A 144,179-nucleotide genomic window follows, 5' to 3' on the forward strand; every position below is an offset into this window, starting at 1 on the left:
GGACTTACTTTTATGCTCCCGCCACTTATTCGTCAAAATGATGGCTCTGATTACAGTCGGTGCCCTGCAAGCCATGACCGGGCTGATGCACCTCTTCTCCGCCTATTAAGACGATGAGCTCCGTTCCTGCTGACTCAGCCTCCCACGATGGGTTTCATTTGCTGGGCTCTACTTTGGTTGTCCTTGCCAAAAGCCCCGCATCCCTTAACAGGTCATCTGCCTCCAGAGGATTTTCGACCCGTGACTTTTCCAGCCTCCCACAGTCTCCAATTGACTGAGTATTCTGGTTGTTCCTCTTCCTTTGGCCTCAATCGCCTGCAACACCTGAACCTCATCCTCGCTGCCTTGAAGAAGTCATACTACTACGGTGAGACTGTTCAGATGTAGATTGCTCTACCCTGGCGTGCTTCGGACTGCCCACTTGTTCCGGACTAGTGGGAAGAGACATCCGCTCACCTGTAAAGTTCAGTATGTTGAAATGTGGTTGAAGCCCTTTATATTTTTAGCGGGTGGGTTGGGGATGACTGTCTGTTCAGTCAGGTAATTGCATGGTAGGATACCGTAGTGGCTCATACTGATCACTGAGGGTGGCGGCGTGAACGAGCATCGCCTCTCTCCATCACATGCTAGACCAACACGACTGGTGTCCTATTTTTTACTTTCAGTTCAGTCTCTGATCCCTGTCATGGCTGGTGAGGTTGACCTGTAGGTTTTCTTGCCCTTGACTTCCCCCGCACACACTCTGCCTTCATCCCCTAGTCTCCTCCCTGATACCGATTTTAAGAGAGGTTGTGCTCATTCCCTCTGCTACCTTGGGGGCCATGAATGTTTGCTCTGTATTTTTTTTTTTTTTTTTTTTAAGAAGAGGACACGTTTTTGACACTCAGGAGTTTAGACAGTTATTGATTGTTATACAGGAGGGTGGGGGTTTCTTCCCGGATTGTTTTGATTTCATTTATACTGTTTTTGCTGGATCCTGATGTTTTTATTGCACCATTCGGTTTGCCTGCAGCAGGGATGAAGACCATCTACTACTCCTCCTATAGCGAGGAGTCCAATAGCAGTCCAGATTTTGTCCCGGCACCGTTTGCCTCTTATAATACATTTACCCTGCACACTCGATGATACTTATACATGATGGTTGCGTCGATCCCTGCCTCTTTTTCTACCCTCGCAATGCGCCCATTCCTATCACCCCGATCCTCATCCCTTCGATGGCACACCCCGCGCCATCGCAGGGGGAGGTTCGTCGTTCGTTTTTCCTTATCAGACCCTGAGGATCAATCTCCCCGAACCCAGCTTCCTCGTTCCAGTTTTCCCTTTGCATAATTTTTAATAGGGGGGCAACCGGCCGGCGGTCGTTCACTTCCTGGTTCCACGCCGATCTAGTTCCCCATACAGTGAGCTCGGTGAGCTTTTACTGAACCCCTTATTTGGCTACTAGTAGTATTTCTTCCTCTGGTCTCTTTGCCACCCCTTGTTTGTACACTTCTTTCTTGCTGACTCTTTTTTCCCTATTTTTCTTGTCTTTCCCACTTGGAATAGCGGGCCTGTTCCTTGTGCCGTCTACTAGCCGTACTCTTTTTTTTTAACCATACGCTTGACCTTTCTCCTCTTCCCTCCCTGCTCATTCTCACTTTCCCCTTGCTCTATTTCTTTTTTTCCCCATCCCTCACCCCCCCTTTTTTTGTTGTTTCCTTCCCCCTCACAAGCATTTGCGCAGCAAGGCCTCTGAGTCAGACTCCCCGGTTCGTTAGCCATGCCTTCCTCTTTCTCCAGGACGGGACAATTGTCTTTAAAATTTATCTCAGTTAATGTTAAGGGTTTGAACATACCCGAAAAAGTGCTCCATGTTACTCTTCTACTTGCACAAACAGAAAGCAGACGTGGTGTTCCTGCAAGAGACGCACTTTCACCAATATTCCATTCCCAAACTTCACAACTTTCGCTTTCCCACGGTCCTTCATGCTACTAATCTCCTGGCCAAATCAAAGGGGGTATCCATCCTGCTTGCGAGACACCTCCCTTTCTATGTCACAGATTCCTTTGCAGACCCCGAAGGGAGATACTTGTTTATAAAGGGGATCTTCGCCAACAGACGCATCACATTTGCTCCTAACTCTAGACAGGTCTCCTTTGTACGCTCCTTCACCTCCGCTCTAGCCGCCTTTCAAACAGGGGCTCTGATATTGGGGGGTGATCTGAATGTCTCTTTAAGTCCTCTGTTAGACTCTTCTTCAGGCTGCTCCTTCTTGCCCTATAAGGCTCTTAAGCAAATACGCATACAACAACAATTGCAACTACACGACTCGCTGCGTACCCTTTACCCCTCTAAGGATTACACCTTTTTTTCTCCTCCGCACAATACTCTAGGATAGACTACCTTTTTATATCGCAATCGGATCTCCCACTCCTCCACCATAGAGCCAATGACTCTCTCTGATCACCATCCCATCACCATGATATTGCAATTCCCTATTGCACACCCGCACTCTAAATATTGGCGCCTAGATGCTTCCCTTCTTGCGATCGAACATGAGATTCACTCTTCTCTGAGCGAATATTTTTCTTTGAATAGCTCCATGGACACTTCCTCTCACGCAGTGGGAGTCCCATAAATGTGTGATTTGGGAATCCTCATAGCCAAAGCGACAAAACGTAAAAGACTAAAACAAGAGCGTCTGAGGCTACTTACTGAACGGATTCACTCATTGGAACGAGCTCACAAGCAGACCCTGGCCGCGTCCACCCTTGTGGAACTTACGAATACTCGTACACAAACTTCTCTCGGAACTGGGCAAGGTAGTTAGGAAAAGATACATTCTCTCGCAAAAGCTGTACTACGAATTCGCAAATAAGAGCGGTCAGTTTCTAGCCAGAGCTCTTCGTGAACAACGATCTTCCATGACGGTACATAAAATCAGGGGCCCCGATGGCGTTGAGGCCACGTCTAACGCTGATATTGCTGCCCAAATCAAAAGTTTTTATAAAGCTTTATATAATCTCCCTCCGGAACACCCCCCTATACACACACACACCGAAAAATCCAGAGCATCTTTGATCTCCGAATTCCTCCGTCTTCATGGCCCTGCTGCCCTCTCCGAAGACGTGATCCACGCCCTGGAAAAAATACCTCTCCTTAACTGAGCTGCAGTGCGCGGTGAAACAGATTAAGCCGGGCAAGAGTCCGGGCCCTGATGGATTTACGGCAGCTTACTACAAATCTTTCCTAGATATCCTGGGTGCTCCATTTCTTTCTGCCTTCAATACGCTTTCCCACCCATCACAGCCGCACACCCGTCTTCTGGAGGCTCACATATCAGTAATCCCCAAAAGCGGGAAGGATACCACCCAGGTACCCAACTATAGACCCATATCCTTGCTGAATGTGGACATTAAACTATTCGCTAAGATCATCGCTAATAACCTTCTTCCCCTGCTCCCTTCCCTGGTCAATTTGGATCAGGTGGGATATATCCCAGGCAGGGAAGCAAGGGACAATACTATTAAGGCCCTTAACCTCAACCACTGGTTCCATAGCTCTAGATCCCCAGGGTTTTTCCTCTCCTTGGATGCAGAAAAGGCCTTTGATAGGATAGCTTGGGACTACCTGAAGGCGTCATTAGTGGCCTTGGGATTAGGCGAGAAGATGCTTAACTTTATAATGGCCTTGTACTCTGACCCCTCTGCCCAAGTCCGGGTTAATGGCCATTTGTAAACTACTTTCGTTTACAAAAACGGTACATGCCAGGGATGTCCCCTCTCCCCCATCTTGTTTGTCCTGTCCCTTGAACCGCTGCTGAGAAAACTCAGTCTTAACCCTGATATCAAGGGGATCAAGATAGCAGATAGAGAGTATAAACAAGCAGCTTACGCGGATGACATTCTCCTGTTCCTGATGGACCCTCGTACTACCTTGCCAAATCTATTGAAGGACTTCGCTTTTTTTAGATTCCTGTCGAACTTCAAAAATTAATGTCTCCAAAGTCCTCTGCCCTTAACATCACCCTACCCTCTGAATTAGTCTTTTTGTGAGTCCCAATTCCCATTTCATTGGGAAAGGGATTCCTTTACTTATCTTTGTGTCCAGCTTACTCGTCACATTGGTGATCTTTATGCAAAAAGTTTCCTCCCTGCGATTCGTTCTATGCAGGAAGACCTCATTAAATGGCACCACCCCTGTTTTTCCTGGTTTGGGCAGGTGGCGATAATCAAAATGAATGTACTTCCCTGCCTCCTGCATCTCTTCCAGACACTACCAATTCAATTACCGCCAGCTTTTTTCCAATCCTGCAAGAAAATGTGCTCATTGTTCCTATGGAATCATAAGCACCCACGCATTGCCTACTCTCAAATGACCCTTTCTAAACTTGAAGGTGGAATTGGGTTTCCTGACCTCCAATGCTACCATTGGGCATGCCACCTCTCCCGGATAGTTGATTGGCACATTCACACGGCCTCAAAGGACTGGATATATATATTGAAAACTCTCTATCACCCCTTCCCCTGGCTTCGATCCCTTGGCTGTTGCCGAAACATACGCCCCTGGCTCTTCTCACTCATCCGCTGATAGGGCCCACTTTAAAGAATTTTCGATCAGCATGTAAATCCACGTCCATTTCCGTAGCACCCAACCCCCTAACCTCCATCCGCCTTAACCCTGGCTTCCCGCCCGGGATGCATCGAGACTTTTTATCTAAGCATTGGCCATGTAAATTGGTCTTGGCGAAACACTTTATCCACAACGGCAAGATGTTAACATTTCAAGAACTACTTGAAAGTCTAGAAATTCATGAATTTCCTTTTGGGCATACCTCCAGATTAGACATTACTTGCTTTCACGTAAACCCCCACAAAATTGGTCCCACTCTCTCACCCAGTTTGAGTCTATATGCGCTAAAGCTGAACCACGAAAACATTTGATCTCGGAGATCTACCCCCTCTTACTGGAAAACAGGATGTATAGCTCTTTTCCCGGGCCTGGAATAGGGATCTTGAAGCCAACCTGACAGACTCTGACTGGGACTTGATATTTAAGTACTCTCACAAATGCTCCCTCAATGTCTCGACACAGGAAAACGGCTACAAAATAGCCTCTAGATGGTATCACACCCCCTGGAGGATTCATCGCTTCAATCCTTCCTTTCCCAACAGCTGTTGGAGATGCGGAACTTCTGATGGGTCGTTTCTCCACATCTGGTGGTCCTGCCCGGTTCTTCAACTGTTTTGGCGAGAGGTCCATCGGCTTGTGATATCCGTTACTACCTTGCCCTTGGTTCTCTCCCCGGCTCAATTCCTCCTTCACATTCTCCCCTTCCCAGGGGACAGTACTTCAAATCCCTAGCTATGCACATGGTCAACGCGGCCAGACTTTGCATTCAGGTTCTGTGGGGCTCCACCCGTCCTCCCTCTATTCGTGATTGGCTCACCCGAGTGGGCAAAATGGCGGAAATGGAAGAGCTGATTGCGACTGCACTTTATACCCCTACGAAATTCTCCCACGTTTGGGCCTGTTGGACACATTTTTTGACTACCCCTATATACCGATCCCTCATGGACCAGTCGGTTTGAACTCAATTAGACTTCCTGAGGGTGCTATTCAGTATCGTTTGACTCTATGGGACTGGTTTCCCCTCCCCCCCCATGCTCTACCCCCAACCGTCTGAATCTGTTGATAGGTTGGAATCAAATGGCATTTGTGAACATACCACCGTATTGATATCAACTGCTCTGCTGCCCCCTTACTCATTTGCCCACCCCCTGTGCTTCCCCTTCCCCCCCCCTTTTTTTTTTTATTTTCTTCCCTTCCTTTTCACTCTACGGTTTCTTCTTTCCTTCTCCCTTTCTTTTCTGCAAGTAATGAGCTATCATCCAAAAGGTTACTTAGGCATAATGACAGCATCACTCTCCTTCCGCTCTTAGCAGTTTATATGATCATATACTCCCACACCTGGACACCTCCTATACTATAAATCTGTAGCACTGACTCCGGCCTAGACGTCATTTATGCTCCTCTTTCCTCCAAAAACCCAAACTCCCTGACATTATTACAGGAGGGCTGATGCCTCATGGCCTAACTTATGTCCTCAGTTTCTGTATTACAGGCACAACCCTGTCGTGGCTCAGTTTTGGAGTGGATTTTATACACTTTCTGCTGGATATGTGTATTGTCAAATGTATTACACTTATGTCACCATGTATTTCACAATAAATCTTTTTTTGAAAAAAATAAATAAAAGTTCCGATTCTGCAAACATTTGTGTTTTTTCCTTTTTAGTTTTGAAACTAAAAGTATTTGTCCATTATATGCACAATACATTGTACGGCATCCTTCACTGGTAATGTATGCAAAGCAAGGCTGTGGATCAATTAAAAGAGTAAATCACAATGCAGCTAGGGATGAGGTTCAGGTTCACAGCTACAATGGGTTCAAAATGAATCCTGCATGCTTGAGGTCCAAGTGAATTAACGTGCAGATTCACTTGGAGATTTTTCAAACCATACTGCACGGCTTTTGAACTATGGCCAGCAGGCTTAGGACAAATACAAAAAGGGCCTTTGATTAAGCCAGCCTCATTATAGAAGTTAGTCACATGGGTCACCTGGTCTGGCAGAACACAACTTCATTCGTCCAACAAAACTGGAGACCATAAATGCTCCGATTCCTGAAGACTATCTAGGAGAAGGTGAATGGATCTGTGGTACAGATTTAATGAAAGTGGAATCGGGCAAAAACAGGCCACAACTTCTGCCTGAAGGTGTTAAAATGAGGGTCTGTGTCGAAAAGGAATCCACTAAAGCTACAGATTTTCCAGCTTGTTGCGATAACTATCTGGCAAGTGATAAACCACAGACAGAAGAATTAGGGGAAAGGGATGAGCTTTACAGCTCTAAAGTGTATGAAAGAAAAAAACCACATAACCAAAAAGCAATTTTCAGCAATCCAACAAAAAAAAAAAAAAAAAAAAAAAAAAAAAAAAAAAAAAACAACCCCAGCAAAAAATAAATGAAATTCCCAGATTCTGCAAACATTTTGTGTTTTTCCTTTTTGGTTTTGAAACAGTATTTGTCCATTATATGCACAATACATTGTACGGCATCCTTCACTGGTAATATATGCAAAGTGAGGCTGTGGATCAATGAAAACACTAAAAATTACAATGCAGCTAGGGATGAGGTTCAGGTTCACAGCTACAATGGGTTCAAAATGAATCCTGCATGTTTGAGATCCAAGTGAATTCATGTGCAGATTCACTTGGAGATTTTTCAAACCATACTGCACTGCATGGCTTTTCAAGGACGGCCAGCAGGCTTAGGACAAATTAAAGGACCTGTGATTAAGCCAGCTTCCTGATTATAGAAAGATGGGGGGGGGGGGCACAAAACACCCATTAGATCAGTGAATTAGAAGCTATTGCAGGGAAAGAATAGAGAAAGCTGTCAAACTTTCTTTCTGGTACTTATAAAGCGCCGTCAATTTACACAGTGCTTTTTATATACATATTATACATTCACATCAGTCCCTAACCCTCAAGGGGCGTACAATCTAAAGTCCCTGACGTACATTCATACCTACACATACTAGGGCCAATTTAGACAGGAGCCAATTAACCTACCAGCATGTCTTTGGAGTGTGGGAGGAAACCAGAGTACCCAGAGTAAACCCACGCAGGCACAGGGAGAACATGCAAACTCCAGGCAGGTGGTGCCATGGTTGGAATTCGAACCAACAACCCTAGTACTGCTAGGCAGAAGTGCTAACCATTTAGCCACTGTGCTGCCCACAAACTACATAGAGATAAGGGTTAGTTATGACATTGTACTCCTTGGGCAATCAACACCTTTGCTGCCTTTGTTCTAATTATTGCAAGCATTTTTTGCCTTTCCTCTTAATTTGTGCTGGATTTGAGATCAGCAGGCTTATCTACAGTCCCACCTATAGCAGACTTTCCTTTAAAAAAAAAAAAAAAAAAAAATTTGACTTGTTTCAGGGGTTGGGATTTGGGGGATTTTGAATTTTTGGGTTGTATATATGGTTTACATTTATGTTAAAAGGGCCCTTATTTTAGGTTGAAATGCTTTTTTGCTGCAAGGCTTCCTTTTATATATATATATATATATTAAAAAAAAAAAAAAAAAAAAGTAGGCTATGGTTTCAGAGGTTTGCGGGTTTTAATTTCTTTTGTGGGTTTTTTTTTTAACTTAACTTTTTTATGTTGACAGAGCCTTTTAAGTTTGGAGTGTTCAAAGTAAAGCATTCACTTTTTACAGACCATATGTTCTTCAAGCTGCCGTTTGTTAACAGCATAATTCAGGTGTCCACAGTGGTGCTCTGAACGGTTTTACATTAGAAGTGCAGCTACACTCAAACCTCATGGTGCCATTTATACATGCTTACTTTTAGCTTCAAAATTGTTCCTTAACATTGGGTGTAGGATTGTACACAGATAGCATGCTGCTGTAGTCACAACTGAAAACAAAGACTTTTGTACAAGATTGCCCCTTGTGTTATATAGTTATTTTAGTAAAAACTAAACTAAAAAAAAGGAGAGGGAGGGGGGAAGAGCTGGATGACTAGACTTGTAGCTGCCAGCATACCGCTGCACCCCCAGATGTGTGATGTTAACCCATGCGCATTAATACTTTTGGTCTGGTGCGTGTACATCCGTCCCAAGGGTGGATTCCTTTTCACGAGTTCCTGCAAGTATATTTCTATAGGTCTTTGGTAAAAAAAAAAAAAACCCCAATAGGTGCATATTAATTGGTTTGTGTGAACATTATAGTGTCTACAAATTGTGGTATAGATATTGGAATTGTTGCCATTTTTTGCTATATGACGCTGCGCTAGTTTTTGTGAAAGTTATAGCGTCTACAGGTTATGTTATAGATACTGGAATTTACACAGCTATTAGTTTCCGACTGCCTATCACATTTCTTGAGGTGCTAAAACACCAGGGCAGTACAAACACCCTCAAAATGACCCCTTTATCAGAATTAGACACACCAAGCTATCTGCTGAGAGGCATATTTAGTCCATGGAAGATCACACACACACACACACACTTAAATTATATATTGCTTATACATGCCATGGGTATATGGAATTACACCCCAAAATACATTCTGCTACTTCTACCGAGTATGGGGATACTACGTTTGAGACTTTTGGGAGCCTAGCCACATATAGGAGTCCAAAAGCCCAATTTGAAAGCCTGAAGGACTGCAATTTTGTAAATTCACTTCCTCTTATCAAATTCATTGGGGTGTCTACTTTCCAAAAAAAAAAGGGGTCATTTGAGGGGGTTCGTACTATTCTGGCATTTCAGGGCCTCCAAAACAGTGATAGGTAGTCAGGCAGTGTAATGAGGAAATAAAACCCTTTAAATACCTAAAAGTGCTTATTGGATTTTGGGGTCCTGTACGTGGCTAAACTGCCAAAAAGTCTCTCAAATGTGGTATCTCCATACTCAAGAGAAGTAGCAGAATGTATTCTGGGGAGTAATTCCACATACTGTATAACCATGGCATGTGTGAGCAATATATCAAGTGACAACTTTGTGAAAAAAGAAAACGTTTTGTAATTTTTCCAAAAAATGTGGTAAAAAAATAAAAATTCTATTTAAAATACCCCTCAGCAAATAGTTTGGGGTATCTACTTTCCAAAAAGGAGTCATTTATTATGCCCAGCATAATTTTATGCCACACATCACTGACTTTTCTAACCACCTGAAGACCAAGCCTTTTCTGATACTTTTTTTGTGAACAAAGTATTTTTTGCTAGGAAATTACTTTGAACGCCAAATATATATATTTTTAAAGCAGACACGTGAAAAAAAAAAAAAAGTCATTAGGGGTATGCTTACATGTGCTAGAGCATGAAACGTGTCAGAAGAGCAGCAGCATCCTAACGTCACGCTGCCGAGGCCCTTGCTGGTCCGGCAGCCATCTTTAACTCCAGTACATGAGGTGCTGTATTCCTACTGAAGACCCAGAGGGAAGTCCTTACCAGGGTATAGAGGTCTACAGATTGATCCAGCTGGCCCATTGAGATAATTTATGTTCTCAAAATACGCAACATTGCGCATCTGGCGAGTGCGTAATTTTGTTTGTTTATCACCAGAAGATTTCTAGAGGATCACCCTCATCTGAGACTTCACGTTTGATAAAACAAGGACTGTCACTTTAATAGCACTTTTGAGCACCTTAATGGATGGCTATTCACATTATGTCACTTTATACAATTTTATTTGTACTTAATAGTTTATCACTAACAGTGGCACTATTTTCACTATATGATTGATGACAGTCATATCATTGATTCATGACATTACATTTTATTTCATTTATCGCACTTTATTGTACTCCGATATTTACATTTAGCGCCGCACTATTTTGTCTTTGGTCTCAGAAGGTTGTTTGGTGCCTTTTTGGCGTTACAGCAGCTCACCAATAGCGCTCACTTTTCTGCATTTTTACCATAAATAGCAAACATGACATGCTTTAAAACTGAGCATGCCCCATGCAATGGCATAGATTTTTAATATCCATAGACAAAGCTTTAAAAGCCTTTACAGGCTACCATTTTAGATATACACAGGAGTTCTAAAGCTAGAATCTCTGCCCTCGATCTTATGTTCGCGGTGATACCTCACATACATGGTCCAACCACTGTTTACATACCGCCACGGGGTCAACACTTGCTCGCGCACGGAAAAAAAACAAAACAAAACACACACACACACTAGGTCTTATTTTCGGGGTAGGTTTTATTTTTTCAATGTCCAGGTGTGGACAGGGGGTGCAGAGGTGAGCTGCAGGCAGTTGTGGATGAGGGTTACTATAGAGAGGGCCGGCTGATGACAGTTGTGAGCTGCAGTCAGGTGTTGCAGATTTGACTTGACAGGTGAGTTTCAGACAGGGAGCAGATATAAGCCCCAGACAGGGTGAAGGGGCGATTTGCAGAGGTGAGTAGTGGCAAGCTGTGGCCAGAGGGGGTGCAGAGGTGGGTTGCAACTCAGCTCACCTCTGCACCCCCAAGCCACAGCTCACCTATGCACCCTGTCTGCAACTCACCTGACTCAATTTACCGCTGCAACACCTGACTGCAGCTCACTTTTGCACATCCTGCCCTCCCCCTCCACTGACCTCATATGGTTAGCTAGCATTGAAAAACACAGCTGTCAGCAGCCAGCCCCTCTCTATAGTAACTCCCGTTTCGGGTCCCATCTTCCTACTCAGTGCACCAAGCACACTTACCGCTCCGCCTCTTTCCCACTGGATGGCAATCACCCCTGGGGCATCGGCTTAAATGCATTAGGCTGCAGGAGGAGATGCCCCGCCCCTAAACACACTGCGCAATGCACCCGCAGATATCTGTTCCTTCCCTGTCCCACAGCGAGTACAGAGGTAGGGAGGTTCTGTAGGAGCGGATGGTGCTGTCACTTCAGCCACACTTCTGTGTTTATAAGAGACAGTAGATATGGGTGTGTGCAGGGCCAATGCCGGAGGTGGTGGAATGGCGTTCCGCAATGTTCCGAGTAGGTCTTATACTTTAGCAATTCCCAAAAATAGTACTAGGACTTCTTTTAGGGGAAACAGGGTACTTTGGATATCAAATCTACATGACTCAGAGTATTCCATTTACCATGAACAGATATATTCCACCTCTCAATATCTTTTCCAGCATTTGTTAGGACGGTGTCTGCAGAGGACACACACACACACACACACACAGTGTCATGTACTCTGCATGCGGCTGTCCCACCATTTTAACTTTTCCTACACCACTTGGATCTTATCCAAATCCTAAACAGATGAGCTCTCTTCTGATCCATTTTGACAGTTTTCACATACCATTTGTCCCTGTATTTCAGGTGTCTTATCAGACCGGTTACATAAACCTCTTTATGGCCCAGTGACCCTGACTTCTCTGAGCACATCCATCTGAGCCCTAGTCAGGATCTCTGGTCCATGCTCGGCCCTTCCATTTCATGTGGTTTGTCCACTGATGCAGTAAACACGCCCTTCACTGACAACTGACCAGCACCATAGCAGCAGAAATGCTTCCCACCTGGCTGTTAGGAGGTGAAACTTTTTTTGACTCATTTTTCATTTCTACAAAACCTCGCTCATATCACATTTACAGGTAGTCCAACAGTGTACCCAGTGGCAACTTTTAACACCATTAAATTCAGAAATAAAACACTTTCTTGTTCCACTTTGATCTGTACAGCCAGGCATTCGGTGCTCCACCTAGGTGGTACTTCGCAGTACCAGACCATCTGACTGTGGAGGAGACATCTCAGTATAGATTGGTTGTACATCCCAAAGTTCAAGAATCCAAGACTTTTTTTTTTTTTTTTTAACACAACCCAGCCACTTGACTCCAGACCCAAGACCTTTCTGAAGATATTTATGACACTGGGAATGCCAAGAGACTCACCTGCTGAGACATTGCAACTTTTAAAAAGGGACCTCCTCCCAGCTGGAGGTAACCACAGCCTGGTGCTCTACCAGAGAGCTGCCAGGTGCTGGGCTCAGTCAGCATCCATAAGCTGCTCCTGATCATTCCCAGTGACATTTTGACAATCCATGCCAACATCACTTTTATGGGTCACAGACAGTCTCTGCTGTATGCGCGCCCTCATCTATAGGCTGTTCTATAGACCCTCCTACTGGTACAGCAGAAACTGTGTCCACCAAGGGCGGGCTGACCATTCGGAAACTTGGGCACTGCCCGAGGGCCTGGGGTCAGTAGGGGGCCCCATGAGATGCCCCTGGTACCTTTCATAAGTTTTGATTTTGGGCAAGGACACAGGGGCCCCATGATCCCCTATTGCCCGGGGGCCCCATGAGTAGTCATACCGCCCCTGGTGTCCACCTTATTTTATTTCCATAAAAGCCTCATCTAGCAACGAGATTAGCCTTTTACCCCAATCCACTGTATATGTGCTCAATTCTCTAGTGCTCCTCAGCACCGATCCATCTGCCTAAGGAGACACAACAATAGACGGGCTTAGTTGCAGGTCTATTGCACAAATCACTTTCAATAATGTCAGACTTGGGCAACACCCGTTTTCAAACAGCAGGTTGCAGTACATCACATCCACCACATTGTTCTGGTGAGGTTTCATGAATTACCCACACATTTGCATTTTTCACAGGCTGTATTAACCCGCTGTTTCCCTGAACACTTTCAGTATTATTAGACTGCACCAAAACACTCCTATTACAAGGTGCACTTCCACTCTGCTCCACCAGAGTGACATTGCAGTTGTCCAGGGCAACCTCCGGCCCCAATACACAGAGTCCCTTGGAGATTTCTAAGGACACTTGTGCTGTCTTGCCACCAGTTGCTATGGGAAATGAGCCATCTTTAATTACAGCTTTTGCACTGCAAGAGCTCAGGGTTTTCCGAACAGCAGTACATTTCTCAACATCACCATTCTCAGAATTTTTAGCTCTTGCGTGCTGTACTAGCCCACTACCAACTTGTGACTAGTAGACATTAGGGACATTTTCTTTTTGAGAACCATGCACAGGTTTACTTTAACCCCTATCTCCTCACTGTACAAGGTACTGCACAGGGAAAAGTCACTCAAGAGAACATTCAATGGCCCAACTAAGTGGGGTCACTCCTACATCAGAATGGACAGTCTCAACCAGTCCTTCTCCATGTGACATTAGCAGTCCCAGCCATGGTTTTATCACACAGTCTTACCCACCACAGTAGTAGGTGTTGCCATCTTCATTTGAGTGTGTCGTCTCATGAATCCATCCTCAGCTGCACTTTCTTCGGCAACTTTTCCCTTGTGGCCCCAAGGTGAAGTGACAGATGCCCGCATATGCTCCATGGATTCTCTGGCACCCCCTGCAGGCACAACAGGTACTCCCTCCCTGTTGCCAGAGGTGGCTGCCAACATTTTAAAACAAGAATCTGTGCTTGCAGATGAAAACATTTACCTAGTAGCAGCATTATTCCAGAGTCTGGGACAGGTAAAGATACCATTCCCCCACTGACCACAATCCAGGCAGGGTACATTTCCACACTTCTTCTTGGGACACTGAGCCACATCTCCAATGCAGCTCCTCCTACCGGCAATACTTTTTCTTCAGTCACCATGGGAGACTGCACTCCCCAAGCAGAACATGGCTGGCGCTTTCCAACATGCTGCATTGGCTCCCCCTGATGCCACAATCCTTGTAAGACATAGTCCCCCATACACAGACAGCCCAACTGGCCTCCTCTGTGTTGCTATGGGCAATCTCTCTCAGTCCTGGCCTCTGGTCAGCCCCTCTCCTTGCACATAGCATGGACTTCTCTCTGTTGGACCATCTCTCAAACCATGACCCATTAACATTTTCCACAACAACTGGTTTAACTACAGCAGTGATGCTAGGGATGACTACAACCCTCCCCCAGGTACATCATCCTGCAGCTCTCTCCTTGCACTGAAGGTTGATTTGATTTCCTTTGTAGGTTGGCTCAATGCTGCCAGGCACCGCTTGCACCAGTCCACAGCAGATTCACCCACATGTAAATTTCCCAGCTTGGATGGGGCATGTGGTATATAACCCTCTAGCCACAGGGCTCCATCTCTCACTTCAGCAAGGATTGCCTCCTTTTTTTGTATGACCACCCCATCCTTGCAGTCATGCACACAGCAGTTTGTTACACAGTTCATCAACACCATGGAACACTGTCTCTTTAAGGCCAGTTCCTTTTCTCTTGCAGATTCTCCTCACCTGCACAAACCGATAGTGCAGACATATGCAAACAGTTCATATAACAAATTAACTTCATTGCAGGGATCTCCCGTTATGCTCGCTGCATCCACCACCATATGTGGGAACTAGCATCAAGGGTAGAGCTTTAACACACAGTCACTTGCTTTCTTCTAAGGGTAGTTTTTGCCCAATTTAATTTAAAAGAAAGTTCCATAACATGTTTTCCCCACAGGGGTATCCACCATCAATACAAATGAAAATATTCAGCCTCCTGGCACTCTTTAGCAGCACCGCTACTCAGGCTTCATGCCTTGGTCCTCTTGACCCTTCACATACAACCCACTGCACCTGGGTTAGGACCCTTTCTCAGCACTCCTGCTTCTCCAGCCGACAGGCTTGGGCCCTGTTTGCTCTCAGATTTCTCTATGCCCCCATACACACTTGTGGCTGCTGCTTCCTTGCACCCACATGGACTCCTCAAGAGGGTAGAGCCCAGAACCCTGCTCCTGACTCTAGAAGAGAGCCACACACACCTGACCAATCAGTCTCCTGGCCATTCCCAAAACCTGGTCCAAGGATTGGAAATTTCATCCCTCCCAAATCACTTTGAAGTCTTCAGGCTCCAGGTACCAAAATGGACTTTACAAACAAGTGAGGAAACTGAAAAACCATTTTCATCTGCATCAAACAAGTACCCTGGAGACCCTCAACCTGCCTTGTTGAGAACCCCAGGTGAAATATCCTTTTATATCGTGACAGCACGCCACACTGTCACAATGCTATGTTCTTTTTTTTTGTCAGCCTGTGGGCTGAATGATAAAAGAGAAGAAATCTCTGAGAGAAAAAGTGTGTTATGCCCTCCGTTAGAATATATCGCCCTACATCCACCCACTTCTAATGTTGGGGTTGAACAAAAAAAAAGGAACCTAACAGATTCCTCTATTCACATCAATCAATGTGAATGAAGAAATCTCTGCCATAAAAAGTGTGTGGTATGCCCACCATTAGAATACAGCTCCCTGCATCCATCCACTTCTAATGGTGGGCACACATGAAATGCTTTTCTTTTTTTTGCTGTTCAGCCCATGGGCTGAAAAAAAAAGGAACCTAACAGATTCCTCTATTCACTTCGACCGATTGGATTGAGAAATCTCTGCCCCCCAAAAAATTGGCAAAAATATATGCTGAAGCATATGGGCCATCCAACCACTGGCCACCCCAAGAGGTCCCCATGCTTGGGCATATATGCTCTTTTTAACCACAAGCCTACAGGGCACTTATACCCTCTTCCTGCCCAGGCTAATTTCCAGCTCTCAGAGCTGTTGCACTTTGAATGACAATTGCGCGGTCATGCAACACTGTACTCATATGAAATTTTTATCATTTTTTTTTGACAGATATAACTTTTATAACTATTTTATAACTATTTTGGTGGTATTTAATCAACTCTGGGTTTTTTATTTTTTCTTAAACAAACCAAACAAAAAAATTTCTTCGTTTTTGTTATAAAATTTTGTAAATAAGTGATTTTTCTCCTTCACTGATGTGCACTAATGAGGCTGCAGTGATGGGAACTGATAGGCTGCACTGATGGACACTGATAGATGGCACTGATGGGCACTGATGAGGAGGCACTGGTAGGTGGCACTGATGGGTATTGGCAGGCATCACTGATGGGCACTGAAAGGCAGCACTGATACATGACACTGATATATATGGCACTGATAGGCGGCACTTACAGGCGGCACTGATGCGCACTGATAGTCGGCACGGATGCGCAGCTCAGATGAGCACTGATATGTGGCATTTATGTGCCCTGGTAGGCACTGATATGTGGCATTGATGTGGCACTGATGGACACTGGCACAAGGCACTGATGAGCACTGACACAAGGCACTGATGGACACTGACAGGTGGCACTGCTGGGGCTACACTGATCATCAGTGCACACTGATCATCAGTGCCCTGATGATCTGTGTACATGTCTCCTCCGCGGAAAGCTGATTACCGGCTCTTCTCTCCTCTCGAGCTGTCAGCGTGATAGCTCGAGAGGAGAGAAATGCCAATAACCAGCATTTCCTTGTTTACATGTGATCAGCTATGATTGGACACAGCTGATCACATGACTGAGCCGACATCTTCGGCTCTTTCTGTGAACGGTGATCCGCTGTGTCCCAGGGACACAGCGCACAGCTGATCACCATGATGCGCACTCCCTGAGCTGCGCAGGCACAATGAGAATGGGAGGACAACATATGTCGTCCTCCCAGAACGAGAGAACCACCTTGCATACGTCATATTACTATATGGCGGGCGGGAAGTGGTTAAACTGAGGATTAGAAATCTCATCCAACAGCGCTGTACACACTTACTTATGTATATTCTGAGGGCAAGTCCCTGTTGCTGTCAGATGAAACAGATCGGTGCCATAGCTGAATGGCATTCCTGCAAAGAAAACAACAATGGTTAACAATAAAACAGTAACATTAAAACCATAACAGTAAAAAAGAACGATAACTATTTTTGGTTTTTAAAATGTTTTTTTTTTTACTTTAGCTTTTTTTTTTATGTTTTATTTTGCTTTTTTTTTAACTTTAACCAGATTGTAGGGTCTCTCAAAATGTGATAGCCAGTTTCCTGACTACCTAACATCTTTCAGAACCTCGTGTAAATATGTGCCCTGAACTGTGCTGTACCCTATACTAATAGTCCACTAGTGTATGGTAGTGACGGAAGCAGTTTTTGAGGCAGAGACCAGGCTGGCCAGGACAGGAGGGACAAAAAAGCAGGTGTCATGCCTAATTCCATGTTTTCTACAGACACAACATCTTTTTTGGTGTGTCCTTTGGGTTGGGGTACCAGGAATGGCATAGGGAAAATGCCTCTCATGCAGCCGGCTAACTGCATGTGGGTTGGGGGTTTGGGCCAGAGCACCTTCTGGATAAAATAGTGCTGTGATGATCTTTTCCTGGAATTTTAAGAAGGATCTACCTCATCCAGTTGCTTTGTAAAGCACAAAAGTGTTACCGTATTTTTCGCTCCATAAGACGCACCTAACTATAAGACGCGCCTAGGTTTTAGAGGTGAAAAACAAGAAAAAAAATATTTTGAACCAATGGACTGCAGACATAGTACAGAAAATGACCAAAGACTGCAGACACAGTACAGGAGATGACCAGAGACTGGGGACACAGTACAGGAGATGACCAGAGACTGCGGACACAGTACAGGAGATGACCAGAGACTGCGGACATAGTACAGGAGGTGACCAGAGACTGCGGACACAGTACAGGGGATGACCAGAGACTGCGGACATAGTACAGGGGATGACCAAAGACTTCAGACAGTACAGGGGATGACCAAGAGACTCCAGACAGTACAGGGGATGACCAAGAGACTCCAGACAGTACAGGAGAAGACCAAGAGACTGCAGACAGTACAGGGGATGACCAAGAGACTGTGGACCTTTGGGGATGGAGGGGGACCGGATGCCTGAATTTGACAGGTACCCGATCCCACTTCCGCGGAGTTGTCCTCCCTTTAGTGTGGGCACCTGGCTGACAGCCTGGCTGACAGGCACCTGGAAAACAGCCAAGTGCCCACTGCGCATGCGTGGGAAACGGTGCACTTTGTGAATGGCCCGGCATCTTCTGGGACCTGTCATGTGTCCCAGAAGATGCAGGGGCATTTATAAGCGCAGTGCTTCTCGCGCATGCGCAGTGGGCACCTGGCTGTCATGGGTGCCTACACTAAAGATGCCAGCGCGGGAAGACTGTACAGCACTGGACCGAGGAACAGGTAAGGTCCTGCTGCAGAGAAGAGCTGAGCGGCCGGCCCGGTATTCTGACACGGTGGCGGCGGCTGCAGAAATAATGGACCAGCCTTTCCATATTCGCTCCATAAGATGCACTGACATTTCCCCCCCTTTTTTTGGGGGAAAAAAGTGCGTCTTATAGATCGAAAAATACGGTATATAGAGCCAATTGAAATAAATAAAGACACTTTTTTATCAGCGTCAGGCTTTTTGGAAAACTAAGTACGGCTTCATCATCTGGTTGATGACGTCCAGCCTCCCCTGTTAAGGTTATAGTTGTGGACACAGGGGCTTCTCAACAGCACCAGCTGCCGTGGAAATTTGGATGGTCGCCCTTCTCCCCCAAACTCATCTCTATTCTGTATCACAGTTGACTAATCTTCAACATCCCAACAAACACACTTACATTTCCAGGTGGGAAAGGGATCTTAAAACCACCAAAGACATGGGCTGCTGGTTACAGATTTGGACAACCCTGACCTCATGCTCTATCAATATTCTTACAATGGAAATGGCCTTTAACCACTTGCCGACCAGCCACAGTACATTTACAGCGGCAGGTCGGTACCGCTGCGCAAAATCACAAATATATTATATATAATAGGGGGCACGCGTGAGGTGCGTGACCGCCCTACCCACACCGCCGATCGTGGCCTTAGGTGTCAATCGACAGGTCCCGGTCGGTGATTACCCACCGGAGCCCGGCGATTACTGGCAAACATTGATGAGGAGGAAGGCTGCATTATAGTAAATAAATAAAAATTGCAGCGCTAATGAAAAAAACATAAAGTCCAATGAATCAAAAAAAGTTCCAGTTAAAAAGTCCCAAATGCAATTCCCACGATCCACCATCACCAGGACACCCGAATGGTTCAGCCTCGTACCAGAAATTCTGATCGAAACACAACGGTCAATATAGGCATCTAAAATGGGAGATGAATAAGTGTAGATCATGGAACCAGCAATCCTCATCCAGATAGATATCAATCCTCCTTTCAATGATCTGAAAACAGTCCTAAAAGAAGACTCCCATTCAATATTTAGATAAGGAATAAAAGAAAAAGGCCACTCACAGTGTAGTATTTAAGTAATAAAATCACCTTGTTTGTAATTACAAGTTACTCGTGCATTGTATTGGATGGTTACCAGCATTTGAATCAAGTTTCCAATCAGGAAAATGGCCGCCGTCCCTCCAAAAAATGTGATGACGTCACATGCCTAAGTTCCACTCGGCGTGTTTCGTTATCCAATTGGTGTCATCAGCGGCGTGGCTAATCAGAAGTGGCAACGTCTATAAATACTGCATGGAGGGACCCTCCCACTAATCATGATGCATTCCAGGAGGTGGAAGGAGCTCCAGGAAAGCTCCTAACAGGAAACGGACTACTATAAAAAGCACACTCATTCACCAGATTGTCAGTGAACAATACCAACAACAGGAGGGGACAAAAACGGACCAAACCGTGGGGCCCATCCAAAATATAAATACCCCATAAGGGCAAATTTTAACATAAGATAATAATCCATATTGTTAAAATATTTTTAATAATCAAAAACATCTATTTCTAAAGGGTAAAATACATAAAATATATAATGGTAATTCAGTGACGTCACCACTGGGGGATGAGGCCATCCTGTGGGACACAATAGGAACTACAGCAGAATTATTACAATACAACATATATAAATAAATGAAAAATAAAAAATATAAAATAAAAATTAACCCATAATCAAATTAATAAAACACATCAAAATAAAAAAAACTAAAAATAATAAAATACACCTGTTTGTGGAGCATGTGATAAATTGCCTTATGTCATAAGACCTAGAGGTACAGGTTGACTCAAACCTGGTAAACCTTCTAGACCTATTGACATTAAGAACACATGCCCCACATTTCCTACAGAGAAAGGTCTAGAAGGATTACCAGGTTTGAGTCAACCTGTACCTCTAGTTCTTATGACATAGGGCAAGTTATCACATGCTCCACAAATAATGTGGTATATCTTATACGGTGCCCGTGTGGGTTACAATATGTAGGAAAGACAGTGCGAATGTTGCGCACATGACTAGACGAACATATTAGGAATATCCGCAGGGAATTTCCCAATCATAACCTTTCAAAACATTACGCACTACATCACAACAAAAATCCGGAAGGCACATTCTTCTTGGCTATCGATAAATTTGTCGCTAATTGGAAAGGCAGTCATGTTAGACGTGAAATATCGAAATTGGAAATAATGTAGATATATTCTCTTAAATCTTATGTCGCATTTGGTCTTAACATTGAGTGGGATGTAAATGCATTTATCAATAATAGTTAATTTATTTTTGGTATTATTATTAGTTTCTTGGTTAATATATTTTTTTTGGATTTTTTTTTTGGTGTATTTTATTATTTTTAGTTTTTTTTTATTTTGATGTATTTATATTAACCACAGCTGATCATGTGATTTGGTAAAAGGCCAATCACAGCAGCCTTTTACCACGTGATCAGCCGTGTCCAGTGACACAGCAGATCACCGATAAATGCAGTTGCAGGTTATCAGCTGCACTTCACTCACGCTGTCACAACATGAGGAAAGTACTGCCGATAACCAGCAATTGTCAGAGGATGGATCAGCACCGATCATCAGGGCACTGATGATCAGTGGCTAGCAGTGCCACCCACCAGTGCTGCCTACCTGTGCCCATCAGTGCCACCAACCTGTGCCCAGCAGTGCCACTCACCTGTGCCCTACAGTATAATATAATTATCCACAAACGGTGCTCTGATCCAATTCGGATTGTGAATAAACACGTGAAAAACTGGTGGAAAAACAGGAAACCCTGTTTAAATACACACTTAAAAGAATGACTCAAAATAAAAAAATGTAACATGTATAACCCATCCTCCTGTCCCAATAATGGGACTATACAAATAGTGTACCAAGTGAATCCCCTACTGGGGAAAAACAATATTGGTGATCAGTGCCAATAAATAACAAAAGACCTACTCTTAAATAAACCTCATATAAATAATATTCTCAAAAAACATTCAAAAATAATGTCCAATAGACAAAAGAACATAAAAACATATGGCCCTGATCTTCAAATAATTTATGCAGGTGATGAAGTGAAATAAGTGATCTCCACTCTGGTGAAAAAATCCTCAGATAGCCAAAATGGCCCCTCACCTCCAAAACGTGACCACCAAGGGCCAGCTCGCTTTTTAGGATCGCCCCCCGATCGTTATGGATGTTATCTTGTCACAGAAGAAAAACGGCACATAAGCTCCCTTGGGTGGGTTATACATGTTACATTTTTTATTTTGAGTCACTCTTTTAAGTTTGTATTTAAACAGGGTTTCCTGTTTTTTCACCATTTTTTCATGTGTTTATTCACAATTGGATCCGCATTGGATCAGAGCACAGTTTGTGGATAATTATATTATACTGTAGAGTTTTGTCACTTATTTTATTGTGTAGCGCTTCACCATTATTTCATATTGATTTGCACATACCAATTGGGTCAGGTTGGGTGAGAGCAGCTTTGTTTTAGAGTTATCCATATAAGCACAAGAGGTACACCAATACTCACTTGTGCTCATCGATGCCTAGTAGTGCCACCCACCACTGCCACCCATTAGTTCCGCCCATCAGTGCTGCCCAGCAGTGCCACTCATCAGTGCCCAGCAGTGCTGCCAGTCAGTGCCACCCATCAGTGCCGCCTATCAGTGCCCATCATTGTTGCATATCAGTGCAGCATCATCAGTGCCAGCTCATCAGTGCCACCTATCAGTGCTGCCTCTCAGTGCCCATCAGTTCTGCCTATCTGTGCCACCTCATCAATGCCGCCTGTAAGTGACCATCCGTGCTGCTGTAAGCCGTGTACCGGGGTGGGCTCCCCAAGATACAGTGAAGTCACGAACGAGGAAAGCAACCCCAACACCAGCTTTTGCCACAACAGAATTTTACTTAGATGTGGCAAATAAACACAACCACAAATGCTGGAAACATACAATAAATTTACATACACCCAGCCCAAAGGCTGAGACCCTTGTGCTGCACAGCACGGCGCCTTCTGATGGATGACGGTAGAAGGTGAAGTAATTTACCTACTGGCGGGTACAACTAAGCTGCCACACCTTACCCGTTATTACCCTAAAAGAGCAGGAATCAGTGTATGGGTGTATGGTATAGGCTAGCCTGCGGTGCAGCACAACAGCTTACAATTAGAGATGAGCGAAGTATTCAAAAATTCGATTCGACTGATTCGGCGAATTCGTGGAAAAATTTCGATTCGAGTCGAATATATTCGCTGCGAATGTAACTTATAAAAGGGTGTTTCTAGGCTTCAAAGAGCCTTTATATTAGTGCAGAACACTGTACCTTTAATTTAAATGCCCTTGGAGTCTGCTGGGGAAGAGAAATAATACTGACAGTCAGTATGACATGCAGATGAGTGCCGTCGATCTTAGAATCACCGCACACTTCAATCATTTGGGCAGTCACGGGGCCAAAACCAGAGTGTGGAGCCACAGTGTGGCGGTGGAGGCAGCAGCAATGGGAGGCCATACAGCACCCTATGACAAAAATGGAAACCACCAGCAGTGTGAGGAGACCTGAAAGTGGCACATGGCAGAGTGTGGCGATGGAGACAGCAGCAATGGGAGGCCGTACAGGGACCCATGACACACTCTGGACCTGGCAGCAGCATGAGGAGGCAGTACAGGGGCCCATGACAGATTACGGGCCTGGCAGCAGCATGAGGAGTCGGTACGGGGGCCCATGGCAGATTAGGGGCCTGGCAGCAGCTATGGGAGGCCCGTAATCTGCCAGCACCCTATGACAAAAAATGGAACACACCAGCAGTGTGAGGAGACCTGAAAGTGGCACATGGCAGAGTGTGGCGATGGAGACAGCAGCAATGGGAGGCCGTACAGGGACCCATGAGAGACTCTGGACCTGGCAGCAGCATGAGGAGGCGGTATAGGGGCCCATGGCAGATTAGGGGCCTGGCAGCAGCTATGGGAGGCCTGTAATCTGCCAGCACCCTATGACAAAAAATGGAACACACCAGCAGTGTGAGGAGACCTGAAAGTGGCACATGGCAGAGTGTGGCGATGGAGACAGCAGCAATGGGAGGCCGTACAGGGACCCATGAGAGACTCTGGACTTGGCAGCAGCATGAGGAGGCGGTATAGGGGCCCATGGCAGATTAGGGGCCTGGCAGCAGCTATGGGAGGCCCGTAATCTGCCAGCACCCTATGACAAAAAATGGAACACACCAGCAGTGTGAGGAGACCTGAAAGTGGCACATGTTTGGGGCATGATTCATGGCGGATTTAGTCAGTTGTGTCAGGAACTGGTGGTTTGAAATCCAGACTAATCCACGCCTGATTCATTTTCACAAACGTGAGTCTCTCCACACTTTGGGTGGATAGTCGTGTCCTCCGCGGAGTTACAATACCTCCTGCCGCACTAAACACGCGCTCCGATGCCACGCTACTGGCCGGGCATGACAGCCTTTCAAGGGCAAATTCAGCTAGTTGGGGCCAAAGGTCAAGTTTCGTTGCCCAGTAGTCAAGGGGATTGTCTACCTCGGTTGGCAGGGTGCTGTACAAGTAGGCCTAAGCCTGTTGTTTGAGGTCCTGCTCCAGGTCCACCTGATGCTGCTGCTGCTGCTGCTGCGGCTGGTTAGTAGTTTCCTCACTGCGCTGGTGAAGAAAGCTACTCATCATCGACTGCAGACTGAGGCAGCTGCTGCTGGTGGAGCTGCCACTGCTCCTACCACCCCACCCCTCCCCTGCTGCCATGGCAGCGGAACGCGAGCGCACAGGGCCCACAGTGTCTGAGGATGGACGTTGGCGCAGAAAGGCAGAGACCAGCTGACTACATAGGTGGTTTTTATAGTACGTTATTTTGGCCTCCCTCTCAGCAGGTGTGAAAAAGGCCACCATTTTTGAACGGTAGCGAGGGTCCAACAAGGTGGACAGCCAAAAGTCATCCCTCTGTCTGATGGTTATTATTCGGCTGTCGCTACGCAAGCAAGCGAGCATGCTATGGGCCATTTGTGCAAAGGAATGCGAGGGACTCCCTGCCTCCATCTCCACAGCATACTGCCACGGTGCGTCTGGGTCCTCTGTCTCCTCTTCCTCCTCCTCTACCAGATGCTCCTGCTCCTCCACTCCTGTCCGCTGAGTGGAAAAACCACCCATTTCACTCAATAATTCCTGAGCACCAATGTCCTCCTCTACCTCCTCCTCTTCTTCCTGTCCTGCCCCCACAGGGGTCATGTGGCGTTGAGATTTGTGCGCCACGTCTACCGCACCCTGACCAGCTATTGTTAACAGCATTTGTTCCAGGACGTGCAACAGAGGAATGACGTCGTTCATCCCATAGTCCTGCCGACTCACGAATAGCGTGGCCTCCTCAAAGGGCCTGAGCAAGCGCAGGTGTCACTCATGAGCTGCCAATGGCTGACATCTAAGTTACACAGGGAGTACCTTTATCCGCTTTTAACATCAGGAAATCTGTGATGGCCTTTCGCTGTTCGTAAAGGCGGGCTAACATATGTAGGGTTGAATTCCACCTTGTTGCAACGTCACAGCATGAGGAGTCGGTACGGGGGCCCATGGCAGATTATGGGCCTGGCAGCAGCAATGGGAGGCCTGTAATCTGCCAGCACCCTATGACAAAAAATGTAACACACCAGCAGTGTGAGGAGATCTGAAAGTGGCACATGGCAGAGTGTGGCGATGGAGACAGCAGCAATGGGAGGCCGTACAGGGACCCATGAGAGACTCTGGACCTGGCAGCAGCATGAGGAGGCGGTAAAGGGGCCCATGGCAGATTAGGGGCCTGGCAGCAGCTATAGGAGGCCCGTAATCAGCCAGCACCCTATGACAAAAAATGGAACACACAAGCAGTGTGAGGAGACCTGAAAGTGGCACATGGCATGAGACACTGTGGACCTGGCAGCAGCATGAGGAGGCGGTACAGGGGCCCATGGCAGATTAGGGGCCTGGCAGCAGCTATGGGAGGCCTGTAATCTGCCAGCACCCTATGTCAAAAAATTGAACACACCAGCAGTGTGTGAGGAGACCTGAAAGTGGCACATGGCAGAGTGTGGCGATGGAGACAGCAGCAATGGGACGCCGTACAGGGACCCATGAGAGACTCTGGACTTGGCAGCAGCATGAGGAGGCGGTATAGGGGCCATGGCAGATTAGGGGCCTGGCAGCAGCTATGGGAGGCCCGTAATCTGCCAGCACCCTATGTCAAAAAATTGAACACACCAGCAGTGTGAGGAGACCTGAAAGTGGCACATGGCATGAGACACTGTGGACCTGGCAGCAGCATGAGGAGGCGGTATAGGGGCCCATGGCAGATTAGGGGCCTGGCAGCAGCTATGGGAGGCCCGTAATCTGCCAGCACCCTATGTCAAAAAATTGAACACACCAGCAGTGTGTGAGGAGACCTGAAAGTGGCACATGGCAGAGTGTGGCGATGGAGACAGCAGCAATGGCAGGGTGTACAGGGACCCATGAGAGACTCTGGACCTGGCAGCAGCATGAGGAGGCGGTATAGGGGCCCATGGCAGATTAGGGGCCTGGCAGCAGCTATGGGAGGCCCGTAATCTGCCAGCACCCTATGTCAAAAAATTGAACACACCAGCAGTGTGAGGAGACCTGAAAGTGGCACATGGCATGAGACACTGTGGACCTGGCAGCAGCATGAGGAGGCGGTATAGGGGCCCATGGCAGATTAGGGGCCTGGCAGCAGCTATGGGAGGCCCGTAATCTGCCAGCACCCTATGTCAAAAAATTGAACACACCAGCAGTGTGTGAGGAGACCTGAAAGTGGCACATGGCAGAGTGTGGCGATGGAGACAGCAGCAATGGGAGGCCGTACAGGGACCCATGAGAGACTCTGGACTTGGCAGCAGCATGAGTAGGCGGTATAGGGGCCCATGGCAGATTAGGGGCCTGGCAGAAGCTATGGGAGGCCCGTAATCTGCCAGCACCCTATGTCAAAAAATTGAACACACCAGCAGTGTGTGAGGAGACCTGAAAGTGGCACATGGCAGAGTGTGGCGATGGAGACAGCAGCAATGGGAAGCCGTACAGGGACCCATGAGAGATTCTGGACTTGGTCGCAGCATGAGGAGGCGGTATAGGGGCCCATGGCAGATTAGGGGCCTGGCAGCAGCTATGGGAGGCCCGTAATCTGCCAGCACCCTATGTCAAAAAATTGAACACACCAGCAGTGTGAGGAGACCTGAAAGTGGCACATGGCATGAGACACTGTGGACCTGGCAGCAGCATGAGGAGGCGGTATAGGGGCCCATGGCAGATTAGGGGCCTGGCAGCAGCCATGGGAGGCCCGTAATCTGCCAGCACCCTATGTCAAAAAATTGAACACGCCAGCAGTGTGTGAGGAGACCTGAAAGTGGCACATGGCAGAGTGTGGCGATGGAGACAGCAGCAATGGGAGGCCGTACAGGGACCCATGAGAGACTCTGGACTTGGCAGCAGCATGAGGAGGCGGTATAGGGGCCCATGGCAGATTAGGGGCCTGGCAGAAGCTATGGGAGGCCCGTAATCTGCCAGCACCCTATGTCAAAAAATTGAACACACCAGCAGTGTAAGGAGACCTGAAAGTGGCACATGGCATGAGACACTGTGGACCTGGCAGCAGCATGAGGAAGCGGTACAGGGGCCCATGGCAGATTAGGGGCCTGGCAGCAGCTATGGGAGGCCCGTAATCTGCCAGCACCCTATGTCAAAAAATTGAACACACCAGCAGTGTGTGAGGAGACCTGAAAGTGGCACATGGCAGAGTGTGGCGATGGAGACAGCAGCAATGGGACGCCGTACAGGGACCCATGAGAGATTCTGGACTTGGTCGCAGCATGAGGAGGCGGTATAGGGGCCCATGGCAGATTAGGGGCCTGGCAGCAGCTATGGGAGGCCCGTAATCTGCCAGCACCCTATGTCAAAAAATTGAACACACCAGCAGTGTGAGGAGACCTGAAAGTGGCACATGGCATGAGACACTGTGGACCTGGCAGCAGCATGAGGAGGCGGTATAGGGGCCCATGGCAGATTAGGGGCCTGGCAGCAGCTATGGGAGGCCCGTAATCTGCCAGCACCCTATGTCAAAAAATTGAACACACCAGCAGTGTGTGAGGAGACCTGAAAGTGGCACATGGCAGAGTGTGGCGATGGAGACAGCAGCAATGGGAGGCCGTACAGGGACCCATGAGAGACTCTGGACTTGGCAGCAGCATGAGGAGGCGGTATAGGGGCCCATGGCAGATTAGGGGCCTGGCAGAAGCTATGGGAGGCCCGTAATCTGCCACCACCCTATGTCAAAAAATTGAACACACCAGCAGTGTAAGGAGACCTGAAAGTGGCACATGGCATGAGACACTGTGGACCTGGCAGCAGCATGAGGAGGCGGTATAGGGGCCCATGGCAGATTAGGGACCTGGCAGCAGCAATGGGAGGCCCGTAATCTGCCAGCACCCTATGTCAAAAAATTGAACACACCAGCAGTGTGTGAGGAGACCTGAAAGTGGCACATGGCAGAGTGTGGCGATGGAGACAGCAGCAATGGGAGGCCGTACAGGGACCCATGAGAGACTCTGGACTTGGCAGCAGCATGAGGAGGCGGTATAGGGGCCCCTGGCAGATTAGGGGCCTGGCAGCAGCTATGGGAGGCCCGTAATCTGCCAGCACCCTATGTCAAAAAATTGAACACACCAGCAGTGTGAGGAGACCTGAAAGTGGCACATGGCATGAGACACTGTGGACCTGGCAGCAGCATGAGGAGGCGGTACAGGGGCCCATGGCAGATTAGGGGCCTGGCAGCAGCTATGGGAGGCCCGTAATCTGCCAGCACCCTATGTCAAAAAATTGAACACACCAGCAGTGTGTGAGGAGACCTGAAAGTGGCACATGGCAGAGTGTGGCGATGGAGACAGCAGCAATGGGACGCCGTACAGGGACCCATGAGAGACTCTGGACTTGGCAGCAGCATGAGGAGGCGGTATAGGGGCCCATGGCAGATTAGGGGCCTGGCAGCAGCTATGGGAGGCCCGTAATCTGCCAGCACCCTATGTCAAAAAATTGAACACACCAGCAGTGTGTGAGGAGACCTGAAAGTGGCACATGGCAGAGTGTGGCGATGGAGACAGCAGCAATGGGAGGCCATACAGGGACCCATGAGAGACTCTGGACCTGGCAGCAGCATGAGGAGGCGGTATAGGGGCCCATGGCAGATTAGGGGCCTGGCAGCAGCTATGGGAGGCCCGTAATCTGCCAGCACCCTATGTCAAAAAATTGAACACACCAGCAGTGTGAGGAGACCTGAAAGTGGCACATGGCATGAGACACTGTGGACCTGGCAGCAGCATGAGGAGGCGGTATAGGGGCCCATGGCAGATTAGGGGCCTGGCAGCAGCTATGGGAGGCCCGTAATCTGCCAGCACCCTATGTCAAAAAATTGAACACACCAGCAGTGTGTGAGGAGACCTGAAAGTGGCACATGGCAGAGTGTGGCGATGGAGACAGCAGCAATGGGAGGCCGTACAGGGACCCATGAGAGACTCTGGACTTGGCAGCAGCATGAGGAGGCGGTATAGGGGCCCATGGCAGATTAGGGGCCTGGCAGAAGCTATGGGAGGCCCGTAATCTGCCAGCACCCTATGTCAAAAAATTGAACACACCAGCAGTGTGTGAGGAGACCTGAAAGTGGCACATGGCAGAGTGTGGCGATGGAGACAGCAGCAATGGGAAGCCGTACAGGGACCCATGAGAGATTCTGGACTTGGTCGCAGCATGAGGAGGCGGTATAGGGGCCCATGGCAGATTAGGGGCCTGGCAGCAGCTATGGGAGGCCCGTAATCTGCCAGCACCCTATGTCAAAAAATTGAACACACCAGCAGTGTGAGGAGACCTGAAAGTGGCACATGGCATGAGACACTGTGGACCTGGCAGCAGCATGAGGAGGCGGTATAGGGGCCCATGGCAGATTAGGGGCCTGGCAGCAGCCATGGGAGGCCCGTAATCTGCCAGCACCCTATGTCAAAAAATTGAACACGCCAGCAGTGTGTGAGGAGACCTGAAAGTGGCACATGGCAGAGTGTGGCGATGGAGACAGCAGCAATGGGAGGCCGTACAGGGACCCATGAGAGACTCTGGACTTGGCAGCAGCATGAGGAGGCGGTATAGGGGCCCATGGCAGATTAGGGGCCTGGCAGAAGCTATGGGAGGCCCGTAATCTGCCAGCACCCTATGTCAAAAAATTGAACACACCAGCAGTGTAAGGAGACCTGAAAGTGGCACATGGCATGAGACACTGTGGACCTGGCAGCAGCATGAGGAAGCGGTACAGGGGCCCATGGCAGATTAGGGGCCTGGCAGCAGCTATGGGAGGCCCGTAATCTGCCAGCACCCTATGTCAAAAAATTGAACACACCAGCAGTGTGTGAGGAGACCTGAAAGTGGCACATGGCAGAGTGTGGCGATGGAGACAGCAGCAATGGGACGCCGTACAGGGACCCATGAGAGATTCTGGACTTGGTCGCAGCATGAGGAGGCGGTATAGGGGCCCATGGCAGATTAGGGGCCTGGCAGCAGCTATGGGAGGCCCGTAATCTGCCAGCACCCTATGTCAAAAAATTGAACACACCAGCAGTGTGAGGAGACCTGAAAGTGGCACATGGCATGAGACACTGTGGACCTGGCAGCAGCATGAGGAGGCGGTATAGGGGCCCATGGCAGATTAGGGGCCTGGCAGCAGCTATGGGAGGCCCGTAATCTGCCAGCACCCTATGTCAAAAAATTGAACACACCAGCAGTGTGTGAGGAGACCTGAAAGTGGCACATGGCAGAGTGTGGCGATGGAGACAGCAGCAATGGGAGGCCGTACAGGGACCCATGAGAGACTCTGGACTTGGCAGCAGCATGAGGAGGCGGTATAGGGGCCCATGGCAGATTAGGGGCCTGGCAGAAGCTATGGGAGGCCCGTAATCTGCCACCACCCTATGTCAAAAAATTGAACACACCAGCAGTGTAAGGAGACCTGAAAGTGGCACATGGCATGAGACACTGTGGACCTGGCAGCAGCATGAGGAGGCGGTATAGGGGCCCATGGCAGATTAGGGACCTGGCAGCAGCAATGGGAGGCCCGTAATCTGCCAGCACCCTATGTCAAAAAATTGAACACACCAGCAGTGTGTGAGGAGACCTGAAAGTGGCACATGGCAGAGTGTGGCGATGGAGACAGCAGCAATGGGAGGCCGTACAGGGACCCATGAGAGACTCTGGACTTGGCAGCAGCATGAGGAGGCGGTATAGGGGCCCCTGGCAGATTAGGGGCCTGGCAGCAGCTATGGGAGGCCCGTAATCTGCCAGCACCCTATGTCAAAAAATTGAACACACCAGCAGTGTGAGGAGACCTGAAAGTGGCACATGGCATGAGACACTGTGGACCTGGCAGCAGCATGAGGAGGCGGTACAGGGGCCCATGGCAGATTAGGGGCCTGGCAGCAGCTATGGGAGGCCCGTAATCTGCCAGCACCCTATGTCAAAAAATTGAACACACCAGCAGTGTGTGAGGAGACCTGAAAGTGGCACATGGCAGAGTGTGGCGATGGAGACAGCAGCAATGGGACGCCGTACAGGGACCCATGAGAGACTCTGGACTTAGCAGCAGCATGAGGAGGCGGTATAGGGGCCCATGGCAGATTAGGGGCCTGGCAGCAGCTATGGGAGGCCCGTAATCTGCCAGCACCCTATGTCAAAAAATTGAACACACCAGCAGTGTGTGAGGAGACCTGAAAGTGGCACATGGCAGAGTGTGGCGATGGAGACAGCAGCAATGGGAGGCCATACAGGGACCCATGAGAGACTCTGGACCTGGCAGCAGCATGAGGAGGCGGTATAGGGGCCCATGGCAGATTAGGGGCCTGGCAGCAGCTATGGGAGGCCCGTAATCTGCCAGCACCCTATGTCAAAAAATTGAACACACCAGCAGTGTGAGGAGACCTGAAAGTGGCACATGGCATGAGACACTGTGGACCTGGCAGCAGCATGAGGAGGCGGTATAGGGGCCCATGGCAGATTAGGGGCCTGGCAGCAGCTATGGGAGGCCCGTAATCTGCCAGCACCCTATGTCAAAAAATTGAACACACCAGCAGTGTGTGAGGAGACCTGAAAGTGGCACATGGCAGAGTGTGGCGATGGAGACAGCAGCAATGGGAGGCCGTACAGGGACCCATGAGAGACTCTGGACTTGGCAGCAGCATGAGGAGGCGGTATAGGGGCCCATGGCAGATTAGGGGCCTGGCAGCAGCTATGGGAGGCCCGTAATCTGCCAGCACCCTATGTCAAAAAATTGAACACACCAGCAGTGTAAGGAGACCTGAAAGTGGCACATGGCATGAGACACTGTGGACCTGGCAGCAGCATGAGGAAGCGGTACAGGGGCCCATGGCAGATTAGGGGCCTGGCAGCAGCTATGGGAGGCCCGTAATCTGCCAGCACCCTATGTCAAAAAATTGAACACACCAGCAGTGTGTGAGGAGACCTGAAAGTGGCACATGGCAGAGTGTGGCGATGGAGACAGCAGCAATGGGACGCCGTACAGGGACCCATGAGAGACTCTGGACTTGGCAGCAGCATGAGGAGGCGGTATAGGGGCCCATGGCAGATTAGGGGCCTGGCAGCAGCTATGGGAGGCCCGTAATCTGCCAGCACCCTATGTCAAAAAATTGAACACACCAGCAGTGTGAGGAGACCTGAAAGTGGCACATGCAATGAGACACTGTGGACCTGGCAGCAGCATGAGGAGGCGGTATAGGGGCCCATGGCAGATTAGGGGCCTGGCAGCAGCTATGGGAGGCCCGTAATCTGCCAGCACCCTATGTCAAAAAATTGAACACACCAGCAGTGTGTGAGGAGACCTGAAAGTGGCACATGGCAGAGTGTGGCGATGGAGACAGCAGCAATGGGACGCCGTACAGGGACCCATGAGAGACTCTGGACCTGGCAGCAGCATGAGGAGGCGGTATAGGGGCCCATGGCAGATTAGGGGCCTGGCAGAAGCTATGGGAGGCCTGTAATCTGCCAGCACCCTATGTAAAAAAATTGAACACACCAGCAGTGTGAGGAGACCTGAAAGTGGCACATGGCAGAGTGTGGCGATGGAGACAGCAGCAATGGGAGGCCGTACAGGGACCCATGAGAGACTCTGGACCTAGCAGCAGCATGAGGAGGCTGTATAGGGGCCCATGGTAGATTAGGGGCCTGGCAGCAGCTATGGGAGGCCCGTAATCTGCCAGCACCCTATGTCAAAAAATTGAACACACCAGCAGTGTGAGGAGACCTGAATGTGGCACATGGCATGAGACACTGTGGACCTGGCAGCAGCATGAGGAGGCGGTATAGGGGCCCATGGCAGATTAGGGGCCTGGCAGTAGCTATGGGAGGCCCGTAATCTGCCAGCACCCTATGTCAAAAAATTGAACACGCCAGCAGTGTGTGAGGAGACCTGAAAGTGGCACATGGCAGAGTGTGGCGATGGAGACAGCAGCAATGGGAGGCCATACAGGGACCCATGAGAGACTCTGGACCTGGCAGCAGCATGAGGAGGCGGTATAGGGGCCCATGGCAGATTAGGGGCCTGGCAGAAGCTATGGGAGGCCCGTAATCTGCCAGCACCCTATGTCAAAAAATTGAACACACCAGCAGTGTGAGGAGACCTGAAAGTGGCACATGGCATGAGACACTGTGGACCTGGCAGCAGCATGAGGAGGCGGTATAGGGGCCCATGGCAGATTAGAGGCCTGGCAGCAGCTATGGGAGGCCCGTAATCTGCCAGCACCCTATGTCAAAAAATTGAACACACCAGCAGTGTATGAGGAGACCTGAAAGTGGCACATGGCAGAGTGTGGCGATGGAGACAGCAGCAATGGGAGGCCGTACAGGGACCCATGAGAGACTCTTGACTTGGCAGCAGCATGAGGAGGCGGTATAGGGGCCCCTGGCAGATTAGGGGCCTGGCAGCAGCTATGGGAGGCCCGTAATCTGCCAGCACCCTATGTCAAAAAATTGAACACACCAGCAGTGTGAGGAGACCTGAAAGTGGCACATGGCATGAGACACTGTGGACCTGGCAGCAGCATGAGGAGGCAGTACAGGGGCCCATGGCAGATTAGGGGCCTGGCAGCAGCTATGGGAGGCCCGTAATCTGCCAGCACCCTATGTCAAAAAATTGAACACACCAGCAGTGTGTGAGGAGACCTGAAAGTGGCACATGGCAGAGTGTGGCGATGGAGACAGCAGCAATGGGACGCCGTACAGGGACCCATGAGAGACTCTGGACTTGGCAGCAGCATGAGGAGGCGGTATAGGGGCCCATGGCAGATAAGGGGCCTAGCAGCAGCTATGGGAGGCCCGTAATCTGCCAGCACCCTATGTCAAAAAATTGAACACACCAGCAGTGTGTGAGGAGACCTGAAAGTGGCACATGGCAGAGTGTGGCGATGGAGACAGCAGCAATGGGAGGCCATACAGGGACCCATGAGAGACTCTGGACCTGGCAGCAGCATGAGGAGGCGGTTTAGGGGCCCATGGCAGATTAGGGGCCTGGCAGCAGCTATGGGAGGCCCGTAATCTGCCAGCACCCTATGTCAAAAAATTGAACACACCAGCAGTGTGAGGAGACCTGAAAGTGGCACATGGCATGAGACACTGTGGACCTGGCAGCAGCATGAGGAGGCGGTATAGGGGACCATGGCAGATTAGGGGCCTGGCAGCAGCTATGGGAGGCCCGTAATCTGCCAGCACCCTATGTCAAAAAATTGAACACACCAGCAGTGTGTGAGGAGACCTGAAAGTGGCACATGGCAGAGTGTGGCGATGGAGACAGCAGCAATGGGAGGCCGTACAGGGACCCATGAGAGACTCTGGACTTGGCAGCAGCATGAGGAGGCGGTATAGGGGCCCATGGCAGATTAGGGGCCTGGCAGCAGCTATGAGAGGCCCGTAATCTGCCAGCACCCTATGTCAAAAAATTGAACACACCAGCAGTGTAAGGAGACCTGAAAGTGGCACATGGCATGAGACACTGTGGACCTGGCAGCAGCATGAGGAAGCGGTACAGGGGCCCATGGCAGATTAGGGGCCTGGCAGCAGCTATGGGAGGCCCGTAATCTGCCAGCACCCTATGTCAAAAAATTGAACACACCAGCAGTGTGTGAGGAGACCTGAAAGTGGCACATGGCAGAGTGTGGCGATGGAGACAGCAGCAATGGGACGCCGTTCAGGGACCCATGAGAGACTCTGGACTTGGCAGCAGCATGAGGAGGCGGTATAGGGGCCCATGGCAGATTAGGGGCCTGGCAGCAGCTATGGGAGGCCCGTAATCTGCCAGCACCCTATGTCAAAAAATTGAACACACCAGCAGTGTGAGGAGACCTGAAAGTGGCACATGGCATGAGACACTGTGGACCTGGCAGCAGCATGAGGAGGCGGTATAGGGGCCCATGGCAGATTAGGGGCCTGGCAGCAGCTATGGGAGGCCCGTAATCTGCCAGCACCCTATGTCAAAAAATTGAACACACCAGCAGTGTGTGAGGAGTCCTGAAAGTGGCACATGGCAGAGTGTGGCGATGGAGACAGCAGCAATGGGAGGCCGTACAGGGACCCATGAGAGACTCTGGACCTGGCAGCAGCATGAGGAGGCGGTATAGGGGCCCATGGCAGATTAGGGGCCTGGCAGAAGCTATGGGAGGCCTGTAATCATCCAGCACCCTATGTCAAAAAATTGAACACACCAGCAGTGTGAGGAGACCTGAAAGTGGCACATGGCAGAGTGTGGCGATGGAGACAGCAGCAATGGGAGGCCGTACAGGGACCCATGACAGACTCTGGACTTGGCAGCAGCATGAGGAGGCAGTATAGGGGCCCATGGCAGATTAGGGGCCTGGCAGCAGCTATGGGAGGCCCGTAATCTGCCAGCACCCTATGTCAAAAAATTGAACACACCAGCAGTGTGAGAAGACCTGAAAGTGGCACATGGCATGAGACACTGTGGACCTGGCAGCAGCATGAGGAGGCGGTATAGGGGCCCATGGCAGATTAGGGGCCTGGCAGCAGCTATGGGAGGCCCGTAATCTGCCAGCACCCTATGTCAAAAAATTGAACACACCAGCAGTGTGTGAGGAGACCTGAAAGTGGCACATGGCAGAGTGTGGCGATGGAGACAGCAGCAATGGGACGCCGTACAGGGACCCATGACAGACTCTGGACTTGGCAGCAGCATGAGGAGGCGGTATAGGGGCCCCTGGCAGATTAGGGGCCTGGCAGCAGCTATGGGAGGCCCGTAATCTGCCAGCACCCTATGTCAAAAAATTGAACACACCAGCAGTGTGAGGAGACCTGAAAGTGGCACATGGCATGAGACACTGTGGACCTGGCAGCAGCATGAGGAGGCGGTATAGGGGCCCATGGCAGATTAGGGGCCTGGAAGCAGCTATGGGAGGCCCGTAATCTGCCAGCACCCTATGTCAAAAAATTGAACACACCAGCAGTGTGTGAGGAGACCTGAAAGTGGCACATGGCAGAGTGTGGCGATGGAGACAGCAGCAATGGGAGGCCGTACAGGGACCCATGAGAGACTCTGGACCTAGCAGCAGCATGAGGAGGCGGTATAGGGGCCCATGGCAGATTAGGGGCCTGGCAGCAGCTATGGGAGGCCCGTAATCTGCCAGCACCCTATGTCAAAAAATTGAACACACCAGCAGTGTGAGGAGACCTGAAAGTGGCACATGGCATGAGACACTGTGGACCTGGCAGCAGCATGAGGAGGCGGTATAGGGGCCCATGGGAGATTAGGGGCCTGGCAGCAGCTATGGGAGGCCCGTAATCTGCAAGCACCCTATGTCAAAAAATTGAACACACCAGCAGTGTGTGAGGAGACCTGAAAGTGGCACATGGCAGAGTGTGGCGATGTGGACAGCAGCAATGGGAGGCCGTACAGGGACCCATGACAGACTCTGGACTTGGCAGCAGCATGAGGAGGCGGTATAGGGGCCCATGGCAGATTAGGGGCCTGGCAGCAGCTATGGGAGGCCCGTAATCTGCCAGCACCCTATGTCAAAAAATTGAACACACCAGCAGTGTGAGGAGACCTGAAAGTGGCACATGGCATGAGACACTGTGGACCTGGCAGCAGCATGAGGAGGCGGTACAGGGGCCCATGGCAGATTAGGGGCCTGGCAGCAGCTATGGGAGGCCCGTAATCTGCCAGCACCCTATGTCAAAAAATTGAACACACCAGCAGTGTGTGAGGAGACCTGAAAGTGGCACATGGCAGAGTGTGGCGATGGAGACAGCAGCAATGGGACGCCGTACAGGGACCCATGAGAGACTCTGGACTTGGCAACAGCATGAGGAGGCGGTATAGGGGCCCATGGCAGATTAGGGGCCTGGCAGCAGCTATGGGAGGCCCGTAATCTGCCAGCACCCTATGTCAAAAAATTGAACACACCAGCAGTGTGTGAGGAGACCTGAAAGTGGCACATGGCAGAGTGTGGCGATGGAGACAGCAGCAATGGGACGCCGTACAGGGACCCATGAAAGACTCTGGACTTGGCAGCAGCATGAGGAGGCGGTATAGGGGCCCATGGCAGATTAGGGGCCTGGCAGCAGCTATGGGAGGCCCGTAATCTGCCAGCACCCTATGTCAAAAAATTGAACACACCAGCAGTGTGTGAGGAGACCTGAAAGTGGCACATGGCAGAGTGTGGCGATGGAGACAGCAGCAATGGGAGGCCGTACAGGGACCTATGACAGACTCTGGACTTGGCAGCAGCATGAGGAGGCGGTATAGGGGCCCATGGCAGATTAGGGGCCTGGCAGCAGCTATGGGAGGCCCGTAATCTGCCAGCACACTATGTCAAAAAATTGAACACACCAGCAGTGTGTGAGGAGACCTGAAAGTGGCACATGGCAGAGTGTGGCGATGGAGACAGCAGCAATGGGACGCCGTACAGGGACCCATGAGAGACTCTGGACTTGGCAGCAGCATGAGGAGGCGGTATAGGGGCCCATGGCAGATTAGGGGCCTGGCAGCAGCTATGGGAGGCCCGTAATCTGCCAGCACCCTATGTCAAAAAATTGAACACACCAGCAGTGTGAGGAGACCTGAAAGTGGCACATGGCATGAGACACTGTGGACCTGGCAGCAACATGAGGAGGCGGTACAGGGGCCCATGGCAGATTAGGGGCCTGGCAGCAGCTATGGGAGGCCCGTAATCTGCCAGCACCCTATGTCAAAAAATTGAACACACCAGCAGTGTGTGAGGAGACCTGAAAGTGGCACATGGCAGAGTGTGGCGATGGAGACAGCAGCAATGGGACGCCGTACAGGGACCCATGAGAGACTCTGGACTTGGCAGCAGCATGAGGAGGCGGTATAGGGGCCCATGGCAGATTAGGGGCCTGGCAGCAGCTATGGGAGGCCCGTAATCTGCCAGCACCCTATGTCAAAAAATTGAACACACCAGCAGTGTGTGAGGAGACCTGAAAGTGGCACATGGCAGAGTGTGGCGATGGAGACAGCAGCAATGGGACGCCGTACAGGGACCCATGAAAGACTCTGGACTTGGCAGCAGCATGAGGAGGCGGTATAGGGGCCCATGGCAGATTAGGGGCCTGGCAGCAGCTATGGGAGGCCCGTAATCTGCCAGCACCCTATGTCAAAAATTGAACACACCAGCAGTGTGAGGAGACCTGAAAGTGGCACATGGCATGAGACACTGTGGACCTGGCAGCAGCATGAGGAGGCGGTACAGGGGCCCATGGCAGATTAGGGGCCTGGCAGCAGCTATGGGAGGCCCGTAATCTGCCAGCACCCTATGTCAAAAAATTTAACACACCAGCAGTGTATGAGGAGACCTGAAAGTGGCACATGGCAGAGTGTGGCGATGGAGACAGCAGCAATGGGAGGCCGTACAGGGACCCATGACAGACTCTGGACTTGGCAGCAGCATGAGGAGGCGGTATAGGGGCCCATGGCAGATTAGGGGCCTGGCAGCAGCTATGGGAGGGCCGTAATCTGCCAGCAACCTATGTCAAAAAATTGAACACACCAGCAGTGTGAGGAGACCTGAAAGTGGCACATGGCATGAGACACTGTGTACCTGGCAGCAGCATGAGGAGGCGGTACAGGGGCCCATGGCAGATTAGGGGCCTGGCAGCAGCCATGGGAGGCCAGTAATCTGCCAGCACCCTATGTCAAAAAATTGAACACACCAGCAGTGTGTGAGGAGACCTGAAAGTGGCACATGGCAGAGTGTGGCGATGGAGACAGCAGCAATGGGACGCCGTACAGGGACCCATGAGAGACTCTGGACTTGGCAGCAGCATGAGGAGGCGGTATAGGGGCCCATGGCAGATTAGGGGCCTGGCAGCAGCTATGGGAAGCCCGTAATCTGCCAGCACCCTATGTCAAAAAATTGAACACACCAGCTGTGTGAGGAGACCTGAAAGTGGCACATGGCATGAGACACTGTGGACCTGGCAGCAGCATGAGGAGGCGTTACAGGGGCCCATGGCAGATTAGGGGCCTGGCAGCAGCTATGGGAGGCCCGTAATCTGCCAGCACCCTATGTCAAAAAATTGAACACACCAGCAGTGTGTGAGGAGACCTGAAAGTGGCACATGGCAGAGTGTGGCGATGGAGACAGCAGCAATGGGACGCCGTACAGGGACCCATGAGAGACTCTGGACTTGGCAGCAGCATGAGGAGGCGGTATAGGGGCCCATGGCAGATTAGGGGCCTGGCAGCAGCTATGGGAGGCCCGTAATCTGCCAGCACCCTATGTCAAAAAATTGAACACACCAGCAGTGTGTGAGGAGACCTGAAAGTGGCACATGGCAGAGTGTGGCGATGGAGACAGCAGCAATGGGACGCCGTACAGGGACCCATGAGAGACTCTGGACTTGGCAGCAGCATGAGGAGGCGGTATAGGGGCCCATGGCAGATTAGGGGCCTGGCAGCAGCTATAGGAGGCCCGTAATCTGCCAGCACCCTATGACAAAAAATGGAACACAACAGCAGTGTGAGGAGACCTGAAAGTGGCACATGGCATGAGACACTGTGGACCTGGCAGCAGCATGAGGAGGCGGTACAGGGGCCCATGGCAGATTAGGGGCCTGGCAGCAGCTATGGGAGGCCCGTAATCTGCCAGCACCCTATGACAAAAAATGGAACACACCAGCAGTGTGAGGAGACGTGAAAGTGGCAAATGGCAGGGGCATGATGCATGGTGGATTTAGTCAGTTGTGTCAGGAACTGGTGGTTTGAAATCCAGACTAATCCACGCCTGATTCATTTTCACAAACATGAGTCTCTCCACACTTTGGGTGGACAGTCGTGTCCTCCGCGGAGTTACAATACCTCCTGCCGCACTAAACACGCGCTCCAATGCCACGCTACTGGCCGGGCATGACATCCTTTCAAGGGCAAATTCAGCTAGTTGGGGCCAAAGGTCAAGTTTCGTTGCCCAGTAGTCAAGGGGATTGTCTACCTCGGTTGGCAGGGTGCTGTCCAAGTAGGCCCAAGCCTGTTGTTTGAGGTCCTGCTCCAGGTCCACCTGATTCTGCTGCTGCTGCGGCTGGTTAGTAGTTTCCTCACTGCACTGGTGAAGAAAGCTACTCATCATCGGCTGCAGACTGAGGCAGCCGCTGCTGGTGGAGCTACCACTGCTCCTACCACCCCACCCCTCCCCTGCTGCCATGGCAGCAGAACGCGAGCGCACAGGGCCCACAGTGTCTGAGGATGGACGTTGTCGCACAAAGGCAGAGACCAACTGACTACATAGGTGGTTTTTATAGTACGTTATTTTGGCCTCCCTCTCAGCAGGTGTGAAAAAGGCCACCATTTTTGAACGGTAGCGAGGGTCCAACAAGGTGGACAGCCAAAAGTCATCCCTCTGTCTGATGGTTATTATTCGGCTGTCGCTACGCAAGCAACCGAGCATGCTATGGGCCATTTGTGCCAAGGAATGCGAGGGACTCCCTGCCTCCATCTCCACAGCATACTGCCACGGTGCGTCTGGGTCCTCTGTCTCCTCCTCCTCCTCCTCTACCAGATGCTCCTGCTCCTCCACTCCTGTCCGCTGAGTGGAAAAACCACCCATTTCACTCAATAATTCCTGAGCACAAATGTCCTCCTCTACCTCCTCCTCTTCTTCCTGTCCTGCCCCCACAGGGGTCATGTGGCGTTGAGATCTGTGCGCCACGTCTACCGCACCCTAACCAGCCATTGTTAACAGCATTTGTTCCAGGACGTGCAACAGAGGAATGACGTCGTTCATCCCATAGCCCTGCCGACTCACGAATAGCGTGGCCTCCTCAAAGGGCCTGAGCAAGCGGCAGGTGTCACGCATGAGCTGCCAATGGCTGACATCGAAGTTACGCAGGGGAGTACCTTTATCCGCTTGTAACATCAGGAAATCGGTGATGGCCTTTCGCTGTTCGTAAAGGCGGTCTAACATGTGTAGGGTTGAATTCCACCTTGTTGCAATGTCGCAGATCAGGCGATGCTGTGGAATTCCGTTCTGCCGCTGCAGCTCAAGGAGGGTGTGCTTTGCGGTGTAGGAATGGCTGAAATGCATGCAAGGTTTACGTGACATTTTAAGGATGTCTTGCAGTGGGATGGTGGATTTTAGGAACCGCTTGACAACCAGATTGAACACGTGAGCCATGCATGGCGCATGGCACAACCTTCCTTGACGCAGAGCAGACACCATGTTCTTTCCGTTGTCGGTCAACATGGTTCCGATTTTCAGTTTGCACGGAGACAGCCATCTGTCGATTTCTCTGTTCATTACACTGAGAAGTTCCTCCCCTGTGTGACTACGTTCGCCAAGGCATACCAGGTGCAGCACAGTGTGACACCGTTGCGCCCTGCACATGTGATATGCCGGTCGGGTAATGGGACTTGGCATGGGGGTGGCGGCTGAGGACACGAAGGAAGAAGAGGTGGTAGAGGCGGACATCTTTTGTGGACCAAGGACATGCAAACGTGGAGGCAAAAGCGGCGTGACCTGTCCAAGTTGCTGGTGCGGCTGTGACGGCACCACGTTCACCCAGTGGGCCGTAAATGACATGTACTGTCCCTGACCGTAGTTACAGCTCCACACGTCGGCGCTGCCGTGCACTTTGGCAGAGACCGACATGCTCAAAGACTGGCCCACCATCTCTTCTACATGTGAATGCAGGGCTGGCACTGCCTTTTTGGCGAAGAAATGACGGCTTGGCACTCTCCACCGCGGCGCGGCACAAGCCATCATTTCTCGGAAAGGTGCTGAGTCCACCACTTGGAAAGGGAGGGACTGCAGCACCAGCAACTTGGACAGGAGGACGTTCAGCTTTTGCACCGTCGGGTGCGTGCTCGCAAACTGTTGTCTCTTGGAAACGGATTCCAAGAAAGACTGCTGACGGAATCCGTGAAGAGGAGTAGCAGGAGAAGGAGCATCTGAACGAGCGGAAGATGGCAACGAGCGACAACTCCCCTCAGCAGAGGTGTTGGAGCCTTGACTGGTCGGGTGACGGAGCAAGTAACGGAGCGGGTGATGGAGCGGGGGCTGGGGCGGGCAGAACCGCCGTATCTTTATCACGGTTTTCCCAGGCCACCAAATGGCGACGCTGCATATGCTGCCGCAACGCTGTAGTCCCAACATGGGCCCCCTGGCCACGCTTGACTTTCTGGCCACATAGTCGACATACGGCTACGTTTACTTCCTCGGGCGGCTTGACAAAAAATTGCCACACCGCCGAGTAGGAAACTTTGCCCCGATACTCCTCACTGGCTGACTGCTGCTTCCTCCGTGCACACCGGCACCACTACTGGCCGTGGTGGTAGGCTGCAGTGGAGCTGTTGCTCTACTCCGTGGCCGTTTGCCTCCACTGACACTGCTGCGACCCTGCTGCCTCCTGGGCAACCCACCGACTGTTTTGCTCGCTGCCAAGCTGCCACCCTCTTCTCCTGATGATGCGGAAGCAATAGCCTGATGACGACGAGGCTGCCAAGTGCGATCAGCCTCATCATCATCAATTAGGGTCTCCGCCTCACTACTAGCCCCCTTGGCTGCGTGTGGGTCAGGAGACAGACCTGTCTCTAGACCGGCTACCGAGCCACTCTCCTCGCCACTACTTCTTCGCCTGTCTGCTGAAGAGGCGGATGTCTCCCCCCGTTCCTGACCGCCCTCTGTTAGCTCTTCCTCACTGTACAGTGGGGCTGAGCCCACAGCATGCGATACTTCGCTTGGTGAGGGAACACCAAAGGACAGGGACAGGTAGAGGACACGTGATTTCAGTGGGCTTGCTCCCGGGCCATGCCAACTAACGGTTGTGTCTGACGTACCCACCGACCGTTGGCTGTAGGTGTCAGAGGTGACCTGGGAAGAGGAAGACGACCGAGCCAACCAATCGATGACGGCAGGGTTGTCGGTGGAGACACGACCGCTGGATGACACCGGGAGCACTGGCCTCTGGCTGCGACTAGTGCTGCCTCGACCCCTTCCTCTGCTGCCACGTCTGCTCGCTCCTAAAACATTGCCTCCTCTGCCACTCCTCTGCATGTTGTCTGACATACTCTTTAATTAAACGATTCTGAGTCCCTGAGTAACAATTCTGTGTTTGTCCCTGAGTAACAATTCTGTGTCCCTGAGTAACGTTTCTGTGGCCCTAAGTAACAGTTCTGTGGCCCTCAGTAACAATTCTGTGTCCCTCAGTAACAATTCTGTGTCCCTCAGTAACAATTCTGTGTCTGTCCCTGAGTAACAATTCTGTGTCTGTCCCTGAGTAACAATTCTGTGTCCCTGAGTAACGTTTCTCTGGCCCTAAGTAACAGTTCTGTGGCCCTCAGTAACAATTCTGTGTCCCTCAGTAACAATTCTGTGTCTGTCCCTGAGTAACAATTCTGTGTCTGTCCCTGAGTAACAATTCTGTGTCCCTGAGTAACAATTCTGTGTCCCTGAGTAACAATTCTGTGTCCCTCAGTAACAATTCTGTGTCCCTGAGTAACAATTCTGTGTCTGTCCCTGAGTAACAATTCTGTGTCCCTAAGTAACGTTTCTGTGTCCCTAAGTAACGGTTCTGTGGCCCTCAGTAACAAATCTGTGTCCCTCAGTAACAATTCTGTGTCTGTCCCTGAGTAACAATTCTGTGTCCCTAAGTAACGCTTCTGTGGCCCTAAGTAACGTTTCTGTGGCCCTAAGTAACGATTCTGTGGCCCTAAGTAACGTTTCTGTAGCCCTAAGTAACGTTTCTGTGGCCCTAAGTAACATTTCTGTGGCCCTAAGTAACAGTTCTGTGGCCCTCAGTAACAGTTCTGTGGCCCTCAGTAACAATTCTGTGTCCCTCAGTAACAATTCTGTGTCTGTCCCTGAGTAACAATTCTGTGTCCCTAAGTAACGTTTCTGTGGCCCTAAGTAACGATTCTGTGGCCCTAAGTAACGATTCTGTGGCCCTAAGTAACGTTTCTGTAGCCCTAAGTAACGTTTCTGTGGCCCTAAGTAACGTTTCTGTGGCCCTAAGTAACAGTTCTGTGGCCCTAAGTAACAGTTCTGTGGCCCTCAGTAACAGTCTGTGGCCCTCAGTAACAGTCTGTGGCCCTCAGTAACAATTCTGTGTCCCTCAGTAACAATTCTGTGTCTGTCCCTGAGTAACAATTCTGTGTCCCTAAGTAACGTTTCTGTGGCCCTAAGTAATGGTTCTGTGGCCCTCAGTAACAATTCTGTGTCCCTCAGTAACAATTCTGTGTCTGTCCCTAAGTAACAATTCTGTGGCCCTAAGTAACATTTCTGTGGCCCTAAGTAACGTTTCTGTGGCCCTAAGTAACGTTTCTGTGTCCCTCAGTAACAATTCTGTATCCCTCAGTAACAATTCTGTGTCTGTCCCTGAGTAACAATTCTGTGTCCCTAAGTAACAATTCTGTGGCCCTAAGTAAAGTTTCTGTGGCCCTAAGTAACGATTCTGTGGCCCTAAGTAACGTTTCTGTGTCCCTAAGTAACGTTTCTGTGGCCCTAAGTAACGGCTCTGTGGCCCTCAGTAACAATTCTGTGTCCCTCAGTAACAATTCTGTGTCTGTCCCTAAGTAACAATTCTGTGGTCCTAAGTAATGTTTCTGTGGCCCTAAGTAACGGTTCTGTGGCCCTCAGTAACAAATCTGTGGCCCTCAGTAACAATTCTGTGTCTGTCCCTAAGTAAGAATTCTGTGGCCCTAAGTAACGTTTCTGTGGCCCTAAGTAACGTTTCTGTGGCCCTAAGTAACGATTCTGTGGCCCTAAGTAACGTTTCTGTGGCCCTAAGTAACGTTTCTGTGGCCCTCAGTAACAAATCTGTGTCCCTCAGTAACAATTCTGTGTCTGTCCCTAAATAACAATTCTGTGGCCCTAAGTAACGTTTCTGTGGCCCTAAGTAACGGTTCTGTGGCCCTCAGTAACAATTCTGTGTCCCTCAATAACAATTCTGTGTCTGTCCCTAAGTAACAATTCTGTGGCCCTCAGTAACGTTTCTGTGGCCCTAAGTAACGTTTCTGTGGCCCTAAGTAACGATTCTGTGGCCCTAAGTAACGATTCTGTATCCCTCAGTAACAATTCTGTGTCTGTCCCTGAGTAACAATTCTGTGTCCCTAAGTAACGTTTCTGTGGCCCTAACTAACGAATCTGTGGCCCTAAGTAACGTTTCTGTGGCCCTAAGTAACGTTTCTGTGGCCCTCAGTAACAAATCTGTGTCCCTCAGTAACAATTCTGTGTCTGTCCCCAAGTAACAATTCTGTGGCCCTAAGTAACGGTTCTGTGGCCCTCAGTAACAATTTTGTTTCCCTCAATAACAATTCTGTGTCTGTCCCTAAGTAACAATTCTGTGGCCCTAAGTAACGTTTCTGTGGCCCTAAGTAACGATTCTGTGGCCCTCAGTAACCATTCTGTGGCCCTCAGTAACAAATCTGTGTCCCTCAGTAACAATTCTGTGTCTGTCCCTAAGTAACAATTCTGTGGCCCTAAGTAACGATTCTGTGGCCCTCAGTAACAAATCTGTGTCCCTCAGTAACAATTCTGTGTCTGTCCCTAAGTAACAATTCTGTGGCCCTAAGTAACGTTTCTGTGGCCCTAAGTAACGGTTCTGTGGCCCTCAGTAACAATTCTGTGTCCCTCAATAACAATTCTGTGTCTGTCCCTAAGTATCAATTCTGTGGCCCTAAGTAACGTTTCTGTGGCCCTAAGTAACGATTCTGTAGCCCTCAGTAACAAATCTGTGTCCCTCAGTAACAATTCTGTGTCTGTCCCTAAGTAACAATTCTGTGGCCCTAAGTAACGATTCTGTGGCCCTCAGTAACAAATCTGTGTCCCTCAGTAACAATTCTGTGTCTGTCCCTAAGTAACAATTCTGTGGCCCTAAGTAACGTTTCTGTGGCCCTAAGTAACGATTCTGTGGCCCTCAGTAACAATTCTGTATCCCTCAGTAACAATTCTGTCTGTCCCTGAGTAACAATTCTGTGTCCCTAAGTAACGTTTCTGTGGCCCTAACTAACGATTCTGTGGCCCTAAGTAACGTTTCTGTGGCCCTATGTAACGTTTCTATGGCCCTAAGTAACGATTCTGTGGCCCTAACTAACGTTTCTGTGTCCCTAACTCTCTCCCTGAATACAGCCAGGTCTGCCTCTGTTGAATGACTGGAGGCAAATGGAGAATTCTAAAATGGCCGCCATTTATAGCTCGACCATTACACTGTGCGGGCTGGCTGGCTGCTGATTGGCTAATGCGATCACATGTCATGAATGAATGCATTTTGGGTCAGCGCGCCTTGTCTGCGCACCTTCCCAGACATCCCCGCTCCGTCGCCGCACATGTCGCCGCCATTTTAGGAAAAATTTCGATTCGCGCATCCGAAGTCTGCTTATTTTCGGATTCGACGCGAATCAAAATTTTCCTAATATTCGAAACGAATTCCACTTCGCCTACTTCGATTCGCTCATCTCTACTTACAATCTTACACAAATCTACAGTATTCCCTCTCCCATAACTGTTCTTGTGGCACGTGCCTGAGTATTCCTTCTGAGCAAAACGCCAGTCTGGCTTGAGTTTGTGGGATTTTATCAGCTCTCCAATGTGAAATGTCGCTTTAAGTTATTAAGTCCTTCCAATGATCAAGAATAACACTTGTGGCCTGACACAAACAGAGACACTAACAATAGGCCTGGTCTCAGTCTCTAGGCACCAACACTGAAATGAGGTGCGTGCACGATCTTACCGCCCGGGTCTGCTTTGCATCCGCTGGTGACTCTGAACAGAACAAATGTCTCTCTAACAAGCATGCAGTATCGCAGTGTATGTTGCTTTGTTCCTCTGCTCTCATCAGCATTCCTGGCAGCAATCTTCCTTTCTCTGAACAGGATCAGGGTCTTGGACACGATCAGTTTCACTTAGCTGCAACTTTGGTTACTGAGGGATGCTCTCACACCTGGATGCCATCAGATTCTCTGCTCACACGGCTCCTTCATTCACCATCCTCCAAACATGGCTCCTCTCTCCCCTCTTCCTGTTCTCTAAACTCTGAGTGAAAACCCCACCTCTTCATGAATATAGAAATATCTAAGCAGTCTGAGGCTGTGTTAGAAAAACAGTGGCATCTTGTGGCTAAACCGCAGAATGTCAGTCCAGAACATTTAAATTACTCCACACAAACAGTGTTCAAATAATGAGAGCTGTTTCCCCATCTCACACTGCCTAACAGTGCAGCCTCATCAACACACATCAGTGAAGGAGAAAAATTACCTGTTTGCAAAATTTTATAATAAAAACAAAGAAAAACTTTTAGTTTTCAAAATCTTTGCTTTTTTTTTTGTTTATAGCACAAAAAATAAAACAAAGCTCTATTTGTGTGAAAAAATGATAAAAATATCATATGGGTGCAGTGTTTCATGACCGCACAATCGTCATTCAAAGTACGACAGCACTGAAAGCTGAAAATTGGCTTGGGCAGGAAGGGGGTATAAGTGCCCAGTAGGCAAGTGGTTAATTTTATTATGGGTTTATTTTTATTTTATATTTTTTATTTTCCATTTATTTACAGTATATATTTGTTGCATTGTAATAATGCTGCTGTAGTTCCTATTTTTCCCCACAAGATGGCCGCGTCCCTCAGTGGTGACGTCACTGAATTACCATTATATAGTTTATGTTTTTTACCCTTTAGAAATAGATGTTTTTGTTTAATAAAAATATTTTAACAATATGGATTATTATCTTATGTTAAGGTTTGCCCTTATGTGGTATTTATATTTTGGATGTGCCCCATGGTTTGGTCCGTTTTTGTCCCCTCCTGTTGTTGGTATTGTTCACTGACAATCTGGTGAATGAGTGGGCTTTTTATAGTAGTCTGTTTCCTGTTAGCTTTCCTGGAGCTCCTTCCGCCTCCTGGAACGCATCATGATTAGTGGGAGGGTCCCTCCATGCACTATTTATACGTTTCATTAGCCACGCCCCTGACAACGTCAATTGGATGATGAAACACATCGGGTGGAGCTTCGGCGTGTGACATCATCATGTTTTTTGGAGGGACGGCGGCCATTTTCCTGGTTGGAAACTTGATTCAAATGCTGGTAACCATCCAATACAATGTACAAGCAACTTGTAATTACACAGGGTGATTTTAATACTTAAATACTACACTATGAGTGGTCTTTTTCTTTTATTCCTTATCTAAATATTGGATGGGAATCTTCTTTTAGGACTGTTTTGTGGATAATTATATTATACTGTAGGGCACAGGTGAGTGGCACTGCTGGGCACAGGTTGGTGGCACTGATGGGCACAGGTAGGCACCACTGGTGGGTGGCACTGCTGGCCACTGATCATCAGTGCCCTGATGATTGGTGCTGATCCATCCTCTGACAATTGCTGGTTATCGGGAGTACTTTCCTCATGTTGTGACAGCGTGAGTGAAGTGCAGCTGATTACCGGCAACTGCATTTACCGGTGATCTGCTGTGTCACTGGATACGGCTGATCACGTGCTAAAAGGCTGCTGTGATTGGCCTTTTACCACATCACATGATCAGCTGTGTCCGTAGGACACAGCGATCACGGAGATCGCCAGGTGTGTGCCCCTGGGGCCACGTGGGAGGGCGCATTCTGGGAGGGCGTCATATGACGCCCTCCCAGAACTGGCTGGTCGCAGTGAAGCCGTCATTCGGCTATCTGTGGTCGGCAAGTGGTTAATATAAATACATCAAAATAAAAAAAAACTAAAAATAATAAAATACACCAAAAAAAAAAATCCAAAGAAAAATATATTAACCAAGAAACTAATAATAATACCAAAAATAAATTAACTATTATTGATAAATGTATTTACATCCCACTCAATGTTAAGACCAAATGGGATATAAGAGTTAAGAGAATATATCCACATTATTTCCAATTTCGATATTTCACGTCTAACATGACTGCCCCTCCAATTAGCGACAAATTTATCGATAGCCAAGAAGAATGTGCCTTCCGGATTTTTATATTTTAACCCACACGGGCACCGTATAAGATATACCACATTTTTTGTGGAGCATGTGATAAATTGCCCTATGTCATAAGACCTAGAGGTACAGGTTGACTCAAACCTGGTAATCCTTCTAGACCTTTCCCTGTAGGAAATGTGGGGCATGCGACCTTAATGTCAATAGGTCTAGAAGGTTTACCAGGGTTTATTTTTATTTTATATTTTTATATTTTTTATTTTTCATTTATTTATATATGGTGTATTGTAATAATGCTGCTGTAGTTCCTATTTTGCCCCACAAGATGGCCTCATCCCCCAGTGGTGACGTCACTGAATTACCATTATATATTTTATGTTTCTTACCCTTTAGAAATAGATGTTTTTGATTATTAAAAATATTTTAACAATATGGATGATTATCTTATGTTAAGGTTTGCCCTTATGTGGTATTTATATTTTGGATGTGCCCCATGGTTTGGTCCGTTTTTGTCCCCTCCTGTTGTTGGTATTGTTCACTGACAATCTGGTGAATGAGTGTGCTTTTTATAGTAGTCCGTTTCCTGTTAGGAGCTTTCCTGGAGCTCCTTCCACCTCCTGGAATACATCATGATTAGTGGGAGGGTCCCTCCATGCAGTATTTATAGACGTCACCACGTCTGATTAGCCACGCCCCTGATGACATCAATTGGATAACGAAACACGCCGAGTGGAACTTAGGCGTGTGACGTCATCACATTTTTTGGAGGGACGGCGGCCATTTTCCTGGTTGGAAACTTGATTCAAATGCTGGTAACCATCCAATACAATGCACGAGTAACTTGTAATTACAAACAGGGTGATTTTATTACCTAAATACTACACTATGAGTGGTCTTTTTCTTTTATTCCTTATCTAAATATTGAATGGGAGTCTTCTTTTAGGACTGTTTTCAGATTTTTGAAAGGAGGATTGATATCTATGTGGATGAGGATTGCTGGTTCTATGATCTACACTTATTCATCTCCTATTTGAGATGCCTATATTGACAGACTGGTCAGAATTTCTGGTACGAGGCAGAACCATTCGGGTGTCCTGGTGATGGTGGATCGTGGGAATTGCATTTGGGACTTTTTAACTGGAACTTTTTTTGATTCATTGGACTTTATGTTTTTTTCATTAGCTCTGCAATTTTTATTTATTTACTGTTATGTTTATTGCCTGATGTGCGAGCTGCTTTTCTATGTAATTTTTTATTGTCACATGATTAGTATATTTACCCAAGCTCAGGTTACTTGTACAGGAAGGCTGCATTGTTTACACTGCAGCTCTCCTCCCTCTCAGTTTGAGCACACTGGTCCGGATCGGTGAGCACACCCCCCCCGTCCCCTAGTAAAACACTACCCTCACCACACAGTTAACCCTTTGATTGCCTTCAAATGTTAACCCCTTCCTCCCCAGTACCATTAGTACAGTGTCAGTAGTTTTTTTTTTGCACTGATCACTTTATAGGTGTCACTGGGGATGTCAGTGACCCCAAGTCAGTTCACCCCTAGTAACAGAATTTCCGGCGCAGTCCCTCCATAAGTCACTGATCACCGCCATAAGTCACTGATTGCCGCCATAAGTCGATGATCGCCGCCATTATTGGTATTAGAAAAAAAAAATTCCAGTATACAGTATAAAGCACTTACACAGCACACTGTTAACCCTTTGATCGCCTCACATGTTAACCCCTTCCTGCCCAGTGCCATTAGTACAATGTCAGTGCTCTTTATTAGCACTGATCACTGTATTGGTGTCATTGGGGATGTCAGTGACACCAAATCAGTTCTGCTCAGTGTCAGAATGCCCCCTGCAGTCCTGCTATAAGTCACTGATCACTGCCATTACTAGTAAAAAAAAAAAAAAAATTCCAGTATCTATACTGCCATTTGTAAATGCTATAACGTTCACGTAAACCAATTAATTTACACGTATTTGGATTTTTTTGGCAAAGATATGTCACAAAATACATTTTGGCCTAAATTTATGACGAAATTTGATTTTTTAATTTTTTTACTGGATATGTTTAATAGCAAAAAGTCCAAAATATCGTTTTTTTTTTTCAATATTGTCAGTCCTTTTTTTTGTAGCACAAAAAATAAAAAACGCACAGGCAATCAAATGCCACCTAAAGATAACTCAATTTGTGGGAAAAAAAGACGGAAATTTCATTTGGGTGCAGTGTTGCATGACTGCGCAATTGTCAGTTAAAGTAACGCAGCACCGTAACACAAACCGCTTCCTGAAAGCCCTATAGCAGAAATACTGCTACAGGGTGTCACGGGTGCGCAAAATCACATATATGTACGTGATTTGCACTCCCATGGTTTTCACGCCCCTCCCAGATAGCGTCAGATTGCCTGTCAGTACACCAGTAATTACATTTAACTCCTTGATTACCAGGAACACGCTCATAAACAATAAACCTCCATTGCTAGTATAGTGTCTGAACGGATCAATATCTTTGATCAGCTCAGCATTATACCCATGTCCACATTAGTATAGAGTCTCCAAAAATGCAGTGTTAGTGGGATCAGCCCCGGCACCTGCCAACACCTGCGCTTAGCCCCTACACTTACTTCCCCTTCTCCCCCAGCAAGTGCAGTGTCAGTAGGTCACTGTCACTTGATACATTGCACACAAAACCACAGTGTTCCCAGAATCAGGCCTGATCTCTATTGGCACTTGACGGTAAATTTTGATGACTCTCATAAGCAGCAGAGTAACAGTACTAGTGCCACGCTACCTTTTGATGAACTGGCAAGCACCAGCGGCCTAGTACATCCTGGTCTTTCATATACCAGCACTGCAGTATCATTTGGTGACGTGGCGAATCCCATAAGTGCAGTACACGCTGGTGCGGTTGCGAGCACAAGTATTGTCCCACAACCACTAAGAGTTTGCACACAGGCCCTTAGAGCCCCTAGTATCCTTCTGAATGTGCTTACAAATCCCGATTGGCAGCCCACAAATTCTGCAGCACCCGTACTTCCTTCATCCACTGCCCAACCCGGAATTCAGGCGGAAACAGCAAATTTAACTAACCCCCTTGATTTTTCTGAGCTGTTTTTCACGGAAGATCTGTATGCATTGATTGTGGATCAAAGCAATTTATATGCACAACAATTTATTGCCTCAAATCCAAATTAAAACCTTGCCAGACCATTCACATGGAAACCCACTACGGTACTGAATTAAATTTTTTTGGGCCTAACCCTCAACATGGGCATTACTAAAAAAATGAATTGCGGTTGCAGTGATCCACACACCAGATTCATCATATGCCCATGTTCTCTGCTGCCATGGCCAGGCATAGATATGAGAGTATAATGTTTTATGCATTTCAACGACAATACACTTTATTGTCCTCGAGGGGACCCTGAATTTGACCGGCTCCACAAAATTCAGCCCCTCGTAAATCACATTAACCAAAAATATGCAGATGTCTATACTCCCCAGCAAAACATCTGCGTTAATGAGTCCCTTATTAATTTTTCTGGCCGCCTTGCATTCAAACAATTTCTCCCCAGCAAGCGTGCCAGATATGGGGTCAAGATGTCGAAGACCTGTGAGAGGACAACAGGCTATACATATCATCCTTTTTCCATATGGGGTACCACTTATACATGGACAATTTTTATTCAAGCGTGCCACTATTTAGACATTTGTACAATCTTGGAACTGGCGCCATGTGGCACCATGCAACCTAATTTGTGCCCACCAGCAGAAGTGGGTGGATGCAGGGCGGTATATTCTAATGGTGGGCATACTACACACTTTTTCTGGCTGAGATTTCTTCTCTTTGTTTTCATTCAGCCACCAGGCTGCATACATAGCATATATACACAGCATATATACACAACAAGGGCCAGCGACGTACTGGTACATCACTGGACTTTGAGCAGACTTTGAGTGGTTATACTAGGCATCATCCTGGTATAATTTTTTTCAGCCAGTGATTAGCTTTCATGTAAAAGCAATCCTAGAGGCTAATTACCTGCAGGATTGCTTTTACAAACAGCGGTACCACCCCACCCCCCCACTGCCTTCCACGGCCTTCTCGGGCAGTCTTGTGCCATCGGGGGAACCTGAGAATGCAGCCGGTGTTTCTCCAGCTGATGATAGAGCTGATTGGAGACCGGAATGGCACCAATCATCTCTACAGTCTAAGAAATCGGAAGCTATGAGCATTTCACTTCAGTTTTGCAGGATATAAACAACACCATTTGTAAATTGGGAAAGCTTCTGATCACACCGATCTTGGTGATATCAGATGATGTCAGGGCAGAGGAGATATCTAGAGTCTAGTAGACCCCAGATTTCTCAAAAAGAATACCTGTCAATGCCCATTGCAGTCACAGGGGATATTTATAGTCCTGTGCTAGCAATAATAGTGATAAAAAAAAGTATATGAAAGGGACAGTGTAAAAATAATAAAAAAAGCAAAATAACTAAAAAAAGCAACCTCGCCCCCCAGAAAAAGTGTGTGGTATGCCCACCATTGGAATATACCGCCATGCATCCACCCACTCTTAATGGTGGGCACACATGAAATGATCGAACAGATTCCTCTAGTCACATCGATCGATGTGGATGAAGAAATCTCTGCCAAAAAAAAATGTAAGAAATATATGCCAAAGCATAAGGGACGTTCATCCACTGGCCACCCCAGGCCCCCATGCTTGGGCATATATGCTCTTTTTGAACTGCAGATGAAAAATCTCATTCAACAGTGCTGCACACACTTACTTATGTATATTCTGAGAATAAGACCCTGTTGTTTTCAGAATCAACACATCGGTGCCATAGGTGACTGGCATCCCTGCAAAGAAACCAGCAATGGTTAAAAATAAAAGAGTAACATTAAAACGACAACTATTTTTTTTTTTTTTTTTTTTTAATTTTTACATTTTTTTTTACTGTTACTGTTTATTTTTTATGGGTTTTTTAATTTTTTTTTTAACTTTAACCAGATTGTAGGGTCTCTCAAAATGCGGTAACCAGTTTCCTGACTACCTAACATCTTTCTAGACCCTGTGCAAATATGTGCCCTGAACTGTGCTGGGCTGTACCCTATAATAATAGTCCTCTAGTGTATGGCAGCGATGGAAGCAGTCTTTGAAGCAGAGACCAGGTTGGCCAGGACAGGAGGGACAAAAAAAGCAGGTGTCACTCCTAATTCTGTGTCTGCTACAGACACAACATCTTTTTTGGGGTGTCCTTTGGGTTGGGGTACCAGGAATTGCATAGGGAAAATGCTTCTCATGCAGCCGGCTAACTGCATCTGGGTTGGGGGTTTGGGCCAGAGCACCTTCTGAATACAAAAGTGCCATGATGATCTTTTCCTGGAATTTTAGGAAGGATTCACTATGCCCAGTTGCTTTGTAAAGCACAAAAACGTTATATAGAGCAAATTGAAATAAATAAACAGACATTTTTTTGTACCAGTGTCAGGCTTTTCAGAAAACTAAGTACGGCTTCATCATCTGGTCATTGATGTCCAGCCTCCCATGTTAAGGTTATAGTTGTGGACACAGAGGGGCTTCTCAACAGCACCAGCTGCCGTGGAAATTTGGATGGTAGTGTCTACGTGAATGGAAGACAGGATTATTATTATTATTATTATACAGGATTTATATAGCACCAACAGTTTGCTCAGCACTTTACAATATAACGGGAGACAATACAGCAACAATACAGTTCAATACAAGAGGGATTTGAGGGCCCTGCTCCTTGGAGCTTACAATCTAGGAGGGAGGGGCTAGTGGTACAAAAGGTAGTACCTGTGGGGGATGGACTGGTTGGAAGAGTAGAAGATTCCAGTATTAGCTGAGGGCAGGATAGTCTTCCCTGAAGAGATAGGTTTTCAGAGATCGCCTAAAAGTGAGCAGAGCAGGCGATAGTCTGATAAATTGGGGTAGAGAGATCCAGAGGATGGGGGAAGCTTTGGAGAAGTCCTGGAGACGAGCATGGGAGGAGGAGACAAGGGAGCTAGAGAGTAGGTCTTGCGAGGAGCGGAGAGTACGGTTTGGGTGATATTTAGAGTCAAGATTGGTGAAGTAATTTGGGGCAGAGTTATAAATGGCTTTATACGTTATTGTCAGTGTTTTGAATTTTATCCGTTGGGCAACAGGAAGCCAGTGGAGGGATTGGCAGAGAGGGGTGGCAGATACAGAACAGTTAGTAAGGTGGAGGAGTCTGGCAGCAGCATTCATGATAGACTGAAGAGGGGATAGCCAGCGATGAGGTAGGCCAATGAGGAGGAAGTTACAATAAACAAGGCGAGACATAACAAGGGAGTGAATAAGTTGCTTAGTGGTTTCCGAGGTTAGGAACGGGTGTATCCTGGAGATGTTGCAGAGGTGAAGTCTACAAGATTTGGCCAGTGATTGGATTTGGGGCTGAAAGGACAGATGGCAGTCTAGGATTACACCTAGTACCCTGGCATGAGGGGAGGGACTGATGATAGTGTTATTGATCTTGATGGAGAAGTCGGGGGGGGGGCACGGTCTGGAGGGAATACTAAGAGCTCAGTTTTGGAAAGATTGAGTTTGAGGAAGTGGAATGACATTCATGCCGATATGTCACTTGGTAGGTTAGTAATGCGAGTGGAGACTGAAGGGGTGAGGTGAGGGGTAGAAAGATAGATTTATGTGTCATCAGCATAGAGATGGTACTTAAAGCCATGGGAGTTTATCAAGTGACCAAGGGAGGAGGTGTAGATGGAAAAGAGAAGGGGTCCAAGGACAGAACCTTGAGGGACCCCTACAGAAAGAGGGAGTGAAGAGGAGGAGGCAGCGTTATAGGTAACGCTGAAGGAGCGCTGCGATAGGTAGGAGGAGAACCAGGAGAGAGCAGAGTCTCTGAGGCCAAGAGAGTGGAGTTTTTTTTTGAGGAGGGGATGGTCAGCCGTATCAAAAGCTGCAGAGAGGTCAAGTAGAAAGAGTATGGAGTAGTAGCCATTGGTTTTAGCTGTTAGTAGATCATTAGTGAGTTTTAGTAGGGCAGTTTCAGTGGAGTGTAGTAAGCAAAAGCCAGACTGTAAAGGGTCAAGAAGGTTGTTGTCGGTGAGGTGGGAGCTCAGGTGATTGTAGACTAAGTGTTCTAGGAGTTTAGAGGTAAATGGCAGCAGGGAGATGGGTCTTAAGTTGTTCAGGTTGGTGGGGTCCAGGGAGGGCTTTTTAAGTATGGAAGTGATGTGTGCATGCTCTAGAGGGGAGGGGAAGGCACCTGTAGAGAGGAAAAGATTGAAGATGTGAGTGAGGGAGCATAGGATGGAAGAAAAGGGTGACCGTAGTAGTTGTGAGGGGACAGGATCCAGGGGGCAGGTAGTGATATGGGCTTCTGAGAAAACCATAGTGACCTCTTTGGTAGTAGCAAGGTCAAAAGAGGAAAGTGTTGAGGGAGGTTTAGTATAAGGTATGCTAAGTGGGATGGATGTCTATGCAGTGGCGATGCCACTATGAATTGCGTCAATCTTGTTTTTGAAATTATTAGCAATCTCATGAGCAGTGAGTGAGGTACCGGGTGGAGGTGGAGGTGGAGAAAGTAGGGAGTTAAAAGTAGAGAAGAGACAACGAGGACTGGATGACAAGGTTTTAATAAGAGTGACAAAGTAAGCTTGTTTGGCAGCATGAAGAGAGGACTTGTATGTTAAGAAAGCAGATTTATATAGGGTGAATGCTTGTTGAGATTTGGTTTTACTCTACAATCGCTCCAGCGTACGACTATGTCGTTTAAGATCTCTGGTGTCGTCAGTCTGCCAAGGTTGTAACGGTCGGGGCCTGATGCTTCGTGTTGTTAGAGGAGCAAGTGAGTCTAATGTGGATGAAAGTGAACTCTTATAGACAGCAGTGGCCAGGTCAGGACAAGACAGGGGAGAGATTCTGTCATAGAGTTGGTCAGTTGCAGAGCGGAAAGGAGCAGGGTTCAAGTTGTGAAGGTTTCTGCGGGTAATTGTTTGCTGCTTGGAGGGATAGGTGTTTGAAGACCAGGAGACTGTGAAGGTGATGAGATTGTGATCAGAGAGAGGAAAGGGGGTGTTTGTGAGGTTGTAGGGAGTGCAAAGATGGGAGAAAACAAGGTCTAATGTATTCCCATCAGAGTGACTGGAGGACTGTATACACTGTGCTAATGCAAAAGATGAGGTTATGTTGAAGAGTTGGGATGTAGCCGGGTTGTTGACATTAATAGGGATATTAAAATCTTCAAGAATAATAGTGGTTAGTTCAGAGGAGAGAAAGTAGGGTAGCCAGGCAGAGAAATCATCAAGAAAGCAGGACACGGGTCCAGGAGGCTGATAGATCACTGCAATCTTCAGAGAAATGGGAGAAAACAGCCGGATGCAGTGAGTCTCGAAAGAAGAGAAGGATAGAGAGGGAGGGTTAGAGAGGACTTGAAAGGTGCTCAGTGGGGATAGAAGCAAACCAACTCCACCACCTTTCCGACCACTGGGTCTGGGTGAGTGGGTCCAGATGAGGCCTCCATAGGAAAGTACTGCGGGGGAAGCAGAATCTGCTGCTTGGAGCCAGGTTTCTGTAATTGCTAGCAGGTTAAGGGAGTGGGTGACAAAGGTGAGCTTATTACAGACAGAGCGGGCATTCCAGAGCGCACATGAAAAAGGGAGGGTGATTTTTGGGAGCATGGGGATCGATATTAAATTGAGTGGATTGTGGCTATTCCCGGGAGAAAGAGGATGCCTGGTGTGGGGGTGAAATAGTGGAGGACCAAGGTTTGGGGAGATATCCCCAGAGGTTAGGAGAAGAAGAAGGGTGAGGAAAGTAACATGGGAGTGGGATGTACACGAGCGCACATGCCTTCCAGTCCTGGTGTTTGGGTCAGCAGGAGAGTGAAGTATCAGCAGGAGGTGATGATAGCAGTAGTAGGGAGATGGTAGCAGTGAGGGTGAGATGAACAAGTTTTGGGGTAGAGCAGGGGGATAAAGAAGTGAGATTTTGGGAACGCAGGAAAGTAATATGAAAAGGAGGAGTAGACGGGACATATTAAAAGGTACACGGAGTGGCACTCAGACTTGTAAGAGATGTTTTCCAGGGTGTTTGCTTACAGTATATCCAGCATGCAGTAGAGTTTCTTGCTGTTGTTGTATCTTCTTGCTGCTTGAGTTATCCTGCTTTAGTTCCACCACTGTGTTTAACTGCTTCTTAGCACTCCATCAACGCAGCACTCATGCAAAAGCAGCACCCCATCAGTGATCTCCCCCCATGAGCTGTTCTAAATTTATAGGGAGATGGTCAAATGAGCAATCATGTCCACCCCAATTAGAAATTGATAAGGATCACATGAATAGGGGGGGATGTTTCTCAAACAGACCAGACTACAGTCATAAAACGAGTGCAGCTAGAGGTGAGAACTAATCAACATATACAAAAATATATATACACTATTTGTTCCGAAATTAACAGGAGTCAATGAGTTGTTCTAGTTAACCGTTTCCATACTGGGCACTTTTACCCCCTTCCTACCCAGGCCATTTTTCAGGTTTCAGCGCTCTCACATTTTGAATGACAATTGCGCGGTCACACAACATTGTACCCAGATCATTTATTTTTTTTGCTAAATTAACAAAAAAAGGTCGAAAATTTTGAAAAAAAAACACGTTTTTCTTTGTTTCTGTTATAAACGTTTGCTAATAAATAATTGTTCTTCATAAATTTAGGCCAAAATGTATTCTACTACATGTCTTTGGTGAAAATAACCCAAATTATGATGTATTTTTTAGTTTGTAGGAAAGTTATAGAGTTCAAAAACTATGGTATAGATCTGAATATTGATCAATCCTGAAGTACTGACAGCCAATCTAGTTTCTTGAGGTCCAAGAATGTCAGAACAGTACAGATATCCTCCAAATGACCCCTTTTTGCAAAGTAGACAGTCCAACGTACTTCATAAGAGGCATGGTGAGTTTTTTGAAGTCGTATTTTTTTGTTATAATTTTTCGGAAAATTAAAAAATAAAAAAAATTATTTTCACTATTTTTTTTTACATACTGTCACCAGTGCAGTACAGCATCATCATATAACTGGCATGGCGGTGATCAGGGACACTGACTGGTGACAGTATGAAAAAAAATATATATATAATTTTTTTTTTATTATTTTTAATTTTTTATTACATTTTTTTTCTTTTTTTTATGATTTTTTTTTTGTATTTCACTATGACCAAAGTAGTACAATGTTACCATAGTAACATTGTACTACTTTGGGGAAGTGACCAGTATTTTTTATTTTTTTTTACACAATTTGCTTATAGCAAAGAATTACTTTGCTTTAAGCAAGCATTTACCTGAATGACATCGATTCATTTAGGGTTTTTTTTTTTTTGTGCTTAGCTGTGATTTGGCCACAGCTAATCACATGACACAGCTGGGCTGTGATTAGCCCAGCTTGTGCATGTGATCGCTGTGACCAATCACAGCTACACACACTAGTATACAATGGATGGCATGAATGAAGCCATCCATTGTATACAACTGTCATGTGACCTGCTGTGATTGGTCACAGCAGGTCACATGGTATCGGCAACGGGGCCGGTACTTAGATCTGTCATCGGCCGTGTCTGAGGTACACGGCCGGTGACAGATCGTGCCGCTGCGCGGCTCTGCAGGTGCGCAAACTGCGCATGCCTGGGAGGACGCCATATGGCATCCACCCAGAACGGTAATGGATTTTGCATGCCGCCATTCGGCCATTGACCCGGCGGCTAATGGTTAAGAGTGGAGAAAGGAACATTTACCCAGTGAAAGCAGCAGGAGTCAATGTGTTGTTCTAGTTAAGAGTGGAGATAGGAGCATTTACCCAGTTAAAGCAGCAGGAGTCACTGCGTTGTTCTGGTTAAGAGTGGAGATAGGAGATAGGAGCAGTTACCTGTGAAAAGCAGAGAAGGCATGATTAGATTGCTGTTTTAACTGCTTCTTAGCACTCCATCAACGCAACACTCACGCAAAAGCAGCACCCCATCAGTGACTGTGCCCCCCATCAGATGAAAACATCCCGTCTGTCCTTCCACTTCACTGTGAGCAATTCATCATTTCTCAAGCAGGCTCTTTCCCCCTTTCTAAGGTGGGTATTTACAAGTTGTTGGGGGAAGCCCCGGCAATTAGGTCGCACAGTGCCACTTGCGCCAATTCCAAGATTGTACAAATGTCTAAATAATGGCATGCTTGAATAAAAATTGTCAATGTATAGGTGGTACCCCATATGGAAAAAGGATGACACTAAGTCCCCAACTATCTTGCCATGTAGTCTGGGCATCCGGGGGGCTCCACATGATTATCTTTTCTCTCATAAATCCAAAACTTACATGTATAGCCTGTTTCCCTCTCACAGGTCTTATACATCTTGACCCCATATTTGGCACGTTTGCTGGGGAGAAATTATTTGAATGCAAGGCGGCTAGAAAAACTAATGAGGGACTCAACAACACAAATGTTTTGCTGGGGAGTATAGACATCTGCAAATTTTTGGTTAAGGTAATTTATGAGGGGCCGAATTTTGTGGAGTCGGTCAAATTCAGGGTTACCCTGCGGATGACAGAGTGTATTGCTGTTGAAACGCATAAATCGCATTATATTATCATATCTATGCCTGGCCATGGCAGCAGAGAACACGGGCATATGTTGAATCGGGTCCGTGGACCAATGCAACCGCAATTCATTTTTTTTAATAATGCCCATGTTGAGGGTTATGCCCAAAAAAATGTAGTGGCGGGCAATCTGACATTATCTGGGAGGGATGCTAACAGATGCTAATGCTATCGAAAGTCGCCGGTGACACTAATACAGTAAGCAGTGAAAAATCTGTACACTGTACTAATGACACTGGTGACAGGGCAGTGAAGGGTTTAACTGGGGGGGGGCGATCAGGGGGTTAAATGTGACCTATATGTGATTTTACTGTGTGTGTGTGTGCTGTTTTTACTCATGTGAATCTGATTTATTCTCTCTCTGGAAAGGAATGTGCCCAGAGAGAGAAGATTTCATCATTTACTGTACCTGTGTGAGATGTTTGAACACTGTTTGTGTGAAAGTAAATTAATGTTTTGACTGACATTCTGCGGTTTAGCCACAAGATGTCACTGTTTTTCTAACACAGCCTCAGACTGCATAGATATTTCTATATTCATGAAGAGGTGGGGGTTTTTTTGCACACAGAGTTGGAGAGAACAGGAAGGAGAGAGAGAAGCCATGTTTTGAAGCATGGTGAATAAGGGGCCCTGTGAGCTGAGAATCTGATGACATTCAGGTGTGAAAGCGTCCCTCCGTATCCAGAGCTGGAGCTAAGTGAAACTGATGAGATTGCTGCCAGGAAGCTGATGAGATTGCTGCCAGGAATGCTGATGAGAGCAGAGGAACTAAGCAACATATACGGCGAGACAGCATGCTTTTTGGAGAGACAGTTGTTCTGTTCAGAGTCACCAGCGGATGCAAAGCAGACCCGGGTCGGTAAGATCGTGCACGCACCTCATTTCAGTGTTGGCACCTTGAGACTGAGTCCAGGCCTATAGTTAGTTCGTTAGGGTCTCTGTTTGTGTCAGACCACAAGTGTTGTTACTGATCATTGGAAGGACTCCACCACTTAAAGTGACATTTCACATTGGAGAGCTGATAAAATCCTACAAACTCAAGCCAGACTGGCGTTTTGCTCAGAAGGAATACTCAGGCACATGCTACAGGACCAGTTATGGGAGAGGGAACACTGTAGATTTGTGTAAGATTGTAAGCTGTTGTGCTGCACCGCAGGCTAGCCCATACCATACACTGATTCCTGCTCTTTTAGGGTAATAACGGGTAAGGTGTGGCAGCTTATTTGTGCCCGCCAGTAGGTAAATTACTACTCTTTCTACCTTCATCCATCAGAAGGCGCCATGCTGTGCAGCACAAGGGTCTCAGCCTTTGGGCTGGGTGTATGTAAATTTATTGTATGTTTCCAGCATTTGTGGTTGTGTTTATTTGCCACATCAAAGTAAAATTCTGTTGTGGCAAAAGCTGGTGTTGGGGTTGCTTTCCTTGTTCGTGACTTCACTGTATCTTGGGGAGCCCACCCCGGTACACGGCTTACAGCAGCACGGATGGGCACTTACAGGCGGCATTGATGAGGTGGCACAGATAGGCAGAACTGATGGGCACTGAGAGGAGCCCACCCCGGTACACGGCTTACACCTGTGCAAATGTAAACACAGGTACAGGATGATGTGTGATAGGCCAGTAATCAATCAACAGATCCAAGCTGAATCCCATGATCACGGCGGGAGCGCGAAACACGTATATATATGTGATTTTGCGCATAGAGTCTGCCCTGTATCAGTATTACCGCTATAGGGTGGAATTAAAGCGGTTAAACATTGGGTGGCTTCAGTGCTCACTGACAAAGACCTGACAACCCAATTGTCCCTGTTTGGACGCTTTTCTCCCCCAAACTCATCTCTTTTCTGTACTCACAGTTGACTAATCTTCAAAATCCCAACAAACACATTTACGTTTCCAGGTGGGAAAGGGATCTTAAAACCACCAAAGACATGGGCTGCTGGTTACAGATATGGACAACCCTGACCTCATGCTCTATCAATATTCTTACAATGGAAATTTCCTTTAAAACTGTTAAAAGGTGGTACTTGGTCCCATCCCATCTAGCGCACCTTCATCTATCTGTCCCTGATACATGTTTCTGAGGCTTCAGTACCCCGGGAGATGTCCCACATATGGTGGACATGCCCTATGCTCTCTCGGTTCTGGTCAAATTTCCTTAAACTACTGCATTCATTATTAGCTTGCCCCTTCCCGAGTGACCCGTGGCATGTCCTTGTACACCGGAAACGCCTGGGCCTTACCAAACATCAGTTTAAGCTGGCTATATATGTACTATTGGCGGCCAAACAAACCATAGCAAAAGCTTTGAAACAACAGTTCATATCCTTTATGGAAGTCCATCGCCACCTAGATTTCTTCCTTGTTAATGAAAAACTCTCTAGCATTCTTTCAGATACTCATGGAGAGATTCCTTAAAACACGGACTCCATGGATCCAACATGCCCATCCTACAATATCAATAGGTAGTTTTTCTTTGCTATAATTTTGGAGACCTAAAGCCCAGGCTCAAGCGCTTTTGACATTCTCTGTTCGATCCATTCTTGTCTTTCCTCCCCTCCTTCTTCCCTTTTATTTTTCTGGCTCTCTCGCAAGGATGATTTACGATGTGTTCTATGTATTTCTTGGTTTAGTTAGGCAAGCTATTGATGATTTGACTTTATTTCATTCTTACACAGATGGACGTCATTGTGTATGGGGCACTTCCTCCCGCAGCACTATTATGTTCTGTCAGCAGGTTGCTTTCTTGGCCAGCAGAACACAATGATTACTGCTAGTGGCTATATCCACCGGTAGTAATCACATGTAAAAAAATCAGGCTGGTTATACCCAAGTCGATAGATGGATTGACTTGGGTACAATCAGCCTGCCCATAGATGGATCACATCTCATTCCCTGCTGAACCAGCCAAGATTCTATCAATTTTTGCCCTGCTTTGGAGTTTACATCTAATTTAACCACTTGCCCTCAAGAGTTTTTACCCCCCTTAATGACCAGGCCTTTTTTTGCTACTCGGCGCTGCACTAATTCAACTGATAATTGCGCGGTCATGCAATGCTGCACCCAAACAAAATGTACATGCTTTATGAAACCGTCTTTTTCACATAAATGTGGGAAGTCAGAGGAAATTTATTTCTACATTCCTTCAGTGCTTTCTGCCATTTTTAAAACATTTTATCATATAATTTTCATCCCAGACACCGGGGGGGTAATTATGTTTTGGATGTACCCCACAAATTTTCTTTACCTCCCCCCACTGTTGCTTTGAGCCAGGGGCCAAACAACTTATTTCACGTTGGCTTGCTCTTTTCCTCACCAATTCCCAAAATGGGTCTACATAATATTCCCCACAGGTGCCTGCTGTATACATGTAAGGACATGGCTTCGTCTGCTCACCTTCAGACTCATCCTTGCCCAACTTATTTCCCATATCTACTTATCAATTAGAAACCAATTTGATAGACAATGAATACAATAGATCAGATCATCAATATACACATACACAATGAAATCAACAAGTATCACAATTCATTTGCATTATTCAATAATACGGGGTAATTATATAAATCCTATATACAATATATCATGAAAAATCATCATACTGCCGACAATATGGACACCAGTAACGCGTTACTCTTGCAATACGCCTAATTTTTTACTTCAAACGTCTAACAAATAATTATCCACAATACAACGTTGCTTTTATATACAGTTAGCACCGGCACACCACAGACATTTCCCTAAAAACGGAACTTAGCTCCGTTTTAAATTTCCCTGCCTCTTTTATTACTTTTCCTTTATTGAGCGAAAACAGAACCCCTCAAATATTTCCTGTACAGTCTGTACAGTCTAAACTGTCACAGATCTGATAAATCAGCGGAACGGGTCTGACCCTACCCGCAGTTAAAACAAAACCTCTGTTACACTATTGGAGCGAGAACAGAACCCCTCCATCATAAAACACTAAACTACACTATTGGAGCGAGAGCAGAACCCCTCCATCATAAAACACTAAACTACTTATTAGTTTCACTACACGTGAGACGTCACCGTATCCAGAGAAAGCAATATCATAATATATCAAAGGTATATTGAAACGATATTACTCACCTGGATTAGCGGGACCCCACTTCTGGTACCAGCTGTTAGGAATTCCCCCTTTCCTGGAATCCTTATATTCTTATTTCTATATTTTCTCTGTGCTGCGCAGCGTCTGGGTGTGGCACGGGCTCGATCGCGATCGGGCAATCAACATAACCAACACTCAAATAGGATACAGGAAGATTGCAAAGTTTATTACGTACATTACAGCTTATAAATGCAAAAACCACAAACCCAAATTATCCAATAGTAAGACAAACTCAAATTATCCAATAGCAAAGCGTACCTGTTACTTCTACCCAGATACTAGACAAGGTGCACTTTTTCTTAAACTGTTAAAATGTTAAACCTCAGTCAGTACATCCTGCCATTTTTGGCTGTGTTCCCAGATCTCTTATCTGAACATCTATCTATGTTTTGTACGATATTTTGAAGACACCTGCAGTCTAGCGTTCTTCCTGTAACATTTTGCGGTTGTACTTGTTACAATTAAAATTTTCCATATAAGCTCGACAATAATGCTGACATTTCTTTACTTTTACTTAAGACATAATAATTTCATCTACTTAAAGCATCACTCTAACTCTTATCACAATGCATGCATAACGAATACAAAATGGTATACCTGAATCAATAGCCCTAGCGCATATTTCCCCACATATATGTCCTTTTTTTCACACAAATAGAGCTTTCTTTTAGTGGTATTTGATCACCTGTGCGCTTTTTATTTTTGGAGGTATAAACAAAAATATATATTTTCTCATTTTGGTCATAAAAAATATCCAAAAAAACTAAAATTTTGTCATAAATTTAGGCCAAAATGTATTTTGCTACATGTTTTTGGTTAAAAAAATCTCAATAAGTCTATATTGATAGCTTTGTGTGAAAGTTATAGCGTCTACAAACTATGGTATAGATCAGGGGTCCTCAAACTTTTTATACAGGGGGCCAGTTCACTGTCCCTCAGACCGTTGGAGGGCCACACTATAGTTTAAAAAAAAAAAAAACTATGAACAAAAGTGGACACAGTACAGGAGATGACCAGAGACTGCGGACATAGTACATGAGATGACCAGAGTCTGCGGACACAGTACAGGAGATGACCAGAGACTGCAGACATAGTACAGGAGATGACCAGAGTCTGCGGACACAGTACAGGAGATGACCAGAGACTGCGGACACAGTACGGGAGATGATCAGAGACTGCGGACACAGTACGGGAGATGACCAGAGACTGCGGACACAGTACAGGAGATGACCAGAGACTGCGGACACAGTACAGGAGATGACCAGAGACTGCGGACATAGTACAGGGAATGACCAGAGACTGCGGACACAGTACAGGAGATGACCAGAGACTGCGGACACAGTACAGGAGATGACCAGAGACTGCGGACACACTACAGGAGATGACCAGAGACTGCGGACACAGTACAGGAGATGACCAGAGACTGCAGACATAGTACAGGAGATGACCAGAGACTGAGGGCATAGTACAGGAGATGACTGGAGACTGCGGACATACAACGGCGGCAGGAATACTGGGCCGGCCGCACCATAAGACGCACAGACATTTCCCCCCAAGTGTGTCTTATGGAGCAAAATAGTGCCAGATCATTGGTGTCAGTGGGAAAAAACGTGCCCCATCATCGGTGTCAGTGGGAGGAAATGTGCCCCATCATTGGTGTCAGTGGGAGGAATAGTGCCCCATCATTGGTGTCAGTGGGAGGAATAGTGCCCTATCATTGGTATCAGTGAGAGGAATAGTGCCCCATCATTAGTGTCAGTGGGGGGAGGAATAGTGCCCCATTGTTGGTGTCGGGGGGGAGGAATAGTGCCCCATCATTGGTATCAGTGGGAGGACTACTGCCCCATCATTGGTATCAGTGGGAGGAATAGTGCCCCATCTTTGGTATCAGTGGGAGGAATAGTGCCCCATTGTTGGTGTCGGGGGGGGGAATAGTGCCCCATCATTGGTGTCAGTGGGGGAAGGGGATAGTGTCCCAACATTGGTGTCAGTGGGAGGAATAGTGTCCCATCATTTGTGTCAGTGGGAAGAATAGTGCCCCATATTTGGTGTCAGTGGGAGGAATAGTACGTCATTGGTGTCAGTGGGGGGGGAAAGTGCCCCGTCATTGGTGTCAGTGGGGGGGGTAGTGTCCCAACATTGGTGTCAGTGGGGGAAGGAATAGTGCATAAATTATTTCACCATAGTGTGTTGCGCTCCTTATTAATATCTCTTTAAATAATTGTAATCCCAAAATAAATAATCATGTATTTCCTAGTGATCAAATATACAAAAAATATTTAAACATGAGTTCATACCTTTACCCAAAATTCATATATAATAATAACTTAATATATAAAACATATTATTAATCATTATCCGTGATTATATAATTAATTATAATAAAACCAATTGTGCATCATGATTAGTGAAAATAATAATTAATATCAAAAAATTGTGAATAAATACTCATATATAATTAATTAATTAATTTTGTGCAAAAATAAAGTCCCATTAATCAATCAAAAAAATAGTGACTCTGTGCTTTAATTAATCTCCAATCTGTGACTGATTGTGAATCCGTGACTGTTAGTGAATCCTCCAATTAGTGCAGATGTAAGCTCACCTCCTTATCTGCCTACAATTAGGCTATATGCGCTTTTGGTTCACCTCCTTTGGAACCTGCTTGATTAAGATTTCTCCTCTTTAGATTATGGAACAGGGATATCCTTTAGCACTGATTATCCCCTCTGGGATTACTCCCTCCTCACGATGATACAAGCCCCTATACTCTCCTCTCCATGCGTCTCTCCACATGCAGGGAAGAAATACCAAACATAGTGTTTTATCCTTTTAAAACACTGCTTTATTCCTTCCAAGTAGTACACTCACATTTAATGAAATCAATATAAGGCAATCCAGTGTGAAATGAACCCTTCGCCGACCATTGAGTCATGCACCCGCCGTCTGTCAAACAATCCGGCTATCTCCGAGTGACATTGCAGCCCCACCCCTATGTGTTACGCCACTGGTCACGTGGCTTCATCAGGGGGTTTTGATAGGATAGTCACTCTCCCATTGCCGGTTTATATAGCTCGGCTCCGCCATTTTGTTGTATATCTACAGGGGGCAGCCATGTTTTTGGGGGCAATTTCATTGCATTAACACTTTTGCCAATTGGTATATTTGTAGCACTTACTGCATTACCTCACCCGGAGAGATACATTGTAACATGACTCAGCGGCTTGCCAGAGTTCGAGCGATCTCCTTATACATTACACTCATAATACAATAATATTCTTTATAACTAAAAACGATCATATTTTTTAAAATTATGGAAACCATCATGTATAAAAAATAGAGATATATATATATGAAAACATATGTGTATATATATAAAAATTATGATATATTAAAATAATTTTACATCAATAATAAAATAAAATATAAATCTCCTACAAAGAATATCTTTTAAACAACATACCAAAAAAAATGTTTTAATTAATTAAATACAAATAAATGTAAATAAAAATAAAATTAAAATAAAAATAAAAAATAAAATAAAAAATCTCCCACATAAATTCATTAATAGTATGCACATCTATTATATGTAAATAGAGCTCACCTATACCCATAACCCAAATGTGCAACTACCAATCTGATATAGCTCGACATCAAAAAGATATTCTACAATATATGCCACCTACTTACTATTAACAATAAAGATACATGATAAGGCAATCCAATCACATCAATATGTATAACTCTGGTGAATGAGAGAAAAGTTCTCCCCAACCTATATCTCTAATACTTTTTTCGCATTCACCACGTAAATGTTCAAAACCTCCTAAACCAGGGTAATACTACATTCATGAATGTTACCATCATGTGTAGTTCTTACATCTAAACATCACTAATGAAACAAGATAAATCAAATTCCTTGTTTAAACCCCCTGGTGCTAGACTTCCCAACTCATAGATCCAGAATGACTCTTTTTTACTAATTTCACGCACTAGATTATCTCCCCTCCAATGCGAGTTATGTTTAGTAATACCCCAGAATTCTATTTTCTCTATTCCTTGATTATGATATAGTTTAAAATGTACTGATAAATGGTGATATTTGTAACCTATACTGATATTGTGTATATGTTCTTTTACACGTTCTTTGAGACTTCTCTTTGTACGTCCTATATATAAACGATTACATGGGCATTTTAGGGCGTACACTACGCCCCTACTATCACATGATATTAAATGATCAATCTCAGATTGTTTCCCATTCTTTGGATTCTTAAATAACTGTCTACATCTTGGATTCCCATGTGTCTTTCTACAACTATAGCAGCGACCGCATCTATAAAATCCAGTTCCATTAAAAAAACTTAAAGTACTAGTCGATATACGGGGAGGTTCTAACACATTTTTTACTACTCGATCACGAATATTAGGTGCCCTTTTATAAATGAACCTAGGTTTATCTTTAACAATAGTCTTAAGGGTCTTATCTAGTTTGAGTATATTCCAATGTTTCGATATAATTTTCTGTATATCCCTGTGTTGTTTATTATATGGTAATATTATCGATATTTCCTGTTCATCTACTTTGTGTTGTATCTTTTTTTCTAATAATGTTTTCTATCTACAACTTCTATTCTTTTACTTTCTTCTAATATTATTTCTCTCTTATAACCTTTGTCCACAAACCTTTGGACCAATATTTCACTTTGCTCTCTGTAATCATCAACATAAGTGCAATTCCGTCTCAATCTAAGAAACTGTCCCCTCGGGACATTTTTAATCCATGGTCTGTGGTGGCAACTATTAACAGGGATATATGAATTACGATCAGTTTTCTTGAAATAGTTTTTTGTTATTATACCAACACCTATATTGATTATTTTGAGATCTAAAAAATGTATCTCTTTATCATTGATGTTCCAACTTAATGTAATATTTTTAGTGTTCTGATTCAGATTCTGATAATAATTAATCAATGATGGTACATCTCCTCTCCATAATAATATAATATCATCAATAAATCTGCCATATTTAATTATATTATGACTCATATTATTGAATATTGCTTCCTCCTCCCATTTCACCATATATAAATTAGCAATACTGGGTGCGAAATGGGCGCCCATTGCGACACCCCTCACTTGTAGATAATAATCACCTTTATACCAAAAGTAATTATGGCTAAGACAAAATTTGATACATTTAATCAAAAATTTAATTTGTTTTTAAGGGAGAGAGGAATATTTATTTAGAGCCCATGTTGCTGCATCTAATGCCCCTGTATGATCTATAATGGTGTACAATGAGGAGACGTCTGCTGTACTCAAAATCAGATCACTACTAACCTCTACTGTTTGTGTGATATTAATCACATGTGTGGTGTCCTTGATGTACGCTTTTGTTTTTTCTACTAAGGGTTGAAGAAACTGATCAATGTACTGCCCAATCCTAGATGTTAACCCATCTATACCATTGACTATTGGTCTCATAGGAGGATCTTTTAAATCTTTATGTATTTTCGGTATTGAGTATGTTATTGGTAGGTGTACTATCTGTGGACGCAAAGAGACAATATTGCTTGAGACAATATGGAGGTGTTCACCTATTTGGAAGATATTTTTAAGGCCAATGATAAAATTAATTATATAATCATGGATAATGATTAATAATATGTTTTATATATTAAGTTATTATTATATATGAATTTTGGGTAAAGGTATGAACTCATGTTTAAATATTTTTTGTATATTTGATCACTAGGAAATACATGATTATTTATTTTGGGATTATAATTATTTAAAGAGATATTAATAAGGAGCGCAACACACCATGGTGAAATAATTTATGCACACAGTGGTAGTTATGTGTTGGGTGTTTGCGATCCAGTAATATCAAGGACATATTCTGTCCAGATTTGTGTTTTAGGGTGGATATTAAGTAGATACAGCTTGGCTCGCAAGATATATAGATATTTGCTTGTGGTAATAATTAACATACCAAACTTGCTTGAGACAATATGGAGGTATTCACCTATTTGGAAAATAGGAACATAGATATCGAGGCTATTTTTAAGGCCGATGATAAAACTGATGTGAATATTCAGAATGTGTTTAGATGGGCAGGACATCTTATGGAGAAAAAGATTAATACATGGTGGGACATCATAACCATGGAAAAATATATAAAAGAAAAATTAATACCTAGGAAATTGAGATGGGATTTACCTATTGCGGATGGATTAATGGACGAGGATGACAAAATTGAATGGTATAATTTTTTCAGTGAGAAGAGCTTAGAGTTGTTGGTATTTCTCACTAAGAGAAAACAAAGGAAAATGAGGAAGATTGAATTAAATGTAAAAGAACAAGTAGAAAAAATAGAAACATTTACAGCTCACTCTGATTTTGGTAAATATATGAGTGAATTGAATAGGAATGTAAAGAATGGAGATCAGGAGAATAAAAACAAAAAGAAAAGGAAATATCAAAGAGTGCTACAGGATTACAGTTTAAAACAGGTGTATAAATGGCAAAGCAAAATTAACAATACAGGTACTGCGTCCACAGAAAGTACACCTACCAAGTCTTTGACAAATAGTGGATCTGCAGTGAAAAAGTCAATTGGATTTGCTACACCTAAAAATGCAATCCCAGTTAATAATTATAAAAAAAACCCATATCCAAAAAAGAGATGGGACCATCTCAACAGAGTTACAACAGAGAAAATTGGAGGCAATATGGACAATACCAACCTCAAAATAGGGAACCATATCGGTTCCCCCATCCAGGTTATACACCATATTTTAATCAAGGATACAGAGGGGGAGGCTATAGAAGACCCTATGGTCATCCACCCAGGAATACACAGGGATATAGACCCAATTACTATAAATCTCCAGGATATAAATCACAAGGATATCCTCCACCATACAATCAAATGTATAATGTTCCAATTCATATTAGTTACTCACCATTGGAGCAACAACAACAAGAGAACCCAATCCCTAACCCTTTTTTAGGGTGGGATCACAATCCCACACACAATATAGAAAGACCAGAAAGAGGGGAAAAAGGGGAGGAAGAAACAGGAAACAAGAAAAGGAGAAGAGATCCATAGGTGAGGGTATATACAATCTAAGTGGAATATCACTGACTAAAGAAGAGATAAAAGTATTGGATAGAGGTTTGAAGTTTGCACCAACTAATAAATTGAATAAATTTGAAACCTATGTAAGTGTGCAAAAATGTGTGAGAAAATTAAATTTAAAAAAGTATTTTATGCAAAATCCGATCAAAACAAGTAGCCAGAATATTAGTAATACACAACATAGCACGTTGAAAAATAAATCTTTGTTTAATCCAAAAAATCAAGATAATATATATATAAATAGTTTTAAGAAACTGGTAATGGAAGATATAGAGACATTAAAGATTAAAACGTTTAAAGGTGAATCTGATATTAATAGAGGAATAAAGTCCCTGAAGGATAGAAACAATATAGTAGTGAGACCGGCCGATAAGGGAGGGGGAATAGTAATATTATCCAAAGAATCGTATGAAACATCTATGAGCAAAATGTTAGAGGATACAGAAACATATTGTAAATTAATTAATAATCCTACGAAGTTATATAAAAAGGAATTAAATAAATTAATAGAACATGGAAAGAATAAAGACATCTTAGATGAAAAAGAAGCTAAATATTTGGTACCATCGGTGAGTAAAATACCAATAACATACTCAATACCGAAAATACATAAAGATTTAAAAGATCCTCCCATGAGACCAATAGTCAATGGTATAGATGGGTTAACATCTAGGATTGGGCAGTACATTGATCAGTTTCTTCAACCCTTAGTAGAAAAAACAAAAGCGTACATCAAGGACACCACACATGTGATTAATATCACACAAACAGTAGAGGTTAGTAGTGATCTGATTTTGAGTACAGCAGACGTCTCCTCATTGTACACCATTATAGATCATACAGGGGCATTAGATGCAGCAACATGGGCTCTAAATAAATATTCCTCACTCCCTAAAAAAAAAATTAAATTTTTGATTAAATGTATCAAATTTTGTCTTAGCCATAATTACTTTTGGTATAAAGGTGATTATTATCTACAAGTGAGGGGTGTCGCGATGGGCGCCCGTTTCGCACCCAGTATTGCTAATTTATATATGGCGAAATGGGAGGAGGAAGCAATATTCAATAATATGAGTCATAATATAATTAAATATGGCAGATTTATTGATGATATTATATTATTATGGAGAGGAGATGTACCATCATTGATTAATTATTATCAGAATCTGAATCAGAACACTAAAAATATTACATTAAGTTGGAACATCAATGATAAAGAGATACATTTTTTAGATCTCAAAATAATCAATATAGGTATTGGTATAATAACAATAAACTATTTCAAGAAAACTGATCGTAATTCATATATCCCTGTTAATAGTTGCCACCACAGACCATGGATTAAAAATGTCCCGAGGGGACAGTTTCTTAGATTGAGACGGAATTGCACTTATGTTGATGATTACAGAGAGCAAAGTGAAATATTGGTCCAAAGGTTTGTGGACAAAGGTTATAAGAGAGAAATAATATTAGAAGAAAGTAAAAGAATAGAAGTTGTAGATAGAAAAACATTATTAGAAAAAAAGATACAACACAAAGTAGATGAACAGGAAATATCGATAATATTACCATATAATAAACAACACAGGGATATACAGAAAATTATATCTAAACATTGGAATATACTCAAACTAGATAAGACTCTTAAGACTATTGTTAAAGATAAACCTAGGTTCATTTATAAAAGGGCACCTAATATTCGTGATCGAGTAGTAAAAAATGTGTTAGAACCTCCCCGTATATCGACTAGTACTTTACGTTTTTTTAATGGAACTGGATTTTATAGATGCGGTCGCTGCTATAGTTGTAGAAAGACACATGGGAATCCAAGATGTAGACAGTTATTTAAGAATCCAAAGAATGGGAAACAATATGAGATCGATCAATTCATTTCATGTGATAGTAGGGGCGTAGTGTACGCCCTAAAATGCCCATGTAATCGTTTATATATAGGACGTACAAAGAGAAGTCTCAAAGAACGTGTAAAAGAACATATACACAATATCAGTATAGGTTACAAATATCACCATTTATCAGTACATTTTAAACTATATCATAATCAAGAAATAGAGAAAATAGAATTCTGGGGTATTACGAAACATAACTCGCATTGGAGGGGAGATAATCTAGTGCGTGAAATTAGTAAAAAAGAGTCATTCTGGATCTATGAGTTGGGAAGTCTAGCACCAGGGGGTTTAAACAAGGAATTTGATTTATCTTGTTTCATTAGTGATGTTTAGATGTAAGAACTACACATGATGGTAACATTCATGAATGTAGTATTACCCTAGTTTAGGAGGTTTTGAACATTTATGTGGTGAATGTGAGAAAAGTATTAGAGATATAGGTTGGGGAGAACTTTTCTCTCATTCACCAGAGTTATACATATTGATGTGATTGGATTGCCTTATCATGTATCTTTAATGTTAATAGTAAGTAGGTGGCATACATTGTACAATATCTTTTTGATGTCGAGCTATATCAGATTGGTAGTTGCACATTTGGGTTATGGGTATAGGTGAGCTCTATTTACATATAATAGATGTGCATACTATTAATGAATTTATGTGGGAGATTTTTTATTTTATTTTTTATTTTTATTTTAATTTTACTTTTATTTTTATTTACATTCATTTGTATTTAATTAATTAAAAAATTTATATTTGGTATATTGTTTAAAAGATATTCTTTGTAGGAGATTTATATTTTATTTTATTATTGATGTAAAATTATTTTAATATATCATAATTTTTATATATATACACATATGTTTTCATATATATATATCTCTATTTTTTATACATGATGGTTTCCATAATTTTAAAAAATATGATCGTTTTTAGTTATAAAGAATATTATTGTATTATGAGTGTAATGTATAAGGAGATCGCTCCAACTCTGACAAGCCGCTGAGTCATGTTACAATGTATCTCTCCGGGTGAGGTAATGCAGTAAGTGCTACAAATATACCAATTGGCAAAAGTGTTAATGCAATGAAATTGCCCCCAAAAACATGGCTGCCTCCTGTAGATATACAACAAAATGGCGGAGCCGAGCTATATAAACCGGCAATGGGAGAGTGACTATCCTATCAAAACCCCCTGATGAAGCCACGTGACCAGTGGCGTAACGCGTAGGGGTGGGGCTGCAACGTCACTCGGAGATAGCCGGATTGTTTGACAGACGGCGGGTGCATGACTCAATGGCCTTGATTCACTAAGATGTGAGTGTATTAGCAGAGACTGACCATTCAGGCAGACTCCGGTCAATCAATCAGTCGTCTGACCAGCGTCTAGCAAGCTCATTAACGAGCGTCTACTGACTACTTTGCCATTAGTGAATGTGGTATCCCGTCTGGCACATTTTTAGGTGCAATACCGGATATATTCGCTAGATGGCGCACAAGCGCGGGCTTTATTAACATTGGCGTTTTTCTGATAGAAAATTCTAATACAGCTGTACTATTACATTCTGAAAATTCTCTTTTGCTATTTTTTTTTTTTGGCTGTTTCTCCAAAATGATCAGGAAAGTATTGCATTTACTAATGAATGTCATACATTTTATTTTCAAATTTTTCACACTTATATCTCAAATAATTTATATACTTCTAATTTCCCAATATAGTTATATATCTTCATTCTCTTTAATCACATAACTATTCTATGTTAAAGACAAGTGCAGCGCTATAAATGCATGTGATCAATAATGAACGCATGTAAAAACCAAAAAGTGTAAAGAATTGCAATAATGATGTAAACTGGTAAATCGTGCTAAAATAAGTTCATATAATTATTCCTGAATAATGGAATGTCCTTGGTGTGAGAGTACCAACTCAGAGAGTGCCTATGAATGGCACGTGTGTTCTCTCCGTGACGGACAGTAGTGCATGAACTCGTGAAAGGTAAACCACCCTTGGGACTGGTCTACACTCACCAGAACAAAAGTATTAATGTGCATGGGTTATACACATCGCACATCTGGGGGTGCAGCGGTATGCTGGCAGCTATGGGTTAGTCAACCAGCTCCATCCATCAGGGTGGGTGCCCAAATGGTCCTGGGGAGGAATTAGCTCAGCCACAGGAGCCAGAAAGGTGCTCAATAGTGTAGTACACTGTCACAGGGGTGGATGACCTTTCACGAGTTCATGCACTACTGTTCGTGGTTATATTTATCTTGTGCAATACCATTTTACTAGTCTATATCATTTGACCAGCGCTCGCTTTATCATTTTTAAACAATGTAACTATTCTACATTATAACTCAAACTGTGTTTCCCACAGTGGTTTAGTGGTTAGAGCTCAGGACTTACAGCACTTGGGTCATGGGTTCTAATCCCAGTCTTGGCAACATCCCAAAAAAATGGAGATCAATTTTCTGGGTTGTGGCAGGAATATTGATCAATCAATTATGATTTTGCCTAATGACTAGAAAGTGGATGAATGTTACTTGCGTACTGTTCTTCTGCCAATTAGGTCATGTGCAAGTTTCATGCCGTGTATATTTCATTGTAACTTTTTTCTCTTTTAAATCTGTCTCCTTATACAACTTGACCCCCTCCCCCACCCCATCATCACCTGTCCCATATGCAAATCTATGGATCACCGCCCCACTCTTTAACTATCTATTTACTGATCAAGTGAATGTGTCTCATTTTCTATCAGCTACAGCTCAGATCTCACATTATTATACAATTGCTGATTGTATCTCACCACTAGTCTGATTGAATTCACAATTCCTGGTCAGTCCTGTTCCCTGACCTCTAATAACCTTTAGGGCCAGTTCACACTACATGTGTTTCAGTTGCTTTTTCAGCATCACAAACGCACAGAAAGAAGGTTATATGGTTGTCAATGTCATAGTTCACATCAGCGCTTGCATTTTCAATGCATTGCAGGTGCTGTAAACAAAGTTGACCACGCTGCATTGTTTCTGCACAGAACTGTACTGGAACACACTGAAACGTCCTTGAATGTACTAAAACGCACATGTCCCTAACTACATTGAATACAAAGAAAATAGAAAAAAATAAGTGGAAGGGATACAAAAATGAAATGTAAACATGTCCAAAACGCATCCAAAATGTACTGGAACACACTAAACATGCATGCCAAAAGGGCATGAAAAAAACCCATCAGGAACACATCTAGACTGTTTCTATAGTGTGAACCAGCCCTTAGGACTTGTTCACACCATTGGTGGTGCAGAAACGCATGCAAGAACACACATTTTCCAGCACAGCAAAGAAATGCAATGCCCTATGTAGATGTGCGCAGGTACCATGATGAAAACGTTGTTGCACCTACACACGTCTATTAAAAACAGCCCCATTCACAGCCACAAATACGCATGGCACCACACTATTGTGCGGTTAGGTGCGACACACTTGGAAAATAACATAAAAATAAGCCAACATGGCTAAAACATATCTTGAAAATATGGGGACTCTGATATCCGGCGACAGTCCGTTCACGAACGAGAAGCAATTCTGCACCCCTAAAACCAACATAGAGGAAAGGGATGGTCAAATTGCTGTGCTGCTTCCAAACCACCTCTGACATGCCAGGGTCATTATGCAGGTCCTCGATGCCAGTTCTTGCCTGCGGCCACAAAATATCCACTGGCCACAAGTGAAGGTGAGTGGAGGACGTGAAGGTGGATTTCTACCAGCTTCAACCGCAAGCAGTACCACTCCTGAAAAATGAGAGCAAATAATCATTGACACGTCATCATGACAGTCAATTCTCAGTGCAGGCTATCTAGAGTGTCTTCCTTTTTAACCATTTCAAGAGTTCAAAGAAACATTCTTGGAGCATCTACTGTGTTTGGAAAGGCCAAAGGTCCCCCCCTCCCCCAGGCACACTAATGCTTATGCAGGCCATAGACGGGGAGAAAAACAGCCGATTTTTCTTTTAAAAAATGAAAAATCGGTTGTTCAAGCGGCCGACGTTACCAGCAATGGTAAAAAAAAATCGGCCGATTTTCATCCCGTCTACAGCCGGCAAAAAGTGTCCCTGCAGAGAGCTCCGCTATTTCTTTGACAGTTATTTGACATTTATAGCGGTTGCAACAATGTAATCGGCCGATTTGCCCATCATTGCCGCGAAAATCGACCGATCGGCAAATTCGGCCGTTTTTTTCCAACTTTACCGAAAAAAAAATCTGCCAAAATACCGAAAAACGGCCGAACAAATAGCCCACTAACGATCCGAAAATCGGCCGATTTTATTTTCGGCCGAAAAATCGGCCGATTTTTGACCCATCTATGGCCTGCATAAGATATGGTGTGGCCCTAGGGTCAATGTGTGTTTAGAATACTTCCAAAATGCACATACAAAAACACTACATCCAAATGCATGTTGCATTTCTATAGCATGTTAAACAGAAGAAAAATGCACTTACATAATGTTAACATGCGCAAGTAAAAATAGACAAAATCCACATCCTTTTATTCTGGCTTCACATACATGCATTGTGGTCTAACACCGCACTCCTGGGCAAATCACATGCAATTTGTGTGCGTTGCAATTAGAGACAAACATTTTGCACACCTCAAATTGCACCGCATCCGGGCCAAAAATGTGCAGGACCCTTTTTCAGGGTATGCACATGGGTGTGAATAGGCATGCCATCCAATTTGGCAAATCGCAATACGCTTTGTGTACCAATATTGGTGTGTTGGTAACTTCACCTAGAAAGCCGCAGCAGGTGGCATGAAGGGCTTGCGGTTGTGATGCGGTGCAGCACTTGCACAGAAAACACTGCAAATTTCACATCGCATCTGTGTGACACCAGAATGTGCCAATATGTGGCTTGACAAAGCACAATGGTCAGTGCAGATTATTTTCAATCCATGTTTTTTTACACTTTTCATTCACTGGTTTAACTCAGGTGATCATTAATCACAATTATCTCCGGAGATCACATGCAGCCCCTCAACCATCTACACATATCTCTGGAAATCTATACAGATCTCCTTGAAAAAATGTCTCCTCTCCTCTTCGGAAAACAATTGTCCTCCACCTCATAAACAGGGGGACAGAGAAGACTTCTCCTTGATAACTAAAATCAGATGAATTATCTGTGCTTATTAAACATACACCAATACTGCAAATGCATTGTACTGTCCAAGGCATTGCACACTAACGCATTGCACACTAGAAATGTCAAATGCGTTAGTGTGTACAGTGCATGAGTGTAAAATGCTTTAGTGCACACTGCAGTGTACAACGCATTGCACACTGTAATACACTGTACAATGTAATACCGTGTACACCCACACATTGTAGACTGTAATGCACTGTACTCTGTCATGCAGGATGGAGCAACGCATTGCACACTGTGATACCGTGTACACCCACACATTGTAGACTGTAATGCACTGTACACTGTCATGCAGGCTGGAGCTACGCATTGCACACTGTGATACGCTGTCCACTGTCATGCAGAATCCAGCAACGCATTGCACACTGTAATACCATGTACACCAACACATTGTAGAATGTAATGCATTATACGCAGTATACATGTCCAGATATTCAAAGATTAGCCATGAAGGCCTAGCTGGTTACCTATTTGGTGACCGCAGATAGCCGAATAACGCTACACTGCATCCAGGCAGCTCTGGGAGGGTGTCATATGACATCCTGGCAGAACGCGCTCTCCGTGATTGCTGTGTCCTAAGGACACAGCTGATCACGTGATGTGGTAAAGACCAATCACAGCGGCTTTTTACCATGTGATCAGCCATGTCCAATGACACGCTGATCACCGGGAAATGCATTTGCCGGGTCTTGGCTGCACTTTCATCACGCTGTCAGAATGTGTGGAAAGTACTGCAGAGAACCAGCAGTTATCAAAGCAGGGGTCGGCCCCGATGATCAGTGCCCACCAGTGCCACCCAACAGTTCCGCCCACCTGTGGCCAGCAGTGCCGCCTCATCAACGCACATCAGTGTTGCTAAATTACCAGTTTACCAAATGTTATAATATAAACAGACTTTTATTCATTATGAGCTATTTTGTGGTTTATCAAGCAAAAAGTAAAACTCACAGCAGCAAGTCAATACCACCCAAAGAAAGCTCTATTTGTCTGAAAAAACTGATACAAATTTAAGATGGGTACAATGTGGCATGACCGCACAATTGTCATTCAAAGGGTAACAGTGCAGAAAGATAAAAATTGGCCAGGACAGGAAGGGGGTATGAGTACCCAGTAGGCAAGTGGTTAATATAATTGACCCATCAATACCCAGGAGCTAATGTACAGATAAGTAGCATGTGCACCAAGTGAGATTCTGCTAGGCCCCACCCACAAAATTACAATTACTTGTCCCTCACATGTTATAAACATATTTGCAATGGCCACAGTTACTTTACATATAAGGATCATCTCCTCAGTTGAGAACTGTGCTCTCGCCATGTCCAAATGCCAATAAAGTTATCAAAATTTTCAACCAACACAAAACCTCCAACCACTTCTCATCCACTTACACTCCCCACAACCACTTCCGGGTGCGCGCGCACCAGATGACGGACTTCGAGGAGGATAGCTGCTCGTGCGCCATGGGGGACACCTGTTTGGCGTTTATTTGTGCACGATCGCGCATATCTATGCACGGCTATGATAGCTTTCGCGAATGTGGGTTTCTTAGTGATTTTTTTCTTTTTAAACCTTGGCTAATATATATTTGTTGCCAAAGGCCAAAAATCAACATACAGTGGGGACTATTTTATTACTGTAAATCAAATTGTAGAAAACCTGTAGCTGGCTGCACAGTGAATGTGACATATTCATTAGTACATAACAATATTGTGGTGCAAGCAGGTTTTTTTTTTTTTTTTGGTTTTGAAAAAGCCAGTTTGCACCCACTTGCATATTCACGCTCTTACAAGCTACATTTGAGCAGATTATTTAAGTATACAAAGTAACTATTAAGGTTGTTCATATATTGAACATAAAATAAACACAAAAACATCGGTGAAACATTTATTGATCAAATATATCTTCATTTATTTGGTCAGCAGGAACAAGTAGGTACAGTCAATATCTTGGTGAGTCACAAAAATAGGATTGATGTGGAAAAAAAAAAAAAAAAAACACTCCTGCTCATAAGAGCTTACAATCTATAGATACTTCTAATGAACTGTGTGTGCTCAGGTTATAGCAGGAAACAAAGGGGAAGATGAATCAAGTAACATTTTCGTGCACATAAGGTTTACTTACACAATCATTTAGTATAAAGATCCATTCACAAAAAAAGTCTACAGATCAAAATATCAAGAAAACAAGACATATGTGAAAAACCCCTCCCACCTCTACAAATCCCCTCCCACCTCTACAAATCCCCTACACATACATTTGTCAGCAGGTTTGTAAGAAAAATGCATTTGAGTCTAAATAAGCAAGCAAAATTAAAACATGAGCAGATTTTAAACAAAACGATTGACATGTGTGAGGCTTTCAATGCAAAGAGAAAAAACACAATCATTGTGCAATAACACACAAACACTTTACAAGGCCAAAAATATGCAAACATTTCCAGCCCACTTCCAAACACAGCCTGAGTGGTGTCTGGGGCAATTCAGCACAAAATCTCTTCCTCCCCCAAACCACTACAAGCAAGGACTTAGTCACAAACCACCCGGCCTAGTAACAGGCCAAATCACTCCCTACTGCACATCTTTATATAAGCTAGGTTGTATTTGGAGCGTGCCAAACAAGGCCCCACACCCAATGAAGCCACACCCACCACTGACCTTAGTTTGGTCAGTGAAAGTGTTTTCACCTGATGAATCCGCTTCCTACCTGCATTAACCCTTGGTATACAGGCCCCACAAATCAGAAAGAAATATACAGTGAAATGTACGTGTGCAGCATACAACAGAACATTGAGCAGGGATGTGAAAGGGAACCCCAATTGGAACCTTTATTGCTACTATGGTCACAATTCCCTCCAGATTCTTGCATGAGTTAAGACAGTCACATGACCACATCTTGTATGCAATACTGAAAATGACAAATCGATTTGACTAGTATGGTGAATTTCCCATCAATTGGTAAAACACTCCAGAAATCAAACATCACCAAACATTACACTCTGGGCAAAGCTGATTTACAAATCATGCAACTTACAGTAAAGTTGACCATTTCAATGCAATTTTCAAGACATCTGACACAGATCTCTATGCAAATTGCCACTAAAGTAGTACATGTACTACTATAGAAATCAGTGTTTGAAACGCACCCATATGGTCACTCTAATAGCAGACAATAGGGTGCGACTTTGCAGACGATTTACAGCTTGCATGTTGTGCAAATCACATGCCAAGTCCCACTCAATGAGCACGCTATTGGAGCGTTCATATTGTTGTGGTTCAAACTTGGTAGGAGCCGCAAGTAATAATAGAGTAATGAATACACTACTTTTCATGCAATTTGCTGAGAGATCGATGTCGAATGTCTTGCAAATTGCACTTGAAATCACCATGTACCCCGACTTTGAAATCATGCAACTTCTATGCAAGTCACATGATGTGACTGTGGTGTCAATAACACCACTTAGAAATCTGCTTTAATGTGACCGGGTAGCCCCCAGTAACATTGTTTGCGATTGCCATGCAATTGGCATGACAGGCGACTTGCAAATCGTAGACCAAGTCGCACCCTATTGGCCACTGTAGGCTCTGTTCACATCCAATTGGATTGTGAACTCGTGCAACTTCACTGTAAGTTGGACAATTGCCGCATCGGATTAGATGTGACAGTGGTGTTGGCCCCCAGTAACATTGGGTGCAATTTGCCATGCAAAGAGCAAGCTGCTGGCCATGCCAATCACATGACAAGTCACATCCAGGGTGTGCAATTTCAGGTGCGATTTGTGCATTGACATCGTACCTGATATTGGATATAATGAATGTGAGTGTATTAACATACACCATTTGTTGCAGCGAGAGTTCAAAGGTATTTGAGAATTGTGGCCATTTATTAGCAATTTAACATCTAGACTCAAATAGAAATCGCAATGCTACACACAATTGAAAACACAACTAGTTAGTAATTCTCTAGAAAACACAGTAAAACTGGCAACTTAAAGAGTAATTTTCAATTGCATATAGTGTGAGCGAAGCAGGAAAATCAACAAAGGAAATAAATCTTTGAAGGCGTGCGGTACCTGCCTGCTGGGATAAGGGTCTGCTATGCATTTGGGGGAAAAATGCACGCCAGGATTTGTGACAAGTTTGATGTGTGGATTCACCAACCAAGTCTTTTCTCTCTCGTTCACTCTTCTGAATGTCTCTCTTTATCACTCTTCAGTATGTATCTCTTGCTCACTCTTCTTTGTCTCACTGGCTCCCTCTTCTCTCTCGCTCACTCTTCTGAATGTCTCTCTTTATCACTCTTCATATGTATCTCTCGCTCACTCTTCTTCGTCTCACTCTTCTCTCTCTCTGTCAGCTCTTTGCTTGCCAAATCCTTCACAAAAGTGGGTGGAGTGTAAACCATCATTATCAAATCTATTAGTGATTCAGGCCCTTATCTTATCCCATTGTATGACATTCACATAAGGTGCAGCTTTGAAGGTGTTTCAACAGACAAGGCCTCATTCTAATTCACATTTTAGGGATCATTTAGACAGAAAGCAAAGATGTTGCCAGAATATGTATGTGAAGACAGCCACACACGGAGATCATGCTACTACCTCGCCGGGGTTGGGATTCAAACCTACAACCCTAGAGTTATGAGGCAGTAGTGCTAACCACTAATCCACGGAGCTACATTGCAATCCTAGGTCCCTGGGCATGGTCAGTATAACTAGCCAGATATCTCCAATGTGACACAAATGTTGTGCTATGTTGCCAATTCAGATGTATGTTGGTTCTATGTATCCCAATACAAAGGATTGCAATACTAATACAGGCGTACCTCGGTTTACCAACGCCTCAGGGAACGTCATATTTGGGGTACAAATGTCAAACCATTTCAGTTAATTGGTCTGTTTACAAATGTTTGAATAATTTGGTATGGGCATGTGGCCTGGTATGGTTCAGGAGAGGGGGAGGCGCTCGCTCGTCGTCCCCCCCCCCTTTCCTGACCTGCCGGGCTGCATGCTCGGATAAGTATGTGTTATGGATTTAGGGGGGTACCCCATGCTGTTTTTTATTTAATTTCAGCGTGGAGTTACCCCTTAACATCCATACGAGACCCGAAGGGCTTAGTATGGATGGGAGGGGGGACCCCACGCCAGTTATTTAAAGAACTGTTTATAAATCACTGCAATACTTTGACATTCAACTGTCAGTGGGGAAATCCGCCGACAGCTGAAACATGAGCGCTGCATTGGTTTTCATTACTAAAATGCTGCATGAGTTGATAACATAACTCATGCGGGATTGTAGGAGCGACAGCCATGAGTTAATGTTTCAGCTGTCAGCGGGGTTCCCCACTGACAGCTGAATGTAAAATAATTCCCTTTATTGCATAAATAATAAAAAAAAAAGCGTGGGGTCCCCCCTCCCATCTGTACCAAGCCCTTCGGATCTGGTATGGATATTAAGGGGGAACTCCACGCTGGAATTAAAAAAAAAACCAGCATGGGTCCCCCTCAATATCCATACCAGACCCTTATCCGAGCATGCAGCCCGGCAGGTCAGGAAAGGGGGGGGACGAGCGAGCGCCCCCCCCCTCCTGAACCATACCAGGCCACATGCCCTCAACATGGGGGGGTGCTTTGGGGCAGGGGGGGCTCCCCCCCCCAAAGCACCTTGTCCCCATGTTGATGAGGACAAAGGCCTCTTCCCCACAACCCTGGCCGGTGGTTGTGGGGGTCTGCGGGCGGGGGGCTTATCAGAATCTGGAAGCCCCCTTTAACAAGGGGGCCCCCAGATCCCGGTCCCCCCCCCCCACGTGAATGATTCTGCGGTACACGGTCCGCAGACTCATTCACAAAAAAACTAAGTGTGGTGTAAAAAAAACACAGTACAGGGTCTTTGACAAGTCCTTTATTAAAACAATGTCCCCCGAAGTAGATCCAACGTCAATCGCGGCGGCGGCGACCCGAAAAAAGGAAAAAAAAAAAAAAGGTTCCGCTCCCGTCCGAGGCTTCCAGCCTAGTGAAGAAAAGCCTAGCTGACATTTCTTATATAGGTATGGGCGGGGCCAGCCGGGGACATCATCCCAGTGACCCGCCCCATGTCACATGCTTGCTGTTCCCGGCTGGCCCCGCCCATACCTATATAAGAACTGTCAGCTAGGTTTTTCTTCACTAGGCTGGAAGCCTCGGACGGGAGCGGAACCTTTTTTTTTTTTTTCCTTTTTTCGGGTCGCCGCCGCCGCGATTGACGTTGGATCTACTTCGGGGGACATTGTTTTAATAAAGGACTTGTCAAAGACCCTGTACTGTGTTTTTTTTACACCACACTTAGTTTATTTGTGAATGAGTCTGCGGACCGTGTACCGCAGAATCAGTCACGTAGGGGGGGGGGGGGGGCGGGATCTGGGGGCCCCCTTGTTAAAGGGGGCTTCCAGATTCTGATAAGCCCCCCGCCCGCAGACCCCCACAACCACCGGCCAGGGTTGTGGGGAAGAGGCCCTTGTCCTCATCAACATGGGGACAAGGTGCTTTGGGGGGGGAGCCCCTCTGCCCCAAAGCACCCCCCCCATGTTGAGGGCATGTGGCCTGGTATGGTTCAGGAGGGGGGGGGTGCTCGCTCGTCCCCCCCCCCTTCCCTGACCTGCCGGGCTGCATGCTCGGATAAGGGTCTGGTATGGATATTGAGGGGGACCCACGCTGTTTTTTTTTTCAATTTTCGACGTGGAGTTCCCCCTTAATATCCATACCAGATCCGAAGGGCTTGGTACAGATGGGAGGGGGGACCCACGCTGTTTTTTATTATTATTTATGCTATAAAGGGAATTATTTTACATTCAGCTGTCAGTGGGGAACCCCGCTGACAGCTGAAACATTAACACATGGCTGTCGCTTCTAAAATCCCGCATGAGTTATGTTATCAACTCATGCGGCGTTTTAGTAGTGAAAACCAATGCAGCGCTCATGTTTCAGCTGTCGGCGGAGTTCCCTACTGACAGTTGAATGTCAAAGTATTGCGGGGAATTAGAAACTGTTTTTTAAATAACTGGCGTGGGGTCCCCCCTCCCATCTGTACCAAGCCCTTCGGATCTGGTATGGATATTAAGGGGGAACTCCACGCTGAAATTAAAAATAAAAACAGCGTGGGTCCCCCTCAATATCCATACCGACCCTTATCCGAGCATGCAGCCCGGCAGGTCAGGAAAGGGGGGGGACGAGCGAGCGCCCCCCCCTCCTGAACCATACCAGGCCACATGCCCTCAACATGGGGGGGTGCTTTGGGGCAGGGGGGGCTCCCCCCCCCCAAAGCACCTTGTCCCCATGTTGATGAGGACAAGGGCCTCTTCCCCACAACGTCAATCGCGGCGGCGGCGACCCGAAAAAAGGAAAAAAAAAAAAAAGGTTCCGCTCCCGTCCGAGGCTTCCAGCCTAGTGAAGAAAAACCTAGCTGACATTTCTTATATAGGTATGGGGCGGGGCCAGCCGGGAACAGCAAGCATGTGACATGGGGCGGGTCACTGGGATGATGTCCCCGGCTGGCCCCGCCCATACCTATATAAGAAATGTCAGCTAGGCTTTTCTTCACTAGGCTGGAAGCCTCGGACGGGAGCGGAACCTTTTTTTTTTTTTTCCTTTTTTCGGGTCGCCGCCGCCGCGATTGACGTTGGATCTACTTCGGGGGACATTGTTTTAATAAAGGACTTGTCAAAGACCCTGTACTGTGTTTTTTTTACACCACACTTAGTTTTTTTGTGAATGAGTCTGCGGACTGTTTACCGCAGAATCATTCACGTAGGGGGGGGGGGACCGGGATCTGGGGGCCCCCTTGTTAAAGGGGGCTTCCAGATTCTGATAAGCCCCCCGCCCGCAGACCCCCACAACCACCGGCCAGGGTTGTGGGGAAGAGGCCCTTGTCCTCATCAACATGGGGACAAGGTGCTTTGGGGGGGAGCCCCCCTGCCCCAAAGCACCCCCCCCATGTTGAGGGCATGTGGCCTGGTATGGTTCAGGAGGGGGGGGGGCGCTCGCTCGTCCCCCCCCCTTTCCTGACCTGCCGGGCTGCATGCTCGGATAAAGGTCTGGTATGGATATTGAGGGGGACCCACGCTGTTTTTTTTTTTAAATTTCAGCATGGAGTTCCCCCTTAATATCCATACCAGACCTGAAGGGCTTGGTATGGATGAGAGGGGGGACCCACGCTGTTTTTTTTTTTTTTTTTTATTGCGGACCTTTATTTTTACATTCAGCTTTCAAAATAAATATTATCTAGACCTTCAAAATAAGTAAAATCATAACAGAAATAATTATAAAGGATAAGAAACAAAAATAGAATCACTAGAACTAAGGAAATCTAATTAGATTACATGAAGATATGCCGAGTGCTGTTTATTAAACACAGTAGTCGCGACCGAGTGCTGGCTGTCAGAGGAATCCACAATCAGATTCACTATTAGTCAGTGGCTAAAAAGCAAACGCCCATGGCAGAGGTCTAAAAGGTGTTCTGCACATGCTCAGTTCTATCTGCCAAAGACACTGCACGGGCGTCTAGATTTTTACTGTGTCGATTTCCTTGAAAAAAACGATTTTTAACACATTCTTAATTTTTTTGGAAATAGCAGATATTGTTTAAAGTGAAGTCCTGATATTTGGCAAAGCAAATTTCTAAGTGAACATGTCTCTACAGTGATTTTTCATGGTGTTAGACGTGCTTCTTAGCAAGTCTGCTTTTGTGAGTCTGATTCCGGGCGTGTGTCTTTTTGTGAATTAGATTGGGCGTCTGCTTATGGGCTCTGCTCAATAGTGAATTAGGTTGCAGGGTAAAAAATGGACGGACGCCCATGAAAATTGGGCTTAAGCCCATAAATATGCGCCCACGCCCAATAGTGAATCAAGGCCAATGGTTGGTGGAGGATTCGTTACACACTGGATTGCCTTATATTGATTTCATTAAATGTGAGTGTACTACTTGGAAGGAATAAAGCAGTGTTTTAAAAGGATAAAACACTATGTTTGGTATTTTTTCCCTGCATGTGGAGAGACGCATGGAGAGGAGAGTATAGGGGCTTGTATCATCGTGAGGAGGGAGTAATCCCAGAGGGGATAATCAGTGCTAAAGGATATCCCTGTTCCATAATCTAAAGAGAAGAAATCTTAATCAAGCAGGTTCCAAAGGAGGTGAACCAAAAGCGCATATAGCCTAATTGTAGGCAGATAAGGAGGTGAGCTTACATCTGCACTAATTGGAGGATTCACTAACAGTCACGGATTCACAATCAGTCACGGATTGGAGATTAATTAAAGCACAGAGTCACTATTTTTTTGATTGATTAATGGGACTTTATTTTTGCACAAAATTAATTAATTAATTATATATGAGTATTTATTCACAATTTTTTGATATGAATTATTATTTTCACTAATCATGATGCACAATTGTTTTTATTATAATTAACCACTTGCCGACCGCGCATAGCCGAATGACGGCTTCACCGCGGCCGGCCAGTTCTGAGTGGACGTCATATGACGTCCTCCCAGAACGCGCTCTCCTGCGCGCCCCAGGGGGCGCGCACCCGGCGATCTCCGTGATCGCTGTGTCCTACGGACACAGCTGATCACGAGATGTGGTGAAAGGCCGATCCCACCGGCCTTTTACCACGTGATCAGCGGTGTCCAATGACACGCTGATCACAGGAAAATGCAAGTGCCGGTTCTCGGCTGCACTTTCCTCACGCTGTCAGATCGTGAGGAAAGTACTGCCGAGAACCGGCAGTTGTCAGAGCGGGGATCGGCACCGATCATCAGGGCACTGATGATCAGTGCCCTGATGATCGGTGCCCAGCAGTGACCCCCGCAAGTTCCGATCAGCTGTGCGCCCACTAGCCCCGCCCACCCATTCCCAGCAGTGCCCCCACCTGTGCCCAGCAGTGCCCCCACCTGTGCCCAGCAGTGCCCCCACCTGTGCCACTCTGCAGTGCCACCTACCTGTGCCCAGCAGTGCCACATACATGTGCCCAGCAGTGCCACCCACCTGTGCCCACCCACCTGTGCCCACCAGTGCCACCCACCTGTGCCCACCAGTGCCACCCACCTGTGCCCACCCACCAGTGCTGTCCACCAGTGCCACCCACCAGTGCCACCCACCAGTGCTGCCAGTCAGTGCCGCCAGTCAGTGCCCAGAAGTGATGCCAGTCAGTGCCGTCTATCAGTACCCATCATCAGTGTCACCTATCAGTGCCGCCTATCAGTGCTGCATATCAGTGCCGCCTATCCGTGACCCCTAATTAGTGCTGTCTATCAGTGCCGCCTATCCGTGCCACCTCATTAGTACTGCCTATCAGTGCCCTTTAGTGCTGCCTATCAGTGCCCATCAGTGCCGCCTATCAGTGCCCATCAGTGCCGCCTATCAGTGCCCATCAGTGCCGCCTCATCAACGCAAATCAGTGAAGGAGAAAAAATACCTGTTTGAAAAATTTTATAAAAGAAACAAATAAACTTTTTTTTTTTTTTTAATTTTTTGCACTTTTTTTAATTTATAGCGCAAAAAGTAAAGCGCCCAGTGGCGATTAAATACCACCAAAAGAAAGCTCTATTTGTGAGAAAAAAATGATCAAAATTTCATATGGGTACAATGTTGCATGACCGCGCAATTGTCAATCAAAGTGCGGCAGCGCTGAAAGCTGAAAATTGGCCTGGTAAGGAAGGGGGTATAAGTGCCTGGTAGGCAAGTGGTTAATTATATAATCACGGATAATGATTAATAATATGTTTTATATATTAAGTTATTATTATATATGAATTTTGGGTAAAGGTATGAACTCATGTTTAAATATTTTTTGTATATTTGATCACTAGGAAATACATGATTATTTATTTTGGGATTATAATTATTTAAAGAGATATTAATAAGGAGCGCAACACACCATGGTGAAATAATTTATGCACACAGTGGTAGTTATGTGTTGGGTGTTTGCGATCCAGTAATATCAAGGACATATTGGCCTTGATTCACTAAGATGTGAGTGTATTAGCAGAGACTGACCATTCAGGCAGACTCCGGTCAATCAATCAGTCGTCTGACCAGCGTCTAGCAAGCTCATTAAGGAGCGTCTACTTTGCCATTAGTGAATGTGGTATCCTGTCTGGCACATTTTTAGGTGCAATACCGGATATATTCGCTAGATGGCGCACAAGCACAGGCTTTATTAACATTGGCGTTTTTCTGATAGCAAAAGAGAATTTTTAGAATGTAATAAAGAGTACAGCTGTATTAGAATTTTCTATTTTTTTTTTTTTTGCTGTTTCTCTAAAATGATCAGGAAAGTAATGCATTTACTAATGAATGTCATACATTCTATTTTCAAATGTTAAACATTTTCACACTTATATCTCAAATAATTTATATACTTCTAATTTCCCAATATAGTTATATATCTTCATTCTCTTTAATCACATAACTATTCTATGTTAAAGACAAGTGCAGCGCTATAAATGCATGTGATCAATAATGAACGCATGTAAAAACCAAAAAGTGCAAAGAATTGCAATAATGATGTAAACTGGTAAATCGTGCTAAAATAAGTTCATATAATCATTCCTGAATAATGGAATGTCCTTCGTGTGAGAGTACCAACTCAGAGAGTGCCTATGAATGGCACTTGTGGTCTCTCCGTGACGGACAGTAGTGCATGAACTCGTGAAAGGTAAACCACCCTTGGGACTGGTCTACACTCACCAGAACAAAAGTATTAATGTGCATGGGTTATACACATCGCACATCTGGGGGTGCAGCGGTATGCTGGCAGCTATGGGTTAGTCATCCAGCTCCATCCATCCATCCATCAGGGTGGGTGCCCAAATGGTCCTGGGGAGGAATTAGCTCAGCCACAGGAGCCAGAAAGGTGCTCAATAGTGTAGTACACTGTCACAGGGGTGGATGACCTTTCACGAGTTCATGCACTACTGTTCGTGGTTATATTTATCTTGTGTAATACCATTTTACTAGTCTATATCATTTGACCAGCGCTCGCGTTATCATTTTTAAACAATATAACTATTCTACATTATAACTCAAACTGTGTTTCCCACAGTGGTTTAGTGGTTAGAGCTCAGAACTTACAGCACTTGGGTCATGGGTTCTAATCCCAGTCTTGGCAACATCCCAAAAAAATGGAGATCAATTTTCTGGGTTGTGGCAGGAATATTGATCAATCAATTATGATTTTGCCTAATGACTAGAAAGTGGATGAATGTTACTTGCGTACTGTTCTTCTGCCAATTAGGTCATGTGCAAGTTTCATGCCGTGTATATTTCATTGTAACTTTTTTCTCTTTTAAATCTGTCTCCTTATACAACTTGACCCCCTCCCCCACCCCATCATCACCTGTCCCATATGCAAATCTATGGATCACCGCCCCACTCTTTAACTATCTATTTACTGATCAAGTGAATGTGTCTCATTTTCTATCAGCTACAGCTCAGATCTCACATTATTATACAATTGCTGATTGTATCTCACCACTAGTCTGATTGAATTCACAATTCCTGGTCAGTCCTGTTCCCTGACCTCTAATAACCTTTAGGGCCAGTTCACACTACATGTGTTTCAGTTGCTTTTTCAGCATCACAAACGCACAGAAAGAAGGTTATATGGTTGTCAATGTCATAGTTCACATCAGCGCTTGCATTTTCAATGCATTGCAGGTGCTGTAAACAAAGTTGACCACGCTGCATTGTTTCTGCACAGAACTGTACTGGAACACATTGAAACGTCCTTGAATGTACTAAAACGCACATGTCCCTAACTACATTGAATACAAAGAAAATAGAAAAAAATAAGTGGAAGGGATACAAAAATGCAATGTAAACATGTCCAAAACGCATCCAAAATGTACTGGAACACACTAAACATGCATGCCAAAAGGGCATGAAAAAAACCCATCAGGAACACATCTAGACTGTTTCTATAGTGTGAACCAGCCCTTAGGACTTGTTCACACCATTGGTGGTGCAGAAACGCATGCAAGAACACACATTTTCCAGCACAGCAAAGAAATGCAATGCCCTATGTAGATGTGCGCAGGTACCATGATGAAAACGTTGTTGCACCTACACACGTCTATTAAAAACAGCCCCATTCACAGCCACAAATACGCATGGCACCACACTACTGTGCGGTTAGGTGCGACACACTTGGAAAATAACATAAAAATAAGCCAACATGGCTAAAACATATCTTGAAAATATGGGGACTCTGATATCCGGCGACAGTCCGTTCACGAACGAGAAGCAATTCTGCACCCCTAAAACCAACATAGAGGAAAGGGATGGTCAAATTGCTGTGCTGCTTCCAAACCACCTCTGGCATGCCAGGGTCATTATGCAGGTCCTCGATGCCAGTTCTTGCCTGCGGCCACAAAATATCCACTGGCCACAAGTGAAGGTGAGTGGAGGACATGAAGGTGGATTTCTACCAGCTTCAACCGCAAGCAGTACCACTCCTGAAAAATGAGAGCAAATAATCATTGACACGTCATCATGACAGTCAATTCTCAGTGCAGGCTATCTAGAGTGTCTTTCCTTTTTAACCATTTCAAGAGTTCAAGGAAACATTCTTGGAGCATCTACTGTGTTTGGAAAGGCCAAAGGTCCCCCCCTCCCCCAGGCACACTAATGCTTATGCAGGCCATAGACGGGGAGAAAAACAGCCGATTTTTCTTTTAAAAAATGAAAAATCGGTTGTTCAAGCGGCCGACGTTACCAGCAATGGTAAAAAAAAAATCGGCCGATTTTCATCCCGTCTACAGCCGGCAAAAAGTGTCCCTGCAGAGAGCTCCGATATTTCTTTGACAGTTCTTTGACATTTATAGCGGTTGCAACAATGTATTTGTATCCATTTCGGATACAGATGTTTTTATTCGGAAACAAATAGATACAATGTTGCAACCGCTGTAAATGTCAAGGAACTGTCAAAGAAATAGCGGAGCTCTCTGCAGGGACACTTTTTGCCATACTGGAATTCCTCTCATTTTTCATCCTTCTTCTTCTTCCTCTTCTTCTTCATCATCATCCTCTTCTTCTTCATCATCATCATCCTCTTCTTCATCATCCTCTTCTTCTTCATCATCATCATCATCCTCTTCTTCCTCTTCATCATCTTCTTCTTCATCATCATCCTCTTCTTCCTCTGCATCATCATCCTCTTCTTCATCATCATCCTCTTCTTCTTCATCATCATCATCATCATCCTCTTCTTCATCATCTTCATCATCATCATCATCATCCTCTTCTTCTTCTTCTTCATCATCATCCTCTTCTTCCTCTTCATCATCTTCTTCTTCTTCATCATCATCATCCTCTTCTTCATCATCTTCATCATCATCATCCTCTTCTTCTTTTTCTTCTTTTTATCTTCCTCTTGCAGGTCACTGCTCATGTGCAGATTTTTTATCAGTAAAAAAAATCGGCCGATTTGCCCATCATTGCCGCGAAAATCGGCCGATCGGCAAATTCGGACGTTTTTTTCCAACTTTACCGAAAAAAAAATCTGCCAAAATACCGAAAAACGGCCGAACAAATAGCCCACTAACGATCCGAAAATCGGCCGATTTTATTTTCGGCCGAAAAATTGGCCGATTTTCGACCCATCTATGGCCTGCATAAGATATGGTGTGGCCCTAGGGTCAATGTGTGTTTAGAATACTTCCAAAATGCACATACAAAAACACTACATCCAAATGCATGTTGCATTTCTATAGCATGTTAAACAGAAGAAAAATGCACTTACATAATGTTAACATGCGCAAGTAAAAATAGACAAAATCCACATCCTTTTATTCTGGCTTCACATACATGCATTGTGGTCTAACACCGCACTCCTGGGCAAATCACATGCAATTTGTGTGCGTTGCAATTAGAGACAAACATTTTGCACACCTCAAATTGCACCGCATCCGGGCCAAAAATGTGCAGGACCCTTTTTCAGGGTATGCACATGGGTGTGAATAGGCATGCGATCCAATTTGGCAAATCGCAATACGCTTTGTGTACCAATATTGGTGTGTTGGTAACTTCACCTAGAAAGCCGCAGCAGGTGGCATGAAGGGGTTGCGGTTGTGATGCGGTGCAGCGCTTGCACAGAAAACACTGCAAATTTCACATCGCATCTGTGTGACACCAGAATGTGCCAACATGTGGCTTGACAAAGCACAATGGTCAGTGCAGATTATTTTCAATCCATGTTTTTTTACACTTTTCATTCACTGGTTTAACTCAGGTGATCGTTAATCACAATTATCTCCGGAGATCACATGCAGCCCCTCAACCATCTACACAGATCTCTGGAAATCTATACAGATCTCCTTGAAAAAATGTCACATGCAGCCCCTCAACCATCTACACAGATCTCTGGAAATCTATACAGATCTCCTTGAAAAAATGTCTCCTCTCTTCTTCGGAAAACAATTGTCCTCCACCTCATAAACAGGGGGACAGAGAAGACTTCTCCTTGATAACTAAAATCAGATGAATTATCTGTGCTTAATAAACATACACCAATACTGCAAATGCATTGTACTGTCCAAGGCATTGCACACGAACGCATTGCACACTAGAAATGTCAAATGCGTTAGTGTGTACAGTGCATGAGTGTAAAATGCTTTAGTGCACACTGCAGTGTACAACGCATTGCACACTGTAATACACTGTACAATGTAATACCGTGTACACCCACACATTGTAGACTGTAATGCACTGTACTCTGTCATGCAGGATGGAGCAACGCATTGCACACTGTGATACCGTGTACACCCACACATTGTAGACTGTAATGCACTGTACACTGTCATGCAGGCTGGAGCTACGCATTGCACACTGTGATACGCTGTCCACTGTCATGCAGAATCCAGCAACGCATTGCACACTGTAATACCATGTACACCAACACATTGTAGAATGTAATGCATTATACGCAGTATACATGTCCAGATATTCAAAGATTAGCCATGAAGGCCTAGCTGGTTACCTATTTGGCGACCGCAGATAGCCGAATAACGCTACACTGCATCCAGGCAGCTCTGGGAGGGTGTCATATGACATCCTGGCAGAACGCGCTCTCCGTGATTGCTGTGTCCTAAGGACACAGCTGATCACGTGATGTGGTAAAGACTAGAGATGAGCGAATCGAAGTAGGCGAAGTGGAATTCGAGTCGAATATTGGAAAATTTTCGCGCCGAATCCGAAAAATAGCCTACTTCGGACGCGCGAATCGAAATTTTTCCTAAAATGGCGGCGGACATGTGCGGCGACGGAGCGGGGATGTCTGGGAAGGCGCGCAGACAAGGCGCGCTGACCCATAATGCATTCCTTAATGACATGTGATCGCATTAGCCAATCAGCAGCCAGCCAGCCAGCACTGTGTAATGGTCGAGCTATAAATAGCGGCCATTTTAGAATTCTTCATTTGCCTCCAGTCATTCAAGAGAGGCAGACCGCTCTGTATTAGGGACAGAGTTAGGGCCACAGAAACGTTACTTGGGGACAGAGAAACGTTACTTAGGGACAGAGAAGCATTACTCAGGGACACAGAATTGTTAATGAGGGCCACAGAATCGTTACTTAGGGCCAAAGAAACGCTAGTTAGGGCCACAGAATTGTTACTCAGGGACAGACAGAATTGTTACTGAGTGCCAGAGAATTGTTACTTAGGGCCACAGAAACGTTAGTTAGGGCCACAGAATTGTTACTCAGGGACAGACACAGAATTGTTACTGAGGGCCACAGAACTGTTACTTAGGGCCACAGAAACGTTATTAGGGCCACAGAATTGTTACTCAGGGACAGACAGAATTGTTACTGAGTGCCAGAGAATTGTTACTTAGGGCCACAGAAACGTTAGTTAGGGCCACAGAATTGTTACTCAGGGACAGACACAGAATTGTTACTGAGGGCCACAGAACTGTTACTTAGGGCCACAGAAACGTTATTAGGGCCACAGAATTGTTACTCAGGGACAGACAGAATTGTTACTGAGTGCCACAGAATTGTTACTAAGTGCCACAGAATTGTTACTTAGGGCCACAGAAACGTTAGTTAGGGCCACAGAATTGTTACTCAGGGACAGACACAGAATTGTTACTGAGGGCCACAGAACTGTTACTTAGGGCCACAGAAACGTTAGTTAGGGCCACAGAATTGTTACTCAGGGACAGACACAGAATTGTTACTGAGGGCCACAGAACTGTTACTTAGGGCCACAGAAACGTTAGTTAGGGCCACAGAATTGTTACTCAGGGACAGACACAGAATTGTTACTGAGGGCCACAGAATTGTTACTTAGGGCCACAGAAAAGTTACTCAGGGACACAGAATTGTTACTGAGGGCCACAGAACTGTTACTTAGGGCCACAGAAATGTTAGTTAGGGCCACAGAATTGTTACTCAGGGACAGACAGAATTGTTACTGAGTGCCAGAGAATTGTTACTTAGGGCCACAGAAACGTTAGTTAGGGCCACAGAATTGTTACTCAGGGACAGACACAGAATTGTTACTGAGGGCCACAGAACTGTTACTTAGGGCCACAGAAACGTTAGTTAGGGCCACAGAATTGTTACTCAGGGACAGACACAGAATTGTTACTGAGGGCCACAGAATTGTTACTTAGGGCCACAGAAACGTTACTCAGGGACACAGAATTGTTACTGAGGGCCACAGAACTGTTACTTAGGGCCACAGAAACGTTAGTTAGGGCCACAGAATTGTTACTCAGGGACAGACACAGAATTGTTACTGAGAGCCACAGAATTGTTACTTAGGGCCACAGAAACGTTACTCAGGGACACAGAATTGTTACTGAGGGCCACAGAACCGTTACTTAGGGCCACAGAATTGTTACTCAGGGACAGACACAGAATTGTTACTCAGGAACACAGAATTGTTACTGAGGGCCACAGAACCGTTACTTAGGGACACAGAATTGTTACTGAGGGCCACAGAACCGTTACTTAGGGCCACAGAATTGTTACTCAGGGACAGACACAGAATTGTTACTCAGGGACACAGAATTGTTACTGAGGGCCACAGAACCGTTACTTAGGGCCACAGAAACGTTACTCAGGGACACAGAATTGTTACTGAGGGCCACATAACCGTTACTTAGGGCCACAGAATTGTTACTCAGGGACAGACACAGAATTGTTACTCAGGGACACAGAATTGTTACTGAGGGCCACAGAACCGTTACTTAGGGCCACAGAAACATTACTCAGGGACACAGAATTGTTACTGAGGGCCACATAACCGTTACTTAGGGCCACATAATTGTTACTCAGGGACAGACACAGAATTGTTACTGAGGGACACAGAATTGTTACTGAGGGCCACAACCGTTACTTAGGGCCACAGAATTGTTACTCAGGGACACAGAATTGTTACTGAGGGCCACAGAACCGTTACTTAGGGCCACAGAATTGTTACTCAGGGACACAGAATTGTTACTGAGGGCCACAGAACTGTTACTTAGGGCCACAGAATTGTTACTCGGACAGACACAGAATTGTTACTCAGGGACACAGAATTGTTACTGAGGGACACAGAATTGTTACTGAGGGCCACAGAACCGTTACTTAGGGCCACAGAAACGTTAATCAGGGACACAGAATTGTTACTGAGGGCCACAGAACTGTTACTTAGGGCCACATAAAAGTTAATCAGGGACACAGAATTGTTACTGAGGGCCACAGAACCGTTACTTAGGGCCACAGAATTGTTACTCAGGGACAGACACAGAATTGTTACTGAGGGCCACAGAACTGTTACTTAGGGCCACAGAAACGTTATTAGGGCCACAGAATTGTTACTCAGGGACAGACAGAATTGTTACTGAGTGCCAGAGAATTGTTACTTAGGGCCACAGAAACGTTAGTTAGGGCCACAGAATTGTTACTCAGGGACAGACACAGAATTGTTACTGAGGGCCACAGAACTGTTACTTAGGGCCACAGAAACGTTATTAGGGCCACAGAATTGTTACTCAGGGACAGACAGAATTGTTACTGAGTGCCACAGAATTGTTACTAAGTGCCACAGAATTGTTACTTAGGGCCACAGAAACGTTAGTTAGGGCCACAGAATTGTTACTCAGGGACAGACACAGAATTGTTACTGAGGGCCACAGAACTGTTACTTAGGGCCACAGAAACGTTAGTTAGGGCCACAGAATTGTTACTCAGGGACAGACACAGAATTGTTACTGAGGGCCACAGAACTGTTACTTAGGGCCACAGAAACGTTAGTTAGGGCCACAGAATTGTTACTCAGGGACAGACACAGAATTGTTACTGAGGGCCACAGAATTGTTACTTAGGGCCACAGAAAAGTTACTCAGGGACACAGAATTGTTACTGAGGGCCACAGAACTGTTACTTAGGGCCACAGAAATGTTAGTTAGGGCCACAGAATTGTTACTCAGGGACAGACAGAATTGTTACTGAGTGCCAGAGAATTGTTACTTAGGGCCACAGAAACGTTAGTTAGGGCCACAGAATTGTTACTCAGGGACAGACACAGAATTGTTACTGAGGGCCACAGAACTGTTACTTAGGGCCACAGAAACGTTAGTTAGGGCCACAGAATTGTTACTCAGGGACAGACACAGAATTGTTACTGAGGGCCACAGAATTGTTACTTAGGGCCACAGAAACGTTACTCAGGGACACAGAATTGTTACTGAGGGCCACAGAACTGTTACTTAGGGCCACAGAAACGTTAGTTAGGGCCACAGAATTGTTACTCAGGGACAGACACAGAATTGTTACTGAGGGCCACAGAATTGTTACTTAGGGCCACAGAAACGTTACTCAGGGACACAGAATTGTTACTGAGGGCCACAGAACCGTTACTTAGGGCCACAGAATTGTTACTCAGGGACAGACACAGAATTGTTACTCAGGGACACAGAATTGTTACTGAGGGCCACAGAACCGTTACTTAGGGACACAGAATTGTTACTGAGGGCCACAGAACCGTTACTTAGGGCCACAGAATTGTTACTCAGGGACAGACACAGAATTGTTACTCAGGGACACAGAATTGTTACTGAGGGCCACAGAACCGTTACTTAGGGCCACAGAAACGTTACTCAGGGACACAGAATTGTTACTGAGGGCCACATAACCGTTACTTAGGGCCACAGAATTGTTACTCAGGGACAGACACAGAATTGTTACTCAGGGACACAGAATTGTTACTGAGGGCCACAGAACCGTTACTTAGGGCCACAGAAACATTACTCAGGGACACAGAATTGTTACTGAGGGCCACATAACCGTTACTTAGGGCCACATAATTGTTACTCAGGGACAGACACAGAATTGTTACTGAGGGACACAGAATTGTTACTGAGGGCCACAACCGTTACTTAGGGCCACAGAATTGTTACTCAGGGACACAGAATTGTTACTGAGGGCCACAGAACCGTTACTTAGGGCCACAGAATTGTTACTCAGGGACACAGAATTGTTACTGAGGGCCACAGAACTGTTACTTAGGGCCACAGAATTGTTACTCGGACAGACACAGAATTGTTACTCAGGGACACAGAATTGTTACTGAGGGACACAGAATTGTTACTGAGGGCCACAGAACCGTTACTTAGGGCCACAGAAACGTTAATCAGGGACACAGAATTGTTACTGAGGGCCACAGAACTGTTACTTAGGGCCACATAAAAGTTAATCAGGGACACAGAATTGTTACTGAGGGCCACAGAACCGTTACTTAGGGCCACAGAATTGTTACTCAGGGACAGACACAGAATTGTTTCTTGAGGGACACAGAATTGTTACTGAGGGCCACAGAACCGTTACTTAGGGCCACAGAAACGTTAATCAGGGACACAGAATTGTTACTGAGGGCCACAGAACCGTTACTTAGGGCCACGTAAAAGTTAATCAGGGACAGACACAGAATTGTTACTGAGGGACACAGAATTGTTACTGAGGGCCACAGAACCGTTACTTAGGGCCACAGAATTGTTACTCAGGGACACAGAATTGTTACTGAGGGCCACAGAACCGTTACTTAGGGCCACAGAATTGTTACTCAGGGACACAGAATTGTTACTGAGGGCCACAGAACTGTTACTTAGGGCCACAGAATTGTTACTCGGACAGACACAGAATTGTTACTCAGGGACACAGAATTGTTACTGAGGGCCACAGAACCGTTACTTAGGGCCACATAAATGTTAATCAGGGACACAGAATTGTTACTGAGGGCCACAGAACCGTTACTTAGGGCCACAGAATTGTTACTCACGGACAGACACAGAATTGTTTCTTGAGGGACACAGAATTGTTACTGAGGGCCACAGAACCGTTACTTAGGGCCACAGAAACGTTAATCAGGGACACAGAATTGTTACTGAGGGCCACAGAACCGTTACTTAGGGCCACGTAAACGTTAATCAGGGACAGACACAGAATTGTTACTGAGGGACACAGAATTGTTACTGAGGGCCACAGAACCGTTACTTAGGGCCACATAATTGTTACTCAGGGACAGACACAGAATTGTTACTGAGGGACACAGAATTGTTACTGAGGGCCACAGAACCGTTACTTAGGGCCACAGAATTGTTACTCAGGGACACAGAATTGTTACTGAGGGCCACAGAACTGTTACTTAGGGCCACAGAATTGTTACTCGGACAGACACAGAATTGTTACTCAGGGACACAGAATTGTTACTGAGGGCCACAGAACCGTTACTTAGGGCCACATAAACGTTAATCAGGGACACAGAATTGTTACTGAGGGCCACAGAACCGTTACTTAGGGCCACAGAATTGTTACTCAGGGACAGACACAGAATTGTTACTGAGGGACACAGAATTGTTACTTAGGGCCACAGAATTGTTACTCAGGGACAGACACAGAATTGTTACTCAGGGACACAGAATTGTTACTCAGGGACACAGAATCGTTGAATTAAAGAGTATGTCAGACAACATGCAGAGGAGTGGCAGAGGAGGCAATGTTTTAGGAGCAAGCAGACGTGGCAGCAGAGGAAGGGGTCGAGGCAGCACTATTTGCAGCCAGAGGCCAGTGCTCCCGGTGTCATCCAGCGGTCATGTCTCCACCGACAACCCTGCCGTCATCGATTGGTTGGCTCGGTCGTCTTCCTCTTCCCAGGTCACCTCTGACACCTACAGCCAACGGTCGGTGGGTACGTCAGACACAACCGTTAGTTGGCATGGCCCGGGACCAAGCCCACTGAAATCACGTGTCCTCTACCTGCCCCTGTCCTTTGGTGTTCCCTCACCAAGCGAAGTATCGCATGCTGTGGGCTCAGCCCCACTGTACAGTGAGGAAGAGCTAACAGAGGGCGGTCAGGAACGGGGGGAGACATCCGCCTTTTCAGCAGCCAGGCGAAGAAGTACTGGCGAGGAGAGTGGCTCGGTAGCCGGTCTAGAGACAGGTCTGTCTCCTGACCCAGACGCAGCCGAGGGGGCTAGTAGTGAGGCGGAGACCCTACTTGATGATGAGGAGGTTGATCGCACTTGGCAGCCTCGTCGTCATCAGGCAATTTCTTCCGCATCATCAGGAGAAGAGGGTGGCAGCTTGGCAGCGAGCGAAACAGTCGGTGGGTTGCCCAGGAGGCAGCAGGGTCGCAGCAGTGTCAGTGGAGCCAAACGGCCACGGAGTAGAGCACCAGCTCCACTGCAGCCTACCACCACGGCCAGTAGTGGTGCCGGTGTGCACGGAGGAAGCAGCAGTTAGCCAGTGAGGAGTATCGGGGGCAAAGTTTCCTACTCGGCGGTGTGGCAATTTTTCGTCAAGCCGCCCGAGGAAGTAAACGTAGCCGTATGTCGACTATGTGGCCAGAAAGTCAAGCGTGGCCAGGGGGCCCATGTTGGGACTACAGCGTTGCGGCAGCATATGCAGCGTCGCCATTTGGTGGCCTGGGAAAACCGTGATAAAGATACGGCGGTTCTGCCCGCCCCCGCTCCATCACCCGCTCCGTTACTTGCTCCGTCACCCGACGTCAATCGCCCTCCATCAGCCAGTCAAGGCTCCAACACCTCTGCTGAGGGGAGTTGTCGCTCGTTGGCATCTTCCGCTCATTCAGATGCTCCTTCTCCTGCTACTCCTCTTCACGTATTCCGTCAGCAGTCTGTGGGGAAATATGAGCTAGGGCTATTGATTCAGGTATACCATTTCTGTATTCATTATGCTTGCATTGTGACAAGAATTAGAGTGATGCTTTAAATAGATGAAATTATTATGTCTTAAGTAAATGTTATAAGACATGCCAGCATTATTTTCGAGCTTATATGGAAAATTTTAAATGGTATATGTATGTCACAAGTACAACCACAAAGTAACACAAAGTTACAGGGTGGACGCCTAGACTGCAGGTGTCTGCAAAACATCGTACAAAACATAGATAGATGTTCAGATAAGAGATCTGGGAACACAGCCAAAAATGGCAGGATGTACTGACTGAGGTTAACATTTTAACAGTTTAAGTAAAAGGTGCACCTTGTCTAGTATCTGGGTAGAAGTTAAAGGCACGCTTTACTATTGGATAATTTGAGTTCGTCTTACTATTGGATAATTTGGGTTTGTGGTTTTTGCCTTTATAAGCTGTAATGTACGTAATAAACTTTGCAATCTTCCTGTATCCTACTTGAGTGTTGGTTATGTTGATTGCCCGATCGCGATCGAGCCCGTGCCACACCCAGACGCTGCGCAGCACAAAGAGAATATAAGAAATAAGAATATAAGGATTCCAGGAAAGGGGGAATTCCTAACAGCTGGTACCAGAAGTGGGGTCCCGCTAATCCGGGTGAGTAATATCGTTTCAATATACCTTTGATATATTATGATATTGCTTTCTCTGGATACGGTGACGTCTCACGTATAGTGAAACTGAAAGCAGTAGCTTAGTGCATTGTAAAGGAGGGGTTCCGTCCCACTCCGTATAAAGGTTTTTATTTTTATGAGTTTAGTGTTACATAAAGGCGGAGTTCTGTCTCGCGCCGTAAAAAGGTTTTTATTTTTATGAGTTACATAAAGGCGGAGTTCTGTCTCGCGCCGTAAAAAGGTTTTTATTTTTATGAGTTACATAAAGGCAGAGTTCTGTCTCGCGCCGTAAAAAGGTTTTTATTTTTATGAGTTACATAAAGGCGGAGTTCTGTCTCGCGCCGTAAAAAGGTTTTTATTTTTATGAGTTACATAAAGGCGGAGTTCTGTCTCGCGCCGTATATAAAGGTTTTTATTTTTAATTGCGGAAAGGCTCGTTCTCCGCTGGTTTATCAGATCTGTGACAGTTTAGACTGTACAGACTGTACAGGAAATATAAAGGAAAAGAGATAAAAGAGGCAGGGAAATACAAAACAGAGCTAAGTTCCGTTTTTAGGGAAATGTCTGAGGTGTGCCGGTGCTAATTGTATATAAAAGCAACGTTGTATTGTGGATAATTATTTGTTAGACGTTTGAAGTAAGAAATTAAGCGTATTGCAAGAGTAACGCGTTACTGGTGTCCATATTGTCTGCAGTCTCATGATTTTTACTGATATATTGTATATAGAAGCTATATAATTACCCCGTGTTATTGAATGTTGATTTCATTGTGTATGTGTATATTGATGATCTGATCTATTGTATTCAATTTCTATCGAATTGTTTTCTAAGTGATAAGTAGATATGGGAAATAAGTTGGGCAAGGATGGGTCTGAAGGTGAGCAGACAAAACCATGTCCTTACATGTATATTGCGGGCACCTGTAAGAATATTATGTAGACCAATTTTGAGAATTGGTGAGGAACAGAGCAAGCCAACTTGAAATAAGTTGTTTGGCCCCGGCGGGTCCTGGCTCAGAGCAACAGTGGGAGGAGGTAAAGACAATTTGTGGGGTACATCCAAAACATAATTACCCCCCCGGTGTCTGGGATGAACATTATATGATAAAATGTTTTAAAAATAAGAAAAAGCACTGAAGGAATATAGAACTAGATTTCCTCAGACTTCCCACATATATGTGAAAAAGACGGTACCTCCAGCCTATGACAATAGTGTCCTCATACCTGACCTGCCACCCCCTCCTAGTCCGACTGCACCCCCGCCCTACGTATTATACTCAGTGGAGAAGGAGACAGACCACAAAAAGCCTAAAACAAATGATCCGTTGACTATTTATCCGGATATGGGTGCACTGACAACTGCAGTGGTTATTGGGACAGCAGTAGAGAAAGACGGACAGAGAAAGGAGGATGAGGAAGAGTATCAAAGGTAGAGGGAAGAAGGAGATGGAACAAACAGAAGATAAAGAAAGGGAAGCCGAGTGCAAGAAAGCATTAGATGAATCTAGCAGAAAGGAGAAAATTTTGACTGATCAAGGGAAGGCAGATGAAACAGCAGAACAGATAGCAGCAGAAGACACACTTGTAGTGGTTGAACAGAAAACAAAGAAAGACCGAATATTATACATAACACTTCCACTGATTACAGTAGGGGACACAAAGGTACAGGTACCCTTACCAGTGGGGTTGATTAAGGATCTTAAATTCTTGTGTCCTAACCCCAGATGACATACTCATTGCAAAATTAACCTTTGCAGTCCTGCCCATGTGCCCAGTTGCGTTGATGGGTAGAGAATTAATGTCTGAGCTCATGATCAGCATAACATTTGACAATCAAGGAAGACTGACAGCTAAGTCTAAGTGTGAACTGACTAATCCAAAGAGAAAGGACCATATAGGACTTTACATGCTTCTACCAAATGACCTGACCTCCCACCCAATTTGGGCGGAGGACAAAACTGCAGTAGGCTTTGTTAATTGCACCCCTTACAAGCCGAACTTAAAACAAGACGCGGTCCCTTGTTTTCAAAAACAGTATCCCCTGTCTGAAGAAAAGATAGAGGGTATAAGACCAGCCATACAAATTTATCTGACATGGGTGTTCTCAGACCGACAATAAGTCCCTGGAACACACCTATTAATTAAGCAGATGGTTCATTGAGGCTAGTCCAGGATCTCAGGAAGGAACAATTATTCCCCTACCTCCATTGGTAGCAGATATCACGGCAATTTTTGGGGCTATTCCCAGCAGCTCGCGATTCTACACTGTAATAGACCTTTCCAATGCTTTCTTTAGCATTCCGGTTGAAGTAATTGCCCAGAACATGTTTTCTTTTCAATGGGACGGTGGTCAGTTGACCTGGTCTTGTCTTCCTCAAGGCTATGGGGATAGTCCTGCTGCTTTCTCAATGGTATTGAAAGCATCTTTAGACAGTTGGGAGCCAAAGAGGGGATCCACCTTACTCCAATACGCAGACGACCTAATGGTCAGCCACGAAGACTGTGAGGTAGACTCAAGACACTTGCTAGATTACCTAGCCGGAAAGGGCCATTTGGCCGCAAGAAAGAAGATACAATGGGTACAGGAACAGGTGGAATACCTGGGTTGCCTGATTTCAGGAGGAGACAGGTCTGTCTCCCCAGCCAGGGTAAAAGCCCTAATGTCCCTCACACTACCAACAACCAAGGCTGCAATGATGTCCTTCCTTGGGTCAATAGTGTATTGCAGGCAGTGGATACCTGACTGTTCCCACTGTGATTCGATTCTCAGGGATACAACAAAACAAGAGGCCCCACAACAGATAGAGTGGACCCCGGAGAGGAAGGAAGCTTTTGGTAGACTGATCAGATCACTGACTAATGCCCCAGCCTTAGCACTGCCGGACTATGAGAGTTTCAGCTTTACAGTGTAGTGTCAGCGGACGCATTTGCAGCCGTACTCACACAGGAACACGGTGGGAAAAATAGACCAGTGGCTTACCTTTCCAAGAAGTTGCCTTGTGTGGTTTTGGGCATGCCTCATTGCCTTCAAGCGATGGCTGCTTGATCAATGGCTGTAAAGGATGCAAGTAAACCGACACAGGGATCACCGACTGTGTTATACACCACACATTCAATAGCAGCGCTATTGCACAATATGATGACACAGCACATGACAGCACAGAGACTGAGTGGTTATGAAGTGATCTTACTCAGCACTGCCAACTTGCAGATTAAGACTTGTCCGGAGACAGCTCCAGTGCTCAGGTTGCTACACATGCTGCTAAATATGGGTGAGACGGGAGGAGAAGTGGTGACTATACCCCCTCTACATGACTGTGAGGAAATGGTGTTAGACAATACTTCACCCAGAGATGATCTAAAGGACATACCCCAATTGGGCAGTATAGATGTTTTTGTTGATGGCAGCTGTGTCAGACCAGATGATCATACCTACCAAACGGGTTATGCTGTAGTGATGCTACCAGACATAATCATTGAAGCCAAACCGCTTCATGCTAATTCAGCACAACAAGCTGAGTTAGTCGCGCTAACGCGCGCCTGTCAACTTTTTGCTGACTGAAGAGTGAACATTTACACTGACAGCAGATATGCATATGGGGTAGTACATGATTATAACATGATCCGTTAGCCAGAGGTAACAAGTTAGCAGACAGAGCAGCAAAGGAAGCAGCCATGTCATCCACACCCACACACAACATGACATTGTTTATGCAAGATTTCAAGAACTCATGAGCAGGACAATAAAAGACAGACTGAAGAAAGCCACAGGGGGAAATTTAAAGAACTGGCTGTTATATCTCCCCGCAGTTCTTTACCAAAAAGACCACCCCTAATAAAAAGACTGGACTTTCCCCGTATGAAATACTGATAGGTAGACCACCAAATGACTGCCAAACCCCAGGTGACGAAACTAACTTTTCTGCTTTACAGGAGGAATACGTAAAACATCTGGTAAGTGTGTTATCTGAAAACCAAGAAAAGGTGTCTGTCACCTGTCCTCCTCTTTCCACAGATCCCACTCATCCATTCCTGCCGGGTGACAAAGTTCTGATCAACAGTCTTTCTTGGAATCCGTTTCCAAGAGACAACAGTTTGCGAGCACACACCCGATGGTGCAAAAGCTGAACGTCCTCCTGTCCAAGTTGCTGGTGCTGCAGTCCCTCCCTTTCCAAGTGGTGGACTCAGCACCTTTCCGAGAAATGATGGCTTGTGCCGCGCCGCGGTGGAGAGTGCCAAGCCGTCATTTCTTCGCCAAAAAGGCAGTGCCAGCCCTGCATTCACATGTAGAAGACATGGTGGGCCAGTCTTTGAGCATGTCGGTCTCTGCCAAAGTGCACGGCAGCGCCGACGTGTGGAGCTGTAACTACGGTCAGGGACAGTACATGTCATTTACGGCCCACTGGGTGAACATGGTGCCGTCACAGCCGCACCAGCAACTTGGACAGGTCACGCCGCTCTTGCCTCCACGTTTGCACGTCCTTGGTCCACAAAAGATGTCCGCCTCTACCACCTCTTCTTCTGCCGTGTCCTCAGCCGCCACCCCCGTGCCAAGTCCCATTACCCGACCGGCATATCACATGTGCAGGGCGCAACGGTGTCACGCTGTTCTGCACCTGGTATGCCTTGGCGAACGTAGTCACACAGGGGAGGAACTTCTCAGTGTAATGAACAGAGAAATCGACAGATGGCTGTCTCCGCGCAAACTGAAAATCGGAACCATGTTGACCGACAACGGAAAGAACATGGTGTCTGCTCTGCGTCAAGGAAGGTTGTGCCATGCGCCATGCATGGCTCACGTGTTCAATCTGGTTGTCAAGCGGTTCCTAAAATCCACCATCCCACTGCAAGACATCCTTAAAATGTCACGTAAACTTTGCATGCATTTCAGCCATTCCTACACCGCAAAGCACACCCTCATTGAGCTGCAGCGGCAGAACGGAATTCCACATCATCGCTTGATCTGCGACGTTTCAACAAGGTGGAATTCAACCCTACACATGTTAGACCGCCTTTACGAGCAGCGAAAGGCCATCACCGATTTCCTGATGTTACAAGCGGATAAAGGTACTCCCCTGTGTAACTTCGATGTCAGCCATTGGCAGCTCATGCGTGACACCTGCCGCTTGCTCAGGCCCTTTGAGGAGGCCACGCTATTCGTGAGTCGGCAGGACTATGGGATGAACGACGTCATTCCTCTGTTGCACGTCCTTGAACAAATGCTGTTAACAATGGCTGGTCAGGGTGCGGTAGACGTGGCGCACAGATCTCAACGCCACATGACCCCTGTGGGGGCAGGACAGGAAGAAGAGGAGGAGGTAGAGGAGGACATTTGTGCTCAGGAATTATTGAGTGAAATGGGTGGTTTTTCCACTCAGCGGACAGGAGTGGAGGAGCAGGAGCATCTGGTAGAGGAGGAGGAGGAGGAGACAGAGGACCCAGACGCACCGTGGCAGTATGCTGTGGAGATGGAGGCAGGGAGTCCCTCGCATTCCTTGGCACAAATGGCCCATAGCATGCTCGGTTGCTTGCGTAGCGACAGCCGAATAATAACCATCAGACAGAGGGATGACTTTTGGCTGTCCACCTTGTTGGACCCTCGCTACCGTTCAAAAATGGTGGCCTTTTTCACACCTGCTGAGAGGGAAGCCAAAATAACGTACTATAAAAACCACCTATGTAGTCAGTTGGTCTCTGCCTTTGTGCGCCAACGTCCATCCTCAGACACTGTGGGCCCTGTGCGCTCGCGTTCCGCTGCCATGGCAGCAGGGGAGGGGTGGGGTGGTAGGAGCAGTGGCAGCTCCACCAGCAGCGGCTGCCTCAGTCTGCAGTCGATGATGAGTAGCTTTCTTCACCAGCGCAGTGAGGAAACTACTAACCAGCCGCAGCAGCAGCAGCATCAGGTGGACCTGGAGCAGGACCTCAAACAACAGGCTTGGGCCTACTTGGACAGCACCCTGCCAACCGAGGTAGACAATCCCCTTGACTACTGGGCAACGAAACTTGACCTTTGGCCCCAACTAGCTGAATTTGACCTTGAAAGGCTGTCATGCCCGGCCAGTAGCGTGGCATCGGAGCGCGTGTTTAGTGCGGCAGGAGGTATTGTAACTCCGCGGAGGACACGACTGTCCACCCAAAGTGTGGAGAGACTCACGTTTGTGAAAATGAATCAGGCGTGGATTAGTCTGGATTTCAAACCACCAGTTCCTGACACAACTGACTAAATCTGCCATGAATCATGCCTCAAACATGTGCCACTTTCAGGTCTCCTCACACACTGCTGGTGTGTTCCATTTTTTGTCATAGGGTGCTGGCAGATTACGGGCCTCCCATAGCTGCTGCCAGGCCCCAAATCTGCCATGGGCCCCTATACCGCCTCCTCATGCTGCTGCCAGGTCCACAGTCTCTTATGCCATGTGCCACTTTCAGGTCTCCTCACACTGCTGGTGTGTTGAATTTTTTGACATAGGGTGCTGGCAGATTACGGGCCTCCCATAGCTGCTGCCAGGCCCCTAATCTGCCATGGGCCCCTATATACCGCCTCCTCATGCTGCTGCCAGGTCCAGAGTCTCTCATGGGTCCCTGTACGGCCTCCCATTGCTGCTGTCTCCATCGCCACACTCTGCCATGTGCCACTTTCAGGTCTCCTCACACACTGCTGGTGTGTATTGAATTTTTTGACATAGGGTGCTGGCAGATTACGGGCCTCCTATAGCTGCTGCCAGGCCCCTAATCTGCCATAGGCCCCTATATACCGCCTCCTCATGCTGCTGCCAGGTCCAGAGTCTGTCATGGGTGCCTGTACGGCCTCCCATTGCTGCTGTCTCCATCGCCACACTCTGCCATGTGCCACTTTCAGGTCTCCTCACACTGCTGGTGTGTTGAATTTTTTGACATAGGGTGCTGGCAGATTACGGGCCTCCTATAGCTGCTGCCAGGCCCCTAATCTGCCATAGGCCCCTATATACCGCCTCCTCATGCTGCTGCCAGGTCCAGAGTCTCTCATGGGTCCCTGTACGGCCTCCCATTGCTGCTGTCTCCATCGCCACACTCTGCCATGTGCCACTTTCAGGTCTCCTCACACACTGCTGGTGTGTTGAATTTTTTGACATAGGGTGCTGGCAGATTACGGGCTTCCCATAGCTGCTGCCAGGCCCCTAATCTGCCATGGGCCCCTGTACCGCCTCCTCATGCTGCTGCCAGGTCCACAGTGTCTCATGCCATGTGCCACTTTCAGGTCTCCTCACACACTGCTGGTGTGTTGAATTTTTTGACATAGGGTGCTGGCAGATTACGGGCCTCCCATAGCTGCTGCCAGGCCCCTGATCTGCCATGGGCCCCTATACCGCCTCCTCATGCTGCTGCCAGGTCCACAGTGTCTCATGCCATGTGCCACTTTCAGGTCTCCTCACACTGCTGGTGTGTTGAATTTTTTGACATAGGGTGCTGGCAGATTACGGGCCTCCTATAGCTGCTGCCAGGCCCCTAATCTGCCATAGGCCCCTATATACCGCCTCCTCATGCTGCTGCCAGGTCCAGAGTCTCTCATGGGTCCCTGTACGGCCTCCCATTGCTGCTGTCTCCATCGCCACACTCTGCCATGTGCCACTTTCAGGTCTCCTCACACACTGCTGGTGTGTTGAATTTTTTGACATAGGGTGCTGGCAGATTACGGGCCTCCTATAGCTGCTGCCAGGCCCCTAATCTGCCATGGGCCCCTATACCGCCTCCTCATGCTGCTGCCAAGTCCAGAGCCTGTCATGGGTCCCTGTACGGCCTCCCATTGCTGCTGTCTCCATCGCCACACTCTGCCATGTGCCACTTTCAGGTCTCCTCACACTGCTGGTGTGTTGAATTTTTTGACATAGGGTGCTGGCAGATTACGGGCCTCCCATAGCTGCTGCCAGGCCCCTAATCTGCCATGGGCCCCTATATACCGCCTCCTCATGCTGCTGCCAGGTCCAGAGTCTCTCATGGGTCCCTGTACGGCCTCCCATTGCTGCTGTCTCCATCGCCACACTCTGCCATGTGCCACTTTCAGGTCTCCTCACACACTGCTGGTGTGTTGAATTTTTTGACATAGGGTGCTGGCAGATTACGGGCCTCCCATAGCTGCTGCCAGGCCCCTAATCTGCCATGGGCCCCTGTACCGCCTCCTCATGCTGCTGCCAGGTCCACAGTGTCTCATGCCATGTGCCACTTTCAGGTCTCCTCACACACTGCTGGTGTGTTGAATTTTTTGACATAGGGTGCTGGCAGATTACGGGCCTCCCATAGCTGCTGCCAGGCCCCTGATCTGCCATGGGCCCCTATACCGCCTCCTCATGCTGCTGCCAGGTCCACAGTGTCTCATGCCATGTGCCACTTTCAGGTCTCCTCACACTGCTGGTGTGTTGAATTTTTTGACATAGGGTGCTGGCAGATTACGGGCCTCCTATAGCTGCTGCCAGGCCCCTAATCTGCCATGGGCCCCTATACCGCCTCCTCATGCTGCTGCCAGGTCCAGAGTCTGTCATGGGTCCCTGTACGGCCTCCCATTGCTGCTGTCTCCATCGCCACACTCTGCCATGTGCCACTTTCAGGTCTCCTCACACACTGCTGGTGTGTTGAATTTTTTGACATAGGGTGCTGGCAGATTACGGGCCTCCTATAGCTGCTGCCAGGCCCCTAATCTGCCATGGGCCCCTATATACCGCCTCCTCATGCTGCTGCCAAGTCCAGAGTCTGTCATGGGTCCCTGTACGGCCTCCCATTGCTGCTGTCTCCATCGCCACACTCTGCAATGTGCCACTTTCAGGTCTCCTCACACTGCTGGTGTGTTGAATTTTTTGACATAGGGTGCTGGCAGATTACGGGCCTCCCATAGCTGCTGCCAGGCCCCTAATCTGCCATGGGCCCCTATATACCACCTCCTCATGCTGCTGCCAAGTCCAGAGTCTGTCATGGATCCCTGTACGGCCTCCCATTGCTGCTGTCTCCATCGCCACACTCTGCCATGGGCCACTTTCAGGTCTCCTCACACTGCTGGTGTGTTGAATTTTTTGACATAGGTTGCTGGCAGATTACGGGCCTCCCATAGCTGCTGCCAGGCCCCTAATCTGCCATAGGCCCCTATATACCGCCTCCTCATGCTGCTGCCAAGTCCAGAGTCTCTCATGGGTCCCTGTACGGCCTCCCATTGCTGCTGTCTCCATCGCCACACTCTGCCATGTGCCACTTTCAGGTCTCCTCACACTGCTGGTGTGTTGAATTTTTTGACATAGGGTGCTGGCAGATTACGGGCCTCCCATAGCTGCTGCCAGGCCCCTGATCTGCCATGGGCCCCTATACCGCCTCCTCATGCTGCTGCCAGGTCCAGAGTCTCTCATGGGTCCCTGTACGGCCTCCCATTGCTGCTGTCTCCATCGCCACACTCTGCCATGTGCCACTTTCAGGTCTCCTCACACACTGCTGGTGTGTTCCATTTTTTGTCATAGGGTGCTGACAGATTACGGGCCTCCCATTGCTGCTGCCAGGCCTGTAATCTGCCATGGGCCCCCGTACCGCCTGGTCACGCTGCTGCTGGGTCCACAGTGTGACATGGGTCCCTGTACCGCCTCCCATTGCTCCCACTCTGCCATGTGCCACTTTGAGGTCTCCTCACACTCCTGCTGTTTTCCATTTTGTCATAGGTTGCTGGCAGATTACAGGTCTCCCATAGGTGCTGCCAGGCCCCAAATCTGCCATGGGCCCCCGTACCACCTCGTGACGCTGCTGCTGGGTCCACAGTGTGACATGGGTCCCTGTACCGCCTCCCATTGCTCCCACTCTGCCATGTGCCACTTTGAGGTCTCCTCACACTCCTGCTGGTTTCCATTTTGTCATAGGTTGCTGTATGGCCTCCCATTGCTGCTGCCTCCACCTCCACACTGTGGCTCCAAACACTGGTTTTGGCCCCGTGACTGGCCAAATGAGTGAAGTGTGCGGTGATTCTAAGATCGACGGCACTCATCTGCATGTCCTACTGACTGACAGTATTATTTCTCTTCACCAGCAGACTCCAAGGGCATTTAAATTAAAGGTACAGTGTTCTGCACTAATATTAAGTCTCTCTGAAGCCTAGAAACACCCTTTTTTAAGTTAAATTCACAGCGAATATATTCGACTCGAATCGAATATTGTCCACTAATTCACCGAATCAGTCGAATCGAATTTTTGAATACTTCGCTCATCTCTAGTAAAGACCAATCACAGCAGCTTTTTACCATGTGATCAGCCATGTCCAATGACACGCTGATCACCGGGAAATGCATTTGCCGGGTCTTGGCTGCACTTTCATCACGCTGTCAGAATGTGTGGAAAGTACTGCCGAGAACCAGCAGTTATCAAAGCAGGGGTCGGCCCCGATGATCAGTGCCCACCAGTGCCACCCAACAGTTCCGCCCACCTGTGGCCAGCAGTGCCACCCACCAGTGCTGCCTCATCAACGCACATTAGTGTTGCTAAATTACCAGTTTACCAAATGTTATAATATAAACAGACTTTTATTCATTATGAGCTATTTTGTTGTTTATCGAGCAAAAAGTAAAACACACAGCAGCAAGTCAATACCACCCAAAGAAAGCTCTATTTGTGTGAAAAAAATGATCTAAATTTAAGATGGGTACAATGTGGCATGACCGCACAATTGTCATTCAAAGGGTAACAGTGCAGAAAGATGAAAATTGTCCAGGACAGGAAGGGGGTATGAGTACCCAGTAGGCAAGTGGTTAATATAATTGACCCATCAATACCCAGGAGCTAATGTACAGATAAGTAGCATGTGCACCAAGTGAGATTCTGCTAGGCCCCACCCACAAAATTGCAATTACTTGTCCCTCACATGTTATAAACATATTTGCAATGGCCACAGTTACTTTACATATAAGGATCATCTCCTCAGTTGAGAACTGTGCTCTCGCCATGTCCAAATGTCAATAAAGTTATCAAAATTTTCAACCAACACAAAACCTCCAACCACTTCTCATCCACTTACACTCCCCACAACCACTTCCGGGTGCGCGCGCACCAGATGACAGACTTCCAGGAGGATAGCTGCTCGTGCGCCATGGGGAACACCTGTTTGGCGTTTATCTATGCACGATCGCTCATTTCTATGCACGGCTATGATAGCTTTCGCGAATGTGTGTTTCTTAGTGATTTTTTTCTTTTTAAACCTTGGCTAATATAGATTTGTTGCCAAAGGCCAAAAATCAACATACAGTGGGGACTATTTTATTACTGTAAATCAAATTGTAGAAAACCTGTAGCTGGCTGCACAGTGAATGTGACATATTCATTAGTACATAACAATATTGTGGTGCAAGCAGGTTTTTTATTTTTTTGTTTGGTTTTGAAAAAGCCAGTTTGCACCCACTTGCATATTCACGCTCTTACAAGCTACATTTGAGCAGATTATATAAGTATACAAAGTAACTATTAAGGTTGTTCATATATTGAACATAAAATAAACACAAAAACATCGGTGAAACATTTATTGATCAAATATATCTTCATTTATTTGGTCAGCAGGAACAAGTAGGTACAGTCAATATCTTGGTGAGTCACAAAAATAGGATTGATGTGGCAAAAATAAAACACTCCTGCTCATAAGAGCTTACAATCTATAGATACTTCTAATGAACTGTGTGTGCTCAGGTTATAGCAGGAAACAAAGGGGAAGATGAATCAAGTAACATTTTCGTGCACATAAGGTTTACTTACACAATCATTTAGTATAAAGATCCATTCACAAAAAAAGTCTACAGATCAAAATATCAAGAAAACAAGACATATGTGAAAAACCCCTCCCACCTCTACAAATCCCCTCCCACCTCTACAAATCCCCTACACATACATTTGTCAGCAGGTTTGTAAGAAAAATGCATTTGAGTCTAAATAAGCAAGCAAAATTAAAACAAGAGCAGATTTTAAACAAAACGATTGACATGTGTGAGGCTTTCAATGCAAAGAGAAAAAACACAATCATTGTGCAATAACACACAAACACTTTACAAGGCCAAAAATATGCAAACATTTCCAGCCCACTTCCAAACACAGCCTGAGTGGTGTCTGGGGCAATTCAGCACAAAATCTCTTCCTCCCCCAAACCACTACAAGCAAGGACTTGGTCACAAACCACCCGGCCTAGTAACAGGCCAAATCACTCCCTACTGCACATCTTTATATAAGCTAGGTTGTATTTGTAGCGTGCCAAACAAGGCCCCACACCCAATGAAGCCTCACCCACCACTGACCTTAATTTGGTCAGTGAAAGTGTTTTCACCTGATGAATCCGCTTCCTACCTGCGTTAACCCTTGGTATACAGGCCCCACAAATCAGAAAGAAATATACAGTGAAATGTACGTGTGCAGCATACAACAGAACATTGAGCAGGGATGTGAAAGGGAACCCCAATTGGAACCTTTATTGCTACTATGGTCACAATTCCCTCCAGATTCTCCCATGAGTTAGGACAGTCACATGACCACATCTTGTATGCAATACTGAAAATGACAAATCGATTTGACTAGTATGGTGAATTTCCCATCAATTGGTAAAACACTCCAGAAATCAAACATCACCAAACATTACACTCTGGGCAAAGCTGATTTACAAATCATGCAACTTACAGTAAAGTTGACCATTTCAATGCAATTTTCAAGACATCTGACACAGATCTCTATGCAAATTGCCACTAAAGTAGTACATGTACTACTATATACATATACTATATGTACTATAGAAATCAGTGTTTGAAACGCACCCATGTGGTCACTCTAATAGCAGACAATAGGGTGCGACTTTGCAGACGATTTACAGCTTGCATGTTGTGCAAATCACATGCCAAGTCCCACTCAATGAGCACGCTATTGGAGCGTTCATATTGTTGTGGTTCAAACTTGGTAGGAGCCGCAAGTAATAATAGAGTAATGAATACACTACTTTTCATGCAATTTGCTGAGAGATCGATGTCGAATGTCTTGCAAATTGCACTTGAAATCACCATGTACCCCGACTTTGAAATCATGCAACTTCTATGCAAGTCACATGATGTGACTGTGGTGTCAATAACACCACTTAGAAATCTGCTTTAATGTAACCGGGTAGCCCCCAGTAACATTGTTTGCGATTGCCATGCAATTGGCATGACAGGCGACTTGCAAATCGTAGACCAAGTCGCACCCTATTGGCCACTGTAGGCTCTGTTCACATCCAATTGGATTGTGAACTCGTGCAACTTCACTGTAAATTGGACAATTGCCGCATCGGATTAGATGTGACAGTGGTGTTGGCCCCCAGTAACATTGTGTGCAATTTGCCATGCAAAGAGCAAGCTGCTGGCCATGCCAATCACATGACAAGTCACATCCAGGGTTTGTAATTTCAGGTGCGATTTGTGCATTGACATCGTACCTGATATTGGATATAATGAATGTGAGTGTATTAACATACGCCATTTGTTGCAGCGAGAGTTCAAAGGTATTTGAGAATTGTGGCCATTTATTAGCAATTTAACATCTAGACTCAAATAGAAATCGCAATGCTACACACAATTGAAAACACAACTAGTTAGTAATTCTCTAGAAAACACAGTAAAATTGGCAACTTAAAGAGTAATTTTCAATTGCATATAGTGTGAGCGAAGCAGGAAAATCAACAAAGGAAATAAATCTTTGAAGGCGTGCGGTACCTGCCTGCTGGGATAAGGGTCTGCTATGCATTTGGGGGAAAAATGCACGCCAGGATTTGTGACAAGTTTGATGTGTGGATTCACCAACCAAGTCTTTTCTCTCTCGTTCACTCTTCTGAATGTCTCTCTTTATCACTCTTCAGTATGTATCTCTTGCTCACTCTTCTTTGTCTCACTGGCTCGCTCTTCTCTCTCGCTCACTCTTCTGAATGTCTCTCTTTATCACTCTTCATATGTATCTCTCGCTCACTCTTCTTCGTCTCACTCTTCTCTCTCTCTGTCAGCTCTTTGCTTGCCAAATCCTTCACAAAAGTGGGTGGAGTGTAAACCATCATTATCAAATCTATTACTGATTCAGGCCCTTATCTTATCCCATTGTATGACATTCACATAAGGTGCAGCTTTGAAGGTGTTTCAACAGACAAGGCCTCATTCTAATTCACATTTTAGGGATCATTTAGACAGAAAGCAAAGATGTTGCCAGAATATGTATGTGAAGACAGTCACACACGGAGATCATGCTACTACCTCGCCGGGGTTGGGATTCAAACCTACAACCCTAGAGTTATGAGGCAGTAGTGCTAACCCAGCCTGTATTTCTGTGCTGTGAATCAATCCTAGGTCCCTGGGCATGGTCAGTATAACTAGCCAGATATCTCCAATGTGACACAAATGTTGTGCTATGTTGCCAATTCAGATGTATGTTGGTTCTATGTATCCCAATACAAAGGATTGCAATACTAATACAGGCGTACCTCGGTTTACCAACGCCTCAGGGAACGTCATATTTGGGGTACAAATGTCAAACCATTTCAGTTAATTGGTCTGTTTACAAATGTTTGAATAATTTGGTATGGGCATGTGGCCTGGTATGGTTCAGGAGAGGGGGAGGCGCTCGCTCATCGTCGTCCCCCCTTTCCTGACCTGCCGGGCTGCATGCTCGGATAAGTATGTGTTATGGATTTAGGGGGGTACCCCATGCTGTTTTTTATTTAATTTCAGCGTGGAGTTACCCCTTAACATCCATACGAGACCCGAAGGGCTTAGTATGGATGGGAGGGGGGACCCCACGCCAGTTATTTAAAGAACTGTTTATAAATCACTGCAATACTTTGACATTCAACTGTCAGTGGGGAAATCCGCCGACAGCTGAAACATGAGCGCTGCATTGGTTTTCAAAAACAGCGTGGGTCCCCCTCAATATCCATACCAGACCCTTATCCGAGCATGCAGCCCGGCAGGTCAGGAAAGGGGGGGGACGAGCGAGCGCCCCCCCCCTCCTGAACCATACCAGGCCACATGCCCTCAACATGGGGGGGTGCTTTGGGGCAGGGGGGGCTCCCCCCCCCAAAGCACCTTGTCCCCATGTTGATGAGGACAAGGGCCTCTTCCCCACCCTTATATAGGTATGGGGCGGGGCCAGCCGGGAACAGCAAGCATGTGACATGGGGCGAGTCACTGGGATGATGTCCCCGGCTGGCCCCGCCCATACCTATATAAGAAATGTCAGCTAGGCTTTTCTTCACTAGGCTGGAAGCCTTGGACGGGAGCAGAACCTTTTTTTTTTTTTTTCCTTTTTTCGGGTCGCCGCCGCCGCGATTGACGTTGGATCTACTTCGGGGGACATTGTTTTAATAAAGGACTTGTCAAAGACCCTGTACTGTGTTTTTTTTACACCACACTTAGTTTTTTTGTGAATGAGTCTGCGGACCGTGTACCGCAGAATCATTCACGTAGGGGGGGGGGCCGGGATCTGGGGGCCCCCTTGTTAAAGGGGGCTTTCAGATTCTGATAAGCCCCCCACCCGCAGACCCCCACAACCACCGGCCAGGGTTGTGGGGAAGAGGCCCTTGTCCTCATCAACATGGGGACAAGGTGCTTTGGGGGGGGGAGCCCCCCTGCCCCAAAGCACCCCCCCCATGTTGAGGGCATGTGGCCTGGTATGGTTCAGGAGGGGGGGGCGCTCGCTCGTCCCCCCCCTTTCCTGACCTACCGGGCTGCATGCTCGGATAAAGGTCTGGTATGGATGTTGAGGGGGACCCACGCTGTTTTTTTTTTAAATTTCAGCATGGAGTTCCCCCTTAATATCCATACCAGACCTGAAGGGCTTGGTATGGATGAGAGGGGGGACCCACGCTGTTTTTTTTTTTTGTTTTTTTTATTGCGGACCTTTATTTTTACATTCAGCTTTCAAAATAAATATTATCTAGACCTTCAAAATAAGTAAAATCATAACAGAAATAATTATAAAGGATAAGAAACAAAAATAATAATAACTAAGGAAATCTAATTAGATTACATGAAGATATGCCGAGTGCTGTTTATTAAACACAGTAGTCGCGACCGAGTGTTGGCTGTCAGAGGAATCCACAATCAGATTCACTATTAGTCAGTGGCTAAAAAGCAAACGCCCATGGCAGAGGTCTAAAAGGTGTTCTGCACATGCTCAGTTGTATCTGCCAAAGACACTGCACGGGCATCTAGATTTTTACTGTGTCGATTTCCTTGAAAAAAACGATTTTTAACACATTCTTAATTTTTATGGAAATAGCAGATATTGTTTAAAGTGAAGTCCTGATATTTGGCAAAGCAAATTTCTAAGTGAACATGTCTCTGCAGTGATTTTTCATGGTGTTAGACGTGCTTCTTAGCAAGTCTGCTTTTGTGAGTCTGATTCCGGGCGTGTGTCTTTTTGTGAATTAGATTGGGCGTCTGCTTATGGGCTCTGCTCAATAGTGAATTAGGTTGCAGGGTAAAAAATGGACGGACGCCCATGAAAATTGGGCTTAAGCCCATAAATATGCGCCCACGCCCAATAGTGAATCAAGGCCATTCTGTCCAGATTTGTGTTTTAGGGTGGATATTAAGTAGATACAGCTTGGCTCGCAAGATATATAGATATTTGCTTGTGGAAGGAATAGTGCCCTATCATTGGTGTCAGTGGGGGGGAAGAATAGTGCCCCATCGTTGGTGTCAGTGGGGGGGAGGAATAGTGCCCCTTCATTGGTGTCATTGGGGGGAATAGTACGTCATTGGTGTCAGTGGGGGGGGAATAGTGCCCCGTCATTGGTGTCAGTGGGGGGGGGATAGTGTCCCAACATTGGTGTCAGTGGGAGGAATAGTACCCCCTCATTGGTGTAAGTGGGGGAAGGAATAGTGCCCCATCATTGGTGTCAGTGGGGGGTGGAATAGTGCCCCATCGTTGGTGTCAGTGGGGGGAGGAATAGTGCCCCATCGTTGGTGTCAGTGGGGGGAGGAATAGTGCCCCATCGTTGGTGTCAGTGGGAGGGATAGTGCCCCATCATTAGTGTCAGTGGGGGGAGGAATAGTGCCCCATTGTTGGTGTCGGGGGGGAGGAATAGTGCCCTATAGTTGGTGTCAGTTTGGGGGGGGAGGAATAGTGCCCCGTCATTGGTGTCAGTGGGGGAAGGGGATAGTGTCCCAACATTGGTGTCAGTGGGAGAAATAGTGTCCCATCATTTGTGTCAGTGGGAAGAATAGTGCTCCATCTTTGGTGTCAGTGGGAGGAATAATACGTCATTGGTGTCAGTGGGGGGGAATAGTGCCCCGTCATTGGAGTCAGTGGGGGGGATAGTGTCCCAACATTGTTGTCAGTGAGAGGAATAGTACCCCATCATTGGTGTAAGTGGGGGAAGGAATAGTGCCCCATCTTTGGTGTCAGTGGGGGGTGGAATAGTGCCCCATCGTTAGTGTCAGTGGGGGAGGAATAGTGCCCCATCGGTGTCAGTGGGGGGGAGGAATAGTGCCCCATCATTGGTGTCAGTGGGGGAAGGAATAGTGACCCATCATTGGTGTCAGTGGGGGGTGGAATAGTGCCCCATCGTTGGTGTCAGTGGGGGGAGGAATAGTGCCCCATCATTGGTGTCAGTGGGAGGAGGAATAGTGCCCCATCATTAGTGTCAGTGGGAAGAATAGTGCCCCATTATTAGTGTCAGTGGGAAGAATAGTGCCCCATCTTTGGTGTCAGTGGGAGGAATAGTACGTCATTGGTGTCAGTGGGGGGGAATAGTGCCCCGTCATTGGTGTCAGTGGGGGGGATAGTGTCCCAACATTGGTGTCAGTGGGAGGAATAGTACCCCATCATTGGTGTAAGTGGGGGAAGGAATAGTGCCCCATCATTGGTGTCAGTGGGGGGTGGAATAGTGCCCCATCGTTGGTGTCAGTGGGGGGGAGGAATAGTGCCCCATCATTGGTGTCAGTGGGGGGGAGGAATAGTGCCCCATCATTGGTGTCAGTGGCGGGGAGGAATAGTGCCCCATCGTTGGTGTCAATGGGGGGAGGAATAGTGCCCCATCATTTGTGTCAGTGGGAAGAATAGTGCCCCATATTTGGTGTCAGTGGGAGGAATAGCACGTCATTGGTGTCAGTGGGGGAGGGGATAGTGTCCCAACATTGGTGTCAGTGGGAGGAATAGTACCCCATCATTGGTGTCAGTGGGGGAAGGAATAGTGCCCCATCATTGGTGTCAGTGGGGGGTGGAATAGTGCCCCATCGTTGGTGTCAGTGGGGGGGAGGAATAGTGCCCCATCATTGGTGTCAGTGGGGGGGAGGAATAGTGCCCTATCGTTGGTGTCAGTGGGGGGAGGAATAGTGCCCCATCATTGGTGTCAGTGGGAGGAATAGTGCCCCATCATTAGTGTCAGTGGGAAGAATAGTGCCCCATCATTAGTGTCAGTGGGAAGAATAGTGCCCCATCTTTGGTGTCAGTGGGAGGAATGGTACGTCATTGGTGTCAGTGGGGGGGAATAGTGCCCCGTCATTGGTGTCAGTGGGGGGGGATAGTGTCCCAACATTGGTGTCAGTGGGAGGAAGAGTACCCCATCATTGGTGTAAGTGGAGGAAGGAATAGTGCCCCATCATTGGTGTCAGTGGGGGGTGGAATAGTGCCCCATCGTTGGTTTCAGTGGGGGGGAGGAATAGTGCCCCATCATTGGTGTCAGTGGGGGGAGGAATAGTACCCCATCATTGGTGTCAGTGGGAGGAATAATGCCCCATCATTAGTATCAGTGACACCAATGATGGGGCACTATTCCTCCCACTGAAACCAATGACACTTAACTTGCTGACCCCTGCTCCAGCGTGGTGCTGCTGCAGCCAGCATACCTGGTTGCAGCAGCACCATCGGCGTGGCACACTTACCTGTCAGCTGTCTTTCTTCACTCCGGTCTCTCCCTCACTCGATGTTCGCGGGGCCGCGCTGCCCCCCTAAAAAGTGCTGCCCTGACACCAAGACCCTGATTCACTATTGGGCGTGGGCGCATATTCATGGGCTTAAGCCCAATTTTCATGGGCGTCCGTCTATTTTTTACCCTGCAACCTACCGTATTTGCCGGCGTATAAGACGACTTTTTGACCCTTGAAAATCTTCTCAAAAGTCGGGGGTCGTCTTATACGCCGGTACACATGTTTAGGGGGGCTGCGGCATTAAGTACAGGGGCTTGCAGGGGCTGATGTCTCTTACCTGGATCCAGTCCCACGACGATCCGGTCCAGGAAGCGCGGCGTCTCCTTCAGTTCGGCCACTGGATGTTCGTGCGGCTGCTCGGCTCCGCCTCCTCACCGGTGATTGGCTGCCAGAACTGTAGCTCAGGAAAGGCACACAGGCGGCTAATCACCGGCAAGGGGGCGGAGCCGAGCGGCCCCGTGAAAATTGAGTGCCGGAGCAGCAGGTAAGTGTTCTGTGTAGAGGTGCTGCTGCAACCACATATGCTGGCTGCAGCAGCACCATACGAGAACAGGGTCAGCAAGTCTCAGTGGGAGGAATAGTGCCCCATCATTGGTGTCACTGATACCAATGATGGGGCACTATTCCTCCCACTGACACCAACGATGGGGCACTATTCCTCCCCCCCACTGACACCAATGATGGGGCACTATTCCCCCCCCCCCACTGACACCAACGATGGGGCACTATTCCACCCCCCACTGACACCAATGATGGGGCACTATTCCACCCCTCACTGACACCAATGATGGGACACCATTCCTCCCACTGACATCAATGATGGGGCACTATTCCTCCCACTGACACCAATGATGGGGCACTATTCCTGCCACTGATACCAATGATGGGGCACCTATTCCCCCCACTGATACCAATGATGGGGCACTATTCCTCCCACTGATACCAATGATGGGGCACTATTCTTGCCACTGATACCAATGATGGGGCACTATTCCTCCCACTGACACCAATGATGGGGCACTGTTCCTCCCACTGACACCAATGATGGAGCACTATTCCTCCACTGATACCAATGATAGGGCACTATTCCTGCCACTAATACCAATGATGGGGCACTATTCCTCCCACTGACATCAATGATGGGGCACTATTCCTCCCACTGGTGTGCATTGGAAGAGGGGTAGTCTTATACGGCGAGTATAGCCCAAACACTACATTTTAGCAGGAAAAGTAGGGGGGTCGTCTTATACGCCCAGTCGTCTTATACGCCGGCAAATACGGTAATTCACTATTGACCAGAGCCTATAAGCAGACGCCCAATCTAATTCACAAAAAGACACACGCCCGGATTCAGACTCACAAAGCAGACTTGCTAAGAAGCACGTCTAACACCATGAAAAATCACTGCAGAGACATGTTCACTTAGAAATTTGCTTTGCCAAATATCAGGACTTCACTTTAAACAATATCTGCTATTTCAAAAAAAATTAAGAATGTGTTAAAAATCGTTTTTTTCAAGGAAATCGATACAGTAAAAATCTAGACGCCCTTGCAGTGTCTTTGGCAGATACAACTGAGCATGTGCAGAACACATTTTAGACTTCTGCCATGGGCGTTTGTTTTTTAGCCACTGACTAATAATGAATCTTACTGTGGATTCCTCTGACAGCCGACACTCGGTCGTGACTATTGTGTTTAATAAACAGCACTCGGCATATCTTCATGTAATCTAACTAGATTTCCTTAGTTCTAGTGATTCTATTTTTGTTTCTTATCCTTTATAATTATTTCTGTAATGATTTTACTTATTTCAAAGGTCTAGATAATATTTATTTTGTCAGCTGAATGTAAAAAATAAAGGTCCGCAATATAAAAAAAAAAAAAAAAAACAGCGTGGGTCCCCCCTCTCATCCTTACCAAGCCCTTCAGGTCTGGTATGGATATTAAGGGGGAACTCCACGCTGAAATTTAAAAAAAAAACAGCGTGGGTCCCCCTCAATATCCATACCAGACCCTTATCCGAGCATGCAGCCCGGCAGGTCAGGAAAGGGGGGGGGAAGAGCGAGCGCCCCCCCCTCCTGAACCATACCAGGCCACATGCCCTCAACATGGGGGGGATGCTTTGGGGCAGGGGGGGCTAGGCTTTTCTTCACAAGGCTGGAAGCCTCGGACGGGAGCGAAACTTTTATTTTTTTTTCCGGTCCCTGCCGCCGCCGCGATTGACGTTGGATCTACTTCGGGGGACATTGTTTTAATAAAGGACTTGTCAAAGACCCTGTACTGTGTTTTTTTTTACACCACACTTTTTTTTTTTTGTGAAGGAGTGTGCGGGAGCATGTACCGCAGACTCTTTCACGTAGGGTGGGGGGCGGGATCTGGGGGCCCCCTTGTTAAAGGGGGCTTCCAGATTCTGATAAGCCCCCCGCCCGCAGACCCCCATAACCACCGGCCAGGGTTGTGGGGAAGAGGCCCTTGTCTTCATCAACATATGGACAAGGTGCTTTGGGGGGGAGCCCCCCCTGCCCCAAAGCACCCCCCCATGTTGAGGGCATGTGGCCTGGTATGGTTCAGGAGGGGGGGGCGCTCGCTCGTCCCCCCCTTTTCTGACCTGCCGGGCTGCATGCTCGGATAAGGGTCTGGTATGGATATTGAGGGGGACCCACGCTGTTTTTTTTTTAAATTTCAGCGTGGAGTTCCCCCTTAATATCCATACCAGATCCGAAGGGCTTGGTACAGATGGGAGGGGGGACCCCACGCTTTTTTTTTATTATTTCTGCAATAAAGGGAATTATTTTACATTCAGCTGTCAGTGGGGAACCCCGCTGACAGCTGAAACATTAACACATGGCTGTCGCTCCTACAATCCCGCATGATATGTTATCAACTCATGCGGCGTTTTAGTAGTGAAAACCAATGCAGCGCTCATATTTCAGCTGTCGGCGGAGTTCCCCACTGACAGTTGAATGTCAAAGTATTGCAGGGATTTATAAACAGTGTTTTAAATAACCGGCGTGGGGTCCTCCCTCCCATCCATACTAAGCCCTTTGGGTCTCGTATGGATGTTAAGGGGTAACTCCACGCTGAAATTAAATAAAAAACAGCATGGGGTACCCCCCAAAATCCATAACACATACTTATCCGAGCATGCAGCCCGGCAGGTCAGGAAAGGGGGGGGGGATGAGCGAGCGCCCCCCCATCCTGAACCATACCAGGCCACATGCCCATACCAAATTATTCAAACATTTGTAAACAGAACAATGAACTGAAATGGTTTGGCATTTGTACCCCAAATATGACATTCCCTGAGGCGTTGGTAAACCGAGGTACGCCTGTATTAGTATTGCAATCCTTTGTATTGGGATACATAGAACCAACATACATCTGAATTGGCAACATAGCACAACATTTGTGTCACATTGGAGATATCTGGTAGTTATACTGACCTTGCCCAGGGACCTAAGATTGATTCACAGCACAGAAATACAGGCTGGATTAGCAATGTAGCTCCATGGATTAGTGGTTAGCACTACTGCCTCACAACTCTAGGGTTGTCGGTTTGAATCCCAACCACGGCAAGGAAGTAGCATGATCTCCGTGTGTGGCTGTCTTCAAATAGATGTTCTGGCAACATCTTTGCTTTCTGTCTAAATGATCCCTAGAATGTGAATTAGAATGAGGCCTTGTCTGTTGAAACACCTTCAAAGCTGCACCTAATGTGAATGTCATACAATGGTATAAGGTAAGAGCCTGGAGCACTAATAGATTTGATAATGATGGTTTACACTCCATCCACTTTTGTAAAGGATTTGGCAAGCAAAGAGCTGACAGAGAGAGAGAAGAGACAGCCAGTGAGACAAAGAAGAGTGAGCGAGATATACATACTGAAGAGTGATAAAGAGAGACATTCAGAAGAGTGAGCGAGAGAGAAAAGACTTGGTTGGTGAATCCACACATCAAACTTGTCACAAATCCTGGCGTGCATTTTTCCCCCAAATGCATAGCAGACCCTTATCCCAGCAGGCAGGTACCGCACGCCTTCAAAGATTTATTTCCTTTGTTGATTTTCCTGCTTCGCTCACACTATATGCAATTGAAAATTACTCTTTAAGTTGCCAATTTTACTGTGTTTTCTAGAGAATTACTAACTAGTTGTGTTTTCAGTTGTGTGTAGCATTGCGATTTCTATTTGAGTCTAGATGTTAAATTGCTAATAAATGGCCACAATTCTCAAATACCTTTGAACTCTCACTGCAACAAATGGCGTATGTTAATACACTCACATTCACATTCATTATATCCAATATCAGGTACGATGTCAATGCACAAATCGCACCTGAAATTGCACACCCTGGATGTGACTTGTCATGTGATTGGCATGGCCAGCAGCTTGCTCTTTGCATGGCAAATTGCACACAATGTTACTGGGGGCCAACACCACTGTCACATCTAATCCGATGCGGCAATTGCCCAACTTACAGTGAAGTTGCATGAGTTCACAATCCAATTGGATGTGAACAGAGCCTACAGTGGCCAATAGGGTGCGACTTGGTCTACGATTTGTAAGTCGCCTGTCATGCCAATTGCATGGCAATCGCAAACAATGTTACTGGGGGCTACCCGGTCACATTAAAGCAGATTTCTAAGTGGTGTTATTGACACCACAGTCACATCATGTGACTTGCATAGAAGTTGCATGATTTCAAAGTCGGGGTACATGGTGATTTCAAGTGCAATTTGCAAGACATCCGACACCGATCTCTCAGCAAATTGCATGAAAAGTAGTGTATTCATTACTCTATTATTACTTGCGGCTCCAGCCAAGTTTGAACTACAACAATATGAACGCTCCAATAGCGTGCACATTGAGTGGGACTTGGCATGTGATTTGCACAACATGCAAGTTGTAAATCGTCTGCAAAGTCGCACCCTATTGTCTGCTATTAGAGCAGTGTTTCTCAACTCCAGTCCTCATGGACCCCCAACAGGTCATGTTTTCAGGATTTCCATTATTTTGCACAGGTGATTTGATCAGTTTCACTGCCTTAGTAATTACCACAGCTGTTTCATCTGAGGGAAATCCTGAAAACATGACCTGTTGGGGGTCCATGAGGACTGGAGTTGAGAAACACTGTATTAGAGCGACCATATGGGTGTGTTTCAAACACTGATTTCTTAAGTAGTACATGTTCTACTTTAGTGGCAATTTGCATAGAGATCTGTGTCAGATGTCTTTGAAAATTGCATTGAAATGGTCAACATTACTGTAAGTCGCATGATTTGTAAATCCGCTTTGCCCAGAGTGTAATCTTTGGTGATGTTTGATTTCTGGAGTGTTTCGCCAATTGATGGGAAATTCACCATACTAGTCAAATCGATTTGTCATTTTCAGTATTGCATACAAGATGTGGTCATGTGACTGTCTTAACTCATGTGAGAATCTGGAGGGAGTTGTGACCATAGTAGCAATAAAGGTTCCAATTGGGGTTCCCTTTTACATCCCTGCTCAATGTTCTGTTGTATGCTGCACACGTACATTTCACTGTATATATCTTTCTGATTTGTGGGGCCTGTATACCAAGGGTTAATGCAGGTAGGAAGCGGATTCATCAGGTGAAAACACTTTCACTGACCAACTTAAGGTCAGTGGTGGGTGTGGCTTAATTGGGGGTGGGGCCTTGTTTGGCGTGCTCCAAATACAACCTAGCTTATATAAAGATGTGCAGTAGGGAGTAATTTGGCCTGTTACTAGGCCGGGTGGTTTGTGACTAAGTCCTTGCATGGTGTGGTTTGGGGGAAGAAGAGATTTTGTGCTGAATTGCCCCAGACACCACTCAGGCTGTGTTTGGAAGTGGGCTGGAAATGTTTGCATATTTTTGGCCTTGTAAAGTGTTTGTGTGTTATTGCACAATGATTGTGTTTTTTCTCTTCGCATTGAAAGCCTCACACATGTCAATCATTTTGTTTAAAATCTGCTCTTGTTTTAATTTTGCTTGCTTATTTAGACTCCAATGCATTTTTCTGACAAACCTGCTGACAAATGTATGTGTAGGGGATTTGTAGAGGTGGGAGGGGATTTGTAGAGGTGGGAGGGGATTTGTAGAGGTGGGAGGGGATTTGTAGAGGTGGGAGGGTTTTTTTTGCACATGCTTTGTTTTCTTTATATTTTGATGTGTAGACTTTTTTTGTGAATGGATCTTCATACTAAGTGATTGTGTAAGTAAATCTTATGTGCATGAAAATGTTACTTGATTCATCTTCCCCTTTGTTTCCTGCTATAACCTGAGCACACAGAGTTCACTAGAAGTATCTTTGGATTGTAAGCTCTTATGAGCAGGAGTGTTTTATTTTTGCCACATCAATGCTATTCTTTTTGTGACTCACCAAGATATTGACTATACCTACTTGTTCCTGCTGACCAAATAAATGAAGATATATTTGATTAAAAAATGTTGGACTGTTGTTTTTGTGTTTATTTTATGTTCAATATATGACCAACCTTAATAGTTACTTTGTATACTTACAAGCTACATTTGAGTAGATTATATAAGAGTGTGAATATGCAAGTGGGTGCAAACTGGCTTTTTCAAAAACAAAACAAAAAAAAGAACCAGTTTGCACCACAATATTATGTACCAATGAATACGTCACATTCACTGTGCAGCCAGCTACAGGTGTTCTACAATTCGATTTACAGTTATAAAATAGTCCACACTGTGTTGATTTTTGGCCTTTGGAAACCAATATATATTAGCCAAGGTTAAACAAATCACTAAGTAACACACATTCACGAAAGCTATCATAGCCGCGCATAAAAATGCGTGATAGGGTACAAAATTGCGCGATCGCATATGAATAAGCGCCAAACAGGTGTACCCCATGGCGCACGAGTGGCTGTCCTCCCCAGAAGTCCGTCATCACGTGTGCGCGCACCCGGAAGTGGTTGTGGGGAGTGTCAGTGGATGAGGAGTGGTTGGCGGTTTGCTGTGTCGTATATTTTGAGAACTCTAGTGGCATTTGGACATGGCGAGAGCACAGTTCTCAACTGAGGAGATGATCCTTATATGTAAAGTAAGTGTGGCCATTGCAAATATGTTAATAACATGTGAGGGACAGGTAATTGCAATTTTTTGGGTGGGGCCTAGCAGAATCTCACTTGGTGCACATGCTACTTATCTGTACATTAGCTCCTGGGTATTGATGGGTCAATTATATTAACCACTTGCCTACTGGGTACTCATACCCCCTTCCTGTCCTGGACAATTTTCATCTTTCTGCACTGTTACCCTTTGAATGACAATTGTGCGGTCATGCCACATTGTACCCATCTTAAATTTAGATCATTTTTTTCACACAAATAGAGCTTTCTTTGGGTGGTATTGACTTGCTGCTGTGTGTTTTACTTTTTGCTCGATAAACAACAAAATAGCTTATAATGAATAAAAGTCTGTTTATATTATAACATTTGGTAAACTGGTAATTTAGCAACACTGATGTGCGTTGATGAGGCAGCACTGGTGGGTGGCACTGCTGGCCACAGGTGGGCGGAACTGTTGGGTGGCACTGGTGGGCACTGATCATCGGTGCTGACCCCTGCTCTGATAACTGCTGGTTCTTGGCAGTACTTTCCAAACATTCTGACAGCGTGAGGAAAGTGCAGCCAAGACCCGGCAAATGCATTTCCCAGTGATCAGCGTGTCATTGGACATGGCTGATCACATGGTAAAAAGCCGCTGTGATTGGCTTTTACCATATGACGTGATCAGCTGTGTCCTTAGGACACAGCAATCACGGAGAGTGCGTTCTGCCAGAATGTCATATGACGCCCTCCCAGAGCTGCCTGGATGTAGTGTAGCGTTATTTGGCTATCTGCGGTCGCCAAATAGGAAACCAGCTAGGCCTTCATGGCTAGTCTTTGAATATCTGGACATGTATACTGCATATAATGCATTACATTCTACAATGTGTTGGTGTACACGGTATTACAGTGTGCAATGCGTTGCTCTATCCTGCATGACAGAGTACAGTGCATTACAGTCTACAATGTGTGGGTGTACACGGTATTACATTGTACAGTGTATTACAGTGTGCACTAAAGCATTTTACACTCATGCACTGTACACACTAACGCATTTGACATTTCTAGTGTGCAATGCCTTGGACAGTACAATGCATTTGCAGTATTGGTGCATGTTTATTAAGCACAGATAATTCATCTGATTTTAGTTATCAAGGAGAAGTCTTCTCTGTCCCCCTGTTTATGAGGTGGAGGACAATTGTTTTCCGAAGAAGAGAGGAGACATTTTTTCAAGGAGATCTGTATAGATTTCCAGAGATCTGTGTAGATGGTTGAGGGGCTGCATGTGATCTCCAGAAATAATTGTGATTAACGATCACCTGAGTTAAACCAGTGAATGAAAAGTGTAAAAAAACATGGATTGAAAATAATCTGCACTGACCACTGTGCTTTGTCAAGCCACATATTGGCACATTCTGGTGTCACACAGATGCGATGTGAAATTTGCAGTGTTTTCTGTGCAAGCGCTGCACCGCATCACAACCGCAACCCCTTCATGCCACCTGCTGCGGCTTTCTAGGTGAAGTTACCAACACACCAAAATTGGTACACAAAGCGTATTGCGATTTGCCAAATTGGATCGCATGCCTATTCACACCCATGTGCATACCCTGAAAAAGGGTCCTGCACATTTTTGGCACAGATGCGGTGCAATTTGAGGTGTGCAAATTGTTTGTCTCTAATTGCAACGCACACAAATTGCATGTGATTTGCCCAGGAGTGCGGTGTTAGACCACAATGCATGTATGTGAAGCCAGAATAAAAGGATGTGTATTTTGTCTACTTTTACTTGCGCATGTTAACATTATGTAAGTGCGTTATTCTTCTGTTTAACATGCTATAGAAATGCAACATGCATTTGGATGGAGTGTTTTTGTATGTGCATTTTGGAAGTATTCTAAACACACATTGACCCTATGGCCACACCATATCTTATGCAGGCCATAGATAGGTCGAAAATCGGCCGAAAATAAAATCGGCCGATTTTCGGATCGTTAGTGGGCTATTTGTTCGGCCGTTTTTCGGTATTTTGGCAGATTTTTTTTTTCGGTAAAGTTGGAAAAAAAAACGGCCAAATTTGCCGATCGGCCGATTTTCGCGGCAATGATGGGCAAATCGGCCGATTTTTTACTGATAAAAAATCTGCACATGAGCAGTGACCTGCAAGAGGAAGACAAAAAGAAGAAAAAGAAGAAGAGGATGAAGAAGAAGAAGAAGAAGAAGAAGAGGATGATTATGAAGAAGAAGAAGAAGAGGATGATTATGAAGAAGAAGAAGAAGAGGATGATGAAGAAGAGGATGATGAAGAAGAAGAAGAGGATGATGATGAAGAAGAAGAAGAGGATGATGAAGAAGAAGAAGAAGAAGAGGATGATGAAGAAGAAGAAGAAGAAGAGGATGATGAAGAAGAAGAAGAGGAAGAAGAAGGATGAAAAATGAGAGGAATTCCAGTATGGCAAAAAGTGTCCCTGCAGCGAGCTCCGCTATTTCTTTGACAGTTCTTTGACATTTACAGCGGTTGCAACATTGTATCTATTTGTTTCCGAATAAAAACATCTGTATCCTAAATGGATACAAATACATTGTTGCAACCGCTATAAATGTCAAAGAACTGTCAAAGAAATAGCGGAGCTCTCTGCAGGGACACTTTTTGCTGGCTGTAGACGGGATGAAAATCGGCCGATTTTTTTTTTACCATTGCTGGTAACGTCGGCCGCTTGAACAACCGATTTTTCATTTTTTAAAAGAAAAATCGGCCGTTTTTCTCCCCGTCTATGGCCTGCATAAGCATTAGTGTGCCTGGGGGAGGGTGGACCTTTGGCCTTTCCAAACACAGTAGATGCTCCAAGAATGTTTCCTTGAACTCTTGAAATGGTTAAAAAGGAAAGACACTCTAGATAGCCTGCACTGAGAATTGACTGTCATGATGACGTGTCAATGATTATTTGCTCTCATTTTTCAGGAGTGGTACTGCTTGCGGTTGAAGCTGGTAGAAATCCACCTTCACGTCCTCCACTCACCTTCACTTGTGGCCAGTGGATATTTTGTGGCCGCAGGCAAGAATTGGCATCGAGGACCTGCATAATGACCCTGGCATGCCTGAGGTGGTTTGGAAGCAGCACAGCAATTTGACCATCCCTTTCCTCTATGTTGGTTTTAGGGGTGCAGAATTGCTTCTCATTCGTGAACGGACTGTCGCCGGATATCAGAGTCCCCATATTTTCAAGATATGTTTTAGCCATGTTGGCTTATTTTTATGTTATTTTCCAAGTGTGTCGCACCTAACCGCACAGTAGTGTGGTGCCATGCGTATTTGTGGCTGTGAATGGGGCTGTTTTTAATAGACGTGTGTAGGTGCAACAACGTTTTCATCATGGTACCTGCGCACATCTACATGCGCACATCTTTGCTGTGCTGGAAAATGTGTGTTCTTGCATGCGTTTCTGCACCACCAATGGTGTGAACAAGTCCTAAGGGCCGGTTCACACTATAGAAACAGTCTAGATGTGTTCCTGATGGGTTTTTTTCATGCCCTTTTGGCATGCATGTTTAGTGTGTTCCAGTACATTTTGGATGCGTTTTGGACATGTTTACATTGCATTTTTGTATCCCTTCCACTTATTTTTTTCTATTTTCTTTGTATTCAATGTAGTTAAGGACATGTGCGTTTTAGTACATTCAAGGACGTTTCAATGTGTTCCAGTACAGTTCTGTGCAGAAACAATGCAGCGTGGTCAGCTTTGTTTACAGCATCTGCAATGCACTGAAAATGCAAGCGCTGATGTGAACTATGACATTGACAACCACATAACCTTCTTTCTGTGCGTTTGTGATGCCGAAAAAGCAACTGAAACACATGTAGTGTGAACTGGCCCTAAAGGTTATTAGAGGTCACGGAACGGGACTGACCAGGAATTGTGAATTCAATCAGACTGGTGGTGAGATACAATCAGCAATCGTATAATAATGTGAGATCTGAGCTGTAGCTGATAGAAAATGAGACACATTCACTTGATCAGTAAATAGATAGTTAAAGAGTGGGGCGGTGATCCATAGATTTGCATATGGGACAGGTGATGACGGGGTGGGGGAGGGGGTCAAGTTGTATAAGGAGTCAGATTTAAAAGAGAAAAATGTTACAATGAAATATACACGGCATGAAACTTGCACATTTCCTAACTGGCAGAAGACCAGTACATAGGTAACATTCATCCACTTTCTAGTCATTAGGCAAAATCATAACTGATTGATCAATATTCCTGGCACTGACACAACCCAGAAAATTGATCTCCATTTTTTAGGATGTAGCCATGACTGGGATTAGAACCCATGACCCAAGTGCTGTAAGTTCTGAGCTCTAACCACTAAACCACTATGGGAGACACAGTTTGAGCTATAATGTAGAATAGTTACATTGTTTAAAAATGATAGAGCGAGCTGGTCGCTGATATAGACTAGTAAAATGGTATTACACAAGATAAATATAACCACGAACAGTAGTGCATGAACTCGTGAAAGGTCATCCACCCCTGTGACAGTGTACTACACTATTGAGCACCTTTCTGGGTCCTGTGGCTGAGCTAATTCCTCCCCAGGACCATTTGGGCACCCACCCTGATGGATGGATTGAGCTGGATGGCTAACCCATAGCTGCCAGCATATCGCTGCACCCCCAGATGTGTGATGTGTATAACCCATGCACATTAATACTTTTGTTCTGGTGAGTGTAGACCAGTCCTAAGGGTGGTTTACCTTTCACGAGTTCATGCACTACTGTCCGTCACGGAGAGACCACACGTGCCATTCATAGGCACTCTCCGAGTTGGTACTCTCACACGAAGGACATTCCATTATTCAGGAATGATTCTATGAACTTATTTTAGCACCATTTACAATATTACATCATTGTTGCAATTCTTTGCACTTTTTTGTTTTTACATGCGTTCATTATTGATCACATGCATTTATAGCGCTGCACTTGTCTTTAACATAGAATAGTTACGTGATTAAAGAGAATGAAGATATATCATTATATTGGGAAATTAGAAGTATATAAATTATTTGAGATATAAGTGTGAAAATGTTTAACATTTGAATACAGAATGTATGACATTCATTAGAAAATGCATTAGTTTCCTGATCATTTTGGAGACACAGCAAAAAAAAAAGAAATAGAAGAAAATAGAAAATTCTAATACAGGTGTACTATTTATTACATTCTAAGGATTCTCTTTTGCCATCATAAAAACGCCAATATTAATAAAGCCTGTGCTTGTGCGCCATCTAGCGAACATATCCGGTATTGCACCTAAAAATGTGCCAGACGGGATACCACATTTAGTAATAGCAAAGTAGTCAGTAGACGCTCGTTAATGAGCTTGCTAGACGCTGGTCAGACGACTGATTGATTGACCGGAGTCTGCCTGAATGGTCAGACTCTGCTAGTAGACTCACATCTTAGTGAATCAGGGCCCAAGTGTCAGTATGCCATATACCGGCGTATAAGACGACCCCTGTCTGGAGTAAATGAAGGAGCAATGCTTCCTGGACTGGATCGTTGTGGGACTGGGACCGGAGCCAGGTATGGTACAGCAGCCCCCTGCCCACCCCTGTAGTTAGTGTCCCTTCCTCGCGGAAAATACGCCCCTGCCGGTGGGCCGGATAAATGGCCTCGGCGGGCCGTAGTTTGAGGACCCCTGGTATAGATAAAGGAATTTACACAGCTTTTACTTTCTGACTGCTTATCACATTTCTTGAGGTGCTAAAATAGCAGGATAGTACAAACACCCCCAAATGACCCCTTTTCAGAAAGTAAACACCCTAAGCTATCTGCTGTGAGGCTTATTGAGTCTATGAAAGATTTATTTTTTTTCCCACAAGTTTCTGCAAAATGACAAAAACATTTTTTTTTACACAAAGTGGTCATTTAAATTATTTATTTCTCACACAATCCATGGGTATATGTGGAATTACACCCCAAAATATATTCTGCTACTTCTACCAAGTATGGGGATACCACATGTGTGAGACTTTTTTGACACCTAGCCACATACAGGAGCCTGAAATCCAATGACCACTTTGAAAGCCTGAAGGTGCGTAACTTCCTCTTTTCACTTCCTCACTACCTATCACAGTTTTGGAGGCCCTGAAATGTCTTGGATAGCACCAAACCCCCCAAATTACCCCTTTTTGGAAAATAGACACCCCAATGAATTTAAAAAAAGGCATGATGAGTATTGTGCAGATCTAATTTTTTTCTCACAAGGTTTTAAAATATAAAAAAAGAAAAGAAAAAATATGTTTTTGTTTTTTTTCTTCATTTTCCAAAAACTGGCAACAAACGAGATCTGAAAAATACTCACCATGCTTCTTATAAAATTCCTTGGGGTGTTTACTTTCCAAAAAGAAGTCATTTGGGGGGTTTGTTGCTATCCTGGCATTTCAGGGCCTCCGAAACTGTGATAGGTAATCAGGAAGTGTAATGAGGAAATAAAGCCCTTTAAAAGCCTGAAGGTGCTTATTGGGATTGGGGTCCTGTACTTGGCTAGACTGCCAAAAAGTCTCTCACATGTGGTACCCCTATACTCAGGAGACATAGCAGAATGTATTTTGGGGAGTAATTCCATATATACCCATGGCATGCGTGAGCAGTAACTCATTTAAATGACAATTTTGTGTAAAAAAAAAAAAAAAAAATTTGTCATTTTCCAAAAACTTGTGGTAAAAAAATTAATTCTTCTATTGATTCAACATGCCTCTCAGCAAATAGTTTGGGGTGTCTACTTTACAAAAAGGGGTCATTTTGGCAGGTGGAGGCATTTTATGCCCAGCATTAGAAGTTTTTGCCACACATCACTCACTCTTCTACGCACCTGAAGATCAAGCGTTTTCTGACACTTTTTGTTCACATGAAAAAAAATCTGTATTTTTTGCAAGTAAATTAATTTAAACCCCAAACATAATATATTTTTTTAAAAGCAGACACCCTAGTGAATAAAATGGTGGGTACTACAATTTTTGTATGTCACATAGTACTCGCGCAGCGATTTTTGAAAAGCAAATGAAAAAAAAAGACACTTTTTTTTATTATTAATGCACAAAAACAATATATTGGTCAATTATTTGGTAAAATATAAAATATTATGGTATGCCGAGTAAATAGATACCAAACATGACATGATTTAACACTGCACATGCCCCATGCAATGGCGACAAACTGCATACATTTTTAATATCCATCAGCAACGCTTTAAAAGCCTTTACAAGCTACCATTTTAGATTTACATTGGAGGTCTAGTGTTAGAATTACTGCCCTTGATCTGATGTTCACGGAGATACCTCACATGCATGGTGCAACTGCTGTTTACATACCGGCACAGGTTCAACGCTCGTGCACACAGCTGTGATCGCGTGGGGGGGGTTTAAGTTATTTAGATTTTTTAAAATTATTTTTGCAATGTCCCTTTCATTTTTTTAATCACTTTTAATGCTATCACAGGGAATGCAAATATCCTTTATACCTTCAATGGGCATTGTCATATATTCTTTTCTGAGACATCTGGGGTCTATCAGACTCTAGATATCTCCTCTGCCCTTACATTATCTAATCTCACCAAGATCAGTGTGATCAGATGCTTTCCCAATTTATATCCTGCAAAACTGAAGTGATGAAATGCTCGTCGCTTCTGTTTTTTTTTAGACTATAGATATGATTGGCACCATTCCGGTCTCCAATCAGCTCTATGGTCAGCTGGCAGAAACACCGGCTGCATTCTCAGGTTCCCCCGATGGCACAGGACTGCCCCAGAAGGCCGTGGAAGGAAGCGGGGGAGGGGGGGGCATCATCTCCTACTGCTCGTAAAAGCAATCCTGCAACTAATTAGCCACTATCATTGCTTTTACATGAATGCCGATCGCTGGCTGAAAAAAATACCAGGATGATTCCTGCAGCTGTAGGTATCATCCTGGTATAACTATTTAAAGTCCAGTGATGTACCAGTACATCGCTGGTCCTTGTTGGGTATATATGCTATGTTCTTTTTTTTTTCTATGCAGTCTGTGGGCTTAATGAAAAACAGAGAAGAAATCTCTTCCAGAAAAAGTGTGTGGTATGCCTACCATTAGAATATACCGTCCCGTATCCACCCATTCTAATGGTGGGCACACGTTAGGTCACACAGTGCCACATGCACCAGTTCCAAGATTGTACAAATGTCTAAATAGGGGCACGCTTGATTACAAATTGTCCACGTATAAGTGGTACCCCATATGGAAAAAGGATGACACCAAGTCCCAAACTATCTTGTCACTGCTCCCCATGTAGTCTGGGCATCCGGGGGGCTCCACGTGACTGATCTTTTCCCTTGTAAATCCAAAACGTATATGTATAGCCTGTTGCCCTCTCACAGGTCTTATACATCTTGACCCCATATCTGGCACGTTTGCTGGGGAGAAATTGTTAGAATGCAAGGCAGCCAGAAAAATTAGTGAGGGACTCATCAATGCAGATGTTTTGCTGGGGAGTATAGACATCTGCAAATTTCTGGTTAAGGTGATTTACGAGGGGCTGAATTTTGTGGAGTCGGTCAAATTCAGGGTGACCTTGAGGACGACAGAGTGTATTGTCGTTGAAATGCTTAAAACACATTATACTCTCATATCTATGCCTGGCCATGGCAGCAGAGAACACGTTCATATGATGAATCGGGTCTGTGGACCAATACAACCGCAATTATTTTTTTTTAGTAATGCCCATGTTGAGGGTTAGGCCCCCAAAAAAAATTTAAATTTGGAAACGAATGGGTTTTCATGCGAATGGTCTGGCAATGTTTTAATTTGGGTTGGCGGCGATAAATTTTTGTGCATATAAATTGCTTTGATCCACAATCAATGCATACAGATCTTCCGTGAAAAACAGCTCAGAAAAATCAAGGGGAGTAGTTAAATTTGCTGTTTCCGCCTGAATTCCGGGTTGGGCAATGGATGGGGGGAGTACGGGTGCTGCAGAATTTGTGGGCTGCCAATTGGGATTTGCAAGCACATCCGGAAGGATACTATTGGCAATACAGGCCTGTATACTAATTCTTGTTGGCCGCGGGACAATACTTGTGCTCGCCACTGCACCAGCTTGTACTTGCACTTATGGGACTCGCCACGTCACCAAGTGATACTGCAGTGCTGGTATGTATAATACCAGGATGTACTAGGTCACTGGTGCTCGCCAGTTCACCAAAAGGTAGAGCGGCACTAGTACTGGCATACTGCTGCACTTGAGAATCATCATGCAATTGTAACATCTAAGCATCTGGGAATAAGGTCAGGTACGCCTGATCTTAGCAGGGACCTCTTCTCCATCGTCTGAGCTATCTGTCAGGGTGCTGCTGCTGTCTACAGGTTCAAATTCCTAGGCAGATTCTGTCAGTGAGGCTTCCCCTTCGCTCTCATCTGACATACATGTAGAAGCTAAACGCAGGTGTTGGCAGGTGCCGAGGCTGATCCCGCTAACACTGCGTTTTTGGGGACACTATACTAATGTGAATGCTGGTATAGTGCTGATCAAAGATAGTGATCTGTTCAGACACTATACAAGCAATGGTGGTTTATTGTGTATGTGCGCGTGTTCCTGACAATCAAGGAGTTAAATATGATTACTGGTGTACTGATGGGTAATCTGATGCTATCTGGGAGGGGCATGAAAACTACGGGAGCGCGAATCACGTATATATATGTGATTTTGTGCACCCGTGCTGCCCTTTAGCAGTATTTCTGCTATAGGGCGCTAAGGAAGCAGTTACAGAAGCTGTTAGTGTTACGTCACTGCGTTACTTTAACCTCCCTAGCAATCTGATTATGTCCATATTTCTGTGCTTAAAGCGGCAAATTTTTTTGCATGGAAATATGTATTCTTTTTATTGTAGGCCTGTAATTTTTAGGAATAATTCACTGAAATCTGTCAGAACAAGAGTCTAGTAAACATCCCGAGTAGGATAAAACTTGAAACATAAATTATAATTTAATAAATAATCATAAAAAAATTAAAATAATAATAATAAATTTAATTCAATAATATAATCAAACCAAAAACACTGAAATTTGAATAATAGCGCCAAGTTTGCACATCACTGAGCAAAGTCGCAAAATCATTTTCAGTGTCTGATGATGAATTTCCCCACGAATTATTATCACTCAATTCTGCAAGTAGTTCTAATTTACTATCGCTGTTCTCTAGCTGGTCTAAAATCCCTTTTGACCTAAAGGGACGCCATGGACGTTTCTCAGTTTCCAGGCAGAAAGAACAGTAAAAATGCAGGCAGGGCACAGGACAAAGCACTAGGGACAAAATGTATGTGAAATGCTTTGATACAGTAATGTTTTACTATGTAGTTTTAGTGTATTTATTGAATGTCACTTTTTGACATTTTCAAATTTCCCGCCAGTTCCGTCCCCCGTACGTCCCGGCGCTCGCAGGGGACGGAACCCACATGACAGATGCCGGCATCCGCCGGATTACATTTCCGGGGACACTGCAGGAGCGCAGCACAAGGTAAGTGAAGAACAGATCCCAGATCAGCGCTGCATTTGATTTTTACATTTTCCACTGGACATGTTTTATAGCAAAAAGTCCAAAATATTTTTTTTTTTCTCAAAATTGTAGCTCGGGGTTACCGCTTGTGGTACTGAAACTTAACCCCGAGCTACACTCGGGAATACCGCCAGGGGGGTTAACTGACAATTGCGCAGTCATGCAGCGTTGCACCCAAATTAAATTTAATTTTTTTTCCCCACTAATTGAGCTTTCTTTCGGTGGTATTTGATTGTCGGTCTTTTTTTTATAGCGCAAAAAATAAAAAATGCACAAACAATTGAGAAAAAAAAAATATTTTGGACTTTTTGCTGTAAACGTGTCCAGTGAAAAATGTAAAAATCAAATTTCATCATAAATTTTGGCCAAAATGTATTCTACGACATGTCTTTGCTAAAAAAAAATCCCAATACATGTAAATTAATTAGTTTACGTGAAAGTCATAATGTTTACAAATGGCGGTATATATACTGGAATTTTTTTTTTTTTATACTAACAATTGCGGTGATCAGCGACTTATGGCGGGACTGCGGCGGACATTCTGACCCTGGGGGGGAACTGACTTGGGGTCACTGACATCCCCAGTGACACCAATACAGTGATCAGTGCATAAAAAAAAAACTCTGATACTGTACTAATGGTACTGGGGAGGAAGGGGTTAACATTTTTAGACAATCAAAGGGTTAACTGTGTGAGGGGAGTGTTTCACTAGGAGGCGGGGGTGTGTTCCGTGTTCTTCACAGGAACACACTGATTCGGAAAGCTGAACTCTGCTCTCTGGAACAGTGTGCTGGAACCTGACAGGGAGGAGAGCTGCAGTGTAAACACTGCAGCCATCCTCTCTGTCAGTTATTGCCGGTACCCACCAGGACCCGGTGATTGACACCAGCGGCCGCGATCGGCGGCACAGGTAGGGCGGTCACGCGCCTTGCACGCCCCCTACCCGATATGCAAAATCATATATATGTGATTTTGCGCAGCGGTGCCGCCCTGCCGCAGTAAATGTACTGTGCCTGATTCGGAAACTGGTTAATTAGCACAAAATAAAGACAAAACTCAGTGGTGTAACAAAAAGCACTACTGACATTGGAGAATGTTTGCCCAATTGAGAAATTTATGACCAAACTAATGAAAGTTTCTATATTTGAAGGCCCCTCTGTAACTCTAGCTGATGTGACCTTTCTGTGCCTGCTTTGGGGGATGTCAATTGGCCATGTTGGATTTTCTCAACCTATTGTTATTGTTTCCCTTTAGATTGCCAGTGATTGTGGCTTTCTCCTCTTTTGTGTAACATGGTCATGGATGCATAGCTGGCTGACACCTAATGTAGGTAGCTTAGAGTGCGTTTCTGCTTTTGCAGAAACATTAGGATAACACCTACTTTATAACTGTTACATGTACCTGTGCACATAGCATAACAAAAAAATTTCTGCTTTCCATTTTAAATGCTCTCTTCTGAAAGCTCCAGAACTGAAAAATCCTACATAGCTTTCCTTTCTCTGTAATGTTTATAAGCCTGTGGGAGTAAGGCTGGCCATAGATTATGCTATTTTCTTTCCCTCAACAATAGGTAAAATACAAAGACACAAAATGCAATGGATTTCCCAGTTCATGGATTAGTTGCAAATCACAACCAATGTGATTGTACAACATGAGCCAGATCTGAAAGTACCATTGATTCAATTTGTACAGTATACAAGAGAAAGGCTGTAGAGGTTGTGATGCTGTTTACAGTAGTTTTAATATTTGTATTTTCTATGGATATGTAATAAAGTTTTACCTTTTATATATAACATAGTTTTGGCTGCCCTTAAAGTCCCAAAAGAGGATTTTTTTCTACAATACTGATGCTATTTTCAGGGATGGTGGAAAGCCCACACCCACTAAGCGACATTTCTGGATAAAGCTGTAGAAACTTGACTTTGTTTAATAAGGGAAATTCCTGAAAAGAATTTTAAAAAGATTGATGGATTTTAGAAAGGGGTATTTGATAGTAGCTGGGGACTTTAACTTATGTATGGACCCACAAATGGATACTACATCTACACAAAGAGAGGGTAGTAAGTCCCTAAGAGTACTAAAGAAAGAGATAAGGGAGTATCAGCTGGTGGACGGTTGGAGAATTATGCACATGAATGATAGAGACTATTCCTTCTTCTCAAGGGCCCATGAGATGTATTCTAGATTGGACTACATACTGATAGATCACCGATTAATCTGGTTAGAGTGACAATAGAGGTAATGTCACTCTCAGACTATGGCCCGGTTGTAATGAAAATAGGATGGGGAAGAAGGCCTCCAGGTGGGTCGATGTGGCGGTTGAATGAGACTCTCCTAATGGATCCAGAGACTGAGCAAAAGATTGGAGAGGAGATTAAGAGATATTTTGAGGAAAATGAAACGGGAGAGATGTCGGAGGCTACAGTGTGGGAGGCCCATAAGGTATATATAAAGGGGAGTCCTTATTGCAATTGGGGCTAGAAAGAAAAGGGAAAGGAGAGAGAAGATCAGTAGGCTCCTAAAAGAACTGGCGGAGGTTGAACAATTGTATAAAAAGAATATAACGAAAGAGATAATGCAGAAGGTAAAGGAAAAGAAAGAGGAATTGGAGATTATGATTGAAGAAGAGAAGAAGAGAGTCTTTAATAAAGTATTATGCGAAAGATATACATGGGGGGGATAAAACAGGAAAGTTTTTGATGAGAGCTTTGAGGAAAAAGAAAAATAGGAATTATATAGAGAAAACAAAGAACCCCAAGGGAGAACTGGTTCACTCAACTAAAGATATTGCGAAAGTGTTTAGGGATTATTATAGCAAACTTTATAATATTGCACCCCAAGATTCAACATGTAAGGATGGAATAACAAAACGTAGAAAAGAGAATATATTTAAAAAATGCAGGACTACCAAAATTAAATGAAGATCTTTTGAATTCTTTAGAATCTGAAATTACTTATGAAGAAATAAAGATAGCATTAAAAAATTCTATGACAGGCAAAAGCCCAGGGCCAGATGGATATACTGTTAGATATTATAAAAAATATAGTGAATTGTTAATACCTAAATTGAAGTCCTATTTCAACGCCTTGGGGGAAGAGATGGATATGAGACGAGAATCACTGCAGGCTCAGGTGGTCCTCATTTACAAGGAAGGAAAAGATCCCACCCAATGTTCAAGCTATAGACCAATATCTTTATTAAATATAGATACGAAGATTTATGCAAAGATCTTAGCAAATAGATTGAAAGATTTAATGCCCGAATGGATACATGAAGATCAGGTGGGTTTTGTCCAGGGGAGAGAGGGTAGAGATAATGGTTTGAGACCATTGTTGCTTATTCAGAAATGTAGAAAGGGAAAGACGCCAGTGGTGGCTCTTTCAGTGGATGCAGAGAAGGCATTTGATAGTTAATTGGGGATATATGATGGATACATTGGAGATCTTGGGAGTGGGTGCTAGAATGAGAACTTGGATAGGAAAGTTATATAGGAGCCCCTCTACAGTGGTTATGGTAAATGGGGAGCTGTTGGAGTCATTTGAGATGACAAATGGAACAAGACAGGGCTGCCCACTGTCCCCATTGTTGCATGTTCTATCCTTGGAATCACTGTTAGCAACAATAAGGAAAAATGCAGACATAAAAGGAATATGGGTCGGAAATATAGAGCATAAGGTTGCCGCATTTGCAGATGATTTATTGTTCTATGTAGGAAATCCTAGGATAATACTCCCTAACTTATTGAGGGCTTTGAAGGAAAATGGAGAGATGTCAAACTTAAAAATTAACCCATCTAAAACAGAGATATTAAATATAAACCTTCCAAATAAAAGAAAAGAAAAAAGAGGGATACAAGGGGAATTTCCCTTTGTGTGGAGAGAGAGAGAATTAAAGTATTTAGGGGTAAAACTCACTTCGGCCTATAAAAACTTGTATAAAGCAAATTATATAGTAATGTTAAACAAAATTAGAGAGGAATTAAAGAGATTAGGGGGAGGAAATCGGTCCTGGTTGGGACGTATAAATTTGATAAAAATGGTTGTAGTTCCCAAAATTCTATATAAATTCCAAATGGTCCCTATTAAGCTTCCAGAGGTATATTTTAAGATAATGAAAAAGATAAGATTTATTTGGAGAAATAAAAAACCTAGAGTATCTTATGAAGTGATAACTAGAAATAAAAAGAGAATGGTGAACTGGGAGTCCCTGACTTTGAGATATTATAATACAGTTATTTTGGCTAGAATATTTGTTCTGGACATATAATGTAAAAGGGAAAAGTTGAGTCACAATGGAAAATTCACTTAGTGGTAATGATTTAAGTAGGAGTATATGGGTGCCTACAGAGTATAGAGGATTAAAAGAAAGCACGAGTGTGTATACTTTAAGTGTGTTAAGCATGTGGGATAAAATGCACAGACAGTTAAAGTGGGAGTTTAACTCATCCCTGATGCCAATGAGAAATTCAGGGTTCTTCCCGCTAGGTAGGAAAGAGGTTTCAGGAAAATGGATCAGGAATGAGGGAGCCCAGTTGAGAGATATAATGAAAGGTGTAGAATTGAGAACACTTAAGGATTTGAAAAAGGAAGAGGGAAAGATTTTCACTAGGATAGATAGTTGGAGCTATAATCAATTAAAACGTTTTGTGGGGAAATTG

Source organism: Staurois parvus, unplaced genomic scaffold (genome assembly GCF_062004578.1).
Source record: "Staurois parvus isolate SC_StPar_1 unplaced genomic scaffold, SC_StPar_1.0 ptg000251l, whole genome shotgun sequence".
Lineage (NCBI taxonomy): Eukaryota > Metazoa > Chordata > Amphibia > Anura > Ranidae > Staurois > Staurois parvus.